A 144,179-nucleotide genomic window follows, 5' to 3' on the forward strand; every position below is an offset into this window, starting at 1 on the left:
GTGAAAATCTATGTCTCTGACTGAGTTTGCATTACTGCTTATTTTGACCTCTGCTGGCTCTGAAAAGCTCATTTTCAACGTTCAATTCAGAATGTGATAAAACCAGATCCAGCCACTAAAATGCATCATTCTTTTTGTTTTAGACAACATTTCATGCACTGTTAAATATGTTTAAGATAGTTGCAAGTGAAAATCTATGTCTATGACTGAGTTTGCATTACTGCTTATTTTGACCTCTGCTGGCTCTGAAAAGCTCATTTTCAACGTTCAATTCAGAATGTGATAAAACCAGATCCAGCCACAAAAAAGCATTTTATTTTTGTTTTAGACAACATTCCATGCACTGTTAAACATGTTAAAGCAAGTTGCAAGTGAAAATCTATGTCTATGACTGAGTTTGCATTACTGCTTATTTTGACCTCTGCTGGCTCTGAAAAGCTCATTTTCAACGTTCAATTCAGAATGTGATAAAACCAGATCCAGCCACTAAAATGCATCATTCTTTTTGTTTTAGACAACATTTCATGCACTGTTAAATATGTTTAAGAAAGTTGCAAGTGAAAATCTATGTCTCTGACTGAGTTTGCATTACTGCTTATTTTGGCCTCTGCTGGCTCTGAAAAGCTCATTTTTAAAGTTCAATTCAGAATGTGATAAAACCAGATCCAGCCACTAAAATGCATCATTCTTTTTGTTTTAGACAACATTTCATGCACTGTTAAACATGTTAAAGAAAGTTGCAAGTGAAAATCTATGTCTCTGACTGAGTTTGCATTACTGCTTATTTTGACCTCTGCTGGCTCTGAAAAGCTCATTTTCAACGTTCAATTCAGAATGTGATAAAACCAGATCCAGCCACTAAAATGCATCATTCTTTTTGTTTTAGACAACATTTCATGCACTGTTAAATATGTTTAAGATAGTTGCAAGTGAAAATCTATGTCTATGACTGAGTTTGCATTACTGCTTATTTTGACCTCTGCTGGCTCTGAAAAGCTCATTTTCAACGTTCAATTCAGAATGTGATAAAACCAGATCCAGCCACAAAAAAGCATTTTATTTTTGTTTTAGACAACATTCCATGCACTGTTAAACATGTTAAAGCAAGTTGCAAGTGAAAATCTATGTCTATGACTGAGTTTGCATTACTGCTTATTTTGACCTCTGCTGGCTCTGAAAAGCTCATTTTCAACGTTCAATTCAGAATGTGATAAAACCAGATCCAGCCACTAAAATGCATCATTCTTTTTGTTTTAGACAACATTTCATGCACTGTTAAATATGTTTAAGAAAGTTGCAAGTGAAAATCTATGTCTATGACTGAGTTTGCATTACTGCTTATTTTGACCTCTGCTGGCTCTGAAAAGCTCATTTTCAACGTTCAATTCAGAATGTGATAAAACCAGATCCAGCCACTAAAATGCATCATTCTTTTTGTTTTAGACAACATTTCATGCACTGTTAAATATGTTTAAGAAAGTTGCAAGTGAAAATCTATGTCTCTGACTGAGTTTGCATTACTGCTTATTTTGACCTCTGCTGGCTCTGAAAAGCTCATTTTTAAAGTTCAATTCAGAATGTGATAAAACCAGATCCAGCCACTAAAATGCATCATTCTTTTTGTTTTAGACAACATTTCTTGCACTGTTAAATATGTTTAAGAAAGTTGCAAGTGAAAATCTATGTCTATGACTGAGTTTGCATTACTGCTTATTTTGACCTCTGCTGGCTCTGTAAAGCTCATTTTCAACATTCAATTCAGAATGTGATAAAACCAGATCCAGCCACTAAAATGCATCATTCTTTTTGTTTTAGACAACATTTCATGCACTGTTAAATATGTTTAAGAAAGTTGCAAGTGAAAATCTATGTCTATGACTGAGTTTGCATTACTGCTTATTTTGACCTCTGCTGGCTCTGAAAAGCTCATTTTCAACGTTCAATTCAGAATGTGATAAAACCACATCCAGCCACTAAAAAGCATTTTCTTTTTGTTTTAGACAACATTTCATGCACTGTTAAACATGTTAAAGCAAGTTGCAAGTGAAAATCTATGTCTATGACTGAGTTTGCATTACTGCTTATTTTGACCTCTGCTGGCTCTGAAAAGCTCATTTTCAACGTTCAATTCAGAATGTGATAAAACCAGATCCAGCCACTAAAATGCATCATTCTTTTTGTTTTAGACAACATTTCATGCACTGTTAAATATGTTAAAGCAAGTTGCAAGTGAAAATCTATGTCTATGACTGAGTTTGCATTACTGCTTATTTTGACCTCTGCTGGCTCTGAAAAGCTCAATTTCAACGTTCAATTCAGAATGTGATAAAACCAGATCCAGCCACTAAAAAGCATTTTCTTTTTGTTTTAGACAACATTTCATGCACTGTTAAACATGTTAAAGAAAGTTGCAAGTGAAAATCTATGTCTCTGACTAAGTTTGCATTACTGCTTATTTTGACCTCTGCTGGCTCTGAAAAGCTCATTTTCAACGTTCAATTCAGAATGTGATAAAACCAGATCCAGCCACTAAAATGCATCATTCTTTTTGTTTTAGACAACATTTCATGCACTGTTAAATATGTTTAAGATAGTTGCAAGTGAAAATCTATGTCTATGACTGAGTTTGCATTACTGCTTATTTTGACCTCTGCTGGCTCTGAAAAGCTCATTTTCAACGTTCAATTCAGAATGTGATAAAACCAGATCCAGCCACAAAAAAGCATTTTATTTTTGTTTTAGACAACATTCCATGCACTGTTAAACATGTTAAAGCAAGTTGCAAGTGAAAATCTATGTCTATGACTGAGTTTGCATTACTGCTTATTTTGACCTCTGCTGGCTCTGAAAAGCTCATTTTCAACGTTCAATTCAGAATGTGATAAAACCAGATCCAGCCACTAAAATGCATCATTCTTTTTGTTTTAGACAACATTTCATGCACTGTTAAATATGTTTAAGAAAGTTGCAAGTGAAAATCTATGTCTATGACTGAGTTTGCATTACTGCTTATTTTGACCTCTGCTGGCTCTGAAAAGCTCATTTTCAACGTTCAATTCAGAATGTGATAAAACCAGATCCAGCCACTAAAATGCATCATTCTTTTTGTTTTAGACAACATTTCATGCACTGTTAAATATGTTTAAGAAAGTTGCAAGTGAAAATCTATGTCTATGACTGAGTTTGCATTACTGCTTATTTTGACCTCTGCTGGCTCTGAAAAGCTCATTTTCAACGTTCAATTCAGAATGTGATAAAACCAGTTCCAGCCACTAAAAAGCATTTTATTTTTGTTTTAGACAACATTCCATGCACTGTTAAACATGTTAAAGCAAGTTGCAAGTGAAAATCTATGTCTATGACTGAGTTTGCATTACTGCTTATTTTGACCTCTGCTGGCTCTGAAAAGCTCATTTTCAACGTTCAATTCAGAATGTGATAAAACCAGATCCAGCTACTAAAATGCATCATTCTTTTTGTTTTAGACAACATTTCATGCACTGTTAAACATGTTAAAGCAAGTTGCAAGTGAAAATCTATGTCTATGACTGAGTTTGCATTACTGCTTATTTTGACCTCTGCTGGCTCTGAAAAGCTCATTTTCAACGTTCAATTCAGAATTTGATAAAACCAGATCCAGCCACAAAAAAGCATTTTATTTTTGTTTTAGACAACATTCCATGCACTGTTAAACATGTTAAAGCAAGTTGCAAGTGAAAATCTATGTCTATGACTGAGTTTGCATTACACTTATTTTGACCTCTGCTGGCTCTGAAAAGCTCATTTTCAACGTTCAATTCAGAATGTGATAAAACCAGATCCAGCCACTAAAATGCATCATTCTTTTTGTTTTAGACAACATTTCATGCACTGTTAAATATGTTTAAGAAAGTTGCAAGTGAAAATCTATGTCTATGACTGAGTTTGCATTACTGCTTATTTTGACCTCTGCTGGCTCTGAAAAGCTCATTTTCAACGTTCAATTCAGAATGTGATAAAACCAGATCCAGCCACTAAAAAGCATTTTCTTTTTGTTTTAGACAACATTTCATGCACTGTTAAACATGTTAAAGCAAGTTGCAAGTGAAAATCTATGTCTATGACTGAGTTTGCATTACTGCTTATTTTGACCTCTGCTGGCTCTGAAAAGCTCATTTTCAACGTTCAATTCAGAATGTGATAAAACCAGATCCAGCCACAAAAAAGCATTTTATTTTTGTTTTAGACAACATTACATGCACTGTTAAACATGTTAAAGCAAGTTGCAAGTGAAAATCTATGTCTATGACTGAGTTTGCATTACTGCTTATTTTGACCTCTGCTGGCTCTGAAAAGCTCATTTTCAACGTTCAATTCAGAATGTGATAAAACCAGATCCAGCTACTAAAATGCATCATTCTTTTTGTTTTAGACAACATTTCATGCACTGTTAAACATGTTAAAGCAAGTTGCAAGTGAAAATCTATGTCTATGACTGAGTTTGCATTACTGCTTATTTTGACCTCTGCTGGCTCTGAAAAGCTCATTTTCAACGTTCAATTCAGAATTTGATAAAACCAGATCCAGCCACAAAAAAGCATTTTATTTTTGTTTTAGACAACATTCCATGCACTGTTAAACATGTTAAAGCAAGTTGCAAGTGAAAATCTATGTCTATGACTGAGTTTGCATTACTGCTTATTTTGACCTCTGCTGGCTCTGAAAAGCTCATTTTCAACGTTCAATTCAGAATGTGATAAAACCAGATCCAGCCACTAAAATGCATCATTCTTTTTGTTTTAGACAACATTTCATGCACTGTTAAATATGTTTAAGAAAGTTGCAAGTGAAAATCTATGTCTATGACTGAGTTTGCATTACTGCTTATTTTGACCTCTGCTGGCTCTGAAAAGCTCATTTTCAACGTTCAATTCAGAATGTGATAAAACCAGATCCACCTACTAAAATGCATCATTCTTTTTGTTTTAGACAACATTTCATGCACTGTTAAACATGTTAAAGCAAGTTGCAAGTGAAAATCTATGTCTATGACTGAGTTTGCATTACTGCTTATTTTGACCTCTGCTGGCTCTGAAAAGCTCATTTTCAACGTTCAATTCAGAATTTGATAAAACCAGATCCAGCCACAAAAAAGCATTTTATTTTTGTTTTAGACAACATTCCATGCACTGTTAAACATGTTAAAGCAAGTTGCAAGTGAAAATCTATGTCTATGACTGAGTTTGCATTACTGCTTATTTTGACCTCTGCTGGCTCTGAAAAGCTCATTTTCAACGTTCAATTCAGAATGTGATAAAACCAGATCCAGCCACTAAAATGCATCATTCTTTTTGTTTTAGACAACATTTCATGCAATGTTAAATATGTTTAAGAAAGTTGCAAGTGAAAATCTATGTCTATGACTGAGTTTGCATTACTGCTTATTTTGACCTCTGCTGGCTCTGAAAAGCTCATTTTCAACGTTCAATTCAGAATTTGATAAAACCAGATCCAGCCACAAAAAAGCATTTTATTTTTGTTTTAGACAACATTCCATGCACTGTTAAACATGTTAAAGCAAGTTGCAAGTGAAAATCTATGTCTATGACTGAGTTTGCATTACTGCTTATTTTGACCTCTGCTGGCTCTGAAAAGCTCATTTTCAACGTTCAATTCAGAATGTGATAAAACCAGATCCAGCCACTAAAATGCATCATTCTTTTTGTTTTAGACAACATTTCATGCACTGTTAAATATGTTTAAGAAAGTTGCAAGTGAAAATCTATGTCTATGACTGAGTTTGCATTACTGCTTATTTTGACCTCTGCTGGCTCTGAAAAGCTCATTTTCAACGTTCAATTCAGAATGTGATAAAACCAGATCCAGCCACTAAAAAGCATTTTCTTTTTGTTTTAGACAACATTTCATGCACTGTTAAACATGTTAAAGAAAGTTGCAAGTGAAAATCTATGTCTCTGACTGAGTTTGCATTACTGCTTATTTTGACCTCTGCTGGCTCTGAAAAGCTCATTTTCAACGTTCAATTCAGAATGTGATAAAACCAGATCCAGCCACTAAAATGCATCATTCTTTTTGTTTTAGACAACATTTCATGCACTGTTAAATATGTTTAAGAAAGTTGCAAGTGAAAATCTATGTCTATGACTGAGTTTGCATTACTGCTTATTTTGACCTCTGCTGGCTCTGAAAAGCTCATTTTCAACGTTCAATTCAGAATGTGATAAAACCAGATCCAGCTACTAAAATGCATCATTCTTTTTGTTTTAGACAACATTTCATGCACTGTTAAACATGTTAAAGCAAGTTGCAAGTGAAAATCTATGTCTCTGACTGAGTTTGCATTACTGCTTATTTTGACCTCTGCTGGCTCTGAAAAGCTCATTTTCAACGTTCAATTCAGAATGTGATAAAACCAGATCCAGCCACTAAAATGCATCATTCTTTTTGTTTTAGACAACATTTCATGCACTGTTAAATATGTTTAAGAAAGTTGCAAGTGAAAATCTATGTCTATGACTGAGTTTGCATTACTGCTTATTTTGACCTCTGCTGGGGCTCTGAAAAGCTCATTTTCAACGTTCAATTCAGAATGTGATAAAACCAGATCCAGCCACTAAAATGCATCATTCTTTTTGTTTTAGACAACATTTCATGCACTGTTAAATATGTTTAAGAAAGTTGCAAGTGAAAATCTATGTCTATGACTGAGTTTGCATTACTGCTTATTTTGACCTCTGCTGGCTCTGAAAAGCTCATTTTCAACGTTCAATTCAGAATGTGATAAAACCAGATCCAGCCACTAAAATGCATCATTCTTTTTGTTTTAGACAACATTTCATGCACTGTTAAATATGTTTAAGAAAGTTGCAAGTGAAAATCTATGTCTCTGACTGAGTTTGCATTACTGCTTATTTTGACCTCTGCTGGCTCTGAAAAGCTCATTTTTAAAGTTCAATTCAGAATGTGATAAAACCAGATCCAGCCACTAAAATGCATCATTCTTTTTGTTTTAGACAACATTTCTTGCACTGTTAAATATGTTTAAGAAAGTTGCAAGTGAAAATCTATGTCTATGACTGAGTTTGCATTACTGCTTATTTTGACCTCTGCTGGCTCTGTAAAGCTCATTTTCAACATTCAATTCAGAATGTGATAAAACCAGATCCAGCCACTAAAATGCATCATTCTTTTTGTTTTAGACAACATTTCATGCACTGTTAAATATGTTTAAGAAAGTTGCAAGTGAAAATCTATGTCTATGACTGAGTTTGCATTACTGCTTATTTTGACCTCTGCTGGCTCTGAAAAGCTCATTTTCAACGTTCAATTCAGAATGTGATAAAACCAGATCCAGCCACTAAAAAGCATTTTCTTTTTGTTTTAGACAACATTCATGCACTGATAAACATGTTAAAGCAAGTTGCAAGTGAAAATCTATGTCTATGACTGAATTTGCATTACTGCTTATTTTGACCTCTGCTGGCTCTGAAAAGCTCATTTTCAACGTTCAATTCAGAATGTGATAAAACCAGATCCAGCTACTAAAATGCATCATTCTTTTTGTTTTAGACAACATTTCATGCACTGTTAAACATGTTAAAGCAAGTTGCAAGTGAAAATCTATGTCTATGACTGAGTTTGCATTACTGCTTATTTTGACCTCTGCTGGCTCTGAAAAGCTCATTTTCAACGTTCAATTCAGAATGTGATAAAACCAGATCCAGCCACTAAAATGCATCATTCTTTTTGTTTTAGACAACATTTCATGCACTGTTAAATATGTTTAAGAAAGTTGCAAGTGAAAATCTATATCTATGACTGAGTTTGCATTACTGCTTATTTTGACCTCTGCTGGCTCTGAAAAGCTCATTTTCAACGTTCAATTCAGAATGTGATAAAACCAGACCCAGCCACTAAAAAGCATTTTCTTTTTGTTTTAGACAACATTTCATGCACTGTTAAACATGTTAAAGAAAGTTGCAAGTGAAAATCTATGTCTCTGACTGAGTTTGCATTACTGCTTATTTTGACCTCTGCTGGCTCTGAAAAGCTCATTTTCAACGTTCAATTCAGAATGTGATAAAACCAGATCCAGCCACTAAAATGCATCATTCTTTTTGTTTTAGACAACATTTCATGCACTGTTAAATATGTTTAAGAAAGTTGCAAGTGAAAATCTATGTCTATGACTGAGTTTGCATTACTGCTTATTTTGACCTCTGCTGGCTCTGAAAAGCTCATTTTCAACGTTCAATTCAGAATGTGATAAAACCAGATCCAGCCACTAAAATGCATCATTCTTTTTGTTTTAGACAACATTTCATGCACTGTTAAATATGTTTAAGAAAGTTGCAAGTGAAAATCTATGTCTATGACTGAGTTTGCATTACTGCTTATTTTGACCTCTGCTGGCTCTGAAAAGCTCATTTTCAACGTTCAATTCAGAATGTGATAAAACCAGATCCAGCCACTAAAATGCATCATTCTTTTTGTTTTAGACAACATTTCATGCACTGTTAAATATGTTAAAGCAAGTTGCAAGTGAAAATCTATGTCTATGACTGAGTTTGCATTACTGCTTATTTTGACCTCTGCTGGCTCTGAAAAGCTCAATTTCAACGTTCAATTCAGAATGTGATAAAACCAGATCCAGCCACTAAAAAGCATTTTCTTTTTGTTTTAGACAACATTTCATGCACTGTTAAACATGTTAAAGAAAGTTGCAAGTGAAAATCTATGTCTCTGACTGAGTTTGCATTACTGCTTATTTTGACCTCTGCTGGCTCTGAAAAGCTCATTTTCAACGTTCAATTCAGAATGTGATAAAACCAGATCCAGCCACTAAAATGCATCATTCTTTTTGTTTTAGACAACATTTCATGCACTGTTAAATATGTTTAAGAAAGTTGCAAGTGAAAATCTATGTCTATGACTGAGTTTGCATTACTGCTTATTTTGACCTCTGCTGGCTCTGAAAAGCTCATTTTCAACGTTCAATGCAGAATGTGATAAAACCAGATCCAGCCACTAAAATGCATCATTCTTTTTGTTTTAGACAACATTTCATGCACTGTTAAATATGTTAAAGCAAGTTGCAAGTGAAAATCTATGTCTCTGACTGAGTTTGCATTACTGCTTATTTTGACCTCTGCTGGCTCTGAAAAGCTCATTTTCAACGTTCAATTCAGAATGTGATAAAACCAGATCCAGCCACTAAAATGCATCATTCTTTTTGTTTTAGACAACATTTCATGCACTGTTAAATATGTTTAAGAAAGTTGCAAGTGAAAATCTATGTCTATGACTGAGTTTGCATTACTGCTTATTTTGACCTCTGCTGGCTCTGAAAAGCTCATTTTCAACGTTCAATTCAGAATGTGATAAAACCAGATCCAGCTACTAAAATGCATCATTTTTTTGTTTTAGACAACATTTCATGCACTGTTAAACATGTTAAAGCAAGTTGCAAGTGAAAATCTATGTCTCTGACTGAGTTTGCATTACTGCTTATTTTGACCTCTGCTGGCTCTGAAAAGCTCATTTTCAACGTTCAATTCAGAATGTGATAAAACCAGATCCAGCCACTAAAATGCATCATTCTTTTTGTTTTAGACAACATTTCATGCACTGTTAAATATGTTTAAGAAAGTTGCAAGTGAAAATCTGTCTATGACTGAGTTTAGATTACTGCTTATTTTGACCTCTGCTGGGGCTCTGAAAAGCTCATTTTCAACGTTCAATTCAGAATGTGATAAAACCAGATCCAGCCACTAAAATGCATCATTCTTTTTGTTTTAGACAACATTTCATGCACTGTTAAATATGTTTAAGAAAGTTGCAAGTGAAAATCTATGTCTCTGACTGAGTTTGCATTACTGCTTATTTTGACCTCTGCTGGCTCTGAAAAGCTCATTTTCAACGTTCAATTCAGAATGTGATAAAACCAGATCCAGCCACTAAAATGCATCATTCTTTTTGTTTTAGACAACATTTCATGCACTGTTAAATATGTTTAAGAAAGTTGCAAGTGAAAATCTATGTCTATGACTGAGTTTGCATTACTGCTTATTTTGACCTCTGCTGGCTCTGTAAAGCTCATTTTCAACGTTCAATTCAGAATGTGATAAAACCAGATCCAGCCACTAAAATGCATCATTCTTTTTGTTTTAGACAACATTTCATGCACTGTTAAATATGTTTAAGAAAGTTGCAAGTGAAAATCTATGTCTATGACTGAGTTTGCATTACTGCTTATTTTGACCTCTGCTGGCTCTGAAAAGCTCATTTTCAACGTTCAATTCAGAATGTGATAAAACCAGATCCAGCCACTAAAAAGCATTTTCTTTTTGTTTTAGACAACATTCATGCACTGATAAACATGTTAAAGCAAGTTGCAAGTGAAAATCTATGTCTATGACTGAGTTTGCATTACTGCTTATTTTGACCTCTGCTGGCTCTGAAAAGCTCATTTTCAACGTTCAATTCAGAATGTGATAAAACCAGATCCAGCTACTAAAATGCATCATTCTTTTTGTTTTAGACAACATTTCATGCACTGTTAAACATGTTAAAGCAAGTTGCAAGTGAAAATCTATGTCTATGACTGAGTTTGCATTACTGCTTATTTTGACCTCTGCTGGCTCTGAAAAGCTCATTTTCAACGTTCAATTCAGAATGTGATAAAACCAGATCCAGCCACTAAAATGCATCATTCTTTTTGTTTTAGACAACATTTCATGCACTGTTAAATATGTTTAAGAAAGTTGCAAGTGAAAATCTATGTCTATGACTGAGTTTGCATTACTGCTTATTTTGACCTCTGCTGGCTCTGAAAAGCTCATTTTCAACGTTCAATTCAGAATGTGATAAAACCAGACCCAGCCACTAAAAAGCATTTTCTTTTTGTTTTAGACAACATTTCATGCACTGTTAAACATGTTAAAGAAAGTTGCAAGTGAAAATCTATGTCTCTGACTGAGTTTGCATTACTGCTTATTTTGACCTCTGCTGGCTCTGAAAAGCTCATTTTCAACGTTCAATTCAGAATGTGATAAAACCAGATCCAGCCACTAAAATGCATCATTCTTTTTGTTTTAGACAACATTTCATGCACTGTTAAATATGTTTAAGAAAGTTGCAAGTGAAAATCTATGTCTATGACTGAGTTTGCATTACTGCTTATTTTGACCTCTGCTGGCTCTGAAAAGCTCATTTTCAACGTTCAATTCAGAATGTGATAAAACCAGATCCAGCCACTAAAATGCATCATTCTTTTTGTTTTAGACAACATTTCATGCACTGTTAAATATGTTTAAGAAAGTTGCAAGTGAAAATCTATGTCTATGACTGAGTTTGCATTACTGCTTATTTTGACCTCTGCTGGCTCTGAAAAGCTCATTTTCAACGTTCAATTCAGAATGTGATAAAACCAGATCCAGCCACTAAAATGCATCATTCTTTTTGTTTTAGACAACATTTCATGCACTGTTAAATATGTTAAAGCAAGTTGCAAGTGAAAATCTATGTCTATGACTGAGTTTGCATTACTGCTTATTTTGACCTCTGCTGGCTCTGAAAAGCTCATTTTCAACGTTCAATTCAGAATGTGATAAAACCAGATCCAGCCACTAAAATGCATCATTCTTTTTGTTTTAGACAACATTTTTTTGCACTGTTAAATATGTTTAAGAAAGTTGCAAGTGAAAATCTATGTCTATGACTGAGTTTGCATTACTGCTTATTTTGACCTCTGCTGGCTCTGAAAAGCTCATTTTCAACGTTCAATTCAGAATGTGATAAAACCAGATCCAGCCACTAAAATGCATCATTCTTTTTGTTTTAGACAACATTTCATGCACTGTTAAATATGTTTAAGAAAGTTGCAAGTGAAAATCTATGTCTATGACTGAGTTTGCATTACTGCTTATTTTGACCTCTGCTGGCTCTGTAAAGCTCATTTTCAACGTTCAATTCAGAATGTGATAAAACCAGATCCAGCCACTAAAATGCATCATTCTTTTTGTTTTAGACAACATTTCATGCACTGTTAAATATGTTTAAGAAAGTTGCAAGTGAAAATCTATGTCTATGACTGAGTTTGCATTACTGCTTATTTTGACCTCTGCTGGCTCTGAAAAGCTCATTTTCAACGTTCAATTCAGAATGTGATAAAACCAGATCCAGCCACTAAAAAGCATTTTCTTTTTGTTTTAGACAACATTCATGCACTGATAAACATGTTAAAGCAAGTTGCAAGTGAAAATCTATGTCTATGACTGAGTTTGCATTACTGCTTATTTTGACCTCTGCTGGCTCTGAAAAGCTCATTTTCAACGTTCAATTCAGAATGTGATAAAACCAGATCCAGCTACTAAAATGCATCATTCTTTTTGTTTTAGACAACATTTCATGCACTGTTAAACATGTTAAAGCAAGTTGCAAGTGAAAATCTATGTCTATGACTGAGTTTGCATTACTGCTTATTTTGACCTCTGCTGGCTCTGAAAAGCTCATTTTCAACGTTCAATTCAGAATGTGATAAAACCAGATCCAGCCACTAAAATGCATCATTCTTTTTGTTTTAGACAACATTTCATGCACTGTTAAATATGTTTAAGAAAGTTGCAAGTGAAAATCTATGTCTATGACTGAGTTTGCATTACTGCTTATTTTGACCTCTGCTGGCTCTGAAAAGCTCATTTTCAACGTTCAATTCAGAATGTGATAAAACCAGACCCAGCCACTAAAAAGCATTTTCTTTTTGTTTTAGACAACATTTCATGCACTGTTAAACATGTTAAAGAAAGTTGCAAGTGAAAATCTATGTCTCTGACTGAGTTTGCATTACTGCTTATTTTGACCTCTGCTGGCTCTGAAAAGCTCATTTTCAACGTTCAATTCAGAATGTGATAAAACCAGATCCAGCCACTAAAATGCATCATTCTTTTTGTTTTAGACAACATTTCATGCACTGTTAAATATGTTTAAGAAAGTTGCAAGTGAAAATCTATGTCTATGACTGAGTTTGCATTACTGCTTATTTTGACCTCTGCTGGCTCTGAAAAGCTCATTTTCAACGTTCAATTCAGAATGTGATAAAACCAGATCCAGCCACTAAAATGCATCATTCTTTTTGTTTTAGACAACATTTCATGCACTGTTAAATATGTTTAAGAAAGTTGCAAGTGAAAATCTATGTCTATGACTGAGTTTGCATTACTGCTTATTTTGACCTCTGCTGGCTCTGAAAAGCTCATTTTCAACGTTCAATTCAGAATGTGATAAAACCAGATCCAGCCACTAAAATGCATCATTCTTTTTGTTTTAGACAACATTTCATGCACTGTTAAATATGTTAAAGCAAGTTGCAAGTGAAAATCTATGTCTATGACTGAGTTTGCATTACTGCTTATTTTGACCTCTGCTGGCTCTGAAAAGCTCAATTTCAACGTTCAATTCAGAATGTGATAAAACCAGATCCAGCCACTAAAAAGCATTTTCTTTTTGTTTTAGACAACATTTCATGCACTGTTAAACATGTTAAAGAAAGTTGCAAGTGAAAATCTATGTCTCTGACTGAGTTTGCATTACTGCTTATTTTGACCTCTGCTGGCTCTGAAAAGCTCATTTTCAACGTTCAATTCAGAATGTGATAAAACCAGATCCAGCCACTAAAATGCATCATTCTTTTTGTTTTAGACAACATTTCATGCACTGTTAAATATGTTTAAGAAAGTTGCAAGTGAAAATCTATGTCTATGACTGAGTTTGCATTACTGCTTATTTTGACCTCTGCTGGCTCTGAAAAGCTCATTTTCAACGTTCAATTCAGAATGTGATAAAACCAGATCCAGCCACTAAAATGCATCATTCTTTTTGTTTTAGACAACATTTCATGCACTGTTAAATATGTTAAAGCAAGTTGCAAGTGAAAATCTATGTCTCTGACTGAGTTTGCATTACTGCTTATTTTGACCTCTGCTGGCTCTGAAAAGCTCATTTTCAACGTTCAATTCAGAATGTGATAAAACCAGATCCAGCCACTAAAATGCATCATTCTTTTTGTTTTAGACAACATTTCATGCACTGTTAAATATGTTTAAGAAAGTTGCAAGTGAAAATCTATGTCTATGACTGAGTTTGCATTACTGCTTATTTTGACCTCTGCTGGCTCTGAAAAGCTCATTTTCAACGTTCAATTCAGAATGTGATAAAACCAGATCCAGCTACTAAAATGCATCATTTTTTTTGTTTTAGACAACATTTCATGCACTGTTAAACATGTTAAAGCAAGTTGCAAGTGAAAATCTATGTCTCTGACTGAGTTTGCATTACTGCTTATTTTGACCTCTGCTGGCTCTGAAAAGCTCATTTTCAACGTTCAATTCAGAATGTGATAAAACCAGATCCAGCCACTAAAATGCATCATTCTTTTTGTTTTAGACAACATTTCATGCACTGTTAAATATGTTTAAGAAAGTTGCAAGTGAAAATCTGTCTATGACTGAGTTTGCATTACTGCTTATTTTGACCTCTGCTGGGGCTCTGAAAAGCTCATTTTCAACGTTCAATTCAGAATGTGATAAAACCAGATCCAGCCACTAAAATGCATCATTCTTTTTGTTTTAGACAACATTTCATGCACTGTTAAATATGTTTAAGAAAGTTGCAAGTGAAAATCTATGTCTATGACTGAGTTTGCATTACTGCTTATTTTGACCTCTGCTGGCTCTGAAAAGCTCATTTTCAACGTTCAATTCAGAATGTGATAAAACCAGATCCAGCCACAAAAAAGCATTTTATTTTTGTTTTAGACAACATTTTATGCACTGTTAAACATGTTAAAGCAAGTTGCAAGTGAAAATCTATGTCTATGACTGAGTTTGCATTACTGCTTATTTTGACCTCTACTGGCTCTGAAAAGCTCATTTTCAACGTTCAATTCAGAATGTGATAAAACCAGATCCAGCCACTAAAATGCATCATTCTTTTTGTTTTAGACAACATTTCATGCACTGTTAAATATGTTTAAGATAGTTGCAAGTGAAAATCTATGTCTATGACTGAGTTTGCATTACTGCTTATTTTGACCTCTGCTGGCTCTGAAAAGCTCATTTTCAACGTTCAATTCAGAATGTGATAAAACCAGATCCAGCCACTAAAATGCATCATTCTTTTTGTTTTAGACAACATTTCATGCACTGTTAAACATGTTAAAGCAAGTTGCAAGTGAAAATCTATGTCTATGACTGAGTTTGCATTACTGCTTATTTTGACCTCTGCTGGCTCTGAAAAGCTCATTTTCAACGTTCAATTCAGAATTTGATAAAACCAGATCCAGCCACAAAAAAGCATTTTATTTTTGTTTTAGACACCATTCCATGCACTGTTAAACATGTTACAGCAAGTTGCAAGTGAAAATCTATGTCTATGACTGAGTTTGCATTACTGCTTATTTTGACCTCTGCTGGCTCTGAAAAGCTCATTTTCAACGTTCAATTCAGAATGTGATAAAACCAGATCCAGCCACTAAAATGCATCATTCTTTTTGTTTTAGACAACATTTCATGCACTGTTAAATATGTTTAAGAAAGTTGCAAGTGAAAATCTATGTCTGTGACTGAGTTTGCATTACTGCTTATTTTGACCTCTGCTGGCTCTGAAAAGCTCATTTTCAACGTTCAATTCAGAATGTGATAAAACCAGTTCCAGCCACTAAAAAGCATTTTATTTTTGTTTTAGACAACATTCCATGCACTGTTAAACATGTTAAAGCAAGTTGCAAGTGAAAATCTATGTCTATGACTGAGTTTGCATTACTGCTTATTTTGACCTCTGCTGGCTCTGAAAAGCTCATTTTCAACGTTCAATTCAGAATGTGATAAAACCAGATCCAGCTACTAAAATGCATCATTCTTTTTGTTTTAGACAACATTTCATGCACTGTTAAACATGTTAAAGCAAGTTGCAAGTGAAAATCTATGTCTATGACTGAGTTTGCATTACTGCTTATTTTGACCTCTGCTGGCTCTGAAAAGCTCATTTTCAACGTTCAATTCAGAATGTGATAAAACCAGATCCAGCCACAAAAAAGCATTTTATTTTTGTTTTAGACAACATTCCATGCACTGTTAAACATGTTAAAGCAAGTTGCAAGTGAAAATCTATGTCTATGACTGAGTTTGCATTACTGCTTATTTTGACCTCTGCTGGCTCTGAAAAGCTCATTTTCAACGTTCAATTCAGAATGTGATAAAACCAGATCCAGCCACTAAAATGCATCATTCTTTTTGTTTTAGACAACATTTCATGCACTGTTAAATATGTTTAAGAAAGTTGCAAGTGAAAATCTATGTCTATGACTGAGTTTGCATTACTGCTTATTTTGACCTCTGCTGGCTCTGAAAAGCTCATTTTCAACATTCAATTCAGAATGTGATAAAACCAGATCCAGCCACTAAAAAGCATTTTCTTTTTGTTTTAGACAACATTCCATGCACTGTTAAACATGTTAAAGCAAGTTGCAAGTGAAAATCTATGTCTATGACTGAGTTTGCATTACTGCTTATTTTGACCTCTGCTGGCTCTGAAAAGCTCATTTTCAACGTTCAATTCAGAATGTGATAAAACCAGATCCAGCCACTAAAATGCATCATTCTTTTTGTTTTAGACAACATTTCATGCACTGTTAAATATGTTTAAGAAAGTTGCAAGTGAAAATCTATGTCTATGACTGAGTTTGCATTACTGCTTATTTTGACCTCTGCTGGCTCTGAAAAGCTCATTTTCAACGTTCAATTCAGAATGTGATAAAACCAGATCCAGCCACAAAAAAGCATTTTATTTTTGTTTTAGACAACATTACATGCACTGTTAAACATGTTAAAGCAAGTTGCAAGTGAAAATCTATGTCTATGACTGAGTTTGCATTACTGCTTATTTTGACCTCTGCTGGCTCTGAAAAGCTCATTTTCAACGTTCAATTCAGAATGTGATAAAACCAGATCCAGCTACTAAAATGCATCATTCTTTTTGTTTTAGACAACATTTCATGCACTGTTAAACATGTTAAAGCAAGTTGCAAGTGAAAATCTATGTCTATGACTGAGTTTGCATTACTGCTTATTTTGACCTCTGCTGGCTCTGAAAAGCTCATTTTCAACGTTCAATTCAGAATTTGATAAAACCAGATCCAGCCACAAAAAAGCATTTTATTTTTGTTTTAGACAACATTCCATGCACTGTTAAACATGTTAAAGCAAGTTGCAAGTGAAAATCTATGTCTATGACTGAGTTTGCATTACTGCTTATTTTGACCTCTGCTGGCTCTGAAAAGCTCATTTTCAACGTTCAATTCAGAATGTGATAAAACCAGATCCAGCCACTAAAATGCATCATTCTTTTTGTTTTAGACAACATTTCATGCACTGTTAAATATGTTTAAGAAAGTTGCAAGTGAAAATCTATGTCTATGACTGAGTTTGCATTACTGCTTATTTTGACCTCTGCTGGCTCTGAAAAGCTCATTTTCAACGTTCAATTCAGAATGTGATAAAACCAGATCCAGCCACTAAAATGCATCATTCTTTTTGTTTTAGACAACATTTCATGCACTGTTAAATATGTTTAAGAAAGTTGCAAGTGAAAATCTATGTCTATGACTGAGTTTGCATTACTGCTTATTTTGACCTCTGCTGGCTCTGAAAAGCTCATTTTCAACGTTCAATTCAGAATGTGATAAAACCAGTTCCAGCCACTAAAAAGCATTTTATTTTTGTTTTAGACAACATTCCATGCACTGTTAAACATGTTAAAGCAAGTTGCAAGTGAAAATCTATGTCTATGACTGAGTTTGCATTACTGCTTATTTTGACCTCTGCTGGCTCTGAAAAGCTCATTTTCAACGTTCAATTCAGAATGTGATAAAACCAGATCCAGCCACTAAAATGCATCATTCTTTTTGTTTTAGACAACATTTCATGCACTGTTAAACATGTTAAAGCAAGTTGCAAGTGAAAATCTATGTCTATGACTGAGTTTGCATTACTGCTTATTTTGACCTCTGCTGGCTCTGAAAAGCTCATTTTCAACGTTCAATTCAGAATTTGATAAAACCAGATCCAGCCACAAAAAAGCATTTTATTTTTGTTTTAGACACCATTCCATGCACTGTTAAACATGTTACAGCAAGTTGCAAGTGAAAATCTATGTCTATGACTGAGTTTGCATTACTGCTTATTTTGACCTCTGCTGGCTCTGAAAAGCTCATTTTCAACGTTCAATTCAGAATGTGATAAAACCAGATCCAGCCACTAAAATGCATCATTCTTTTTGTTTTAGACAACATTTCATGCACTGTTAAATATGTTTAAGAAAGTTGCAAGTGAAAATCTATGTCTGTGACTGAGTTTGCATTACTGCTTATTTTGACCTCTGCTGGCTCTGAAAAGCTCATTTTCAACGTTCAATTCAGAATGTGATAAAACCAGTTCCAGCCACTAAAAAGCATTTTATTTTTGTTTTAGACAACATTCCATGCACTGTTAAACATGTTAAAGCAAGTTGCAAGTGAAAATCTATGTCTATGACTGAGTTTGCATTACTGCTTATTTTGACCTCTGCTGGCTCTGAAAAGCTCATTTTCAACGTTCAATTCAGAATGTGATAAAACCAGATCCAGCTACTAAAATGCATCATTCTTTTTGTTTTAGACAACATTTCATGCACTGTTAAACATGTTAAAGCAAGTTGCAAGTGAAAATCTATGTCTATGACTGAGTTTGCATTACTGCTTATTTTGACCTCTGCTGGCTCTGAAAAGCTCATTTTCAACGTTCAATTCAGAATGTGATAAAACCAGATCCAGCCACAAAAAAGCATTTTATTTTTGTTTTAGACAACATTCCATGCACTGTTAAACATGTTAAAGCAAGTTGCAAGTGAAAATCTATGTCTATGACTGAGTTTGCATTACTGCTTATTTTGACCTCTGCTGGCTCTGAAAAGCTCATTTTCAACGTTCAATTCAGAATGTGATAAAACCAGATCCAGCCACTAAAATGCATCATTCTTTTTGTTTTAGACAACATTTCATGCACTGTTAAATATGTTTAAGAAAGTTGCAAGTGAAAATCTATGTCTATGACTGAGTTTGCATTACTGCTTATTTTGACCTCTGCTGGCTCTGAAAAGCTCATTTTCAACATTCAATTCAGAATGTGATAAAACCAGATCCAGCCACTAAAAAGCATTTTCTTTTTGTTTTAGACAACATTCCATGCACTGTTAAACATGTTAAAGCAAGTTGCAAGTGAAAATCTATGTCTATGACTGAGTTTGCATTACTGCTTATTTTGACCTCTGCTGGCTCTGAAAAGCTCATTTTCAACGTTCAATTCAGAATGTGATAAAACCAGATCCAGCCACTAAAATGCATCATTCTTTTTGTTTTAGACAACATTTCATGCACTGTTAAATATGTTTAAGAAAGTTGCAAGTGAAAATCTATGTCTATGACTGAGTTTGCATTACTGCTTATTTTGACCTCTGCTGGCTCTGAAAAGCTCATTTTCAACGTTCAATTCAGAATGTGATAAAACCAGATCCAGCCACAAAAAAGCATTTTATTTTTGTTTTAGACAACATTACATGCACTGTTAAACATGTTAAAGCAAGTTGCAAGTGAAAATCTATGTCTATGACTGAGTTTGCATTACTGCTTATTTTGACCTCTGCTGGCTCTGAAAAGCTCATTTTCAACGTTCAATTCAGAATGTGATAAAACCAGATCCAGCTACTAAAATGCATCATTCTTTTTGTTTTAGACAACATTTCATGCACTGTTAAACATGTTAAAGCAAGTTGCAAGTGAAAATCTATGTCTATGACTGAGTTTGCATTACTGCTTATTTTGACCTCTGCTGGCTCTGAAAAGCTCATTTTCAACGTTCAATTCAGAATTTGATAAAACCAGATCCAGCCACAAAAAAGCATTTTATTTTTGTTTTAGACAACATTCCATGCACTGTTAAACATGTTAAAGCAAGTTGCAAGTGAAAATCTATGTCTATGACTGAGTTTGCATTACTGCTTATTTTGACCTCTGCTGGCTCTGAAAAGCTCATTTTCAACGTTCAATTCAGAATGTGATAAAACCAGATCCAGCCACTAAAATGCATCATTCTTTTTGTTTTAGACAACATTTCATGCACTGTTAAATATGTTTAAGAAAGTTGCAAGTGAAAATCTATGTCTATGACTGAGTTTGCATTACTGCTTATTTTGACCTCTGCTGGCTCTGAAAAGCTCATTTTCAACGTTCAATTCAGAATGTGATAAAACCAGATCCAGCCACTAAAATGCATCATTCTTTTTGTTTTAGACAACATTTCATGCACTGTTAAATATGTTTAAGAAAGTTGCAAGTGAAAATCTATGTCTATGACTGAGTTTGCATTACTGCTTATTTTGACCTCTGCTGGCTCTGAAAAGCTCATTTTCAACGTTCAATTCAGAATGTGATAAAACCAGTTCCAGCCACTAAAAAGCATTTTATTTTTGTTTTAGACAACATTCCATGCACTGTTAAACATGTTAAAGCAAGTTGCAAGTGAAAATCTATGTCTATGACTGAGTTTGCATTACTGCTTATTTTGACCTCTGCTGGCTCTGAAAAGCTCATTTTCAACGTTCAATTCAGAATGTGATAAAACCAGATCCAGCTACTAAAATGCATCATTCTTTTTGTTTTAGACAACATTTCATGCACTGTTAAACATGTTAAAGCAAGTTGCAAGTGAAAATCTATGTCTATGACTGAGTTTGCATTACTGCTTATTTTGACCTCTGCTGGCTCTGAAAAGCTCATTTTCAACGTTCAATTCAGAATTTGATAAAACCAGATCCAGCCACAAAAAAGCATTTTATTTTTGTTTTAGACAACATTTCATGCACTGTTAAACATGTTAAAGCAAGTTGCAAGTGAAAATCTATGTCTATGATTGAGTTTGCATTACTGCTTATTTTGACCTCTGCTGGCTCTGAAAAGCTCATTTTCAACGTTCAATTCAGAATGTGATAAAACCAGATCCAGCCACTAAAATGCATCATTCTTTTTGTTTTAGACAACATTTCATGCACTGTTAAATATGTTTAAGAAAGTTGCAAGTGAAAATCTATGTCTATGACTGAGTTTGCATTACTGCTTATTTTGACCTCTGCTGGCTCTGAAAAGCTCATTTTCAACGTTCAATTCAGAATGTGATAAAACCAGATCCAGCCACTAAAAAGCATTTTCTTTTTGTTTTAGACAACATTTCATGCACTGTTAAACATGTTAAAGCAAGTTGCAAGTGAAAATCTATGTCTATGACTGAGTTTGCATTACTGCTTATTTTGACCTCTGCTGGCTCTGAAAAGCTCATTTTCAACGTTCAATTCAGAATGTGATAAAACCAGATCCAGCCACAAAAAAGCATTTTATTTTTGTTTTAGACAACATTACATGCACTGTTAAACATGTTAAAGCAAGTTGCAAGTGAAAATCTATGTCTATGACTGAGTTTGCATTACTGCTTATTTTGACCTCTGCTGGCTCTGAAAAGCTCATTTTCAACGTTCAATTCAGAATGTGATAAAACCAGATCCAGCTACTAAAATGCATCATTCTTTTTGTTTTAGACAACATTCCATGCACTGTTAAACATGTTAAAGCAAGTTGCAAGTGAAAATCTATGTCTATGACTGAGTTTGCATTACTGCTTATTTTGACCTCTGCTGGCTCTGAAAAGCTCATTTTCAACGTTCAATTCAGAATGTGATAAAACCAGATCCAGCCACTAAAATGCATCATTCTTTTTGTTTTAGACAACATTTCATGCACTGTTAAATATGTTTAAGAAAGTTGCAAGTGAAAATCTATGTCTATGACTGAGTTTGCATTACTGCTTATTTTGACCTCTGCTGGCTCTGAAAAGCTCATTTTCAACGTTCAATTCAGAATGTGATAAAACCAGATCCAGCTACTAAAATGCATCATTCTTTTTGTTTTAGACAACATTTCATGCACTGTTAAACATGTTAAAGCAAGTTGCAAGTGAAAATCTATGTCTATGACTGAGTTTGCATTACTGCTTATTTTGACCTCTGCTGGCTCTGAAAAGCTCATTTTCAACGTTCAATTCAGAATTTGATAAAACCAGATCCAGCCACAAAAAAGCATTTTATTTTTGTTTTAGACAACATTCCATGCACTGTTAAACATGTTAAAGCAAGTTGCAAGTGAAAATCTATGTCTATGACTGAGTTTGCATTACTGCTTATTTTGACCTCTGCTGGCTCTGAAAAGCTCATTTTCAACGTTCAATTCAGAATGTGATAAAACCAGATCCAGCCACTAAAATGCATCATTCTTTTTGTTTTAGACAACATTTCATGCACTGTTAAATATGTTTAAGAAAGTTGCAAGTGAAAATCTATGTCTATGACTGAGTTTGCATTACTGCTTATTTTGACCTCTGCTGGCTCTGAAAAGCTCATTTTCAACGTTCAATTCAGAATGTGATAAAACCAGATCCAGCCACTAAAATGCATCATTCTTTTTGTTTTAGACAACATTTCATGCACTGTTAAATATGTTTAAGAAAGTTGCAAGTGAAAATCTATGTCTATGACTGAGTTTGCATTACTGCTTATTTTGACCTCTGCTGGCTCTGAAAAGCTCATTTTCAACGTTCAATTCAGAATGTGATAAAACCAGTTCCAGCCACTAAAAAGCATTTTATTTTTGTTTTAGACAACATTCCATGCACTGTTAAACATGTTAAAGCAAGTTGCAAGTGAAAATCTATGTCTATGACTGAGTTTGCATTACTGCTTATTTTGACCTCTGCTGGCTCTGAAAAGCTCATTTTCAACGTTCAATTCAGAATGTGATAAAACCAGATCCAGCTACTAAAATGCATCATTCTTTTTGTTTTAGACAACATTTCATGCACTGTTAAACATGTTAAAGCAAGTTGCAAGTGAAAATCTATGTCTATGACTGAGTTTGCATTACTGCTTATTTTGACCTCTGCTGGCTCTGAAAAGCTCATTTTCAACGTTCAATTCAGAATGTGATAAAACCAGATCCAGCTACTAAAATGCATCATTCTTTTTGTTTTAGACAACATTTCATGCACTGTTAAACATGTTAAAGCAAGTTGCAAGTGAAAATCTATGTCTATGACTGAGTTTGCATTACTGCTTATTTTGACCTCTGCTGGCTCTGAAAAGCTCATTTTCAACGTTCAATTCAGAATTTGATAAAACCAGATCCAGCCACAAAAAAGCATTTTATTTTTGTTTTAGACAACATTCCATGCACTGTTAAACATGTTAAAGCAAGTTGCAAGTGAAAATCTATGTCTATGACTGAGTTTGCATTACTGCTTATTTTGACCTCTGCTGGCTCTGAAAAGCTCATTTTCAACGTTCAATTCAGAATGTGATAAAACCAGATCCAGCCACTAAAATGCATCATTCTTTTTGTTTTAGACAACATTTCATGCACTGTTAAATATGTTTAAGAAAGTTGCAAGTGAAAATCTATGTCTATGACTGAGTTTGCATTACTGCTTATTTTGACCTCTGCTGGCTCTGAAAAGCTCATTTTCAACGTTCAATTCAGAATGTGATAAAACCAGATCCAGCCACTAAAATGCATCATTCTTTTTGTTTTAGACAACATTTCATGCACTGTTAAATATGTTTAAGAAAGTTGCAAGTGAAAATCTATGTCTATGACTGAGTTTGCATTACTGCTTATTTTGACCTCTGCTGGCTCTGAAAAGCTCATTTTCAACGTTCAATTCAGAATGTGATAAAACCAGTTCCAGCCACTAAAAAGCATTTTATTTTTGTTTTAGACAACATTCCATGCACTGTTAAACATGTTAAAGCAAGTTGCAAGTGAAAATCTATGTCTATGACTGAGTTTGCATTACTGCTTATTTTGACCTCTGCTGGCTCTGAAAAGCTCATTTTCAACGTTCAATTCAGAATGTGATAAAACCAGATCCAGCTACTAAAATGCATCATTCTTTTTGTTTTAGACAACATTTCATGCACTGTTAAACATGTTAAAGCAAGTTGCAAGTGAAAATCTATGTCTATGACTGAGTTTGCATTACTGCTTATTTTGACCTCTGCTGGCTCTGAAAAGCTCATTTTCAACGTTCAATTCAGAATTTGATAAAACCAGATCCAGCCACAAAAAAGCATTTTATTTTTGTTTTAGACAACATTCCATGCACTGTTAAACATGTTAAAGCAAGTTGCAAGTGAAAATCTATGTCTATGGCTGAGTTTGCATTACTGCTTATTTTGACCTCTGCTGGCTCTGAAAAGCTCATTTTCAACGTTCAATTCAGAATGTGATAAAACCAGATCCAGCCACTAAAATGCATCATTCTTTTTGTTTTAGACAACATTTCATGCACTGTTAAATATGTTTAAGAAAGTTGCAAGTGAAAATCTATGTCTATGACTGAGTTTGCATTACTGCTTATTTTGACCTCTGCTGGCTCTGAAAAGCTCATTTTCAACGTTCAATTCAGAATGTGATAAAACCTGATCCAGCCACTAAAAAGCATTTTCTTTTTGTTTTAGACAACATTTCATGCACTGTTAAACATGTTAAAGCAAGTTGCAAGTGAAAATCTATGTCTATGACTGAGTTTGCATTACTGCTTATTTTGACCTCTGCTGGCTCTGAAAAGCTCATTTTCAACGTTCAATTCAGAATGTGATAAAACCAGATCCAGCCACAAAAAAGCATTTTATTTTTGTTTTAGACAACATTACATGCACTGTTAAACATGTTAAAGCAAGTTGCAAGTGAAAATCTATGTCTATGACTGAGTTTGCATTACTGCTTATTTTGACCTCTGCTGGCTCTGAAAAGCTCATTTTCAACGTTCAATTCAGAATGTGATAAAACCAGATCCAGCTACTAAAATGCATCATTCTTTTTGTTTTAGACAACATTTCATGCACTGTTAAACATGTTAAAGCAAGTTGCAAGTGAAAATCTATGTCTATGACTGAGTTTGCATTACTGCTTATTTTGACCTCTGCTGGCTCTGAAAAGCTCATTTTCAACGTTCAATTCAGAATTTGATAAAACCAGATCCAGCCACAAAAAAGCATTTTATTTTTGTTTTAGACAACATTCCATGCACTGTTAAACATGTTAAAGCAAGTTGCAAGTGAAAATCTATGTCTATGACTGAGTTTGCATTACTGCTTATTTTGACCTCTGCTGGCTCTGAAAAGCTCATTTTCAACGTTCAATTCAGAATGTGATAAAACCAGATCCAGCCACTAAAATGCATCATTCTTTTTGTTTTAGACAACATTTCATGCACTGTTAAATATGTTTAAGAAAGTTGCAAGTGAAAATCTATGTCTATGACTGAGTTTGCATTACTGCTTATTTTGACCTCTGCTGGCTCTGAAAAGCTCATTTTCAACGTTCAATTCAGAATGTGATAAAACCAGATCCAGCTACTAAAATGCATCATTCTTTTTGTTTTAGACAACATTTCATGCACTGTTAAACATGTTAAAGCAAGTTGCAAGTGAAAATCTATGTCTATGACTGAGTTTGCATTACTGCTTATTTTGACCTCTGCTGGCTCTGAAAAGCTCATTTTCAACGTTCAATTCAGAATGTGATAAAACCAGATCCAGCCACTAAAATGCATCATTCGTTTTGTTTTAGACAACATTTCATGCACTGTTAAGTATGTTTAAGAAAGTTGCAAGTGAAAATCTATGTCTATGACTGAGTTTGCATTACTGCTTATTTTGACCTCTGCTGGCTCTGAAAAGCTCATTTTCAACGTTCAATTCAGAATGTGATAAAACCAGATCCAGCCACTAAAATGCATCATTCTTTTTGTTTTAGACAACATTTCATGCACTGTTAAATATGTTTAAGAAAGTTGCAAGTGAAAATCTATGTCTCTGACTGAGTTTGCATTACTGCTTATTTTGACTTCTGCTGGCTCTGAAAAGCTCATTTTTAAATTTCAATTCAGAATGTGATAAAACCAGATCCAGCCACTAAAATGCATCATTCTTTTTGTTTTAGACAACATTTCTTGCACTGTTAAATATGTTTAAGAAAGTTGCAAGTGAAAATCTATGTCTCTGACTGAGTTTGTCTCAGTCAGAGACATAGACAATGTCTATGTCTCTGACTGCTTATTTTGACCTCTGCTGGCTCTGAAAAGCTCATTTTCAACGTTCAATTCAGAATGTGATAAAACCAGATCCAGCCACTAAAATGCATCATTCTTTTTGTTTTAGACAACATTTTTTTGCACTGTTAAATATGTTTAAGAAAGTTGCAAGTGAAAATCTATGTCTATGACTGAGTTTGCATTACTGCTTATTTTGACCTCTGCTTGCTCTGAAAAGCTCATTTTTCACGTTCAATTCAGAATGTGATAAAACCAGATCCAGCCACTAAAATGCATCATTCTTTTTGTTTTAGACAACATTTCATGCACTGTTAAATATGTTTAAGAAAGTTGCAAGTGAAAATCTATGTCTATGACTGAGTTTGCATTACTGCTTATTTTGACCTCTGCTGGCTCTGAAAAGCTCATTTTCAACGTTCAATTCAGAATGTGATAAAACCAGATCCAGCCACTAAAAAGCATTTTATTTTTGTTTTAGACAACATTTCATGCACTGTTAAACATGTTAAAGCAAGTTGCAAGTGAAAATCTATGTCTATGACTGAGTTTGCATTACTGCTTATTTTGACCTCTGCTGGCTCTGAAAAGCTCATTTTCAACGTTCAATTCAGAATGTGATAAAACCAGATCCAGCCACTAAAATGCATCATTCTTTTTGTTTTAGACAACATTTCATGCACTGTTAAATATGTTTAAGAAAGTTGCAAGTGAAAATCTATGTCTATGACTGAGTTTGCATCACTGCTTATTTTGACCTCTGCTTGCTCTGAAAAGCTCATTTTCAACGTTCAATTCAGAATGTGATAAAACCAGATCCAGCCACTAAAAAGCATTTTCTTTTTGTTTTAGACAACATTTCATGCACTGTTAAACATGTTAAAGAAAGTTGCAAGTGAAAATCTATGTCTCTGACTGAGTTTGCATTACTGCTTATTTTGACCTCTGCTGGCTCTGAAAAGCTCATTTTCAACGTTCAATTCAGAATGTGATAAAACCAGATCCAGCCACTAAAATGCATCATTCTTTTTGTTTTAGACAACATTTCATGCACTGTTAAATATGTTTAAGAAAGTTGCAAGTGAAAATCTATGTCTATGACTGAGTTTGCATTACTGCTTATTTTGACCTCTGCTGGCTCTGAAAAGCTCATTTTCAACGTTCAATTCAGAATGTGATAAAACCAGATCCAGCCACTAAAATGCATCATTCTTTTTGTTTTAGACAACATTTCATGCACTGTTAAACATGTTAAAGAAAGTTGCAAGTGAAAATCTATGTCTCTGACTGAGTTTGCATTACTGCTTATTTTGACCTCTGCTGGCTCTGAAAAGCTCATTTTCAACGTTCAATTCAGAATGTGATAAAACCAGATCCAGCCACTAAAATGCATCATTCTTTTTGTTTTAGACAACATTTCATGCACTGTTAAACATGTTAAAGAAAGTTGCAAGTGAAAATCTATGTCTCTGACTGAGTTTGCATTACTGCTTATTTTGACCTCTGCTGGCTCTGAAAAGCTCATTTTCAACGTTCAATTCAGAATGTGATAAAACCAGATCCAGCCACTAAAATGCATCATTCTTTTTGTTTTAGACAACATTTCATGCACTGTTAAATATGTTTAAGAAAGTTGCAAGTGAAAATCTATGTCTATGACTGAGTTTGCATTACTGCTTATTTTGACCTCTGCTGGCTCTGAAAAGCTCATTTTCAACGTTCAATTCAGAATGTGATAAAACCAGATCCAGCCACAAAAAAGCATTTTATTTTTGTTTTAGACAACATTACATGCACTGTTAAACATGTTAAAGCAAGTTGCAAGTGAAAATCTATGTCTATGACTGAGTTTGCATTACTGCTTATTTTGACCTCTGCTGGCTCTGAAAAGCTCATTTTCAACGTTCAATTCAGAATGTGATAAAACCAGATCCAGCTACTAAAATGCATCATTCTTTTTGTTTTAGACAACATTTCATGCACTGTTAAACATGTTAAAGCAAGTTGCAAGTGAAAATCTATGTCTATGACTGAGTTTGCATTACTGCTTATTTTGACCTCTGCTGGCTCTGAAAAGCTCATTTTCAACGTTCAATTCAGAATTTGATAAAACCAGATCCAGCCACAAAAAAGCATTTTATTTTTGTTTTAGACAACATTCCATGCACTGTTAAACATGTTAAAGCAAGTTGCAAGTGAAAATCTATGTCTATGACTGAGTTTGCATTACTGCTTATTTTGACCTCTGCTGGCTCTGAAAAGCTCATTTTCAACGTTCAATTCAGAATGTGATAAAACCAGATCCAGCCACTAAAATGCATCATTCTTTTTGTTTTAGACAACATTTCATGCACTGTTAAATATGTTTAAGAAAGTTGCAAGTGAAAATCTATGTCTATGACTGAGTTTGCATTACTGCTTATTTTGACCTCTGCTGGCTCTGAAAAGCTCATTTTCAACGTTCAATTCAGAATGTGATAAAACCAGATCCAGCCACTAAAATGCATCATTCTTTTTGTTTTAGACAACATTTCATGCACTGTTAAATATGTTTAAGAAAGTTGCAAGTGAAAATCTATGTCTATGACTGAGTTTGCATTACTGCTTATTTTGACCTCTGCTGGCTCTGAAAAGCTCATTTTCAACGTTCAATTCAGAATGTGATAAAACCAGTTCCAGCCACTAAAAAGCATTTTATTTTTGTTTTAGACAACATTCCATGCACTGTTAAACATGTTAAAGCAAGTTGCAAGTGAAAATCTATGTCTATGACTGAGTTTGCATTACTGCTTATTTTGACCTCTGCTGGCTCTGAAAAGCTCATTTTCAACGTTCAATTCAGAATGTGATAAAACCAGATCCAGCTACTAAAATGCATCATTCTTTTTGTTTTAGACAACATTTCATGCACTGTTAAACATGTTAAAGCAAGTTGCAAGTGAAAATCTATGTCTATGACTGAGTTTGCATTACTGCTTATTTTGACCTCTGCTGGCTCTGAAAAGCTCATTTTCAACGTTCAATTCAGAATTTGATAAAACCAGATCCAGCCACAAAAAAGCATTTTATTTTTGTTTTAGACAACATTTCATGCACTGTTAAACATGTTAAAGCAAGTTGCAAGTGAAAATCTATGTCTATGACTGAGTTTGCATTACTGCTTATTTTGACCTCTGCTGGCTCTGAAAAGCTCATTTTCAACGTTCAATTCAGAATGTGATAAAACCAGATCCAGCCACTAAAATGCATCATTCTTTTTGTTTTAGACAACATTTCATGCACTGTTAAATATGTTTAAGAAAGTTGCAAGTGAAAATCTATGTCTATGACTGAGTTTGCATTACTGCTTATTTTGACCTCTGCTGGCTCTGAAAAGCTCATTTTCAACGTTCAATTCAGAATGTGATAAAACCAGATCCAGCCACTAAAAAGCATTTTCTTTTTGTTTTAGACAACATTTCATGCACTGTTAAACATGTTAAAGCAAGTTGCAAGTGAAAATCTATGTCTATGACTGAGTTTGCATTACTGCTTATTTTGACCTCTGCTGGCTCTGAAAAGCTCATTTTCAACGTTCAATTCAGAATGTGATAAAACCAGATCCAGCCACAAAAAAGCATTTTATTTTTGTTTTAGACAACATTACATGCACTGTTAAACATGTTAAAGCAAGTTGCAAGTGAAAATCTATGTCTATGACTGAGTTTGCATTACTGCTTATTTTGACCTCTGCTGGCTCTGAAAAGCTCATTTTCAACGTTCAATTCAGAATGTGATAAAACCAGATCCAGCTACTAAAATGCATCATTCTTTTTGTTTTAGACAACATTTCATGCACTGTTAAACATGTTAAAGCAAGTTGCAAGTGAAAATCTATGTCTATGACTGAGTTTGCATTACTGCTTATTTTGACCTCTGCTGGCTCTGAAAAGCTCATTTTCAACGTTCAATTCAGAATTTGATAAAACCAGATCCAGCCACAAAAAAGCATTTTATTTTTGTTTTAGACAACATTCCATGCACTGTTAAACATGTTAAAGCAAGTTGCAAGTGAAAATCTATGTCTATGACTGAGTTTGCATTACTGCTTATTTTGACCTCTGCTGGCTCTGAAAAGCTCATTTTCAACGTTCAATTCAGAATGTGATAAAACCAGATCCAGCCACTAAAATGCATCATTCTTTTTGTTTTAGACAACATTTCATGCACTGTTAAATATGTTTAAGAAAGTTGCAAGTGAAAATCTATGTCTATGACTGAGTTTGCATTACTGCTTATTTTGACCTCTGCTGGCTCTGAAAAGCTCATTTTCAACGTTCAATTCAGAATGTGATAAAACCAGATCCAGCTACTAAAATGCATCATTCTTTTTGTTTTAGACAACATTTCATGCACTGTTAAACATGTTAAAGCAAGTTGCAAGTGAAAATCTATGTCTATGACTGAGTTTGCATTACTGCTTATTTTGACCTCTGCTGGCTCTGAAAAGCTCATTTTCAACGTTCAATTCAGAATGTGATAAAACCAGATCCAGCCACAATAAAGCATTTTATTTTTGTTTTAGACAACATTCCATGCACTGTTAAACATGTTAAAGCAAGTTGCAAGTGAAAATCTATGTCTATGACTGAGTTTGCATTACTGCTTATTTTGACCTCTGCTGGCTCTGAAAAGCTCATTTTCAACGTTCAATTCAGAATGTGATAAAACCAGATCCAGCCACTAAAATGCATCATTCTTTTTGTTTTAGACAACATTTCATGCACTGTTAAATATGTTTAAGAAAGTTGCAAGTGAAAATCTATGTCTATGACTGAGTTTGCATTACTGCTTATTTTGACCTCTGCTGGCTCTGAAAAGCTCATTTTCAACATTCAATTCAGAATGTGATAAAACCAGATCCAGCCACTAAAAAGCATTTTCTTTTTGTTTTAGACAACATTCCATGCACTGTTAAACATGTTAAAGCAAGTTGCAAGTGAAAATCTATGTCTATGACTGAGTTTGCATTACTGCTTATTTTGACCTCTGCTGGCTCTGAAAAGCTCATTTTCAACGTTCAATTCAGAATGTGATAAAACCAGATCCAGCCACTAAAATGCATCATTCTTTTTGTTTTAGACAACATTTCATGCACTGTTAAATATGTTTAAGAAAGTTGCAAGTGAAAATCTATGTCTATGACTGAGTTTGCATTACTGCTTATTTTGACCTCTGCTGGCTCTGAAAAGCTCATTTTCAACGTTCAATTCAGAATGTGATAAAACCAGATCCAGCCACAAAAAAGCATTTTATTTTTGTTTTAGACAACATTACATGCACTGTTAAACATGTTAAAGCAAGTTGCAAGTGAAAATCTATGTCTATGACTGAGTTTGCATTACTGCTTATTTTGACCTCTGCTGGCTCTGAAAAGCTCATTTTCAACGTTCAATTCAGAATGTGATAAAACCAGATCCAGCTACTAAAATGCATCATTCTTTTTGTTTTAGACAACATTTCATGCACTGTTAAACATGTTAAAGCAAGTTGCAAGTGAAAATCTATGTCTATGACTGAGTTTGCATTACTGCTTATTTTGACCTCTGCTGGCTCTGAAAAGCTCATTTTCAACGTTCAATTCAGAATTTGATAAAACCAGATCCAGCCACAAAAAAGCATTTTATTTTTGTTTTAGACAACATTCCATGCACTGTTAAACATGTTAAAGCAAGTTGCAAGTGAAAATCTATGTCTATGACTGAGTTTGCATTACTGCTTATTTTGACCTCTGCTGGCTCTGAAAAGCTCATTTTCAACGTTCAATTCAGAATGTGATAAAACCAGATCCAGCCACTAAAATGCATCATTCTTTTTGTTTTAGACAACATTTCATGCACTGTTAAATATGTTTAAGAAAGTTGCAAGTGAAAATCTATGTCTATGACTGAGTTTGCATTACTGCTTATTTTGACCTCTGCTGGCTCTGAAAAGCTAATTTTCAACGTTCAATTCAGAATGTGATAAAACCAGATCCAGCCACTAAAATGCATCATTCTTTTTGTTTTAGACAACATTTCATGCACTGTTAAATATGTTTAAGAAAGTTGCAAGTGAAAATCTATGTCTATGACTGAGTTTGCATTACTGCTTATTTTGACCTCTGCTGGCTCTGAAAAGCTCATTTTCAACGTTCAATTCAGAATGTGATAAAACCAGTTCCAGCCACTAAAAAGCATTTTATTTTTGTTTTAGACAACATTCCATGCACTGTTAAACATGTTAAAGCAAGTTGCAAGTGAAAATCTATGTCTATGACTGAGTTTGCATTACTGCTTATTTTGACCTCTGCTGGCTCTGAAAAGCTCATTTTCAACGTTCAATTCAGAATGTGATAAAACCAGATCCAGCTACTAAAATGCATCATTCTTTTTGTTTTAGACAACATTTCATGCACTGTTAAACATGTTAAAGCAAGTTGCAAGTGAAAATCTATGTCTATGACTGAGTTTGCATTACTGCTTATTTTGACCTCTGCTGGCTCTGAAAAGCTCATTTTCAACGTTCAATTCAGAATTTGATAAAACCAGATCCAGCCACAAAAAAGCATTTTATTTTTGTTTTAGACAACATTCCATGCACTGTTAAACATGTTAAAGCAAGTTGCAAGTGAAAATCTATGTCTATGGCTGAGTTTGCATTACTGCTTATTTTGACCTCTGCTGGCTCTGAAAAGCTCATTTTCAACGTTCAATTCAGAATGTGATAAAACCAGATCCAGCCACTAAAATGCATCATTCTTTTTGTTTTAGACAACATTTCATGCACTGTTAAATATGTTTAAGAAAGTTGCAAGTGAAAATCTATGTCTATGACTGAGTTTGCATTACTGCTTATTTTGACCTCTGCTGGCTCTGAAAAGCTCATTTTCAACGTTCAATTCAGAATTTGATAAAACCAGATCCAGCCACTAAAAAGCATTTTCTTTTTGTTTTAGACAACATTTCTTGCACTGTTAAACATGTTAAAGCAAGTTGCAAGTGAAAATCTATGTCTATGACTGAGTTTGCATTACTGCTTATTTTGACCTCTGCTGGCTCTGAAAAGCTCATTTTCAACGTTCAATTCAGAATGTGATAAAACCAGATCCAGCCACAAAAAAGCATTTTATTTTTGTTTTAGACAACATTACATGCACTGTTAAACATGTTAAAGCAAGTTGCAAGTGAAAATCTATGTCTATGACTGAGTTTGCATTACTGCTTATTTTGACCTCTGCTGGCTCTGAAAAGCTCATTTTCAACGTTCAATTCAGAATGTGATAAAACCAGATCCAGCTACTAAAATGCATCATTCTTTTTGTTTTAGACAACATTTCATGCACTGTTAAACATGTTAAAGCAAGTTGCAAGTGAAAATCTATGTCTATGACTGAGTTTGCATTACTGCTTATTTTGACCTCTGCTGGCTCTGAAAAGCTCATTTTCAACGTTCAATTCAGAATTTGATAAAACCAGATCCAGCCACAAAAAAGCATTTTATTTTTGTTTTAGACAACATTCCATGCACTGTTAAACATGTTAAAGCAAGTTGCAAGTGAAAATCTATGTCTATGACTGAGTTTGCATTACTGCTTATTTTGACCTCTGCTGGCTCTGAAAAGCTCATTTTCAACGTTCAATTCAGAATGTGATAAAACCAGATCCAGCCACTAAAATGCATCATTCTTTTTGTTTTAGACAACATTTCATGCACTGTTAAATATGTTTAAGAAAGTTGCAAGTGAAAATCTATGTCTATGACTGAGTTTGCATTACTGCTTATTTTGACCTCTGCTGGCTCTGAAAAGCTCATTTTCAACGTTCAATTCAGAATGTGATAAAACCAGATCCAGCTACTAAAATGCATCATTCTTTTTGTTTTAGACAACATTTCATGCACTGTTAAACATGTTAAAGCAAGTTGCAAGTGAAAATCTATGTCTCTGACTGAGTTTGCATTACTGCTTATTTTGACCTCTGCTGGCTCTGAAAAGCTCATTTTCAACGTTCAATTCAGAATGTGATAAAACCAGATCCAGCCACTAAAATGCATCATTCTTTTTGTTTTAGACAACATTTCATGCACTGTTAAATATGTTTAAGAAAGTTGCAAGTGAAAATCTATGTCTATGACTGAGTTTGCATTACTGCTTATTTTGACCTCTGCTGGCTCTGAAAAGCTCATTTTCAACGTTCAATTCAGAATGTGATAAAACCAGATCCAGCCACTAAAAAGCATTTTCTTTTTTTTTTTAGACAACATTTCATGCACTGTTAAACATGTTAAAGCAAGTTGCAAGTGAAAATCTATGTCTATGACTGAGTTTGCATTACTGCTTATTTTGACCTCTGCTGGCTCTGAAAAGCTCATTTTCAACGTTCAATTCAGAATGTGATAAAACCAGATCCAGCCACTAAAATGCATCATTCTTTTTGTTTTAGACAACATTTCATGCACTGTTAAATATGTTTAAGAAAGTTGCAAGTGAAAATCTATGTCTATGACTGAGTTTGCATTACTGCTTATTTTGACCTCTGCTGGCTCTGAAAAGCTCATTTTCAACGTTCAATTCAGAATGTGATAAAACCAGATCCAGCTACTAAAATGCATCATTCTTTTTGTTTTAGACAACATTTCATGCACTGTTAAACATGTTAAAGCAAGTTGCAAGTGAAAATCTATGTCTATGACTGAGTTTGCATTACTGCTTATTTTGACCTCTGCTGGCTCTGAAAAGCTCATTTTCAACGTTCAATTCAGAATGTGATAAAACCAGATCCAGCCACTAAAATGCATCATTCGTTTTGTTTTAGACAACATTTCATGCACTGTTAAGTATGTTTAAGAAAGTTGCAAGTGAAAATCTATGTGTATGACTGAGTTTGCATTACTGCTTATTTTGACCTCTGCTGGCTCTGAAAAGCTCATTTTCAACGTTCAATTCAGAATGTGATAAAACCAGATCCAGCCACTAAAATGCATCATTCTTTTTGTTTTAGACAACATGTCATGCACTGTTAAATATGTTTAAGAAAGTTGCAAGTGAAAATCTATGTCTCTGACTGAGTTTGCATTACTGCTTATTTTGACTTCTGCTGGCTCTGAAAAGCTCATTTTTAAATTTCAATTCAGAATGTGATAAAACCAGATCCAGCCACTAACATGCATCATTCTTTTTGTTTTAGACAACATTTCTTGCACTGTTAAATATGTTTAAGAAAGTTGCAAGTGAAAATCTATGTCTCTGACTGAGTTTGCATTACTGCTTATTTTGACCTCTGCTGGCTCTGAAAAGCTCATTTTCAACGTTCAATTCAGAATGTGATAAAACCAGATCCAGCCACTAAAATGCATCATTCTTTTTGTTTTAGACAACATTTTTTTGCACTGTTAAATATGTTTAAGAAAGTTGCAAGTGAAAATCTATGTCTATGACTGAGTTTGCATTACTGCTTATTTTGACCTCTGCTTGCTCTGAAAAGCTCATTTTTCACGTTCAATTCAGAATGTGATAAAACCAGATCCAGCCACTAAAATGCATCATTCTTTTTGTTTTAGACAACATTTCATGCACTGTTAAATATGTTTAAGAAAGTTGCAAGTGAAAATCTATGTCTATGACTGAGTTTGCATTACTGCTTATTTTGACCTCTGCTGGCTCTAAAAAAGCTCATTTTCAACGTTCAATTCAGAATGTGATAAAACCAGATCCAGCCACTAAAAAGCATTTTATTTTTGTTTTAGACAACATTTCATGCACTGTTAAACATGTTAAAGCAAGTTGCAAGTGAAAATCTATGTCTATGACTGAGTTTGCATTACTGCTTATTTTGACCTCTGCTGGCTCTGAAAAGCTCATTTTCAACGTTCAATTCAGAATGTGATAAAACCAGATCCAGCCACTAAAATGCATCATTCTTTTTGTTTTAGACAACATTTCATGCACTGTTAAATATGTTTAAGAAAGTTGCAAGTGAAAATCTATGTCTATGACTGAGTTTGCATTACTGCTTATTTTGACCTCTGCTGGCTCTGAAAAGCTCATTTTCAACGTTCAATTCAGAATGTGATAAAACCAGATCCAGCCACTAAAAAGCATTTTCTTTTTGTTTTAGACAACATTTCATGCACTGTTAAACATGTTAAAGAAAGTTGCAAGTGAAAATCTATGTCTCTGACTGAGTTTGCATTACTGCTTATTTTGACCTCTGCTGGCTCTGAAAAGCTCATTTTCAACGTTCAATTCAGAATGTGATAAAACCAGATCCAGCCACTAAAATGCATCATTCTTTTTGTTTTAGACAACATTTCATGCACTGTTAAATATGTTTAAGAAAGTTGCAAGTGAAAATCTATGTCTATGACTGAGTTTGCATTACTGCTTATTTTGACCTCTGCTGGCTCTGAAAAGCTCATTTTCAACGTTCAATTCAGAATGTGATAAAACCAGATCCAGCCACTAAAATGCATCATTCTTTTTGTTTTAGACAACATTTCATGCACTGTTAAACATGTTAAAGAAAGTTGCAAGTGAAAATCTATGTCTCTGACTGAGTTTGCATTACTGCTTATTTTGACCTCTGCTGGCTCTGAAAAGCTCATTTTCAACGTTCAATTCAGAATGTGATAAAACCAGATCCAGCCACTAAAATGCATCATTCTTTTTGTTTTAGACAACATTTCATGCACTGTTAAATATGTTTAAGAAAGTTGCAAGTGAAAATCTATGTCTATTACTGAGTTTGCATTACTGCTTATTTTGACCTCTGCTGGCTCTGAAAAGCTCATTTTCAACGTTCAATTCAGAATGTGATAAAACCAGATCCAGCCACTAAAATGCATCATTCTTTTTGTTTTAGACAACATTTCATGCACTGTTAAATATGTTAAAGCAAGTTGCAAGTGAAAATCTATGTCTCTGACTGAGTTTGCATTACTGCTTATTTTGACCTCTGCTGGCTCTGAAAAGCTCATTTTCAACGTTCAATTCAGAATGTGATAAAACCAGATCCAGCCACTAAAATGCATCATTCTTTTTGTTTTAGACAACATTTCATGCACTGTTAAATATGTTTAAGAAAGTTGCAAGTGAAAATCTATGTCTATGACTGAGTTTGCATTACTGCTTATTTTGACCTCTGCTGGCTCTGAAAAGCTCATTTTCAACGTTCAATTCAGAATGTGATAAAACCAGATCCAGCCACTAAAAAGCATTTTCTTTTTTTTTTAGACAACATTTCATGCACTGTTAAACATGTTAAAGCAAGTTGCAAGTGAAAATCTATGTCTATGACTGAGTTTGCATTACTGCTTATTTTGACCTCTGCTGGCTCTGAAAAGCTCATTTTCAACGTTCAATTCAGAATGTGATAAAACCAGATCCAGCCACTAAAATGCATCATTCTTTTTGTTTTAGACAACATTTCATGCACTGTTAAATATGTTTAAGAAAGTTGCAAGTGAAAATCTATGTCTATGACTGAGTTTGCATTACTGCTTATTTTGACCTCTGCTGGCTCTGAAAAGCTCATTTTCAACGTTCAATTCAGAATGTGATAAAACCAGATCCAGCCACTAAAATGCATCATTCGTTTTGTTTTAGACAACATTTCATGCACTGTTAAGTATGTTTAAGAAAGTTGCAAGTGAAAATCTATGTCTATGACTGAGTTTGCATTACTGCTTATTTTGACCTCTGCTGGCTCTGAAAAGCTCATTTTCAACGTTCAATTCAGAATGTGATAAAACCAGATCCAGCCACTAAAATGCATCATTCTTTTTGTTTTAGACAACATTTCATGCACTGTTAAATATGTTTAAGAAAGTTGCAAGTGAAAATCTATGTCTCTGACTGAGTTTGCATTACTGCTTATTTTGACTTCTGCTGGCTCTGAAAAGCTCATTTTTAAATTTCAATTCAGAATGTGATAAAACCAGATCCAGCCACTAAAATGCATCATTCTTTTTGTTTTAGACAACATTTCTTGCACTGTTAAATATGTTTAAGAAAGTTGCAAGTGAAAATCTATGTCTCTGACTGAGTTTGCATTACTGCTTATTTTGACCTCTGCTGGCTCTGAAAAGCTCATTTTCAACGTTCAATTCAGAATGTGATAAAACCAGATCCAGCCACTAAAATGCATCATTCTTTTTGTTTTAGACAACATTTTTTTGCACTGTTAAATATGTTTAAGAAAGTTGCAAGTGAAAATCTATGTCTATGACTGAGTTTGCATTACTGCTTATTTTGACCTCTGCTTGCTCTGAAAAGCTCATTTTTCACGTTCAATTCAGAATGTGATAAAACCAGATCCAGCCACTAAAATGCATCATTCTTTTTGTTTTAGACAACATTTCATGCACTGTTAAATATGTTTAAGAAAGTTGCAAGTGAAAATCTATGTCTATGACTGAGTTTGCATTACTGCTTATTTTGACCTCTGCTGGCTCTGAAAAGCTCATTTTCAACGTTCAATTCAGAATGTGATAAAACCAGATCCAGCCACTAAAAAGCATTTTTTTTTGTTTTAGACAACATTTCATGCACTGTTAAACATGTTAAAGCAAGTTGCAAGTGAAAATCTATGTCTATGACTGAGTTTGCATTACTGCTTATTTTGACCTCTGCTGGCTCTGAAAAGCTCATTTTCAACGTTCAATTCAGAATGTGATAAAACCAGATCCAGCCACTAAAATGCATCATTCTTTTTGTTTTAGACAACATTTCATGCACTGTTAAATATGTTTAAGAAAGTTGCAAGTGAAAATCTATGTCTATGACTGAGTTTGCATTACTGCTTATTTTGACCTCTGCTGGCTCTGAAAAGCTCATTTTCAACGTTCAATTCAGAATGTGATAAAACCAGATCCAGCCACTAAAAAGCATTTTCTTTTTGTTTTAGACAACATTTCATGCACTGTTAAACATGTTAAAGAAAGTTGCAAGTGAAAATCTATGTCTCTGACTGAGTTTGCATTACTGCTTATTTTGACCTCTGCTGGCTCTGAAAAGCTCATTTTCAACGTTCAATTCAGAATGTGATAAAACCAGATCCAGCCACTAAAATGCATCATTCTTTTTGTTTTAGACAACATTTCATGCACTGTTAAATATGTTTAAGAAAGTTGCAAGTGAAAATCTATGTCTATGACTGAGTTTGCATTACTGCTTATTTTGACCTCTGCTGGCTCTGAAAAGCTCATTTTCAACGTTCAATTCAGAATGTGATAAAACCAGATCCAGCCACTAAAATGCATCATTCTTTTTGTTTTAGACAACATTTCATGCACTGTTAAACATGTTAAAGAAAGTTGCAAGTGAAAATCTATGTCTCTGACTGAGTTTGCATTACTGCTTATTTTGACCTCTGCTGGCTCTGAAAAGCTCATTTTCAACGTTCAATTCAGAATGTGATAAAACCAGATCCAGCCACTAAAATGCATCATTCTTTTTGTTTTAGACAACATTTCATGCACTGTTAAATATGTTTAAGAAAGTTGCAAGTGAAAATCTATGTCTATTACTGAGTTTGCATTACTGCTTATTTTGACCTCTGCTGGCTCTGAAAAGCTCATTTTCAACGTTCAATTCAGAATGTGATAAAACCAGATCCAGCCACTAAAATGCATCATTCTTTTTGTTTTAGACAACATTTCATGCACTGTTAAATATGTTAAAGCAAGTTGCAAGTGAAAATCTATGTCTCTGACTGAGTTTGCATTACTGCTTATTTTGACCTCTGCTGGCTCTAAAAAGCTCATTTTCAACGTTCAATTCAGAATGTGATAAAACCAGATCCAGCCACTAAAATGCATCATTCTTTTTGTTTTAGACAACATTTCATGCACTGTTAAATATGTTTAAGAAAGTTGCAAGTGAAAATCTATGTCTATGACTGAGTTTGCATTACTGCTTATTTTGACCTCTGCTGGCTCTGAAAAGCTCATTTTCAACGTTCAATTCAGAATGTGATAAAACCAGATCCAGCTACTAAAATGCATCATTTTTTTTGTTTTAGACAACATTTCATGCACTGTTAAACATGTTAAAGCAAGTTGCAAGTGAAAATCTATGTCTCTGACTGAGTTTGCATTACTGCTTATTTTGACCTCTGCTGGCTCTGAAAAGCTCATTTTCAACGTTCAATTCAGAATGTGATAAAACCAGATCCAGCCACTAAAATGCATCATTCTTTTTGTTTTAGACAACATTTCATGCACTGTTAAATATGTTTAAGAAAGTTGCAAGTGAAAATCTGTCTATGACTGAGTTTGCATTACTGCTTATTTTGACCTCTGCTGGGGCTCTGAAAAGCTCATTTTCAACGTTCAATTCAGAATGTGATAAAACCAGATCCAGCCACTAAAATGCATCATTCTTTTTGTTTTAGACAACATTTCATGCACTGTTAAATATGTTTAAGAAAGTTGCAAGTGAAAATCTATGTCTATGACTGAGTTTGCATTACTGCTTTTTTTGACCTCTGCTGGCTCTGAAAAGCTCATTTTCAACGTTCAATTCAGAATGTGATAAAACCAGATCCAGCCACTAAAATGCATCATTCTTTTTGTTTTAGACAACATTTCATGCACTGTTAAATATGTTTAAGAAAGTTGCAAGTGAAAATCTATGTCTATGACTGAGTTTGCATTACTGCTTATTTTGACCTCTGCTGGCTCTGAAAAGCTCATTTTCAACGTTCAATTCAGAATGTGATAAAACCAGATCCAGCCACTAAAAAGCATTTTCTTTTTTTTTAGACAACATTTCATGCACTGTTAAACATGTTAAAGCAAGTTGCAAGTGAAAATCTATGTCTATGACTGAGTTTGCATTACTGCTTATTTTGACCTCTGCTGGCTCTGAAAAGCTCATTTTCAACGTTCAATTCAGAATGTGATAAAACCAGATCCAGCCACAAAAAAGCATTTTATTTTTGTTTTAGACAACATTTTATGCACTGTTAAACATGTTAAAGCAAGTTGCAAGTGAAAATCTATGTCTATGACTGAGTTTGCATTACTGCTTATTTTGACCTCTACTGGCTCTGAAAAGCTCATTTTCAACGTTCAATTCAGAATGTGATAAAACCAGATCCAGCCACTAAAATGCATCATTCTTTTTGTTTTAGACAACATTTCATGCACTGTTAAATATGTTTAAGATAGTTGCAAGTGAAAATCTATGTCTATGACTGAGTTTGCATTACTGCTTATTTTGACCTCTGCTGGCTCTGAAAAGCTCATTTTCAACGTTCAATTCAGAATGTGATAAAACCAGATCCAGCCACTAAAATGCATCATTCTTTTTGTTTTAGACAACATTTCATGCACTGTTAAACATGTTAAAGCAAGTTGCAAGTGAAAATCTATGTCTATGACTGAGTTTGCATTACTGCTTATTTTGACCTCTGCTGGCTCTGAAAAGCTCATTTTCAACGTTCAATTCAGAATTTGATAAAACCAGATCCAGCCACAAAAAAGCATTTTATTTTTGTTTTAGACACCATTCCATGCACTGTTAAACATGTTACAGCAAGTTGCAAGTGAAAATCTATGTCTATGACTGAGTTTGCATTACTGCTTATTTTGACCTCTGCTGGCTCTGAAAAGCTCATTTTCAACGTTCAATTCAGAATGTGATAAAACCAGATCCAGCCACTAAAATGCATCATTCTTTTTGTTTTAGACAACATTTCATGCACTGTTAAATATGTTTAAGAAAGTTGCAAGTGAAAATCTATGTCTGTGACTGAGTTTGCATTACTGCTTATTTTGACCTCTGCTGGCTCTGAAAAGCTCATTTTCAACGTTCAATTCAGAATGTGATAAAACCAGTTCCAGCCACTAAAAAGCATTTTATTTTTGTTTTAGACAACATTCCATGCACTGTTAAACATGTTAAAGCAAGTTGCAAGTGAAAATCTATGTCTATGACTGAGTTTGCATTACTGCTTATTTTGACCTCTGCTGGCTCTGAAAAGCTCATTTTCAACGTTCAATTCAGAATGTGATAAAACCAGATCCAGCTACTAAAATGCATCATTCTTTTTGTTTTAGACAACATTTCATGCACTGTTAAACATGTTAAAGCAAGTTGCAAGTGAAAATCTATGTCTATGACTGAGTTTGCATTACTGCTTATTTTGACCTCTGCTGGCTCTGAAAAGCTCATTTTCAACGTTCAATTCAGAATTTGATAAAACCAGATCCAGCCACAAAAAAGCATTTTATTTTTGTTTTAGACAACATTCCATGCACTGTTAAACATGTTAAAGCAAGTTGCAAGTGAAAATCTATGTCTATGACTGAGTTTGCATTACTGCTTATTTTGACCTCTGCTGGCTCTGAAAAGCTCATTTTCAACGTTCAATTCAGAATGTGATAAAACCAGATCCAGCCACTAAAATGCATCATTCTTTTTGTTTTAGACAACATTTCATGCACTGTTAAATATGTTTAAGAAAGTTGCAAGTGAAAATCTATGTCTATGACTGAGTTTGCATTACTGCTTATTTTGACCTCTGCTGGCTCTGAAAAGCTCATTTTCAACGTTCAATTCAGAATGTGATAAAACCAGATCCAGCCACTAAAAAGCATTTTCTTTTTTTTTAGACAACATTTCATGCACTGTTAAACAAGTTAAAGCAAGTTGCAAGTGAAAATCTATGTCTATGACTGAGTTTGCATTACTGCTTATTTTGACCTCTGCTGGCTCTGAAAAGCTCATTTTCAACGTTCAATTCAGAATGTGATAAAACCAGATCCAGCCACAAAAAAGCATTTTATTTTTGTTTTAGACAACATTTTATGCACTGTTAAACATGTTAAAGCAAGTTGCAAGTGAAAATCTATGTCTATGACTGAGTTTGCATTACTGCTTATTTTGACCTCTACTGGCTCTGAAAAGCTCATTTTCAACGTTCAATTCAGAATGTGATAAAACCAGATCCAGCCACTAAAATGCATCATTCTTTTTGTTTTAGACAACATTTCATGCACTGTTAAATATGTTTAAGATAGTTGCAAGTGAAAATCTATGTCTATGACTGAGTTTGCATTACTGCTTATTTTGACCTCTGCTGGCTCTGAAAAGCTCATTTTCAACGTTCAATTCAGAATGTGATAAAACCAGATCCAGCCACTAAAATGCATCATTCTTTTTGTTTTAGACAACATTTCATGCACTGTTAAACATGTTAAAGCAAGTTGCAAGTGAAAATCTATGTCTATGACTGAGTTTGCATTACTGCTTATTTTGACCTCTGCTGGCTCTGAAAAGCTCATTTTCAACGTTCAATTCAGAATTTGATAAAACCAGATCCAGCCACAAAAAAGCATTTTATTTTTGTTTTAGACACCATTCCATGCACTGTTAAACATGTTACAGCAAGTTGCAAGTGAAAATCTATGTCTATGACTGAGTTTGCATTACTGCTTATTTTGACCTCTGCTGGCTCTGAAAAGCTCATTTTCAACGTTCAATTCAGAATGTGATAAAACCAGATCCAGCCACTAAAATGCATCATTCTTTTTGTTTTAGACAACATTTCATGCACTGTTAAATATGTTTAAGAAAGTTGCAAGTGAAAATCTATGTCTGTGACTGAGTTTGCATTACTGCTTATTTTGACCTCTGCTGGCTCTGAAAAGCTCATTTTCAACGTTCAATTCAGAATGTGATAAAACCAGATCCAGCTACTAAAATGCATCATTCTTTTTGTTTTAGACAACATTTCATGCACTGTTAAACATGTTAAAGCAAGTTGCAAGTGAAAATCTATGTCTATGACTGAGTTTGCATTACTGCTTATTTTGACCTCTGCTGGCTCTGAAAAGCTCATTTTCAACGTTCAATTCAGAATTTGATAAAACCAGATCCAGCCACAAAAAAGCATTTTATTTTTGTTTTAGACAACATTCCATGCACTGTTAAACATGTTAAAGCAAGTTGCAAGTGAAAATCTATGTCTATGACTGAGTTTGCATTACTGCTTATTTTGACCTCTGCTGGCTCTGAAAAGCTCATTTTCAACGTTCAATTCAGAATGTGATAAAACCAGATCCAGCCACTAAAATGCATCATTCTTTTTGTTTTAGACAACATTTCATGCACTGTTAAATATGTTTAAGAAAGTTGCAAGTGAAAATCTATGTCTATGACTGAGTTTGCATTACTGCTTATTTTGACCTCTGCTGGCTCTGAAAAGCTCATTTTCAACGTTCAATTCAGAATGTGATAAAACCAGATCCAGCCACTAAAAAGCATTTTCTTTTTGTTTTAGACAACATTTCATGCACTGTTAAACATGTTAAAGCAAGTTGCAAGTGAAAATCTATGTCTATGACTGAGTTTGCATTACTGCTTATTTTGACCTCTGCTGGCTCTGAAAAGCTCATTTTCAACGTTCAATTCAGAATGTGATAAAACCAGATCCAGCCACAAAAAAGCATTTTATTTTTGTTTTAGACAACATTACATGCACTGTTAAACATGTTAAAGCAAGTTGCAAGTGAAAATCTATGTCTATGACTGAGTTTGCATTACTGCTTATTTTGACCTCTGCTGGCTCTGAAAAGCTCATTTTCAACGTTCAATTCAGAATGTGATAAAACCAGATCCAGCTACTAAAATGCATCATTCTTTTTGTTTTAGACAACATTTCATGCACTGTTAAACATGTTAAAGCAAGTTGCAAGTGAAAATCTATGTCTATGACTGAGTTTGCATTACTGCTTATTTTGACCTCTGCTGGCTCTGAAAAGCTCATTTTCAACGTTCAATTCAGAATTTGATAAAACCAGATCCAGCCACAAAAAAGCATTTTATTTTTGTTTTAGACAACATTCCATGCACTGTTAAACATGTTAAAGCAAGTTGCAAGTGAAAATCTATGTCTATGACTGAGTTTGCATTACTGCTTATTTTGACCTCTGCTGGCTCTGAAAAGCTCATTTTCAACGTTCAATTCAGAATGTGATAAAACCAGATCCAGCCACTAAAATGCATCATTCTTTTTGTTTTAGACAACATTTCATGCACTGTTAAATATGTTTAAGAAAGTTGCAAGTGAAAATCTATGTCTATGACTGAGTTTGCATTACTGCTTATTTTGACCTCTGCTGGCTCTGAAAAGCTCATTTTCAACGTTCAATTCAGAATGTGATAAAACCAGATCCAGCCACTAAAATGCATCATTCTTTTTGTTTTAGACAACATTTCATGCACTGTTAAATATGTTTAAGAAAGTTGCAAGTGAAAATCTATGTCTATGACTGAGTTTGCATTACTGCTTATTTTGACCTCTGCTGGCTCTGAAAAGCTCATTTTCAACGTTCAATTCAGAATGTGATAAAACCAGTTCCAGCCACTAAAAAGCATTTTATTTTTGTTTTAGACAACATTCCATGCACTGTTAAACATGTTAAAGAAAGTTGCAAGTGAAAATCTATGTCTATGACTGAGTTTGCATTACTGCTTATTTTGACCTCTGCTGGCTCTGAAAAGCTCATTTTCAACGTTCAATTCAGAATGTGATAAAACCAGATCCAGCTACTAAAATGCATCATTCTTTTTGTTTTAGACAACATTTCATGCACTGTTAAACATGTTAAAGCAAGTTGCAAGTGAAAATCTATGTCTATGACTGAGTTTGCATTACTGCTTATTTTGACCTCTGCTGGCTCTGAAAAGCTCATTTTCAACGTTCAATTCAGAATTTGATAAAACCAGATCCAGCCACAAAAAAGCATTTTATTTTTGTTTTAGACAACATTCCATGCACTGTTAAACATGTTAAAGCAAGTTGCAAGTGAAAATCTATGTCTATGACTGAGTTTGCATTACTGCTTATTTTGACCTCTGCTGGCTCTGAAAAGCTCATTTTCAACGTTCAATTCAGAATTTGATAAAACCAGATCCAGCCACAAAAAAGCATTTTATTTTTGTTTTAGACAACATTCCATGCACTGTTAAACATGTTAAAGCAAGTTGCAAGTGAAAATCTATGTCTATGACTGAGTTTGCATTACTGCTTATTTTGACCTCTGCTGGCTCTGAAAAGCTCATTTTCAACGTTCAATTCAGAATGTGATAAAACCAGATCCAGCCACTAAAATGCACCATTCTTTTTGTTTTAGACAACATTTCATGCACTGTTAAATATGTTTAAGAAAGTTGCAAGTGAAAATCTATGTCTATGACTGAGTTTGCATTACTGCTTATTTTGACCTCTGCTGGCTCTGAAAAGCTCATTTTCAACGTTCAATTCAGAATGTGATAAAACCAGATCCAGCCACTAAAATGCATCATTCTTTTTGTTTTAGACAACATTTCATGCACTGTTAAATATGTTTAAGAAAGTTGCAAGTGAAAATCTATGTCTATGACTGAGTTTGCATTACTGCTTATTTTGACCTCTGCTGGCTCTGAAAAGCTCATTTTCAACGTTCAATTCAGAATGTGATAAAACCAGATCCAGCCACTAAAAAGCATTTTCTTTTTGTTTTAGACAATATTTCATGCACTGTTAAACATGTTAAAGCAAGTTGCAAGTGAAAATCTATGTCTATGACTGAGTTTGCATTACTGCTTATTTTGACCTCTGCTGGCTCTGAAAAGCTCATTTTCAACGTTCAAATCAGAATGTGATAAAACCAGATCCAGCCACAAAAAAGCATTTTATTTTTGTTTTAGACAACATTACATGCACTGTTAAACATGTTAAAGCAAGTTGCAAGTGAAAATCTATGTCTATGACTGAGTTTGCATTACTGCTTATTTTGACCTCTGCTGGCTCTGAAAAGCTCATTTTCAACGTTCAATTCAGAATGTGATAAAACCAGATCCAGCTACTAAAATGCATCATTCTTTTTGTTTTAGACAACATTTCATGCACTGTTAAACATGTTAAAGCAAGTTGCAAGTGAAAATCTATGTCTATGACTGAGTTTGCATTACTGCTTATTTTGACCTCTGCTGGCTCTGAAAAGCTCATTTTCAACGTTCAATTCAGAATTTGATAAAACCAGATCCAGCCACAAAAAAGCATTTTATTTTTGTTTTAGACAACATTCCATGCACTGTTAAACATGTTAAAGCAAGTTGCAAGTGAAAATCTATGTCTATGACTGAGTTTGCATTACTGCGTATTTTGACCTCTGCTGGCTCTGAAAAGCTCATTTTCAACGTTCAATTCAGAATGTGATAAAACCAGATCCAGCCACTAAAATGCATCATTCTTTTTGTTTTAGACAACATTTCATGCACTGTTAAATATGTTTAAGAAAGTTGCAAGTGAAAATCTATGTCTATGACTGAGTTTGCATTACTGCTTATTTTGACCTCTGCTGGCTCTGAAAAGCTCATTTTCAACGTTCAATTCAGAATGTGATAAAACCAGATCCAGCCACTAAAATGCATCATTCTTTTTGTTTTAGACAACATTTCATGCACTGTTAAATATGTTTAAGAAAGTTGCAAGTGAAAATCTATGTCTATGACTGAGTTTGCATTACTGCTTATTTTGACCTCTGCTGGCTCTGAAAAGCTCATTTTCAACGTTCAATTCAGAATGTGATAAAACCAGTTCCAGCCACTAAAAAGCATTTTATTTTTGTTTTAGACAACATTCCATGCACTGTTAAACATGTTAAAGAAAGTTGCAAGTGAAAATCTATGTCTATGACTGAGTTTGCATTACTGCTTATTTTGACCTCTGCTGGCTCTGAAAAGCTCATTTTCAACGTTCAATTCAGAATGTGATAAAACCAGATCCAGCTACTAAAATGCATCATTCTTTTTGTTTTAGACAACATTTCATGCACTGTTAAACATGTTAAAGCAAGTTGCAAGTGAAAATCTATGTCTATGACTGAGTTTGCATTACTGCTTATTTTGACCTCTGCTGGCTCTGAAAAGCTCATTTTCAACGTTCAATTCAGAATTTGATAAAACCAGATCCAGCCACAAAAAAGCATTTTATTTTTGTTTTAGACAACATTCCATGCACTGTTAAACATGTTAAAGCAAGTTGCAAGTGAAAATCTATGTCTATGACTGAGTTTGCATTACTGCTTATTTTGACCTCTGCTGGCTCTGAAAAGCTCATTTTCAACGTTCAATTCAGAATTTGATAAAACCAGATCCAGCCACAAAAAAGCATTTTATTTTTGTTTTAGACAACATTCCATGCACTGTTAAACATGTTAAAGCAAGTTGCAAGTGAAAATCTATGTCTATGACTGAGTTTGCATTACTGCTTATTTTGACCTCTGCTGGCTCTGAAAAGCTCATTTTCAACGTTCAATTCAGAATGTGATAAAACCAGATCCAGCCACTAAAATGCACCATTCTTTTTGTTTTAGACAACATTTCATGCACTGTTAAATATGTTTAAGAAAGTTGCAAGTGAAAATCTATGTCTATGACTGAGTTTGCATTACTGCTTATTTTGACCTCTGCTGGCTCTGAAAAGCTCATTTTCAACGTTCAATTCAGAATGTGATAAAACCAGATCCAGCCACTAAAATGCATCATTCTTTTTGTTTTAGACAACATTTCATGCACTGTTAAATATGTTTAAGAAAGTTGCAAGTGAAAATCTATGTCTATGACTGAGTTTGCATTACTGCTTATTTTGACCTCTGCTGGCTCTGAAAAGCTCATTTTCAACGTTCAATTCAGAATGTGATAAAACCAGATCCAGCCACTAAAAAGCATTTTCTTTTTGTTTTAGACAATATTTCATGCACTGTTAAACATGTTAAAGCAAGTTGCAAGTGAAAATCTATGTCTATGACTGAGTTTGCATTACTGCTTATTTTGACCTCTGCTGGCTCTGAAAAGCTCATTTTCAACGTTCAAATCAGAATGTGATAAAACCAGATCCAGCCACAAAAAAGCATTTTATTTTTGTTTTAGACAACATTACATGCACTGTTAAACATGTTAAAGCAAGTTGCAAGTGAAAATCTATGTCTATGACTGAGTTTGCATTACTGCTTATTTTGACCTCTGCTGGCTCTGAAAAGCTCATTTTCAACGTTCAATTCAGAATGTGATAAAACCAGATCCAGCTACTAAAATGCATCATTCTTTTTGTTTTAGACAACATTTCATGCACTGTTAAACATGTTAAAGCAAGTTGCAAGTGAAAATCTATGTCTATAACTGAGTTTGCATTACTGCTTATTTTGACCTCTGCTGGCTCTGAAAAGCTCATTTTCAACGTTCAATTCAGAATTTGATAAAACCAGATCCAGCCACAAAAAAGCATTTTATTTTTGTTTTAGACAACATTCCATGCACTGTTAAACATGTTAAAGCAAGTTGCAAGTGAAAATCTATGTCTATGACTGAGTTTGCATTACTGCGTATTTTGACCTCTGCTGGCTCTGAAAAGCTCATTTTCAACGTTCAATTCAGAATGTGATAAAACCAGATCCAGCCACTAAAATGCATCATTCTTTTTGTTTTAGACAACATTTCATGCACTGTTAAATATGTTTAAGAAAGTTGCAAGTGAAAATCTATGTCTCTGACTGAGTTTGCATTACTGCTTATTTTGACCTCTGCTGGCTCTGAAAAGCTCATTTTCAACGTTCAATTCAGAATGTGATAAAACCAGATCCAGCCACTAAAATGCATCATTCTTTTTGTTTTAGACAACATTTTTTTGCACTGTTAAATATGTTTAAGAAAGTTGCAAGTGAAAATCTATGTCTATGACTGAGTTTGCATTACTGCTTATTTTGACCTCTGCTTGCTCTGAAAAGCTCATTTTTCACGTTCAATTCAGAATGTGATAAAACCAGATCCAGCCACTAAAATGCATCATTCTTTTTGTTTTAGACAACATTTCATGCACTGTTAAATATGTTTAAGAAAGTTGCAAGTGAAAATCTATGTCTATGACTGAGTTTGCATTACTGCTTATTTTGACCTCTGCTGGCTCTGAAAAGCTCATTTTCAACGTTCAATTCAGAATGTGATAAAACCAGATCCAGCCACTAAAAAGCATTTTTTTTTTGTTTTAGACAACATTTCATGCACTGTTAAACATGTTAAAGCAAGTTGCAAGTGAAAATCTATGTCTATGACTGAGTTTGCATTACTGCTTATTTTGACCTCTGCTGGCTCTGAAAAGCTCATTTTCAACGTTCAATTCAGAATGTGATAAAACCAGATCCAGCCACTAAAATGCATCATTCTTTTTGTTTTAGACAACATTTCATGCACTGTTAAATATGTTTAAGAAAGTTGCAAGTGAAAATCTATGTCTATGACTGAGTTTGCATTACTGCTTATTTTGACCTCTGCTGGCTCTGAAAAGCTCATTTTCAACGTTCAATTCAGAATGTGATAAAACCAGATCCAGCCACTAAAAAGCATTTTCTTTTTGTTTTAGACAACATTTCATGCACTGTTAAACATGTTAAAGAAAGTTGCAAGTGAAAATCTATGTCTCTGACTGAGTTTGCATTACTGCTTATTTTGACCTCTGCTGGCTCTGAAAAGCTCATTTTCAACGTTCAATTCAGAATGTGATAAAACCAGATCCAGCCACTAAAATGCATCATTCTTTTTGTTTTAGACAACATTTCATGCACTGTTAAATATGTTTAAGAAAGTTGCAAGTGAAAATCTATGTCTATGACTGAGTTTGCATTACTGCTTATTTTGACCTCTGCTGGCTCTGAAAAGCTCATTTTCAACGTTCAATTCAGAATGTGATAAAACCAGATCCAGCCACTAAAATGCATCATTCTTTTTGTTTTAGACAACATTTCATGCACTGTTAAACATGTTAAAGAAAGTTGCAAGTGAAAATCTATGTCTCTGACTGAGTTTGCATTACTGCTTATTTTGACCTCTGCTGGCTCTGAAAAGCTCATTTTCAACGTTCAATTCAGAATGTGATAAAACCAGATCCAGCCACTAAAATGCATCATTCTTTTTGTTTTAGACAACATTTCATGCACTGTTAAATATGTTTAAGAAAGTTGCAAGTGAAAATCTATGTCTATTACTGAGTTTGCATTACTGCTTATTTTGACCTCTGCTGGCTCTGAAAAGCTCATTTTCAACGTTCAATTCAGAATGTGATAAAACCAGATCCAGCCACTAAAATGCATCATTCTTTTTGTTTTAGACAACATTTCATGCACTGTTAAATATGTTAAAGCAAGTTGCAAGTGAAAATCTATGTCTCTGACTGAGTTTGCATTACTGCTTATTTTGACCTCTGCTGGCTCTAAAAAGCTCATTTTCAACGTTCAATTCAGAATGTGATAAAACCAGATCCAGCCACTAAAATGCATCATTCTTTTTGTTTTAGACAACATTTCATGCACTGTTAAATATGTTTAAGAAAGTTGCAAGTGAAAATCTATGTCTATGACTGAGTTTGCATTACTGCTTATTTTGACCTCTGCTGGCTCTGAAAAGCTCATTTTCAACGTTCAATTCAGAATGTGATAAAACCAGATCCAGCTACTAAAATGCATCATTTTTTTTGTTTTAGACAACATTTCATGCACTGTTAAACATGTTAAAGCAAGTTGCAAGTGAAAATCTATGTCTCTGACTGAGTTTGCATTACTGCTTATTTTGACCTCTGCTGGCTCTGAAAAGCTCATTTTCAACGTTCAATTCAGAATGTGATAAAACCAGATCCAGCCACTAAAATGCATCATTCTTTTTGTTTTAGACAACATTTCATGCACTGTTAAATATGTTTAAGAAAGTTGCAAGTGAAAATCTGTCTATGACTGAGTTTGCATTACTGCTTATTTTGACCTCTGCTGGGGCTCTGAAAAGCTCATTTTCAACGTTCAATTCAGAATGTGATAAAACCAGATCCAGCCACTAAAATGCATCATTCTTTTTGTTTTAGACAACATTTCATGCACTGTTAAATATGTTTAAGAAAGTTGCAAGTGAAAATCTATGTCTATGACTGAGTTTGCATTACTGCTTTTTTTGACCTCTGCTGGCTCTGAAAAGCTCATTTTCAACGTTCAATTCAGAATGTGATAAAACCAGATCCAGCCACTAAAATGCATCATTCTTTTTGTTTTAGACAACATTTCATGCACTGTTAAATATGTTTAAGAAAGTTGCAAGTGAAAATCTATGTCTATGACTGAGTTTGCATTACTGCTTATTTTGACCTCTGCTGGCTCTGAAAAGCTCATTTTCAACGTTCAATTCAGAATGTGATAAAACCAGATCCAGCCACTAAAAAGCATTTTCTTTTTTTTTAGACAACATTTCATGCACTGTTAAACATGTTAAAGCAAGTTGCAAGTGAAAATCTATGTCTATGACTGAGTTTGCATTACTGCTTATTTTGACCTCTGCTGGCTCTGAAAAGCTCATTTTCAACGTTCAATTCAGAATGTGATAAAACCAGATCCAGCCACAAAAAAGCATTTTATTTTTGTTTTAGACAACATTTTATGCACTGTTAAACATGTTAAAGCAAGTTGCAAGTGAAAATCTATGTCTATGACTGAGTTTGCATTACTGCTTATTTTGACCTCTACTGGCTCTGAAAAGCTCATTTTCAACGTTCAATTCAGAATGTGATAAAACCAGATCCAGCCACTAAAATGCATCATTCTTTTTGTTTTAGACAACATTTCATGCACTGTTAAATATGTTTAAGATAGTTGCAAGTGAAAATCTATGTCTATGACTGAGTTTGCATTACTGCTTATTTTGACCTCTGCTGGCTCTGAAAAGCTCATTTTCAACGTTCAATTCAGAATGTGATAAAACCAGATCCAGCCACTAAAATGCATCATTCTTTTTGTTTTAGACAACATTTCATGCACTGTTAAACATGTTAAAGCAAGTTGCAAGTGAAAATCTATGTCTATGACTGAGTTTGCATTACTGCTTATTTTGACCTCTGCTGGCTCTGAAAAGCTCATTTTCAACGTTCAATTCAGAATTTGATAAAACCAGATCCAGCCACAAAAAAGCATTTTATTTTTGTTTTAGACACCATTCCATGCACTGTTAAACATGTTACAGCAAGTTGCAAGTGAAAATCTATGTCTATGACTGAGTTTGCATTACTGCTTATTTTGACCTCTGCTGGCTCTGAAAAGCTCATTTTCAACGTTCAATTCAGAATGTGATAAAACCAGATCCAGCCACTAAAATGCATCATTCTTTTTGTTTTAGACAACATTTCATGCACTGTTAAATATGTTTAAGAAAGTTGCAAGTGAAAATCTATGTCTGTGACTGAGTTTGCATTACTGCTTATTTTGACCTCTGCTGGCTCTGAAAAGCTCATTTTCAACGTTCAATTTAGAATGTGATAAAACCAGTTCCAGCCACTAAAAAGCATTTTATTTTTGTTTTAGACAACATTCCATGCACTGTTAAACATGTTAAAGCAAGTTGCAAGTGAAAATCTATGTCTATGACTGAGTTTGCATTACTGCTTATTTTGACCTCTGCTGGCTCTGAAAAGCTCATTTTCAACGTTCAATTCAGAATGTGATAAAACCAGATCCAGCTACTAAAATGCATCATTCTTTTTGTTTTAGACAACATTTCATGCACTGTTAAACATGTTAAAGCAAGTTGCAAGTGAAAATCTATGTCTATGACTGAGTTTGCATTACTGCTTATTTTGACCTCTGCTGGCTCTGAAAAGCTCATTTTCAACGTTCAATTCAGAATTTGATAAAACCAGATCCAGCCACAAAAAAGCATTTTATTTTTGTTTTAGACAACATTCCATGCACTGTTAAACATGTTAAAGCAAGTTGCAAGTGAAAATCTATGTCTATGACTGAGTTTGCATTACTGCTTATTTTGACCTCTGCTGGCTCTGAAAAGCTCATTTTCAACGTTCAATTCAGAATGTGATAAAACCAGATCCAGCCACTAAAATGCATCATTCTTTTTGTTTTAGACAACATTTCATGCACTGTTAAATATGTTTAAGAAAGTTGCAAGTGAAAATCTATGTCTATGACTGAGTTTGCATTACTGCTTATTTTGACCTCTGCTGGCTCTGAAAAGCTCATTTTCAACGTTCAATTCAGAATGTGATAAAACCAGATCCAGCCACTAAAAAGCATTTTCTTTTTGTTTTAGACAACATTTCATGCACTGTTAAACATGTTAAAGCAAGTTGCAAGTGAAAATCTATGTCTATGACTGAGTTTGCATTACTGCTTATTTTGACCTCTGCTGGCTCTGAAAAGCTCATTTTCAACGTTCAATTCAGAATGTGATAAAACCAGATCCAGCCACAAAAAAGCATTTTATTTTTGTTTTAGACAACATTACATGCACTGTTAAACATGTTAAAGCAAGTTGCAAGTGAAAATCTATGTCTATGACTGAGTTTGCATTACTGCTTATTTTGACCTCTGCTGGCTCTGAAAAGCTCATTTTCAACGTTCAATTCAGAATGTGATAAAACCAGATCCAGCTACTAAAATGCATCATTCTTTTTGTTTTAGACAACATTTCATGCACTGTTAAACATGTTAAAGCAAGTTGCAAGTGAAAATCTATGTCTATGACTGAGTTTGCATTACTGCTTATTTTGACCTCTGCTGGCTCTGAAAAGCTCATTTTCAACGTTCAATTCAGAATTTGATAAAACCAGATCCAGCCACAAAAAAGCATTTTATTTTTGTTTTAGACAACATTCCATGCACTGTTAAACATGTTAAAGCAAGTTGCAAGTGAAAATCTATGTCTATGACTGAGTTTGCATTACTGCTTATTTTGACCTCTGCTGGCTCTGAAAAGCTCATTTTCAACGTTCAATTCAGAATGTGATAAAACCAGATCCAGCTACTAAAATGCATCATTCTTTTTGTTTTAGACAACATTTCATGCACTGTTAAACATGTTAAAGCAAGTTGCAAGTGAAAATCTATGTCTATGACTGAGTTTGCATTACTGCTTATTTTGACCTCTGCTGGCTCTGAAAAGCTCATTTTCAACGTTCAATTCAGAATTTGATAAAACCAGATCCAGCCACAAAAAAGCATTTTATTTTTGTTTTAGACAACATTCCATGCACTGTTAAACATGTTAAAGCAAGTTGCAAGTGAAAATCTATGTCTATGACTGAGTTTGCATTACTGCTTATTTTGACCTCTGCTGGCTCTGAAAAGCTCATTTTCAACGTTCAATTCAGAATTTGATAAAACCAGATCCAGCCACAAAAAAGCATTTTATTTTTGTTTTAGACAACATTCCATGCACTGTTAAACATGTTAAAGCAAGTTGCAAGTGAAAATCTATGTCTATGACTGAGTTTGCATTACTGCTTATTTTGACCTCTGCTGGCTCTGAAAAGCTCATTTTCAACGTTCAATTCAGAATGTGATAAAACCAGATCCAGCCACTAAAATGCACCATTCTTTTTGTTTTAGACAACATTTCATGCACTGTTAAATATGTTTAAGAAAGTTGCAAGTGAAAATCTATGTCTATGACTGAGTTTGCATTACTGCTTATTTTGACCTCTGCTGGCTCTGAAAAGCTCATTTTCAACGTTCAATTCAGAATGTGATAAAACCAGATCCAGCCACTAAAATGCATCATTCTTTTTGTTTTAGACAACATTTCATGCACTGTTAAATATGTTTAAGAAAGTTGCAAGTGAAAATCTATGTCTATGACTGAGTTTGCATTACTGCTTATTTTGACCTCTGCTGGCTCTGAAAAGCTCATTTTCAACGTTCAATTCAGAATGTGATAAAACCAGATCCAGCCACTAAAAAGCATTTTCTTTTTGTTTTAGACAATATTTCATGCACTGTTAAACATGTTAAAGCAAGTTGCAAGTGAAAATCTATGTCTATGACTGAGTTTGCATTACTGCTTATTTTGACCTCTGCTGGCTCTGAAAAGCTCATTTTCAACGTTCAAATCAGAATGTGATAAAACCAGATCCAGCCACAAAAAAGCATTTTATTTTTGTTTTAGACAACATTACATGCACTGTTAAACATGTTAAAGCAAGTTGCAAGTGAAAATCTATGTCTATGACTGAGTTTGCATTACTGCTTATTTTGACCTCTGCTGGCTCTGAAAAGCTCATTTTCAACGTTCAATTCAGAATGTGATAAAACCAGATCCAGCTACTAAAATGCATCATTCTTTTTGTTTTAGACAACATTTCATGCACTGTTAAACATGTTAAAGCAAGTTGCAAGTGAAAATCTATGTCTATGACTGAGTTTGCATTACTGCTTATTTTGACCTCTGCTGGCTCTGAAAAGCTCATTTTCAACGTTCAATTCAGAATTTGATAAAACCAGATCCAGCCACAAAAAAGCATTTTATTTTTGTTTTAGACAACATTCCATGCACTGTTAAACATGTTAAAGCAAGTTGCAAGTGAAAATCTATGTCTATGACTGAGTTTGCATTACTGCTTATTTTGACCTCTGCTGGCTCTGAAAAGCTCATTTTCAACGTTCAATTCAGAATGTGATAAAACCAGATCCAGCCACTAAAATGCATCATTCTTTTTGTTTTAGACAACATTTCATGCACTGTTAAATATGTTTAAGAAAGTTGCAAGTGAAAATCTATGTCTATGACTGAGTTTGCATTACTGCTTATTTTGACCTCTGCTGGCTCTGAAAAGCTCATTTTCAACGTTCAATTCAGAATGTGATAAAACCAGATCCAGCCACTAAAATGCATCATTCTTTTTGTTTTAGACAACATTTCATGCACTGTTAAATATGTTTAAGAAAGTTGCAAGTGAAAATCTATGTCTATGACTGAGTTTGCATTACTGCTTATTTTGACCTCTGCTGGGGCTCTGAAAAGCTCATTTTCAACGTTCAATTCAGAATGTGATAAAACCAGATCCAGCCACTAAAATGCATCATTCTTTTTGTTTTAGACAACATTTCATGCACTGTTAAATATGTTTAAGAAAGTTGCAAGTGAAAATCTATGTCTATGACTGAGTTTGCATTACTGCTTATTTTGACCTCTGCTGGCTCTGAAAAGCTCATTTTCAACGTTCAATTCAGAATGTGATAAAACCAGATCCAGCCACTAAAATGCATCATTCTTTTTGTTTTAGACAACATTTCATGCACTGTTAAATATGTTTAAGAAAGTTGCAAGTGAAAATCTATGTCTCTGACTGAGTTTGCATTACTGCTTATTTTGACCTCTGCTGGCTCTGAAAAGCTCATTTTTAAAGTTCAATTCAGAATGTGATAAAACCAGATCCAGCCACTAAAATGCATCATTCTTTTTGTTTTAGACAACATTTCTTGCACTGTTAAATATGTTTAAGAAAGTTGCAAGTGAAAATCTATGTCTATGACTGAGTTTGCATTACTGCTTATTTTGACCTCTGCTGGCTCTGTAAAGCTCATTTTCAACATTCAATTCAGAATGTGATAAAACCAGATCCAGCCACTAAAATGCATCATTCTTTTTGTTTTAGACAACATTTCATGCACTGTTAAATATGTTTAAGAAAGTTGCAAGTGAAAATCTATGTCTATGACTGAGTTTGCATTACTGCTTATTTTGACCTCTGCTGGCTCTGAAAAGCTCATTTTCAACGTTCAATTCAGAATGTGATAAAACCAGATCCAGCCACTAAAAAGCATTTTCTTTTTGTTTTAGACAACATTCATGCACTGATAAACATGTTAAAGCAAGTTGCAAGTGAAAATCTATGTCTATGACTGAGTTTGCATTACTGCTTATTTTGACCTCTGCTGGCTCTGAAAAGCTCATTTTCAACGTTCAATTCAGAATGTGATAAAACCAGATCCAGCCACAAAAAAGCATTTTATTTTTGTTTTAGACAACATTCCATGCACTGTTAAACATGTTAAAGCAAGTTGCAAGTGAAAATCTATGTCTATGACTGAGTTTGCATTACTGCTTATTTTGACCTCTGCTGGCTCTGAAAAGCTCATTTTCAACGTTCAATTCAGAATTTGATAAAACCAGATCCAGCCACAAAAAAGCATTTTATTTTTGTTTTAGACAACATTCCATGCACTGTTAAACATGTTAAAGCAAGTTGCAAGTGAAAATCTATGTCTATGACTGAGTTTGCATTACTGCTTATTTTGACCTCTGCTGGCTCTGAAAAGCTCATTTTCAACGTTCAATTCAGAATGTGATAAAACCAGATCCAGCCACTAAAATGCATCATTCTTTTTGTTTTAGACAACATTTCATGCACTGTTAAATATGTTTAAGAAAGTTGCAAGTGAAAATCTATGTCTATGACTGAGTTTGCATTACTGCTTATTTTGACCTCTGCTGGCTCTGAAAAGCTCATTTTCAACGTTCAATTCAGAATGTGATAAAACCAGATCCAGCCACTAAAATGCATCATTCTTTTTGTTTTAGACAACATTTCATGCACTGTTAAATATGTTTAAGAAAGTTGCAAGTGAAAATCTATGTCTATGACTGAGTTTGCATTACTGCTTATTTTGACCTCTGCTGGCTCTGAAAAGCTCATTTTCAACGTTCAATTCAGAATGTGATAAAACCAGTTCCAGCCACTAAAAAGCATTTTATTTTTGTTTTAGACAACATTCCATGCACTGTTAAACATGTTAAAGCAAGTTGCAAGTGAAAATCTATGTCTATGACTGAGTTTGCATTACTGCTTATTTTGACCTCTGCTGGCTCTGAAAAGCTCATTTTCAACGTTCAATTCAGAATGTGATAAAACCAGTTCCAGCCACTAAAAAGCATTTTATTTTTGTTTTAGACAACATTCCATGCACTGTTAAACATGTTAAAGCAAGTTGCAAGTGAAAATCTATGTCTATGACTGAGTTTGCATTACTGCTTATTTTGACCTCTGCTGGCTCTGAAAAGCTCATTTTCAACGTTCAATTCAGAATGTGATAAAACCAGATCCAGCCACTAAAATGCATCATTCTTTTTGTTTTAGACAACATTTCATGCACTGTTAAATATGTTTAAGAAAGTTGCAAGTGAAAATCTATGTCTATGACTGAGTTTGCATTACTGCTTATTTTGACCTCTGCTGGCTCTGAAAAGCTCATTTTCAACGTTCAATTCAGAATGTGATAAAACCAGATCCAGCCACTAAAAAGCATTTTCTTTTTGTTTTAGACAACATTTCATGCACTGTTAAACATGTTAAAGCAAGTTGCAAGTGAAAATCTATGTCTATGACTGAGTTTGCATTACTGCTTATTTTGACCTCTGCTGGCTCTGAAAAGCTCATTTTCAACGTTCAATTCAGAATGTGATAAAACCAGATCCAGCCACAAAAAAGCATTTTATTTTTGTTTTAGACAACATTACATGCACTGTTAAACATGTTAAAGCAAGTTGCAAGTGAAAATCTATGTCTATGACTGAGTTTGCATTACTGCTTATTTTGACCTCTGCTGGCTCTGAAAAGCTCATTTTCAACGTTCAATTCAGAATGTGATAAAACCAGATCCAGCTACTAAAATGCATCATTCTTTTTGTTTTAGACAACATTTCATGCACTGTTAAACATGTTAAAGCAAGTTGCAAGTGAAAATCTATGTCTCTGACTGAGTTTGCATTACTGCTTATTTTGACCTCTGCTGGCTCTGAAAAGCTCATTTTCAACGTTCAATTCAGAATGTGATAAAACCAGATCCAGCCACTAAAATGCATCATTCTTTTTGTTTTAGACAACATTTCATGCACTGTTAAACATGTTAAAGAAAGTTGCAAGTGAAAATCTATGTCTCTGACTGAGTTTGCATTACTGCTTATTTTGACCTCTGCTGGCTCTGAAAAGCTCATTTTCAACGTTCAATTCAGAATGTGATAAAACCAGATCCAGCCACAAAAAAGCATTTTATTTTTGTTTTAGACAACATTCCATGCACTGTTAAACATGTTAAAGCAAGTTGCAAGTGAAAATCTATGTCTATGACTGAGTTTGCATTACTGCTTATTTTGACCTCTGCTGGCTCTGAAAAGCTCATTTTCAACGTTCAATTCAGAATTTGATAAAACCAGATCCAGCCACAAAAAAGCATTTTATTTTTGTTTTAGACAACATTCCATGCACTGTTAAACATGTTAAAGCAAGTTGCAAGTGAAAATCTATGTCTATGACTGAGTTTGCATTACTGCTTATTTTGACCTCTGCTGGCTCTGAAAAGCTCATTTTCAACGTTCAATTCAGAATGTGATAAAACCAGATCCAGCCACTAAAATGCATCATTCTTTTTGTTTTAGACAACATTTCATGCACTGTTAAATATGTTTAAGAAAGTTGCAAGTGAAAATCTATGTCTATGACTGAGTTTGCATTACTGCTTATTTTGACCTCTGCTGGCTCTGAAAAGCTCATTTTCAACGTTCAATTCAGAATGTGATAAAACCAGTTCCAGCCACTAAAAAGCATTTTATTTTTGTTTTAGACAACATTCCATGCACTGTTAAACATGTTAAAGCAAGTTGCAAGTGAAAATCTATGTCTATGACTGAGTTTGCATTACTGCTTATTTTGACCTCTGCTGGCTCTGAAAAGCTCATTTTCAACGTTCAATTCAGAATGTGATAAAACCAGATCCAGCTACTAAAATGCATCATTCTTTTTGTTTTAGACAACATTTCATGCACTGTTAAACATGTTAAAGCAAGTTGCAAGTGAAAATCTATGTCTATGACTGAGTTTGCATTACTGCTTATTTTGACCTCTGCTGGCTCTGAAAAGCTCATTTTCAACGTTCAATTCAGAATTTGATAAAACCAGATCCAGCCACAAAAAAGCATTTTATTTTTGTTTTAGACAACATTCCATGCACTGTTAAACATGTTAAAGCAAGTTGCAAGTGAAAATCTATGTCTATGACTGAGTTTGCATTACTGCTTATTTTGACCTCTGCTGGCTCTGAAAAGCTCATTTTCAACGTTCAATTCAGAATGTGATAAAACCAGATCCAGCCACTAAAATGCATCATTCTTTTTGTTTTAGACAACATTTCATGCACTGTTAAATATGTTTAAGAAAGTTGCAAGTGAAAATCTATGTCTATGACTGAGTTTGCATTACTGCTTATTTTGACCTCTGCTGGCTCTGAAAAGCTCATTTTCAACGTTCAATTCAGAATGTGATAAAACCAGATCCAGCCACTAAAAAGCATTTTCTTTTTGTTTTAGACAACATTTCATGCACTGTTAAACATGTTAAAGCAAGTTGCAAGTGAAAATCTATGTCTATGACTGAGTTTGCATTACTGCTTATTTTGACCTCTGCTGGCTCTGAAAAGCTCATTTTCAACGTTCAATTCAGAATGTGATAAAACCAGATCCAGCCACAAAAAAGCATTTTATTTTTGTTTTAGACAACATTACATGCACTGTTAAACATGTTAAAGCAAGTTGCAAGTGAAAATCTATGTCTATGACTGAGTTTGCATTACTGCTTATTTTGACCTCTGCTGGCTCTGAAAAGCTCATTTTCAACGTTCAATTCAGAATGTGATAAAACCAGATCCAGCTACTAAAATGCATCATTCTTTTTGTTTTAGACAACATTTCATGCACTGTTAAACATGTTAAAGCAAGTTGCAAGTGAAAATCTATGTCTCTGACTGAGTTTGCATTACTGCTTATTTTGACCTCTGCTGGCTCTGAAAAGCTCATTTTCAACGTTCAATTCAGAATGTGATAAAACCAGATCCAGCCACTAAAATGCATCATTCTTTTTGTTTTAGACAACATTTCATGCACTGTTAAACATGTTAAAGAAAGTTGCAAGTGAAAATCTATGTCTCTGACTGAGTTTGCATTACTGCTTATTTTGACCTCTGCTGGCTCTGAAAAGCTCATTTTCAACGTTCAATTCAGAATGTGATAAAACCAGATCCAGCCACTAAAATGCATCATTCTTTTTGTTTTAGACAACATTTCATGCACTGTTAAATATGTTTAAGAAAGTTGCAAGTGAAAATCTATGTCTATGACTGAGTTTGCATTACTGCTTATTTTGACCTCTGCTGGCTCTGAAAAGCTCATTTTCAACGTTCAATTCAGAATGTGATAAAACCAGATCCAGCTACTAAAAAGCATCATTCTTTTTGTTTTAGACAACATTTCATGCACTGTTAAACATGTTAAAGCAAGTTGCAAGTGAAAATCTATGTCTCTGACTGAGTTTGCATTACTGCTTATTTTGACCTCTGCTGGCTCTGAAAAGCTCATTTTCAACGTTCAATTCAGAATGTGATAAAACCAGATCCAGCCACTAAAATGCATCATTCTTTTTGTTTTAGACAACATTTCATGCACTGTTAAATATGTTTAAGAAAGTTGCAAGTGAAAATCTATGTCTCTGACTGAGTTTGCATTACTGCTTATTTTGACCTCTGCTGGCTCTGAAAAGCTCATTTTCAACGTTCAATTCAGAATGTGATAAAACCAGATCCAGCCACTAAAATGCATCATTCTTTTTGTTTTAGACAACATTTTTTTGCACTGTTAAATATGTTTAAGAAAGTTGCAAGTGAAAATCTATGTCTATGACTGAGTTTGCATTACTGCTTATTTTGACCTCTGCTTGCCCTGAAAAGCTCATTTTTCACGTTCAATTCAGAATGTGATAAAACCAGATCCAGCCACTAAAATGCATCATTCTTTTTGTTTTAGACAACATTTCATGCACTGTTAAATATGTTTAAGAAAGTTGCAAGTGAAAATCTATGTCTATGACTGAGTTTGCATTACTGCTTATTTTGACCTCTGCTGGCTCTGAAAAGCTCATTTTCAACGTTCAATTCAGAATGTGATAAAACCAGATCCAGCCACTAAAAAGCATTTTATTTTTGTTTTAGACAACATTCCATGCACTGTTAAACATTTTAAAGCAAGTTGCAAGTGAAAATCTATGTCTATGACTGAGTTTGCATTACTGCTTATTTTGACCTCTGCTGGCTCTGAAAAGCTCATTTTCAACGTTCAATTCAGAATGTGATAAAACCAGATCCAGCTACTAAAATGCATCATTCTTTTTGTTTTAGACAACATTTCATGCACTGTTAAACATGTTAAAGCAAGTTGCAAGTGAAAATCTATGTCTATGACTGAGTTTGCATTACTGCTTATTTTGACCTCTGCTGGCTCTGAAAAGCTCATTTTCAACGTTCAATTCAGAATTTGATAAAACCAGATCCAGCCACAAAAAAGCATTTTATTTTTGTTTTAGACAACATTCCATGCACTGTTAAACATGTTAAAGCAAGTTGCAAGTGAAAATCTATGTCTATGACTGAGTTTGCATTACTGCTTATTTTGACCTCTGCTGGCTCTGAAGAGCTCATTTTCAACGTTCAATTCAGAATGTGATAAAACCAGATCCAGCCACTAAAATGCATCATTCTTTTTGTTTTAGACAACATTTCATGCACTGTTAAATATGTTTAAGAAAGTTGCAAGTGAAAATCTATGTCTATGACTGAGTTTGCATTACTGCTTATTTTGACCTCTGCTGGCTCTGAAAAGCTCATTTTCAACGTTCAATTCAGAATGTGATAAAACCAGATCCAGCCACTAAAATGCATCATTCTTTTTGTTTTAGACAACATTTCATGCACTGTTAAATATGTTAAAGCAAGTTGCAAGTGAAAATCTATGTCTATGACTGAGTTTGCATTACTGCTTATTTTGACCTCTGCTGGCTCTGAAAAGCTCAATTTCAACGTTCAATTCAGAATGTGATAAAACCAGATCCAGCCACTAAAAAGCATTTTCTTTTTGTTTTAGACAACATTTCATGCACTGTTAAACATGTTAAAGAAAGTTGCAAGTGAAAATCTATGTCTCTGACTGAGTTTGCATTACTGCTTATTTTGACCTCTGCTGGCTCTGAAAAGCTCATTTTCAACGTTCAATTCAGAATGTGATAAAACCAGATCCAGCCACTAAAATGCATCATTCTTTTTGTTTTAGACAACATTTCATGCACTGTTAAATATGTTTAAGAAAGTTGCAAGTGAAAATCTATGTCTATGACTGAGTTTGCATTACTGCTTATTTTGACCTCTGCTGGCTCTGAAAAGCTCATTTTCAACGTTCAATTCAGAATGTGATAAAACCAGATCCAGCCACTAAAATGCATCATTCTTTTTGTTTTAGACAACATTTCATGCACTGTTAAATATGTTAAAGCAAGTTGCAAGTGAAAATCTATGTCTCTGACTGAGTTTGCATTACTGCTTATTTTGACCTCTGCTGGCTCTGAAAAGCTCATTTTCAACGTTCAATTCAGAATGTGATAAAACCAGATCCAGCCACTAAAATGCATCATTCTTTTTGTTTTAGACAACATTTCATGCACTGTTAAATATGTTTAAGAAAGTTGCAAGTGAAAATCTATGTCTATGACTGAGTTTGCATTACTGCTTATTTTGACCTCTGCTGGCTCTGAAAAGCTCATTTTCAACGTTCAATTCAGAATGTGATAAAACCAGATCCAGCCACTAAAATGCATCATTCTTTTTGTTTTAGACAACATTTCATGCACTGTTAAATATGTTTAAGAAAGTTGCAAGTGAAAATCTATGTCTCTGACTGAGTTTGCATTACTGCTTATTTTGACCTCTGCTGGCTCTGAAAAGCTCATTTTTAAAGTTCAATTCAGAATGTGATAAAACCAGATCCAGCCACTAAAATGCATCATTCTTTTTGTTTTAGACAACATTTCTTGCACTGTTAAATATGTTTAAGAAAGTTGCAAGTGAAAATCTATGTCTATGACTGAGTTTGCATTACTGCTTATTTTGACCTCTGCTGGCTCTGTAAAGCTCATTTTCAACATTCAATTCAGAATGTGATAAAACCAGATCCAGCCACTAAAATGCATCATTCTTTTTGTTTTAGACAACATTTCATGCACTGTTAAATATGTTTAAGAAAGTTGCAAGTGAAAATCTATGTCTATGACTGAGTTTGCATTACTGCTTATTTTGACCTCTGCTGGCTCTGAAAAGCTCATTTTCAACGTTCAATTCAGAATGTGATAAAACCAGATCCAGCCACTAAAAAGCATTTTCTTTTTGTTTTAGACAACATTCATGCACTGATAAACATGTTAAAGCAAGTTGCAAGTGAAAATCTATGTCTATGACTGAGTTTGCATTACTGCTTATTTTGACCTCTGCTGGCTCTGAAAAGCTCATTTTCAACGTTCAATTCAGAATGTGATAAAACCAGATCCAGCCACAAAAAAGCATTTTATTTTTGTTTTAGACAACATTCCATGCACTGTTAAACATGTTAAAGCAAGTTGCAAGTGAAAATCTATGTCTATGACTGAGTTTGCATTACTGCTTATTTTGACCTCTGCTGGCTCTGAAAAGCTCATTTTCAACGTTCAATTCAGAATGTGATAAAACCAGATCCAGCCACTAAAATGCATCATTCTTTTTGTTTTAGACAACATTTCATGCACTGTTAAATATGTTTAAGAAAGTTGCAAGTGAAAATCTATGTCTATGACTGAGTTTGCATTACTGCTTATTTTGACCTCTGCTGGCTCTGAAAAGCTCATTTTCAACGTTCAATTCAGAATTTGATAAAACCAGATCCAGCCACAAAAAAGCATTTTATTTTTATTTTAGACAACATTCCATGCACTGTTAAACATGTTAAAGCAAGTTGCAAGTGAAAATCTATGTCTATGACTGAGTTTGCATTACTGCTTATTTTGACCTCTGCTGGCTCTGAAAAGCTCATTTTCAACGTTCAATTCAGAATGTGATAAAACCAGATCCAGCCACTAAAATGCATCATTCTTTTTGTTTTAGACAACATTTCATGCACTGTTAAATATGTTTAAGAAAGTTGCAAGTGAAAATCTATGTCTCTGACTGAGTTTGCATTACTGCTTATTTTGACTTCTGCTGGCTCTGAAAAGCTCATTTTTAAATTTCAATTCAGAATGTGATAAAACCAGATCCAGCCACTAAAATGCATCATTCTTTTTGTTTTAGACAACATTTCTTGCACTGTTAAATATGTTTAAGAAAGTTGCAAGTGAAACTCTATGTCTCTGACTGAGTTTGCATTACTGCTTATTTTGACCTCTGCTGGCTCTGAAAAGCTCATTTTCAACGTTCAATTCAGAATGTGATAAAACCAGATCCAGCCACTAAAATGCATCATTCTTTTTGTTTTAGACAACATTTCATGCACTGTTAAATATGTTTAAGAAAGTTGCAAGTGAAAATCTATGTCTCTGACTGAGTTTGCATTACTGCTTATTTTGACCTCTGCTGGCTCTGAAAAGCTCATTTTCAACGTTCAATTCAGAATGTGATAAAACCAGATCCAGCCACTAAAATGCATCATTCTTTTTGTTTTAGACAACATTTTTTTGCACTGTTAAATATGTTTAAGAAAGTTGCAAGTGAAAATCTATGTCTATGACTGAGTTTGCATTACTGCTTATTTTGACCTCTGCTTGCTCTGAAAAGCTCATTTTTAAATTTCAATTCAGAATGTGATAAAACCAGATCCAGCCACTAAAATGCATCATTCTTTTTGTTTTAGACAACATTTCATGCACTGTTAAATATGTTTAAGAAAGTTGCAAGTGAAAATCTATGTCTATGACTGAGTTTGCATTACTGCTTATTTTGACCTCTGCTGGCTCTGAAAAGCTCATTTTCAACGTTCAATTCAGAATGTGATAAAACCAGATCCAGCCACTAAAAAGCATTTTATTTTTGTTTTAGACAACATTCCATGCACTGTTAAACATGTTAAAGCAAGTTGCAAGTGAAAATCTATGTCTATGACTGAGTTTGCATTACTGCTTATTTTGACCTCTGCTGGCTCTGAAAAGCTCATTTTCAACGTTCAATTCAGAATGTGATAAAACCAGATCCAGCTACTAAAATGCATCATTCTTTTTGTTTTAGACAACATTTCATGCACTGTTAAACATGTTAAAGCAAGTTGCAAGTGAAAATCTATGTCTATGACTGAGTTTGCATTACTGCTTATTTTGACCTCTGCTGGCTCTGAAAAGTTCATTTTCAACGTTCAATTCAGAATGTGATAAAACCAGATCCAGCCACTAAAATGCATCATTCTTTTTGTTTTAGACAACATTTCATGCACTGTTAAATATGTTTAAGAAAGTTGCAAGTGAAAATCTATGTCTATGACTGAGTTTGCATTACTGCTTATTTTGACCTCTGCTGGCTCTGAAAAGCTCATTTTCAACGTTCAATTCAGAATGTGATAAAACCAGATCCAGCCACTAAAAAGCATTTTCTTTTTGTTTTAGACAACATTTCATGCACTGTTAAACATGTTAAAGAAAGTTGCAAGTGAAAATCTATGTCTCTGACTGAGTTTGCATTACTGCTTATTTTGACCTCTGCTGGCTCTGAAAAGCTCATTTTCAACGTTCAATTCAGAATGTGATAAAACCAGATCCAGCCACTAAAATGCATCATTCTTTTTGTTTTAGACAACATTTCATGCACTGTTAAATATGTTTAAGAAAGTTGCAAGTGAAAATCTATGTCTATGACTGAGTTTGCATTACTGCTTATTTTGACCTCTGCTGGCTCTGAAAAGCTCATTTTCAACGTTCAATTCAGAATGTGATAAAACCAGATCCAGCCACTAAAATGCATCATTCTTTTTGTTTTAGACAACATTTCATGCACTGTTAAATATGTTTAAGAAAGTTGCAAGTGAAAATCTATGTCTATGACTGAGTTTGCATTACTGCTTATTTTGACCTCTGCTGGCTCTGAAAAGCTCATTTTCAACGTTCAATTCAGAATGTGATAAAACCAGATCCAGCCACTAAAATGCATCATTCTTTTTGTTTTAGACAACATTTCATGCACTGTTAAATATGTTAAAGCAAGTTGCAAGTGAAAATCTATGTCTATGACTGAGTTTGCATTACTGCTTATTTTGACCTCTGCTGGCTCTGAAAAGCTCAATTTCAACGTTCAATTCAGAATGTGATAAAACCAGATCCAGCCACTAAAAAGCATTTTCTTTTTGTTTTAGACAACATTTCATGCACTGTTAAACATGTTAAAGAAAGTTGCAAGTGAAAATCTATGTCTCTGACTGAGTTTGCATTACTGCTTATTTTGACCTCTGCTGGCTCTGAAAAGCTCATTTTCAACGTTCAATTCAGAATGTGATAAAACCAGATCCAGCCACTAAAATGCATCATTCTTTTTGTTTTAGACAACATTTCATGCACTGTTAAATATGTTTAAGAAAGTTGCAAGTGAAAATCTATGTCTATGACTGAGTTTGCATTACTGCTTATTTTGACCTCTGCTGGCTCTGAAAAGCTCATTTTCAACGTTCAATTCAGAATGTGATAAAACCAGATCCAGCAACTAAAATGCATCATTCTTTTTGTTTTAGACAACATTTCATGCACTGTTAAATATGTTAAAGCAAGTTGCAAGTGAAAATCTATGTCTCTGACTGAGTTTGCATTACTGCTTATTTTGACCTCTGCTGGCTCTGAAAAGCTCATTTTCAACGTTCAATTCAGAATGTGATAAAACCAGATCCAGCCACTAAAATGCATCATTCTTTTTGTTTTAGACAACATTTCATGCACTGTTAAATATGTTTAAGAAAGTTGCAAGTGAAAATCTATGTCTATGACTGAGTTTGCATTACTGCTTATTTTGACCTCTGCTGGCTCTGAAAAGCTCATTTTCAACGTTCAATTCAGAATGTGATAAAACCAGATCCAGCTACTAAAATGCATCATTCTTTTTGTTTTAGACAACATTTCATGCACTGTTAAACATGTTAAAGCAAGTTGCAAGTGAAAATCTATGTCTCTGACTGAGTTTGCATTACTGCTTATTTTGACCTCTGCTGGCTCTGAAAAGCTCATTTTCAACGTTCAATTCAGAATTTGATAAAACCAGATCCAGCCACAAAAAAGCATTTTATTTTTATTTTAGACAACATTCCATGCACTGTTAAACATGTTAAAGCAAGTTGCAAGTGAAAATCTATGTCTATGACTGAGTTTGCATTACTGCTTATTTTGACCTCTGCTGGCTCTGAAAAGCTCATTTTCAACGTTCAATTCAGAATGTGATAATACCAGATCCAGCCACTAAAATGCATCATTCTTTTTGTTTTAGACAACATTTCATGCACTGTTAAATATGTTTAAGAAAGTTGCAAGTGAAAATCTATGTCTCTGACTGAGTTTGCATTACTGCTTATTTTGACTTCTGCTGGCTCTGAAAAGCTCATTTTTAAATTTCAATTCAGAATGTGATAAAACCAGATCCAGCCACTAAAATGCATCATTCTTTTTGTTTTAGACAACATTTCTTGCACTGTTAAATATGTTTAAGAAAGTTGCAAGTGAAACTCTATGTCTCTGACTGAGTTTGCATTACTGCTTATTTTGACCTCTGCTGGCTCTGAAAAGCTCATTTTCAACGTTCAATTCAGAATGTGATAAAACCAGATCCAGCCACTAAAATGCATCATTCTTTTTGTTTTAGACAACATTTCATGCACTGTTAAATATGTTTAAGAAAGTTGCAAGTGAAAATCTATGTCTCTGACTGAGTTTGCATTACTGCTTATTTTGACCTCTGCTGGCTCTGAAAAGCTCATTTTCAACGTTCAATTCAGAATGTGATAAAACCAGATCCAGCCACTAAAATGCATCATTCTTTTTGTTTTAGACAACATTTTTTTGCACTGTTAAATATGTTTAAGAAAGTTGCAAGTGAAAATCTATGTCTATGACTGAGTTTGCATTACTGCTTATTTTGACCTCTGCTTGCTCTGAAAAGCTCATTTTTCACGTTCAATTCAGAATGTGATAAAACCAGATCCAGCCACTAAAATGCATCATTCTTTTTGTTTTAGACAACATTTCATGCACTGTTAAATATGTTTAAGAAAGTTGCAAGTGAAAATCTATGTCTATGACTGAGTTTGCATTACTGCTTATTTTGACCTCTGCTGGCTCTGAAAAGCTCATTTTCAACGTTCAATTCAGAATGTGATAAAACCAGATCCAGCCACTAAAAAGCATTTTATTTTTGTTTTAGACAACATTCCATGCACTGTTAAACATGTTAAAGCAAGTTGCAAGTGAAAATCTATGTCTATGACTGAGTTTGCATTACTGCTTATTTTGACCTCTGCTGGCTCTGAAAAGCTCATTTTCAACGTTCAATTCAGAATGTGATAAAACCAGATCCAGCTACTAAAATGCATCATTCTTTTTGTTTTAGACAACATTTCATGCACTGTTAAACATGTTAAAGCAAGTTGCAAGTGAAAATCTATGTCTATGACTGAGTTTGCATTACTGCTTATTTTGACCTCTGCTGGCTCTGAAAAGTTCATTTTCAACGTTCAATTCAGAATGTGATAAAACCAGATCCAGCCACTAAAATGCATCATTCTTTTTGTTTTAGACAACATTTCATGCACTGTTAAATATGTTTAAGAAAGTTGCAAGTGAAAATCTATGTCTATGACTGAGTTTGCATTACTGCTTATTTTGACCTCTGCTGGCTCTGAAAAGCTCATTTTCAACGTTCAATTCAGAATGTGATAAAACTAGATCCAGCCACTAAAAAGCATTTTCTTTTTGTTTTAGACAACATTTCATGCACTGTTAAACATGTTAAAGAAAGTTGCAAGTGAAAATCTATGTCTCTGACTGAGTTTGCATTACTGCTTATTTTGACCTCTGCTGGCTCTGAAAAGCTCATTTTCAACGTTCAATTCAGAATGTGATAAAACCAGATCCAGCCACTAAAATGCATCATTCTTTTTGTTTTAGACAACATTTCATGCACTGTTAAATATGTTTAAGAAAGTTGCAAGTGAAAATCTATGTCTATGACTGAGTTTGCATTACTGCTTATTTTGACCTCTGCTGGCTCTGAAAAGCTCATTTTCAACGTTCAATTCAGAATGTGATAAAACCAGATCCAGCCACTAAAATGCATCATTCTTTTTGTTTTAGACAACATTTCATGCACTGTTAAATATGTTTAAGAAAGTTGCAAGTGAAAATCTATGTCTATGACTGAGTTTGCATTACTGCTTATTTTGACCTCTGCTGGCTCTGAAAAGCTCATTTTCAACGTTCAATTCAGAATGTGATAAAACCAGATCCAGCCACTAAAATGCATCATTCTTTTTGTTTTAGACAACATTTCATGCACTGTTAAATATGTTAAAGCAAGTTGCAAGTGAAAATCTATGTCTATGACTGAGTTTGCATTACTGCTTATTTTGACCTCTGCTGGCTCTGAAAAGCTCAATTTCAACGTTCAATTCAGAATGTGATAAAACCAGATCCAGCCACTAAAAAGCATTTTCTTTTTGTTTTAGACAACATTTCATGCACTGTTAAACATGTTAAAGAAAGTTGCAAGTGAAAATCTATGTCTCTGACTGAGTTTGCATTACTGCTTATTTTGACCTCTGCTGGCTCTGAAAAGCTCATTTTCAACGTTCAATTCAGAATGTGATAAAACCAGATCCAGCCACTAAAATGCATCATTCTTTTTGTTTTAGACAACATTTCATGCACTGTTAAATATGTTTAAGAAAGTTGCAAGTGAAAATCTATGTCTATGACTGAGTTTGCATTACTGCTTATTTTGACCTCTGCTGGCTCTGAAAAGCTCATTTTCAACGTTCAATTCAGAATGTGATAAAACCAGATCCAGCCACTAAAATGCATCATTCTTTTTGTTTTAGACAACATTTCATGCACTGTTAAATATGTTAAAGCAAGTTGCAAGTGAAAATCTATGTCTCTGACTGAGTTTGCATTACTGCTTATTTTGACCTCTGCTGGCTCTGAAAAGCTCATTTTCAACGTTCAATTCAGAATGTGATAAAACCAGATCCAGCCACTAAAATGCATCATTCTTTTTGTTTTAGACAACATTTCATGCACTGTTAAATATGTTTAAGAAAGTTGCAAGTGAAAATCTATGTCTATGACTGAGTTTGCATTACTGCTTATTTTGACCTCTGCTGGCTCTGAAAAGCTCATTTTCAACGTTCAATTCAGAATGTGATAAAACCAGATCCAGCTACTAAAATGCATCATTCTTTTTGTTTTAGACAACATTTCATGCACTGTTAAACATGTTAAAGCAAGTTGCAAGTGAAAATCTATGTCTCTGACTGAGTTTGCATTACTGCTTATTTTGACCTCTGCTGGCTCTGAAAAGCTCATTTTCAACGTTCAATTCAGAATGTGATAAAACCAGATCCAGCCACTAAAATGCATCATTCTTTTTGTTTTAGACAACATTTCATGCACTGTTAAATATGTTTAAGAAAGTTGCAAGTGAAAATCTGTCTATGACTGAGTTTGCATTACTGCTTATTTTGACCTCTGCTGGCTCTGAAAAGCTAATTTTCAACGTTCAATTCAGAATGTGATAAAACCAGATCCAGCCACTAAAATGCATCATTCTTTTTGTTTTAGACAACATTTCATGCACTGTTAAATATGTTTAAGAAAGTTGCAAGTGAAAATCTATGTCTATGACTGAGTTTGCATTACTGCTTATTTTGACCTCTGCTGGCTCTGAAAAGCTCATTTTCAACGTTCAATTCAGAATGTGATAAAACCAGATCCAGCCACTAAAAAGCATTTTCTTTTTTTTTAGACAACATTTCATGCACTGTTAAACATGTTAAAGCAAGTTGCAAGTGAAAATCTATGTCTATGACTGAGTTTGCATTACTGCTTATTTTGACCTCTGCTGGCTCTGAAAAGCTCATTTTCAACGTTCAATTCAGAATGTGATAAAACCAGATCCAGCCACAAAAAAGCATTTTATTTTTGTTTTAGACAACATTCCATGCACTGTTAAACATGTTAAAGCAAGTTGCAAGTGAAAATCTATGTCTATGACTGAGTTTGCATTACTGCTTATTTTGACCTCTACTGGCTCTGAAAAGCTCATTTTCAACGTTCAATTCAGAATGTGATAAAACCAGATCCAGCCACTAAAATGCATCATTCTTTTTGTTTTAGACAACATTTCATGCACTGTTAAATATGTTTAAGATAGTTGCAAGTGAAAATCTATGTCTATGACTGAGTTTGCATTACTGCTTATTTTGACCTCTGCTGGCTCTGAAAAGCTCATTTTCAACGTTCAATTCAGAATGTGATAAAACCAGATCCAGCCACTAAAATGCATCATTCTTTTTGTTTTAGACAACATTTCATGCACTGTTAAATATGTTTAAGAAAGTTGCAAGTGAAAATCTATGTCTATGACTGAGTTTGCATTACTGCTTATTTTGACCTCTGCTGGCTCTGAAAAGCTCATTTTCAACGTTCAATTCAGAATGTGATAAAACCAGATCCAGCCACTAAAAAGCATTTTCTTTTTTTTTAGACAACATTTCATGCACTGTTAAACATGTTAAAGCAAGTTGCAAGTGAAAATCTATGTCTATGACTGAGTTTGCATTACTGCTTATTTTGACCTCTGCTGGCTCTGAAAAGCTCATTTTCAACGTTCAATTCAGAATGTGATAAAACCAGATCCAGCCACAAAAAAGCATTTTATTTTTGTTTTAGACAACATTCCATGCACTGTTAAACATGTTAAAGCAAGTTGCAAGTGAAAATCTATGTCTATGACTGAGTTTGCATTACTGCTTATTTTGACCTCTGCTGGCTCTGAAAAGCTCATTTTCAACGTTCAATTCAGAATGTGATAAAACCAGATCCAGCCACTAAAATGCATCATTCTTTTTGTTTTAGACAACATTTCATGCACTGTTAAATATGTTTAAGAAAGTTGCAAGTGAAAATCTATGTCTATGACTGAGTTTGCATTACTGCTTATTTTGACCTCTGCTGGCTCTGAAAAGCTCATTTTCAACGTTCAATTCAGAATGTGATAAAACCAGATCCAGCCACTAAAATGCATCATTCTTTTTGTTTTAGACAACATTTCATGCACTGTTAAATATGTTTAAGAAAGTTGCAAGTGAAAATCTATGTCTATGACTGAGTTTGCATTACTGCTTATTTTGACCTCTGCTGGCTCTGAAAAGCTCATTTTTAAAGTTCAATTCAGAATGTGATAAAACCAGATCCAGCCACTAAAATGCATCATTCTTTTTGTTTTAGACAACATTTCTTGCACTGTTATTTATGTTTAAGAAAGTTGCAAGTGAAAATCTATGTCTATGACTGAGTTTGCATTACTGCTTATTTTGACCTCTGCTGGCTCTGTAAAGCTCATTTTCAACATTCAATTCAGAATGTGATAAAACCAGATCCAGCCACTAAAATGCATCATTCTTTTTGTTTTAGACAACATTTCATGCACTGTTAAATATGTTTAAGAAAGTTGCAAGTGAAAATCTATGTCTATGACTGAGTTTGCATTACTGCTTATTTTGACCTCTGCTGGCTCTGAAAAGCTCATTTTCAACGTTCAATTCAGAATGTGATAAAACCAGATCCAGCCACTAAAAAGCATTTTCTTTTTGTTTTAGACAACATTTCATGCACTGTTAAACATGTTAAAGCAAGTTGCAAGTGAAAATCTATGTCTATGACTGAGTTTGCATTACTGCTTATTTTGACCTCTGCTGGCTCTGAAAAGCTCATTTTCAACGTTCAATTCAGAATGTGATAAAACCAGATCCAGCCACAAAAAAGCATTTTATTTTTGTTTTAGACAACATTACATGCACTGTTAAACATGTTAAAGCAAGTTGCAAGTGAAAATCTATGTCTATGACTGAGTTTGCATTACTGCTTATTTTGACCTCTGCTGGCTCTGAAAAGCTCATTTTCAACGTTCAATTCAGAATGTGATAAAACCAGATCCAGCTACTAAAATGCATCATTCTTTTTGTTTTAGACAACATTTCATGCACTGTTAAACATGTTAAAGCAAGTTGCAAGTGAAAATCTATGTCTATGACTGAGTTTGCATTACTGCTTATTTTGACCTCTGCTGGCTCTGAAAAGCTCATTTTCAACGTTCAATTCAGAATTTGATAAAACCAGATCCAGCCACAAAAAAGCATTTTATTTTTGTTTTAGACAACATTCCATGCACTGTTAAACATGTTAAAGCAAGTTGCAAGTGAAAATCTATGTCTATGACTGAGTTTGCATTACTGCTTATTTTGACCTCTGCTGGCTCTGAAAAGCTCATTTTCAACGTTCAATTCAGAATGTGATAAAACCAGATCCAGCCACTAAAATGCATCATTCTTTTTGTTTTAGACAACATATCATGCACTGTTAAATATGTTTAAGAAAGTTGCAAGTGAAAATCTATGTCTATGACTGAGTTTGCATTACTGCTTATTTTGACCTCTGCTGGCTCTGAAAAGCTCATTTTCAACGTTCAATTCAGAATGTGATAAAACCAGATCCAGCCACTAAAAAGCATTTTCTTTTTGTTTTAGACAACATTTCATGCACTGTTAAACATGTTAAAGAAAGTTGCAAGTGAAAATCTATGTCTCTGACTGAGTTTGCATTACTGCTTATTTTGACCTCTGCTGGCTCTGAAAAGCTCATTTTCAACGTTCAATTCAGAATGTGAGAAAACCAGATCCAGCCACTAAAATGCATCATTCTTTTTGTTTTAGACAACATTTCATGCACTGTTAAATATGTTTAAGAAAGTTGCAAGTGAAAATCTATGTCTATGACTGAGTTTGCATTACTGCTTATTTTGACCTCTGCTGGCTCTGAAAAGCTCATTTTCAACGTTCAATTCAGAATGTGATAAAACCAGATCCAGCTACTAAAATGCATCATTCTTTTTGTTTTAGACAACATTTCATGCACTGTTAAACATGTTAAAGCAAGTTGCAAGTGAAAATCTATGTCTCTGACTGAGTTTGCATTACTGCTTATTTTGACCTCTGCTGGCTCTGAAAAGCTCATTTTTAAAGTTCAATTCAGAATGTGATAAAACCAGATCCAGCCACTAAAATGCATCATTCTTTTTGTTTTAGACAACATTTCTTGCACTGTTAAATATGTTTAAGAAAGTTGCAAGTGAAAATCTATGTCTATGACTGAGTTTGCATTACTGCTTATTTTGACCTCTGCTGGCTCTGTAAAGCTCATTTTCAACATTCAATTCAGAATGTGATAAAACCAGATCCAGCCACTAAAATGCATCATTCTTTTTGTTTTAGACAACATTTCATGCACTGTTAAATATGTTTAAGAAAGTTGCAAGTGAAAATCTATGTCTATGACTGAGTTTGCATTACTGCTTATTTTGACCTCTGCTGGCTCTGAAAAGCTAATTTTCAACGTTCAATTCAGAATGTGATAAAACCAGATCCAGCCACTAAAAAGCATTTTCTTTTTGTTTTAGACAACATTCATGCACTGATGAACATGTTAAAGCAAGTTGCAAGTGAAAATCTATGTCTATGACTGAGTTTGCATTACTGCTTATTTTGACCTCTGCTGGCTCTGAAAAGCTCATTTTCAACGTTCAATTCAGAATGTGATAAAACCAGATCCAGCCACAAAAAAGCATTTTATTTTTGTTTTAGACAACATTCCATGCACTGTTAAACATGTTAAAGCAAGTTGCAAGTGAAAATCTATGTCTATGACTGAGTTTGCATTACTGCTTATTTTGACCTCTGCTGGCTCTGAAAAGCTCATTTTCAACGTTCAATTCAGAATGTGATAAAACCAGATCCAGCCACTAAAATGCATCATTCTTTTTGTTTTAGACAACATTTCATGCACTGTTAAATATGTTTAAGAAAGTTGCAAGTGAAAATCTATGTCTATGACTGAGTTTGCATTACTGCTTATTTTGACCTCTGCTGGCTCTGAAAAGCTCATTTTCAACGTTCAATTCAGAATTTGATAAAACCAGATCCAGCCACAAAAAAGCATTTTCTTTTTGTTTTAGACAACATTTCATGCACTGTTAAACATGTTAAAGCAAGTTGCAAGTGAAAATCTATGTCTCTGACTGAGTTTGCATTACTGCTTATTTTGACCTCTGCTGGCTCTGAAAAGCTCATTTTCAACGTTCAATTCAGAATGTGATAAAACCAGATCCAGCCACTAAAATGCATCATTCTTTTTGTTTTAGACAACATTTCATGCACTGTTAAATATGTTTAAGAAAGTTGCAAGTGAAAATCTATGTCTATGACTGAGTTTGCATTACTGCTTATTTTGACCTCTGCTGTCTCTGAAAAGCTCAATTTCAACGTTCAATTCAGAATGTGATAAAACCAGATCCAGCCACTAAAAAGCATTTTCTTTTTGTTTTAGACAACATTTCATGCACTGTTAAACATGTTAAAGAAAGTTGCAAGTGAAAATCTATGTCTCTGACTGAGTTTGCATTACTGCTTATTTTGACCTCTGCTGGCTCTGAAAAGCTCATTTTCAACGTTCAATTCAGAATGTGATAAAACCAGATCCAGCCACTAAAATGCATCATTCTTTTTGTTTTAGACAACATTTCATGCACTGTTAAATATGTTTAAGAAAGTTGCAAGTGAAAATCTATGTCTATGACTGAGTTTGCATTACTGCTTATTTTGACCTCTGCTGGCTCTGAAAAGCTCATTTTCAACGTTCAATTCAGAATGTGATAAAACCAGATCCAGCCACTAAAATGCATCATTCTTTTTGTTTTAGACAACATTTCATGCACTGTTAAATATGTTTAAGAAAGTTGCAAGTGAAAATCTATGTCTCTGACTGAGTTTGCATTACTGCTTATTTTGACCTCTGCTGGCTCTGAAAAGCTCATTTTTAAAGTTCAATTCAGAATGTGATAAAACCAGATCCAGCCACTAAAATGCATCATTCTTTTTGTTTTAGACAACATTTCTTGCACTGTTAAATATGTTTAAGAAAGTTGCAAGTGAAAATCTATGTCTATGACTGAGTTTGCATTACTGCTTATTTTGACCTCTGCTGGCTCTGTAAAGCTCATTTTCAACATTCAATTCAGAATGTGATAAAACCAGATCCAGCCACTAAAATGCATCATTCTTTTTGTTTTAGACAACATTTCATGCACTGTTAAATATGTTTAAGAAAGTTGCAAGTGAAAATCTATGTCTATGACTGAGTTTGCATTACTGCTTATTTTGACCTCTGCTGGCTCTGAAAAGCTCATTTTCAACGTTCAATTCAGAATGTGATAAAACCAGATCCAGCCACTAAAAAGCATTTTCTTTTTGTTTTAGACAACATTCATGCACTGATAAACATGTTAAAGCAAGTTGCAAGTGAAAATCTATGTCTATGACTGAGTTTGCATTACTGCTTATTTTGACCTCTGCTGGCTCTGAAAAGCTCATTTTCAACGTTCAATTCAGAATGTGATAAAACCAGATCCAGCCACAAAAAAGCATTTTATTTTTGTTTTAGACAACATTCCATGCACTGTTAAACATGTTAAAGCAAGTTGCAAGTGAAAATCTATGTCTATGACTGAGTTTGCATTACTGCTTATTTTGACCTCTGCTGGCTCTGAAAAGCTCATTTTCAACGTTCAATTCAGAATGTGATAAAACCAGATCCAGCCACTAAAATGCATCATTCTTTTTGTTTTAGACAACATTTCATGCACTGTTAAATATGTTTAAGAAAGTTGCAAGTGAAAATCTATGTCTATGACTGAGTTTGCATTACTGCTTATTTTGACCTCTGCTGGCTCTGAAAAGCTCATTTTCAACGTTCAATTCAGAATTTGATAAAACCAGATCCAGCCACAAAAAAGCATTTTATTTTTATTTTAGACAACATTCCATGCACTGTTAAACATGTTAAAGCAAGTTGCAAGTGAAAATCTATGTCTATGACTGAGTTTGCATTACTGCTTATTTTGACCTCTGCTGGCTCTGAAAAGCTCATTTTCAACGTTCAATTCAGAATGTGATAAAACCAGATCCAGCCACTAAAATGCATCATTCTTTTTGTTTTAGACAACATTTCATGCACTGTTAAATATGTTTAAGAAAGTTGCAAGTGAAAATCTATGTCTCTGACTGAGTTTGCATTACTGCTTATTTTGACTTCTGCTGGCTCTGAAAAGCTCATTTTTAAATTTCAATTCAGAATGTGATAAAACCAGATCCAGCCACTAAAATGCATCATTCTTTTTGTTTTAGACAACATTTCTTGCACTGTTAAATATGTTTAAGAAAGTTGCAAGTGAAACTCTATGTCTCTGACTGAGTTTGCATTACTGCTTATTTTGACCTCTGCTGGCTCTGAAAAGCTCATTTTCAACGTTCAATTCAGAATGTGATAAAACCAGATCCAGCCACTAAAATGCATCATTCTTTTTGTTTTAGACAACATTTCATGCACTGTTAAATATGTTTAAGAAAGTTGCAAGTGAAAATCTATGTCTCTGACTGAGTTTGCATTACTGCTTATTTTGACCTCTGCTGGCTCTGAAAAGCTCATTTTCAACGTTCAATTCAGAATGTGATAAAACCAGATCCAGCCACTAAAATGCATCATTCTTTTTGTTTTAGACAACATTTTTTTGCACTGTTAAATATGTTTAAGAAAGTTGCAAGTGAAAATCTATGTCTATGACTGAGTTTGCATTACTGCTTATTTTGACCTCTGCTTGCTCTGAAAAGCTCATTTTTCACGTTCAATTCAGAATGTGATAAAACCAGATCCAGCCACTATAATGCATCATTCTTTTTGTTTTAGACAACATTTCATGCACTGTTAAATATGTTTAAGAAAGTTGCAAGTGAAAATCTATGTCTATGACTGAGTTTGCATTACTGCTTATTTTGACCTCTGCTGGCTCTGAAAAGCTCATTTTCAACGTTCAATTCAGAATGTGATAAAACCAGATCCAGCCACTAAAAAGCATTTTATTTTTGTTTTAGACAACATTCCATGCACTGTTAAACATGTTAAAGCAAGTTGCAAGTGAAAATCTATGTCTATGACAGAGTTTGCATTACTGCTTATTTTGACCTCTGCTGGCTCTGAAAAGCTCATTTTTAAAGTTCAATTCAGAATGTGATAAAACCAGATCCAGCCACTAAAATGCATCATTCTTTTTGTTTTAGACAACATTTCTTGCACTGTTAAATATGTTTAAGAAAGTTGCAAGTGAAAATCTATGTCTATGACTGAGTTTGCATTACTGCTTATTTTGACCTCTGCTGGCTCTGTAAAGCTCATTTTCAACATTCAATTCAGAATGTGATAAAACCAGATCCAGCCACTAAAATGCATCATTCTTTTTGTTTTAGACAACATTTCATGCACTGTTAAATATGTTTAAGAAAGTTGCAAGTGAAAATCTATGTCTATGACTGAGTTTGCATTACTGCTTATTTTGACCTCTGCTGGCTCTGTAAAGCTCATTTTCAACATTCAATTCAGAATGTGATAAAACCAGATCCAGCCACTAAAATGCATCATTCTTTTTGTTTTAGACAACATTTCATGCACTGTTAAATATGTTTAAGAAAGTTGCAAGTGAAAATCTATGTCTATGACTGAGTTTGCATTACTGCTTATTTTGACCTCTGCTGGCTCTGAAAAGCTCATTTTCAACGTTCAATTCAGAATGTGATAAAACCAGATCCAGCCACTAAAAAGCATTTTCTTTTTGTTTTAGACAACATTCATGCACTGATAAACATGTTAAAGCAAGTTGCAAGTGAAAATCTATGTCTATGACTGAGTTTGCATTACTGCTTATTTTGACCTCTGCTGGCTCTGAAAAGCTCATTTTCAACGTTCAATTCAGAATGTGATAAAACCAGATCCAGCCACTAAAATGCATCATTCTTTTTGTTTTAGACAACATTTCATGCACTGTTAAATATGTTTAAGAAAGTTGCAAGTGAAAATCTATGTCTATGACTGAGTTTGCATTACTGCTTATTTTGACCTCTGCTGGCTCTGAAAAGCTCATTTTCAACGTTCAATTCAGAATTTGATAAAACCAGATCCAGCCACAAAAAAGCATTTTATTTTTATTTTAGACAACATTCCATGCACTGTTAAACATGTTAAAGCAAGTTGCAAGTGAAAATCTATGTCTATGACTGAGTTTGCATTACTGCTTATTTTGACCTCTGCTGGCTCTGAAAAGCTCATTTTCAACGTTCAATTCAGAATGTGATAAAACCAGATCCAGCCACTAAAATGCATCATTCTTTTTGTTTTAGACAACATTTCATGCACTGTTAAATATGTTTAAGAAAGTTGCAAGTGAAAATCTATGTCTCTGACTGAGTTTGCATTACTGCTTATTTTGACTTCTGCTGGCTCTGAAAAGCTCATTTTTAAATTTCAATTCAGAATGTGATAAAACCAGATCCAGCCACTAAAATGCATCATTCTTTTTGTTTTAGACAACATTTCTTGCACTGTTAAATATGTTTAAGAAAGTTGCAAGTGAAACTCTATGTCTCTGACTGAGTTTGCATTACTGCTTATTTTGACCTCTGCTGGCTCTGAAAAGCTCATTTTCAACGTTCAATTCAGAATGTGATAAAACCAGATCCAGCCACTAAAATGCATCATTCTTTTTGTTTTAGACAACATTTCATGCACTGTTAAATATGTTTAAGAAAGTTGCAAGTGAAAATCTATGTCTCTGACTGAGTTTGCATTACTGCTTATTTTGACCTCTGCTGGCTCTGAAAAGCTCATTTTCAACGTTCAATTCAGAATGTGATAAAACCAGATCCAGCCACTAAAATGCATCATTCTTTTTGTTTTAGACAACATTTTTTTGCACTGTTAAATATGTTTAAGAAAGTTGCAAGTGAAAATCTATGTCTATGACTGAGTTTGCATTACTGCTTATTTTGACCTCTGCTTGCTCTGAAAAGCTCATTTTTCACGTTCAATTCAGAATGTGATAAAACCAGATCCAGCCACTAAAATGCATCATTCTTTTTGTTTTAGACAACATTTCATGCACTGTTAAATATGTTTAAGAAAGTTGCAAGTGAAAATCTATGTCTATGACTGAGTTTGCATTACTGCTTATTTTGACCTCTGCTGGCTCTGAAAAGCTCATTTTCAACGTTCAATTCAGAATGTGATAAAACCAGATCCAGCCACTAAAAAGCATTTTATTTTTGTTTTAGACAACATTCCATGCACTGTTAAACATGTTAAAGCAAGTTGCAAGTGAAAATCTATGTCTATGACTGAGTTTGCATTACTGCTTATTTTGACCTCTGCTGGCTCTGAAAAGCTCATTTTCAACGTTCAATTCAGAATGTGATAAAACCAGATCCAGCTACTAAAATGCATCATTCTTTTTGTTTTAGACAACATTTCATGCACTGTTAAACATGTTAAAGCAAGTTGCAAGTGAAAATCTATGTCTATGACTGAGTTTGCATTACTGCTTATTTTGACCTCTGCTGGCTCTGAAAAGCTCATTTTCAACGTTCAATTCAGAATTTGATAAAACCAGATCCAGCCACAAAAAAGCATTTTATTTTTGTTTTAGACAACATTCCATGCACTGTTAAACATGTTAAAGCAAGTTGCAAGTGAAAATCTATGTCTATGACTGAGTTTGCATTACTGCTTATTTTGACCTCTGCTGGCTCTGAAAAGCTCATTTTCAACGTTCAATTCAGAATGTGATAAAACCAGATCCAGCCACTAAAATGCATCATTCTTTTTGTTTTAGACAACATTTCATGCACTGTTAAATATGTTTAAGAAAGTTGCAAGTGAAAATCTATGTCTATGACTGAGTTTGCATTACTGCTTATTTTGACCTCTGCTGGCTCTGAAAAGCTCATTTTCAACGTTCAATTCAGAATGTGATAAAACCAGATCCAGCCACTAAAATGCATCATTCTTTTTGTTTTAGACAACATTTCATGCACTGTTAAATATGTTAAAGCAAGTTGCAAGTGAAAATCTATGTCTATGACTGAGTTTGCATTACTGCTTATTTTGACCTCTGCTGGCTCTGAAAAGCTCAATTTCAACGTTCAATTCAGAATGTGATAAAACCAGATCCAGCCACTAAAAAGCATTTTCTTTTTGTTTTAGACAACATTTCATGCACTGTTAAACATGTTAAAGAAAGTTGCAAGTGAAAATCTATGTCTCTGACTGAGTTTGCATTACTGCTTATTTTGACCTCTGCTGGCTCTGAAAAGCTCATTTTCAACGTTCAATTCAGAATGTGATAAAACCAGATCCAGCCACTAAAATGCATCATTCTTTTTGTTTTAGACAACATTTCATGCACTGTTAAATATGTTTAAGAAAGTTGCAAGTGAAAATCTATGTCTATGACTGAGTTTGCATTACTGCTTATTTTGACCTCTGCTGGCTCTGAAAAGCTCATTTTCAACGTTCAATTCAGAAAGTGATAAAACCAGATCCAGCCACTAAAATGCATCATTCTTTTTGTTTTAGACAACATTTCATGCACTGTTAAATATGTTAAAGCAAGTTGCAAGTGAAAATCTATGTCTCTGACTGAGTTTGCATTACTGCTTATTTTGACCTCTGCTGGCTCTGAAAAGCTCATTTTCAACGTTCAATTCAGAATGTGATAAAACCAGATCCAGCCACTAAAATGCATCATTCTTTTTGTTTTAGACAACATTTCATGCACTGTTAAATATGTTTAAGAAAGTTGCAAGTGAAAATCTATGTCTATGACTGAGTTTGCATTACTGCTTATTTTGACCTCTGCTGGCTCTGAAAAGCTCATTTTCAACGTTCAATTCAGAATGTGATAAAACCAGATCCAGCCACTAAAATGCATCATTCTTTTTGTTTTAGACAACATTTCATGCACTGTTAAATATGTTTAAGAAAGTTGCAAGTGAAAATCTATGTCTCTGACTGAGTTTGCATTACTGCTTATTTTGACCTCTGCTGGCTCTGAAAAGCTCATTTTTAAAGTTCAATTCAGAATGTGATAAAACCAGATCCAGCCACTAAAATGCATCATTCTTTTTGTTTTAGACAACATTTCTTGCACTGTTAAATATGTTTAAGAAAGTTGCAAGTGAAAATCTATGTCTATGACTGAGTTTGCATTACTGCTTATTTTGACCTCTGCTGGCTCTGTAAAGCTCATTTTCAACATTCAATTCAGAATGTGATAAAACCAGATCCAGCCACTAAAATGCATCATTCTTTTTGTTTTAGACAACATTTCATGCACTGTTAAATATGTTTAAGAAAGTTGCAAGTGAAAATCTATGTCTCTGACTGAGTTTGCATTACTGCTTATTTTGACCTCTGCTGGCTCTGAAAAGCTCATTTTCAACGTTCAATTCAGAATGTGATAAAACCAGATCCAGCCACTAAAATGCATCATTCTTTTTGTTTTAGACAACATTTCATGCACTGTTAAATATGTTTAAGAAAGTTGCAAGTGAAAATCTATGTCTATGACTGAGTTTGCATTACTGCTTATTTTGACCTCTGCTGGCTCTGAAAAGCTCATTTTCAACGTTCAATTCAGAATGTGATAAAACCAGATCCAGCCACTAAAATGCATCATTCTTTTTGTTTTAGACAACATTTCATGCACTGTTAAATATGTTAAAGCAAGTTGCAAGTGAAAATCTATGTCTATGACTGAGTTTGCATTACTGCTTATTTTGACCTCTGCTGGCTCTGAAAAGCTCAATTTCAACGTTCAATTCAGAATGTGATAAAACCAGATCCAGCCACTAAAAAGCATTTTCTTTTTGTTTTAGACAACATTTCATGCACTGTTAAACATGTTAAAGAAAGTTGCAAGTGAAAATCTATGTCTATGACTGAGTTTGCATTACTGCTTATTTTGACCTCTGCTGGCTCTGAAAAGCTCATTTTCAACGTTCAATTCAGAATGTGATAAAACCAGATCCAGCCACTAAAATGCATCATTCTTTTTGTTTTAGACAACATTTCATGCACTGTTAAATATGTTTAAGAAAGTTGCAAGTGAAAATCTATGTCTATGACTGAGTTTGCATTACTGCTTATTTTGACCTCTGCTGGCTCTGAAAAGCTCATTTTCAACGTTCAATTCAGAATGTGATAAAACCAGATCCAGCCACTAAAATGCATCATTCTTTTTGTTTTAGACAACATTTCATGCACTGTTAAATATGTTTAAGAAAGTTGCAAGTGAAAATCTATGTCTCTGACTGAGTTTGCATTACTGCTTATTTTGACCTCTGCTGGCTCTGAAAAGCTCATTTTTAAAGTTCAATTCAGAATGTGATAAAACCAGATCCAGCCACTAAAATGCATCATTCTTTTTGTTTTAGACAACATTTCTTGCACTGTTAAATATGTTTAAGAAAGTTGCAAGTGAAAATCTATGTCTATGACTGAGTTTGCATTACTGCTTATTTTGACCTCTGCTGGCTCTGTAAAGCTCATTTTCAACATTCAATTCAGAATGTGATAAAACCAGATCCAGCCACTAAAATGCATCATTCTTTTTGTTTTAGACAACATTTCATGCACTGTTAAATATGTTTAAGAAAGTTGCAAGTGAAAATCTATGTCTATGACTGAGTTTGCATTACTGCTTATTTTGACCTCTGCTGGCTCTGAAAAGCTCATTTTCAACGTTCAATTCAGAATGTGATAAAACCAGATCCAGCCACTAAAAAGCATTTTCTTTTTGTTTTAGACAACATTCATGCACTGATAAACATGTTAAAGCAAGTTGCAAGTGAAAATCTATGTCTATGACTGAGTTTGCATTACTGCTTATTTTGACCTCTGCTGGCTCTGAAAAGCTCATTTTCAACGTTCAATTCAGAATGTGATAAAACCAGATCCAGCCACAAAAAAGCATTTTATTTTTGTTTTAGACAACATTCCATGCACTGTTAAACATGTTAAAGCAAGTTGCAAGTGAAAATCTATGTCTATGACTGAGTTTGCATTACTGCTTATTTTGACCTCTGCTGGCTCTGAAAAGCTCATTTTCAACGTTCAATTCAGAATGTGATAAAACCAGATCCAGCCACTAAAATGCATCATTCTTTTTGTTTTAGACAACATTTCATGCACTGTTAAATATGTTTAAGAAAGTTGCAAGTGAAAATCTATGTCTATGACTGAGTTTGCATTACTGCTTATTTTGACCTCTGCTGGCTCTGAAAAGCTCATTTTCAACGTTCAATTCAGAATTTGATAAAACCAGATCCAGCCACAAAAAAGCATTTTATTTTTATTTTAGACAACATTCCATGCACTGTTAAACATGTTAAAGCAAGTTGCAAGTGAAAATCTATGTCTATGACTGAGTTTGCATTACTGCTTATTTTGACCTCTGCTGGCTCTGAAAAGCTCATTTTCAACGTTCAATTCAGAATGTGATAAAACCAGATCCAGCCACTAAAATGCATCATTCTTTTTGTTTTAGACAACATTTCATGCACTGTTAAATATGTTTAAGAAAGTTGCAAGTGAAAATCTATGTCTCTGACTGAGTTTGCATTACTGCTTATTTTGACTTCTGCTGGCTCTGAAAAGCTCATTTTTAAATTTCAATTCAGAATGTGATAAAACCAGATCCAGCCACTAAAATGCATCATTCTTTTTGTTTTAGACAACATTTCTTGCACTGTTAAATATGTTTAAGAAAGTTGCAAGTGAAACTCTATGTCTCTGACTGAGTTTGCATTACTGCTTATTTTGACCTCTGCTGGCTCTGAAAAGCTCATTTTCAACGTTCAATTCAGAATGTGATAAAACCAGATCCAGCCACTAAAATGCATCATTCTTTTTGTTTTAGACAACATTTCATGCACTGTTAAATATGTTTAAGAAAGTTGCAAGTGAAAATCTATGTCTCTCACTGAGTTTGCATTACTGCTTATTTTGACCTCTGCTGGCTCTGAAAAGCTCATTTTCAACGTTCAATTCAGAATGTGATAAAACCAGATCCAGCCACTAAAATGCATCATTCTTTTTGTTTTAGACAACATTTTTTTGCACTGTTAAATATGTTTAAGAAAGTTGCAAGTGAAAATCTATGTCTATGACTGAGTTTGCATTACTGCTTATTTTGACCTCTGCTTGCTCTGAAAAGCTCATTTTTCACGTTCAATTCAGAATGTGATAAAACCAGATCCAGCCACTATAATGCATCATTCTTTTTGTTTTAGACAACATTTCATGCACTGTTAAATATGTTTAAGAAAGTTGCAAGTGAAAATCTATGTCTATGACTGAGTTTGCATTACTGCTTATTTTGACCTCTGCTGGCTCTGAAAAGCTCATTTTCAACGTTCAATTCAGAATGTGATAAAACCAGATCCAGCCACTAAAAAGCATTTTATTTTTGTTTTAGACAACATTCCATGCACTGTTAAACATGTTAAAGCAAGTTGCAAGTGAAAATCTATGTCTATGACAGAGTTTGCATTACTGCTTATTTTGACCTCTGCTGGCTCTGAAAAGCTCATTTTTAAAGTTCAATTCAGAATGTGATAAAACCAGATCCAGCCACTAAAATGCATCATTCTTTTTGTTTTAGACAACATTTCTTGCACTGTTAAATATGTTTAAGAAAGTTGCAAGTGAAAATCTATGTCTATGACTGAGTTTGCATTACTGCTTATTTTGACCTCTGCTGGCTCTGTAAAGCTCATTTTCAACATTCAATTCAGAATGTGATAAAACCAGATCCAGCCACTAAAATGCATCATTCTTTTTGTTTTAGACAACATTTCATGCACTGTTAAATATGTTTAAGAAAGTTGCAAGTGAAAATCTATGTCTATGACTGAGTTTGCATTACTGCTTATTTTGACCTCTGCTGGCTCTGTAAAGCTCATTTTCAACATTCAATTCAGAATGTGATAAAACCAGATCCAGCCACTAAAATGCATCATTCTTTTTGTTTTAGACAACATTTCATGCACTGTTAAATATGTTTAAGAAAGTTGCAAGTGAAAATCTATGTCTATGACTGAGTTTGCATTACTGCTTATTTTGACCTCTGCTGGCTCTGAAAAGCTCATTTTCAACGTTCAATTCAGAATGTGATAAAACCAGATCCAGCCACTAAAAAGCATTTTCTTTTTGTTTTAGACAACATTCATGCACTGATAAACATGTTAAAGCAAGTTGCAAGTGAAAATCTATGTCTATGACTGAGTTTGCATTACTGCTTATTTTGACCTCTGCTGGCTCTGAAAAGCTCATTTTCAACGTTCAATTCAGAATGTGATAAAACCAGATCCAGCCACAAAAAAGCATTTTATTTTTGTTTTAGACAACATTCCATGCACTGTTAAACATGTTAAAGCAAGTTGCAAGTGAAAATCTATGTCTATGACTGAGTTTGCATTACTGCTTATTTTGACCTCTGCTGGCTCTGAAAAGCTCATTTTCAACGTTCAATTCAGAATGTGATAAAACCAGATCCAGCCACTAAAATGCATCATTCTTTTTGTTTTAGACAACATTTCATGCACTGTTAAATATGTTTAAGAAAGTTGCAAGTGAAAATCTATGTCTATGACTGAGTTTGCATTACTGCTTATTTTGACCTCTGCTGGCTCTGAAAAGCTCATTTTCAACGTTCAATTCAGAATTTGATAAAACCAGATCCAGCCACAAAAAAGCATTTTATTTTTATTTTAGACAACATTCCATGCACTGTTAAACATGTTAAAGCAAGTTGCAAGTGAAAATCTATGTCTATGACTGAGTTTGCATTACTGCTTATTTTGACCTCTGCTGGCTCTGAAAAGCTCATTTTCAACGTTCAATTCAGAATGTGATAAAACCAGATCCAGCCACTAAAATGCATCATTCTTTTTGTTTTAGACAACATTTCATGCACTGTTAAATATGTTTAAGAAAGTTGCAAGTGAAAATCTATGTCTCTGACTGAGTTTGCATTACTGCTTATTTTGACTTCTGCTGGCTCTGAAAAGCTCATTTTTAAATTTCAATTCAGAATGTGATAAAACCAGATCCAGCCACTAAAATGCATCATTCTTTTTGTTTTAGACAACATTTCTTGCACTGTTAAATATGTTTAAGAAAGTTGCAAGTGAAACTCTATGTCTATGACTGAGTTTGCATTACTGCTTATTTTGACCTCTGCTGGCTCTGAAAAGCTCATTTTCAACGTTCAATTCAGAATGTGATAAAACCAGATCCAGCCACTAAAATGCATCATTCTTTTTGTTTTAGACAACATTTCATGCACTGTTAAATATGTTTAAGAAAGTTGCAAGTGAAAATCTATGTCTCTGACTGAGTTTGCATTACTGCTTATTTTGACCTCTGCTGGCTCTGAAAAGCTCATTTTCAACGTTCAATTCAGAATGTGATAAAACCAGATCCAGCCACTAAAATGCATCATTCTTTTTGTTTTAGACAACATTTTTTTGCACTGTTAAATATGTTTAAGAAAGTTGCAAGTGAAAATCTATGTCTATGACTGAGTTTGCATTACTGCTTATTTTGACCTCTGCTTGCTCTGAAAAGCTCATTTTTCACGTTCAATTCAGAATGTGATAAAACCAGATCCAGCCACTAAAATGCATCATTCTTTTTGTTTTAGACAACATTTCATGCACTGTTAAATATGTTTAAGAAAGTTGCAAGTGAAAATCTATGTCTATGACTGAGTTTGCATTACTGCTTATTTTGACCTCTGCTGGCTCTGAAAAGCTCATTTTCAACGTTCAATTCAGAATGTGATAAAACCAGATCCAGCCACTAAAAAGCATTTTATTTTTGTTTTAGACAACATTCCATGCACTGTTAAACATGTTAAAGCAAGTTGCAAGTGAAAATCTATGTCTATGACTGAGTTTGCATTACTGCTTATTTTGACCTCTGCTGGCTCTGAAAAGCTCATTTTCAACGTTCAATTCAGAATGTGATAAAACCAGATCCAGCTACTAAAATGCATCATTCTTTTTGTTTTAGACAACATTTCATGCACTGTTAAACATGTTAAAGCAAGTTGCAAGTGAAAATCTATGTCTATGACTGAGTTTGCATTACTGCTTATTTTGACCTCTGCTGGCTCTGAAAAGCTCATTTTCAACGTTCAATTCAGAATTTGATAAAACCAGATCCAGCCACAAAAAAGCATTTTATTTTTGTTTTAGACAACATTCCATGCACTGTTAAACATGTTAAAGCAAGTTGCAAGTGAAAATCTATGTCTATGACTGAGTTTGCATTACTGCTTATTTTGACCTCTGCTGGCTCTGAAAAGCTCATTTTCAACGTTCAATTCAGAATGTGATAAAACCAGATCCAGCCACTAAAATGCATCATTCTTTTTGTTTTAGACAACATTTCATGCACTGTTAAATATGTTTAAGAAAGTTGCAAGTGAAAATCTATGTCTATGACTGAGTTTGCATTACTGCTTATTTTGACCTCTGCTGGCTCTGAAAAGCTCATTTTCAACGTTCAATTCAGAATGTGATAAAACCAGATCCAGCCACTAAAATGCATCATTCTTTTTGTTTTAGACAACATTTCATGCACTGTTAAATATGTTAAAGCAAGTTGCAAGTGAAAATCTATGTCTATGACTGAGTTTGCATTACTGCTTATTTTGACCTCTGCTGGCTCTGAAAAGCTCAATTTCAACGTTCAATTCAGAATGTGATAAAACCAGATCCAGCCACTAAAAAGCATTTTCTTTTTGTTTTAGACAACATTTCATGCACTGTTAAACATGTTAAAGAAAGTTGCAAGTGAAAATCTATGTCTCTGACTGAGTTTGCATTACTGCTTATTTTGACCTCTGCTGGCTCTGAAAAGCTCATTTTCAACGTTCAATTCAGAATGTGATAAAACCAGATCCAGCCACTAAAATGCATCATTCTTTTTGTTTTAGACAACATTTCATGCACTGTTAAATATGTTTAAGAAAGTTGCAAGTGAAAATCTATGTCTATGACTGAGTTTGCATTACTGCTTATTTTGACCTCTGCTGGCTCTGAAAAGCTCATTTTCAACGTTCAATTCAGAAAGTGATAAAACCAGATCCAGCCACTAAAATGCATCATTCTTTTTGTTTTAGACAACATTTCATGCACTGTTAAATATGTTAAAGCAAGTTGCAAGTGAAAATCTATGTCTCTGACTGAGTTTGCATTACTGCTTATTTTGACCTCTGCTGGCTCTGAAAAGCTCATTTTCAACGTTCAATTCAGAATGTGATAAAACCAGATCCAGCCACTAAAATGCATCATTCTTTTTGTTTTAGACAACATTTCATGCACTGTTAAATATGTTTAAGAAAGTTGCAAGTGAAAATCTATGTCTATGACTGAGTTTGCATTACTGCTTATTTTGACCTCTGCTGGCTCTGAAAAGCTCATTTTCAACGTTCAATTCAGAATGTGATAAAACCAGATCCAGCCACTAAAATGCATCATTCTTTTTGTTTTAGACAACATTTCATGCACTGTTAAATATGTTTAAGAAAGTTGCAAGTGAAAATCTATGTCTCTGACTGAGTTTGCATTACTGCTTATTTTGACCTCTGCTGGCTCTGAAAAGCTCATTTTTAAAGTTCAATTCAGAATGTGATAAAACCAGATCCAGCCACTAAAATGCATCATTCTTTTTGTTTTAGACAACATTTCTTGCACTGTTAAATATGTTTAAGAAAGTTGCAAGTGAAAATCTATGTCTATGACTGAGTTTGCATTACTGCTTATTTTGACCTCTGCTGGCTCTGTAAAGCTCATTTTCAACATTCAATTCAGAATGTGATAAAACCAGATCCAGCCACTAAAATGCATCATTCTTTTTGTTTTAGACAACATTTCATGCACTGTTAAATATGTTTAAGAAAGTTGCAAGTGAAAATCTATGTCTATGACTGAGTTTGCATTACTGCTTATTTTGACCTCTGCTGGCTCTGAAAAGCTCATTTTCAACGTTCAATTCAGAATGTGATAAAACCAGATCCAGCCACTAAAAAGCATTTTCTTTTTGTTTTAGACAACATTCATGCACTGATAAACATGTTAAAGCAAGTTGCAAGTGAAAATCTATGTCTATGACTGAGTTTGCATTACTGCTTATTTTGACCTCTGCTGGCTCTGAAAAGCTCATTTTCAACGTTCAATTCAGAATGTGATAAAACCAGATCCAGCCACAAAAAAGCATTTTATTTTTGTTTTAGACAACATTCCATGCACTGTTAAACATGTTAAAGCAAGTTGCAAGTGAAAATCTATGTCTATGACTGAGTTTGCATTACTGCTTATTTTGACCTCTGCTGGCTCTGAAAAGCTCATTTTCAACGTTCAATTCAGAATGTGATAAAACCAGATCCAGCCACTAAAATGCATCATTCTTTTTGTTTTAGACAACATTTCATGCACTGTTAAATATGTTTAAGAAAGTTGCAAGTGAAAATCTATGTCTATGACTGAGTTTGCATTACTGCTTATTTTGACCTCTGCTGGCTCTGAAAAGCTCATTTTCAACGTTCAATTCAGAATTTGATAAAACCAGATCCAGCCACAAAAAAGCATTTTATTTTTATTTTAGACAACATTCCATGCACTGTTAAACATGTTAAAGCAAGTTGCAAGTGAAAATCTATGTCTATGACTGAGTTTGCATTACTGCTTATTTTGACCTCTGCTGGCTCTGAAAAGCTCATTTTCAACGTTCAATTCAGAATGTGATAAAACCAGATCCAGCCACTAAAATGCATCATTCTTTTTGTTTTAGACAACATTTCATGCACTGTTAAATATGTTTAAGAAAGTTGCAAGTGAAAATCTATGTCTCTGACTGAGTTTGCATTACTGCTTATTTTGACTTCTGCTGGCTCTGAAAAGCTCATTTTTAAATTTCAATTCAGAATGTGATAAAACCAGATCCAGCCACTAAAATGCATCATTCTTTTTGTTTTAGACAACATTTCTTGCACTGTTAAATATGTTTAAGAAAGTTGCAAGTGAAACTCTATGTCTCTGACTGAGTTTGCATTACTGCTTATTTTGACCTCTGCTGGCTCTGAAAAGCTCATTTTCAACGTTCAATTCAGAATGTGATAAAACCAGATCCAGCCACTAAAATGCATCATTCTTTTTGTTTTAGACAACATTTCATGCACTGTTAAATATGTTTAAGAAAGTTGCAAGTGAAAATCTATGTCTCTGACTGAGTTTGCATTACTGCTTATTTTGACCTCTGCTGGCTCTGAAAAGCTCATTTTCAACGTTCAATTCAGAATGTGATAAAACCAGATCCAGCCACTAAAATGCATCATTCTTTTTGTTTTAGACAACATTTTTTTGCACTGTTAAATATGTTTAAGAAAGTTGCAAGTGAAAATCTATGTCTATGACTGAGTTTGCATTACTGCTTATTTTGACCTCTGCTTGCTCTGAAAAGCTCATTTTTCACGTTCAATTCAGAATGTGATAAAACCAGATCCAGCCACTAAAATGCATCATTCTTTTTGTTTTAGACAACATTTCATGCACTGTTAAATATGTTTAAGAAAGTTGCAAGTGAAAATCTATGTCTATGACTGAGTTTGCATTACTGCTTATTTTGACCTCTGCTGGCTCTGAAAAGCTCATTTTCAACGTTCAATTCAGAATGTGATAAAACCAGATCCAGCCACTAAAAAGCATTTTATTTTTGTTTTAGACAACATTCCATGCACTGTTAAACATGTTAAAGCAAGTTGCAAGTGAAAATCTGTGTCTATGACTGAGTTTGCATTACTGCTTATTTTGACCTCTGCTGGCTCTGAAAAGCTCATTTTCAACGTTCAATTCAGAATGTGATAAAACCAGATCCAGCTACTAAAATGCATCATTCTTTTTGTTTTAGACAACATTTCATGCACTGTTAAACATGTTAAAGCAAGTTGCAAGTGAAAATCTATGTCTATGACTGAGTTTGCATTACTGCTTATTTTGACCTCTGCTGGCTCTGAAAAGTTCATTTTCAACGTTCAATTCAGAATGTGATAAAACCAGATCCAGCCACTAAAATGCATCATTCTTTTTGTTTTAGACAACATTTCATGCACTGTTAAATATGTTTAAGAAAGTTGCAAGTGAAAATCTATGTCTATGACTGAGTTTGCATTACTGCTTATTTTGACCTCTGCTGGCTCTGAAAAGCTCATTTTCAACGTTCAATTCAGAATGTGATAAAACCAGATCCAGCCACTAAAAAGCATTTTCTTTTTGTTTTAGACAACATTTCATGCACTGTTAAACATGTTAAAGAAAGTTGCAAGTAAAAATCTATGTCTCTGACTGAGTTTGCATTACTGCTTATTTTGACCTCTGCTGGCTCTATTTTCAACGTTCAATTCAGAATGTGATAAAACCAGATCCAGCCACTAAAATGCATCATTCTTTTTGTTTTAGACAACATTTCATGCACTGTTAAATATGTTTAAGAAAGTTGCAAGTGAAAATCTATGTCTATGACTGAGTTTGCATTACTGCTTATTTTGACCTCTGCTGGCTCTGAAAAGCTCATTTTCAACGTTCAATTCAGAATGTGATAAAACCAGATCCAGCCACTAAAATGCATCATTCTTTTTGTTTTAGACAACATTTCATGCACTGTTAAATATGTTTAAGAAAGTTGCAAGTGAAAATCTATGTCTATGACTGAGTTTGCATTACTGCTTATTTTGACCTCTGCTGGCTCTGAAAAGCTCATTTTCAACGTTCAATTCAGAATGTGATAAAACCAGATCCAGCCACAAAAAAGCATTTTATTTTTGTTTTAGACAACATTCCATGCACTGTTAAACATGTTAAAGCAAGTTGCAAGTGAAAATCTATGTCTATGACTGAGTTTGCATTACTGCTTATTTTGACCTCTGCTGGCTCTGAAAAGCTCATTTTCAACGTTCAATTCAGAATGTGATAAAACCAGATCCAGCCACTAAAATGCATCATTCTTTTTGTTTTAGACAACATTTCATGCACTGTTAAATATGTTAAAGCAAGTTGCAAGTGAAAATCTATGTCTCTGACTGAGTTTGCATTACTGCTTATTTTGACCTCTGCTGGCTCTGAAAAGCTCATTTTCAACGTTCAATTCAGAATGTGATAAAACCAGATCCAGCCACTAAAATGCATCATTCTTTTTGTTTTAGACAACATTTCATGCACTGTTAAATATGTTTAAGAAAGTTGCAAGTGAAAATCTATGTCTATGACTGAGTTTGCATTACTGCTTATTTTGACCTCTGCTGGCTCTGAAAAGCTCATTTTCAACGTTCAATTCAGAATGTGATAAAACCAGATCCAGCTACTAAAATGCATCATTCTTTTTGTTTTAGACAACATTTCATGCACTGTTAAACATGTTAAAGCAAGTTGCAAGTGAAAATCTATGTCTCTGACTGAGTTTGCATTACTGCTTATTTTGACCTCTGCTGGCTCTGAAAAGCTCATTTTCAACGTTCAATTCAGAATTTGATAAAACCAGATCCAGCCACAAAAAAGCATTTTATTTTTATTTTAGACAACATTCCATGCACTGTTAAACATGTTAAAGCAAGTTGCAAGTGAAAATCTATGTCTATGACTGAGTTTGCATTACTGCTTATTTTGACCTCTGCTGGCTCTGAAAAGCTCATTTTCAACGTTCAATTCAGAATGTGATAAAACCAGATCCAGCCACTAAAATGCATCATTCTTTTTGTTTTAGACAACATTTCATGCACTGTTAAATATGTTTAAGAAAGTTGCAAGTGAAAATCTATGTCTCTGACTGAGTTTGCATTACTGCTTATTTTGACTTCTGCTGGCTCTGAAAAGCTCATTTTTAAATTTCAATTCAGAATGTGATAAAACCAGATCCAGCCACTAAAATGCATCATTCTTTTTGTTTTAGACAACATTTCTTGCACTGTTAAATATGTTTAAGAAAGTTGCAAGTGAAACTCTATGTCTCTGACTGAGTTTGCATTACTGCTTATTTTGACCTCTGCTGGCTCTGAAAAGCTCATTTTCAACGTTCAATTCAGAATGTGATAAAACCAGATCCAGCCACTAAAATGCATCATTCTTTTTGTTTTAGACAACATTTCATGCACTGTTAAATATGTTTAAGAAAGTTGCAAGTGAAAATCTATGTCTCTGACTGAGTTTGCATTACTGCTTATTTTGACCTCTGCTGGCTCTGAAAAGCTCATTTTCAACGTTCAATTCAGAATGTGATAAAACCAGATCCAGCCACTAAAATGCATCATTCTTTTTGTTTTAGACAACATTTTTTTGCACTGTTAAATATGTTTAAGAAAGTTGCAAGTGAAAATCTATGTCTATGACTGAGTTTGCATTACTGCTTATTTTGACCTCTGCTTGCTCTGAAAAGCTCATTTTTCACGTTCAATTCAGAATGTGATAAAACCAGATCCAGCCACTAAAATGCATCATTCTTTTTGTTTTAGACAACATTTCATGCACTGTTAAATATGTTTAAGAAAGTTGCAAGTGAAAATCTATGTCTATGACTGAGTTTGCATTACTGCTTATTTTGACCTCTGCTGGCTCTGAAAAGCTCATTTTCAACGTTCAATTCAGAATGTGATAAAACCAGATCCAGCCACTAAAAAGCATTTTATTTTTGTTTTAGACAACATTCCATGCACTGTTAAACATGTTAAAGCAAGTTGCAAGTGAAAATCTATGTCTATGACTGAGTTTGCATTACTGCTTATTTTGACCTCTGCTGGCTCTGAAAAGCTCATTTTCAACGTTCAATTCAGAATGTGATAAAACCAGATCCAGCTACTAAAATGCATCATTCTTTTTGTTTTAGACAACATTTCATGCACTGTTAAACATGTTAAAGCAAGTTGCAAGTGAAAATCTATGTCTATGACTGAGTTTGCATTACTGCTTATTTTGACCTCTGCTGGCTCTGAAAAGTTCATTTTCAACGTTCAATTCAGAATGTGATAAAACCAGATCCAGCCACTAAAATGCATCATTCTTTTTGTTTTAGACAACATTTCATGCACTGTTAAATATGTTTAAGAAAGTTGCAAGTGAAAATCTATGTCTATGACTGAGTTTGCATTACTGCTTATTTTGACCTCTGCTGGCTCTGAAAAGCTCATTTTCAACGTTCAATTCAGAATGTGATAAAACCAGATCCAGCCACTAAAAAGCATTTTCTTTTTGTTTTAGACAACATTTCATGCACTGTTAAACATGTTAAAGAAAGTTGCAAGTGAAAATCTATGTCTCTGACTGAGTTTGCATTACTGCTTATTTTGACCTCTGCTGGCTCTGAAAAGCTCATTTTCAACGTTCAATTCAGAATGTGATAAAACCAGATCCAGCCACTAAAATGCATCATTCTTTTTGTTTTAGACAACATTTCATGCACTGTTAAATATGTTTAAGAAAGTTGCAAGTGAAAATCTATGTCTATGACTGAGTTTGCATTACTGCTTATTTTGACCTCTGCTGGCTCTGAAAAGCTCATTTTCAACGTTCAATTCAGAATGTGATAAAACCAGATCCAGCCACTAAAATGCATCATTCTTTTTGTTTTAGACAACATTTCATGCACTGTTAAATATGTTTAAGAAAGTTGCAAGTGAAAATCTATGTCTATGACTGAGTTTGCATTACTGCTTATTTTGACCTCTGCTGGCTCTGAAAAGCTCATTTTCAACGTTCAATTCAGAATGTGATAAAACCAGATCCAGCCACTAAAATGCATCATTCTTTTTGTTTTAGACAACATTTCATGCACTGTTAAATATGTTTAAGAAAGTTGCAAGTGAAAATCTATGTCTATGACTGAGTTTGCATTACTGCTTATTTTGACCTCTGCTGGCTCTGAAAAGCTTATTTTCAACGTTCAATTCAGAATGTGATAAAACCAGATCCAGCCACTAAAAAGCATTTTCTTTTTTTTTAGACAACATTTCATGCACTGTTAAACATGTTAAAGCAAGTTGCAAGTGAAAATCTATGTCTATGACTGAGTTTGCATTACTGCTTATTTTGACCTCTGCTGGCTCTGAAAAGCTCATTTTCAACGTTCAATTCAGAATGTGATAAAACCAGATCCAGCCACAAAAAAGCATTTTATTTTTGTTTTAGACAACATTCCATGCACTGTTAAACATGTTAAAGCAAGTTGCAAGTGAAAATCTATGTCTATGACTGAGTTTGCATTACTGCTTATTTTGACCTCTACTGGCTCTGAAAAGCTCATTTTCAACGTTCAATTCAGAATGTGATAAAACCAGATCCAGCCACTAAAATGCATCATTCTTTTTGTTTTAGACAACATTTCATGCACTGTTAAATATGTTTAAGATAGTTGCAAGTGAAAATCTATGTCTATGACTGAGTTTGCATTACTGCTTATTTTGACCTCTGCTGGCTCTGAAAAGCTCATTTTCAACGTTCAATTCAGAATGTGATAAAACCAGATCCAGCCACTAAAATGCATCATTCTTTTTGTTTTAGACAACATTTCATGCACTGTTAAATATGTTTAAGAAAGTTGCAAGTGAAAATCTATGTCTATGACTGAGTTTGCATTACTGCTTATTTTGACCTCTGCTGGCTCTGAAAAGCTCATTTTCAACGTTCAATTCAGAATGTGATAAAACCAGATCCAGCCACTAAAAAGCATTTTCTTTTTTTTTAGACAACATTTCATGCACTGTTAAACATGTTAAAGCAAGTTGCAAGTGAAAATCTATGTCTATGACTGAGTTTGCATTACTGCTTATTTTGACCTCTGCTGGCTCTGAAAAGCTCATTTTCAACGTTCAATTCAGAATGTGATAAAACCAGATCCAGCCACAAAAAAGCATTTTATTTTGTTTTAGACAACATTCCATGCACTGTTAAACATGTTAAAGCAAGTTGCAAGTGAAAATCTATGTCTATGACTGAGTTTGCATTACTGCTTATTTTGACCTCTGCTGGCTCTGAAAAGCTCATTTTCAACGTTCAATTCAGAATGTGATAAAACCAGATCCAGCCACTAAAATGCATCATTCTTTTTGTTTTAGACAACATTTCATGCACTGTTAAATATGTTTAAGAAAGTTGCAAGTGAAAATCTATGTCTATGACTGAGTTTGCATTACTGCTTATTTTGACCTCTGCTGGCTCTGAAAAGCTCATTTTCAACGTTCAATTCAGAATGTGATAAAACCAGATCCAGCCACTAAAATGCATCATTCTTTTTGTTTTAGACAACATTTCATGCACTGTTAAATATGTTTAAGAAAGTTGCAAGTGAAAATCTATGTCTCTGACTGAGTTTGTATTACTGCTTATTTTGACCTCTGCTGGCTCTGAAAAGCTCATTTTTAAAGTTCAATTCAGAATGTGATAAAACCAGATCCAGCCACTAAAATGCATCATTCTTTTTGTTTTAGACAACATTTCTTGCACTGTTAAATATGTTTAAGAAAGTTGCAAGTGAAAATCTATGTCTATGACTGAGTTTGCATTACTGCTTATTTTGACCTCTGCTGGCTCTGTAAAGCTCATTTTCAACATTCAATTCAGAATGTGATAAAACCAGATCCAGCCACTAAAATGCATCATTCTTTTTGTTTTAGACAACATTTCATGCACTGTTAAATATGTTTAAGAAAGTTGCAAGTGAAAATCTATGTCTATGACTGAGTTTGCATTACTGCTTATTTTGACCTCTGCTGGCTCTGAAAAGCTCATTTTCAACGTTCAATTCAGAATGTGATAAAACCAGATCCAGCCACTAAAAAGCATTTTCTTTTTGTTTTAGACAACATTTCATGCACTGTTAAACATGTTAAAGCAAGTTGCAAGTGAAAATCTATGTCTATGACTGAGTTTGCATTACTGCTTATTTTGACCTCTGCTGGCTCTGAAAAGCTCATTTTCAACGTTCAATTCAGAATGTGATAAAACCAGATCCAGCCACAAAAAAGCATTTTATTTTTGTTTTAGACAACATTACATGCACTGTTAAACATGTTAAAGCAAGTTGCAAGTGAAAATCTATGTCTATGACTGAGTTTGCATTACTGCTTATTTTGACCTCTGCTGGCTCTGAAAAGCTCATTTTCAACGTTCAATTCAGAATGTGATAAAACCAGATCCAGCTACTAAAATGCATCATTCTTTTTGTTTTAGACAACATTTCATGCACTGTTAAACATGTTAAAGCAAGTTGCAAGTGAAAATCTATGTCTATGACTGAGTTTGCATTGCTGCTTATTTTGACCTCTGCTGGCTCTGAAAAGCTCATTTTCAACGTTCAATTCAGAATTTGATAAAACCAGATCCAGCCACAAAAAAGCATTTTATTTTTGTTTTAGACAACATTCCATGCACTGTTAAACATGTTAAAGCAAGTTGCAAGTGAAAATCTATGTCTATGACTGAGTTTGCATTACTGCTTATTTTGACCTCTGCTGGCTCTGAAAAGCTCATTTTCAACGTTCAATTCAGAATGTGATAAAACCAGATCCAGCCACTAAAATGCATCATTCTTTTTGTTTTAGACAACATATCATGCACTGTTAAATATGTTTAAGAAAGTTGCAAGTGAAAATCTATGTCTATGACTGAGTTTGCATTACTGCTTATTTTGACCTCTGCTGGCTCTGAAAAGCTCATTTTCAACGTTCAATTCAGAATGTGATAAAACCAGATCCAGCCACTAAAAAGCATTTTCTTTTTGTTTTAGACAACATTTCATGCACTGTTAAACATGTTAAAGAAAGTTGCAAGTGAAAATCTATGTCTCTGACTGAGTTTGCATTACTGCTTATTTTGACCTCTGCTGGCTCTGAAAAGCTCATTTTCAACGTTCAATTCAGAATGTGATAAAACCAGATCCAGCCACTAAAATGCATCATTCTTTTTGTTTTAGACAACATTTCATGCACTGTTAAATATGTTTAAGAAAGTTGCAAGTGAAAATCTATGTCTATGACTGAGTTTGCATTACTGCTTATTTTGACCTCTGCTGGCTCTGAAAAGCTCATTTTCAACGTTCAATTCAGAATGTGATAAAACCAGATCCAGCTACTAAAATGCATCATTCTTTTTGTTTTAGACAACATTTCATGCACTGTTAAACATGTTAAAGCAAGTTGCAAGTGAAAATCTATGTCTCTGACTGAGTTTGCATTACTGCTTATTTTGACCTCTGCTGGCTCTGAAAAGCTCATTTTTAAAGTTCAATTCAGAATGTGATAAAACCAGATCCAGCCACTAAAATGCATCATTCTTTTTGTTTTAGACAACATTTCTTGCACTGTTAAATATGTTTAAGAAAGTTGCAAGTGAAAATCTATGTCTATGACTGAGTTTGCATTACTGCTTATTTTGACCTCTGCTGGCTCTGTAAAGCTCATTTTCAACATTCAATTCAGAATGTGATAAAACCAGATCCAGCCACTAAAATGCATCATTTTTTTTGTTTTAGACAACATTTCATGCACTGTTAAATATGTTTAAGAAAGTTGCAAGTGAAAATCTATGTCTATGACTGAGTTTGCATTACTGCTTATTTTGACCTCTGCTGGCTCTGAAAAGCTCATTTTCAACGTTCAATTCAGAATGTGATAAAACCAGATCCAGCCACTAAAAAGCATTTTCTTTTTGTTTTAGACAACATTCATGCACTGATAAACATGTTAAAGCAAGTTGCAAGTGAAAATCTATGTCTATGACTGAGTTTGCATTACTGCTTATTTTGACCTCTGCTGGCTCTGAAAAGCTCATTTTCAACGTTCAATTCAGAATGTGATAAAACCAGATCCAGCCACAAAAAAGCATTTTATTTTTGTTTTAGACAACATTCCATGCACTGTTAAACATGTTAAAGCAAGTTGCAAGTGAAAATCTATGTCTATGACTGAGTTTGCATTACTGCTTATTTTGACCTCTGCTGGCTCTGAAAAGCTCATTTTCAACGTTCAATTCAGAATGTGATAAAACCAGATCCAGCCACTAAAATGCATCATTCTTTTTGTTTTAGACAACATTTCATGCACTGTTAAATATGTTTAAGAAAGTTGCAAGTGAAAATCTATGTCTATGACTGAGTTTGCATTACTGCTTATTTTGACCTCTGCTGGCTCTGAAAAGCTCATTTTCAACGTTCAATTCAGAATTTGATAAAACCAGATCCAGCCACAAAAAAGCATTTTCTTTTTGTTTTAGACAACATTTCATGCACTGTTAAACATGTTAAAGCAAGTTGCAAGTGAAAATCTATGTCTCTGACTGAGTTTGCATTACTGCTTATTTTGACCTCTGCTGGCTCTGAAAAGCTCATTTTCAACGTTCAATTCAGAATGTGATAAAACCAGATCCAGCCACTAAAATGCATCATTCTTTTTGTTTTAGACAACATTTTTTTGCACTGTTAAATATGTTTAAGAAAGTTGCAAGTGAAAATCTATGTCTATGACTGAGTTTGCATTACTGCTTATTTTGACCTCTGCTTGCTCTGAAAAGCTCATTTTTCACGTTCAATTCAGAATGTGATAAAACCAGATCCAGCCACTAAAATGCATCATTCTTTTTGTTTTAGACAACATTTCATGCACTGTTAAATATGTTTAAGAAAGTTGCAAGTGAAAATCTATGTCTATGACTGAGTTTGCATTACTGCTTATTTTGACCTCTGCTGGCTCTGAAAAGCTCATTTTCAACGTTCAATTCAGAATGTGATAAAACCAGATCCAGCTACTAAAATGCATCATTCTTTTTGTTTTAGACAACATTTCATGCACTGTTAAACATGTTAAAGCAAGTTGCAAGTGAAAATCTATGTCTCTGACTGAGTTTGCATTACTGCTTATTTTGACCTCTGCTGGCTCTGAAAAGCTCATTTTTAAAGTTCAATTCAGAATGTGATAAAACCAGATCCAGCCACTAAAATGCATCATTCTTTTTGTTTTAGACAACATTTCTTGCACTGTTAAATATGTTTAAGAAAGTTGCAAGTGAAAATCTATGTCTATGACTGAGTTTGCATTACTGCTTATTTTGACCTCTGCTGGCTCTGTAAAGCTCATTTTCAACATTCAATTCAGAATGTGATAAAACCAGATCCAGCCACTAAAATGCATCATTCTTTTTGTTTTAGACAACATTTCATGCACTGTTAAATATGTTTAAGAAAGTTGCAAGTGAAAATCTATGTCTATGACTGAGTTTGCATTACTGCTTATTTTGACCTCTGCTGGCTCTGAAAAGCTCATTTTCAACGTTCAATTCAGAATGTGATAAAACCAGATCCAGCCACTAAAAAGCATTTTCTTTTTGTTTTAGACAACATTCATGCACTGATAAACATGTTAAAGCAAGTTGCAAGTGAAAATCTATGTCTATGACTGAGTTTGCATTACTGCTTATTTTGACCTCTGCTGGCTCTGAAAAGCTCATTTTCAACGTTCAATTCAGAATGTGATAAAACCAGATCCAGCCACAAAAAAGCATTTTATTTTTGTTTTAGACAACATTCCATGCACTGTTAAACATGTTAAAGCAAGTTGCAAGTGAAAATCTATGTCTATGACTGAGTTTGCATTACTGCTTATTTTGACCTCTGCTGGCTCTGAAAAGCTCATTTTCAACGTTCAATTCAGAATGTGATAAAACCAGATCCAGCCACTAAAATGCATCATTCTTTTTGTTTTAGACAACATTTCATGCACTGTTAAATATGTTTAAGAAAGTTGCAAGTGAAAATCTATGTCTATGACTGAGTTTGCATTACTGCTTATTTTGACCTCTGCTGGCTCTGAAAAGCTCATTTTCAACGTTCAATTCAGAATTTGATAAAACCAGATCCAGCCACAAAAAGCATTTTCTTTTTGTTTTAGACAACATTTCATGCACTGTTAAACATGTTAAAGCAAGTTGCAAGTGAAAATCTATGTCTCTGACTGAGTTTGCATTACTGCTTATTTTGACCTCTGCTGGCTCTGAAAAGCTCATTTTCAACGTTCAATTCAGAATGTGATAAAACCAGATCCAGCCACTAAAATGCATCATTCTTTTTGTTTTAGACAACATTTTTTTGCACTGTTAAATATGTTTAAGAAAGTTGCAAGTGAAAATCTATGTCTATGACTGAGTTTGCATTACTGCTTATTTTGACCTCTGCTTGCTCTGAAAAGCTCATTTTTCACGTTCAATTCAGAATGTGATAAAACCAGATCCAGCCACTAAAATGCATCATTCTTTTTGTTTTAGACAACATTTCATGCACTGTTAAATATGTTTAAGAAAGTTGCAAGTGAAAATCTATGTCTATGACTGAGTTTGCATTACTGCTTATTTTGACCTCTGCTGGCTCTGAAAAGCTCATTTTCAACGTTCAATTCAGAATGTGATAAAACCAGATCCAGCTACTAAAATGCATCATTCTTTTTGTTTTAGACAACATTTCATGCACTGTTAAACATGTTAAAGCAAGTTGCAAGTGAAAATCTATGTCTCTGACTGAGTTTGCATTACTGCTTATTTTGACCTCTGCTGGCTCTGAAAAGCTCATTTTTAAAGTTCAATTCAGAATGTGATAAAACCAGATCCAGCCACTAAAATGCATCATTCTTTTTGTTTTAGACAACATTTCTTGCACTGTTAAATATGTTTAAGAAAGTTGCAAGTGAAAATCTATGTCTATGACTGAGTTTGCATTACTGCTTATTTTGACCTCTGCTGGCTCTGAAAAGCTCATTTTCAACGTTCAATTCAGAATGTGATAAAACCAGATCCAGCCACTAAAAAGCATTTTCTTTTTGTTTTAGACAACATTCATGCACTGATAAACATGTTAAAGCAAGTTGCAAGTGAAAATCTATGTCTATGACTGAGTTTGCATTACTGCTTATTTTGACCTCTGCTGGCTCTGAAAAGCTCATTTTCAACGTTCAATTCAGAATGTGATAAAACCAGATCCAGCCACAAAAAAGCATTTTATTTTTGTTTTAGACAACATTCCATGCACTGTTAAACATGTTAAAGCAAGTTGCAAGTGAAAATCTATGTCTATGACTGAGTTTGCATTACTGCTTATTTTGACCTCTGCTGGCTCTGAAAAGCTCATTTTCAACGTTCAATTCAGAATGTGATAAAACCAGATCCAGCCACTAAAATGCATCATTCTTTTTGTTTTAGACAACATTTCATGCACTGTTAAATATGTTTAAGAAAGTTGCAAGTGAAAATCTATGTCTATGACTGAGTTTGCATTACTGCTTATTTTGACCTCTGCTGGCTCTGAAAAGCTCATTTTCAACGTTCAATTCAGAATGTGATAAAACCAGATCCAGCCACAAAAAAGCATTTTCTGTTTGTTTTAGACAACATTTCATGCACTGTTAAACATGTTAAAGCAAGTTGCAAGTGAAAATCTATGTCTCTGACTGAGTTTGCATTACTGCTTATTTTGACCTCTGCTGGCTCTGAAAAGCTCATTTTTAAAGTTCAATTCAGAATGTGATAAAACCAGATCCAGCCACTAAAATGCATCATTCTTTTTGTTTTAGACAACATTTCTTGCACTGTTAAATATGTTTAAGAAAGTTGCAAGTGAAAATCTATGTCTATGACTGAGTTTGCATTACTGCTTATTTTGACCTCTGCTGGCTCTGTAAAGCTCATTTTCAACATTCAATTCAGAATGTGATAAAACCAGATCCAGCCACTAAAATGCATCATTCTTTTTGTTTTAGACAACATTTCATGCACTGTTAAATATGTTTAAGAAAGTTGCAAGTGAAAATCTATGTCTATGACTGAGTTTGCATTACTGCTTATTTTGACCTCTGCTGGCTCTGAAAAGCTCATTTTCAACGTTCAATTCAGAATGTGATAAAACCAGATCCAGCCACTAAAAAGCATTTTCTTTTTGTTTTAGACAACATTCATGCACTGATAAACATGTTAAAGCAAGTTGCAAGTGAAAATCTATGTCTATGACTGAGTTTGCATTACTGCTTATTTTGACCTCTGCTGGCTCTGAAAAGCTCATTTTCAACGTTCAATTCAGAATGTGATAAAACCAGATCCAGCCACAAAAAAGCATTTTATTTTTGTTTTAGACAACATTCCATGCACTGTTAAACATGTTAAAGCAAGTTGCAAGTGAAAATCTATGTCTATGACTGAGTTTGCATTACTGCTTATTTTGACCTCTGCTGGCTCTGAAAAGCTCATTTTCAACGTTCAATTCAGAATGTGATAAAACCAGATCCAGCCACTAAAATGCATCATTCTTTTTGTTTTAGACAACATTTCATGCACTGTTAAATATGTTTAAGAAAGTTGCAAGTGAAAATCTATGTCTATGACTGAGTTTGCATTACTGCTTATTTTGACCTCTGCTGGCTCTGAAAAGCTCATTTTCAACGTTCAATTCAGAATTTGATAAAACCAGATCCAGCCACAAAAAGCATTTTCTTTTTGTTTTAGACAACATTTCATGCACTGTTAAACATGTTAAAGCAAGTTGCAAGTGAAAATCTATGTCTCTGACTGAGTTTGCATTACTGCTTATTTTGACCTCTGCTGGCTCTGAAAAGCTCATTTTCAACGTTCAATTCAGAATGTGATAAAACCAGATCCAGCCACTAAAATGCATCATTCTTTTTGTTTTAGACAACAATTTTTTGCACTGTTAAATATGTTTAAGAAAGTTGCAAGTGAAAATCTATGTCTATGACTGAGTTTGCATTACTGCTTATTTTGACCTCTGCTTGCTCTGAAAAGCTCATTTTTCACGTTCAATTCAGAATGTGATAAAACCAGATCCAGCCACTAAAATGCATCATTCTTTTTGTTTTAGACAACATTTCATGCACTGTTAAATATGTTTAAGAAAGTTGCAAGTGAAAATCTATGTCTATGACTGAGTTTGCATTACTGCTTATTTTGACCTCTGCTGGCTCTGAAAAGCTCATTTTTAAAGTTCAATTCAGAATGTGATAAAACCAGATCCAGCCACTAAAATGCATCATTCTTTTTGTTTTAGACAACATTTCTTGCACTGTTAAATATGTTTAAGAAAGTTGCAAGTGAAAATCTATGTCTATGACTGAGTTTGCATTACTGCTTATTTTGACCTCTGCTGGCTCTGAAAAGCTCATTTTCAACGTTCAATTCAGAATGTGATAAAACCAGATCCAGCCACTAAAAAGCATTTTCTTTTTGTTTTAGACAACATTCATGCACTGATAAACATGTTAAAGCAAGTTGCAAGTGAAAATCTATGTCTATGACTGAGTTTGCATTACTGCTTATTTTGACCTCTGCTGGCTCTGAAAAGCTCATTTTCAACGTTCAATTCAGAATGTGATAAAACCAGATCCAGCCACAAAAAAGCATTTTATTTTTGTTTTAGACAACATTCCATGCACTGTTAAACATGTTAAAGCAAGTTGCAAGTGAAAATCTATGTCTATGACTGAGTTTGCATTACTGCTTATTTTGACCTCTGCTGGCTCTGAAAAGCTCATTTTCAACGTTCAATTCAGAATGTGATAAAACCAGATCCAGCCACTAAAATGCATCATTCTTTTTGTTTTAGACAACATTTCATGCACTGTTAAATATGTTTAAGAAAGTTGCAAGTGAAAATCTATGTCTATGACTGAGTTTGCATTACTGCTTATTTTGACCTCTGCTGGCTCTGAAAAGCTCATTTTCAACGTTCAATTCAGAATTTGATAAAACCAGATCCAGCCACAAAAAAGCATTTTCTGTTTGTTTTAGACAACATTTCATGCACTGTTAAACATGTTAAAGCAAGTTGCAAGTGAAAATCTATGTCTCTGACTGAGTTTGCATTACTGCTTATTTTGACCTCTGCTGGCTCTGAAAAGCTCATTTTCAACGTTCAATTCAGAATGTGATAAAACCAGATCCAGCCACTAAAATGCATCATTCTTTTTGTTTTAGACAACATTTTTTTGCACTGTTAAATATGTTTAAGAAAGTTGCAAGTGAAAATCTATGTCTATGACTGAGTTTGCATTACTGCTTATTTTGACCTCTGCTTGCTCTGAAAAGCTCATTTTTCACGTTCAATTCAGAATGTGATAAAACCAGATCCAGCCACTAAAATGCATCATTCTTTTTGTTTTAGACAACATTTCATGCACTGTTAAATATGTTTAAGAAAGTTGCAAGTGAAAATCTATGTCTATGACTGAGTTTGCATTACTGCTTATTTTGACCTCTGCTGGCTCTGAAAAGCTCATTTTCAACGTTCAATTCAGAATGTGATAAAACCAGATCCAGCCACTAAAAAGCATTTTATTTTTGTTTTAGACAACATTCCATGCACTGTTAAACATGTTAAAGCAAGTTGCAAGTGAAAATCTATGTCTATGACTGAGTTTGCATTACTGCTTATTTTGACCTCTGCTGGCTCTGAAAAGCTCATTTTCAACGTTCAATTCAGAATGTGATAAAACCAGATCCAGCTACTAAAATGCATCATTCTTTTTGTTTTAGACAACATTTCATGCACTGTTAAACATGTTAAAGCAAGTTGCAAGTGAAAATCTATGTCTATGACTGAGTTTGCATTACTGCTTATTTTGACCTCTGCTGGCTCTGAAAAGCTCATTTTCAACGTTCAATTCAGAATTTGATAAAACCAGATCCAGCCACAAAAAAGTATTTTATTTTTGTTTTAGACAACATTCCATGCACTGTTAAACATGTTAAAGCAAGTTGCAAGTGAAAATCTATGTCTATGACTGAGTTTGCATTACTGCTTATTTTGACCTCTGCTGGCTCTGAAAAGCTCATTTTCAACGTTCAATTCAGAATGTGATAAAACCAGATCCAGCCACTAAAATGCATCATTCGTTTTGTTTTAGACAACATTTCATGCACTGTTAAATATGTTTAAGAAAGTTGCAAGTGAAAATCTATGTCTATGACTGAGTTTGCATTACTGCTTATTTTGACCTCTGCTGGCTCTGAAAAGCTCATTTTCAACGTTCAATTCAGAATGTGATAAAACCAGTTCCAGCCACTAAAAAGCATTTTATTTTTGTTTTAGACAACATTCCATGCACTGTTAAACATGTTAAAGCAAGTTGCAAGTGAAAATCTATGTCTATGACTGAGTTTGCATTACTGCTTATTTTGACCTCTGCTGGCTCTGAAAAGCTCATTTTCAACGTTCAATTCAGAATTTGATAAAACCAGATCCAGCCACAAAAAAGCATTTTATTTTTGTTTTAGACACCATTCCATGCACTGTTAAACATGTTACAGCAAGTTGCAAGTGAAAATCTATGTCTATGACTGAGTTTGCATTACTGCTTATTTTGACCTCTGCTGGCTCTGAAAAGCTCATTTTCAACGTTCAATTCAGAATGTGATAAAACCAGATCCAGCCACTAAAATGCATCATTCTTTTTGTTTTAGACAACATTTCATGCACTGTTAAATATGTTTAAGAAAGTTGCAAGTGAAAATCTATGTCTGTGACTGAGTTTGCATTACTGCTTATTTTGACCTCTGCTGGCTCTGAAAAGCTCATTTTCAACGTTCAATTCAGAATGTGATAAAACCAGTTCCAGCCACTAAAAAGCATTTTCTTTTTGTTTTAGACAACATTCCATGCACTGTTAAACATGTTAAAGCAAGTTGCAAGTGAAAATCTATGTCTATGACTGAGTTTGCATTACTGCTTATTTTGACCTCTGCTGGCTCTGAAAAGCTCATTTTCAACGTTCAATTCAGAATGTGATAAAACCAGATCCAGCTACTAAAATGCATCATTCTTTTTGTTTTAGACAACATTTCATGCACTGTTAAACATGTTAAAGCAAGTTGCAAGTGAAAATCTATGTCTATGACTGAGTTTGCATTACTGCTTATTTTGACCTCTGCTGGCTCTGAAAAGCTCATTTTCAACGTTCAATTCAGAATTTGATAAAACCAGATCCAGCCACAAAAAAGCATTTTATTTTTGTTTTAGACAACATTCCATGCACTGTTAAACATGTTAAAGCAAGTTGCAAGTGAAAATCTATGTCTATGACTGAGTTTGCATTACTGCTTATTTTGACCTCTGCTGGCTCTGAAAAGCTCATTTTCAACGTTCAATTCAGAATGTGATAAAACCAGATCCAGCCACTAAAATGCATCATTCTTTTTGTTTTAGACAACATTTCATGCACTGTTAAATATGTTTAAGAAAGTTGCAAGTGAAAATCTATGTCTGTGACTGAGTTTGCATTACTGCTTATTTTGACCTCTGCTGGCTCTGAAAAGCTCATTTTCAACGTTCAATTCAGAATGTGATAAAACCAGATCCAGCCACTAAAAAGCATTTTCTTTTTGTTTTAGACAACATTTCATGCACTGTTAAATATGTTTAAGAAAGTTGCAAGTGAAAATCTATGTCTGTGACTGAGTTTGCATTACTGCTTATTTTGACCTCTGCTGGCTCTGAAAAGCTCATTTTCAACGTTCAATTCAGAATGTGATAAAACCAGATCCAGCCACTAAAAAGCATTTTCTTTTTGTTTTAGACAACATTTCATGCACTGTTAAACATGTTAAAGAAAGTTGCAAGTGAAAATCTATGTCTCTGACTGAGTTTGCATTACTGCTTATTTTGACCTCTGCTGGCTCTGAAAAGCTCATTTTCAACGTTCAATTCAGAATGTGATAAAACCAGATCCAGCCACTAAAATGCATCATTCTTTTTGTTTTAGACAACATTTCATGCACTGTTAAATATGTTTAAGAAAGTTGCAAGTGAAAATCTATGTCTATGACTGAGTTTGCATTACTGCTTATTTTGACCTCTGCTGGCTCTGAAAAGCTCATTTTCAACGTTCAATTCAGAATGTGATAAAACCAGATCCAGCCACTAAAATGCATCATTCTTTTTGTTTTAGACAACATTTCATGCACTGTTAAATATGTTTAAGAAAGTTGCAAGTGAAAATCTATGTCTATGACTGAGTTTGCATTACTGCTTATTTTGACCTCTGCTGGCTCTGAAAAGCTCATTTTCAATGTTCAATTCAGAATGTGATAAAACCAGATCCAGCCACTAAAATGCATCATTCTTTTTGTTTTAGACAACATTTCATGCACTGTTAAATATGTTTAAGAAAGTTGCAAGTGAAAATCTATGTCTATGACTGAGTTTGCATTACTGCTTATTTTGACCTCTGCTGGCTCTGAAAAGCTCAATTTCAACGTTCAATTCAGAATGTGATAAAACCAGATCCAGCCACTAAAAAGCATTTTCTTTTTGTTTTAGACAACATTTCATGCACTGTTAAACATGTTAAAGAAAGTTGCAAGTGAAAATCTATGTCTCTGACTGAGTTTGCATTACTGCTTATTTTGACCTCTGCTGGCTCTGAAAAGCTCATTTTCAACGTTCAATTCAGAATGTGATAAAACCAGATCCAGCCACTAAAATGCATCATTCTTTTTGTTTTAGACAAGATTTCATGCACTGTTAAATATGTTTAAGAAAGTTGCAAGTGAAAATCTATGTCTATGACTGAGTTTGCATTACTGCTTATTTTGACCTCTGCTGGCTCTGAAAAGCTCATTTTCAACGTTCAATTCAGAATGTGATAAAACCAGATCCAGCCACTAAAATGCATCATTCTTTTTGTTTTAGACAACATTTCATGCACTGTTAAATATGTTTAAGAAAGTTGCAAGTGAAAATCTATGTCTATGACTGAGTTTGCATTACTGCTTATTTTGACCTCTGCTGGCTCTGAAAAGCTAATTTTCAACGTTTAATTCAGAATGTGATAAAACCAGATCCAGCCACTAAAATGCATCATTCGTTTTGTTTTAGACAACATTTCATGCACTGTTAAGTATGTTTAAGAAAGTTGCAAGTGAAAATCTATGTCTATGACTGAGTTTGCATTACTGCTTATTTTGACCTCTGCTGGCTCTGAAAAGCTCATTTTCAACGTTCAATTCAGAATGTGATAAAACCAGATCCAGCCACTAAAATGCATCATTCTTTTTGTTTTAGACAACATTTCATGCACTGTTAAATATGTTTAAGAAAGTTGCAAGTGAAAATCTATGTCTATGACTGAGTTTGCATTACTGCTTATTTTGACCTCTGCTGGCTCTGAAAAGCTCATTTTCAACGTTCAATTCAGAATGTGATAAAACCAGATCCAGCCACTAAAATGCATCATTCTTTTTGTTTTAGACAACATTTCATGCACTGTTAAATATGTTTAAGAAAGTTGCAAGTGAAAATCTATGTCTATGACTGAGTTTGCATTACTGCTTATTTTGACCTCTGCTGGCTCTGAAAAGCTCATTTTCAACGTTCAATTCAGAATGTGATAAAACCAGATCCAGCCACTAAAATGCATCATTCTTTTTGTTTTAGACAACATTTCATGCACTGTTAAATATGTTTAAGAAAGTTGCAAGTGAAAATCTATGTCTATGACTGAGTTTGCATTACTGCTTATTTTGACCTCTGCTGGCTCTGAAAAGCTCATTTTCAACGTTCAATTCAGAATGTGATAAAACCAGATCCAGCCACTAAAATGCATCATTCTTTTTGTTTTAGACAACATTTCATGCACTGTTAAATATGTTTAAGAAAGTTGCAAGTGAAAATCTATGTCTATGACTGAGTTTGCATTACTGCTTATTTTGACCTCTGCTGGCTCTGAAAAGCTCATTTTCAACGTTCAATTCAGAATGTGATAAAACCAGATCCAGCCACTAAAATGCATCATTCGTTTTGTTTTAGACAACATTTCATGCACTGTTAAGTATGTTTAAGAAAGTTGCAAGTGAAAATCTATGTCTATGACTGAGTTTGCATTACTGCTTATTTTGACCTCTGCTGGCTCTGAAAAGCTCATTTTCAACGTTCAATTCAGAATGTGATAAAACCAGATCCAGCCACTAAAATGCATCATTCTTTTTGTTTTAGACAACATTTCATGCACTGTTAAATATGTTTAAGAAAGTTGCAAGTGAAAATCTATGTCTATGACTGAGTTTGCATTACTGCTTATTTTGACCTCTGCTGGCTCTGAAAAGCTCATTTTCAACGTTCAATTCAGAATGTGATAAAACCAGATCCAGCCACTAAAAAGCATTTTCTTTTTGTTTTAGACAACATTTCATGCACTGTTAAATATGTTAAAGCAAGTTGCAAGTGAAAATCTATGTCTATGACTGAGTTTGCATTACTGCTTATTTTGACCTCTGCTGGCTCTGAAAAGCTCATTTTCAACGTTCAATTCAGAATGTGATAAAACCAGATCCAGCCACTAAAATGCATCATTCTTTTTGTTTTAGACAACATTTCATGCACTGTTAAATATGTTTAAGAAAGTTGCAAGTGAAAATCTATGTCTATGACTGAGTTTGCATTACTGCTTATTTTGACCTCTGCTGGCTCTGAAAAGCTCATTTTCAACGTTCAATTCAGAATGTGATAAAACCAGATCCAGCTACTAAAATGCATTATTCTTTTTGTTTTAGACAACATTTCATGCACTGTTAAACATGTTAAAGCAAGTTGCAAGTGAAAATCTATGTCTCTGACTGAGTTTGCATTACTGCTTATTTTGACCTCTGCTGGCTCTGAAAAGCTCATTTTCAACGTTCAATTCAGAATGTGATAAAACCAGATCCAGCCACTAAAATGCATCATTCTTTTTGTTTTAGACAACATTTCATGCACTGTTAAATATGTTTAAGAAAGTTGCAAGTGAAAATCTATGTCTATGACTGAGTTTGCATTACTGCTTATTTTGACCTCTGCTGGCTCTGAAAAGCTCATTTTCAACGTTCAATTCAGAATGTGATAAAACCAGATCCAGCCACAAAAAAGCATTTTATTTTTGTTTTAGACAACATTCCATGCACTGTTAAACATGTTAAAGCAAGTTGCAAGTGAAAATCTATGTCTATGACTGAGTTTGCATTACTGCTTATTTTGACCTCTGCTGGCTCTGAAAAGCTCATTTTCAACGTTCAATTCAGAATGTGATAAAACCAGATCCAGCCACTAAAATGCATCATTCTTTTTGTTTTAGACAACATTTCATGCACTGTTAAATATGTTTAAGAAAGTTGCAAGTGAAAATCTATGTCTATGACTGAGTTTGCATTACTGCTTATTTTGACCTCTGCTGGCTCTGAAAAGCTAATTTTCAACGTTTAATTCAGAATGTGATAAAACCAGATCCAGCCACTAAAATGCATCATTCGTTTTGTTTTAGACAACATTTCATGCACTGTTAAGTATGTTTAAGAAAGTTGCAAGTGAAAATCTATGTCTATGACTGAGTTTGCATTACTGCTTATTTTGACCTCTGCTGGCTCTGAAAAGCTCATTTTCAACGTTCAATTCAGAATGTGATAAAACCAGATCCAGCCACTAAAATGCATCATTCTTTTTGTTTTAGACAACATTTCATGCACTGTTAAATATGTTTAAGAAAGTTGCAAGTGAAAATCTATGTCTATGACTGAGTTTGCATTACTGCTTATTTTGACCTCTGCTGGCTCTGAAAAGCTCATTTTCAACGTTCAATTCAGAATGTGATAAAACCAGATCCAGCCACTAAAATGCATCATTCTTTTTGTTTTAGACAACATTTCATGCACTGTTAAATATGTTTAAGAAAGTTGCAAGTGAAAATCTATGTCTATGACTGAGTTTGCATTACTGCTTATTTTGACCTCTGCTGGCTCTGAAAAGCTCATTTTCAACGTTCAATTCAGAATGTGATAAAACCAGATCCAGCCACTAAAATGCATCATTCTTTTTGTTTTAGACAACATTTCATGCACTGTTAAATATGTTTAAGAAAGTTGCAAGTGAAAATCTATGTCTATGACTGAGTTTGCATTACTGCTTATTTTGACCTCTGCTGGCTCTGAAAAGCTCATTTTCAACGTTCAATTCAGAATGTGATAAAACCAGATCCAGCCACTAAAATGCATCATTCTTTTTGTTTTAGACAACATTTCATGCACTGTTAAATATGTTTAAGAAAGTTGCAAGTGAAAATCTATGTCTATGACTGAGTTTGCATTACTGCTTATTTTGACCTCTGCTGGCTCTGAAAAGCTCATTTTCAACGTTCAATTCAGAATGTGATAAAACCAGATCCAGCCACTAAAATGCATCATTCGTTTTGTTTTAGACAACATTTCATGCACTGTTAAGTATGTTTAAGAAAGTTGCAAGTGAAAATCTATGTCTATGACTGAGTTTGCATTACTGCTTATTTTGACCTCTGCTGGCTCTGAAAAGCTCATTTTCAACGTTCAATTCAGAATGTGATAAAACCAGATCCAGCCACTAAAATGCATCATTCTTTTTGTTTTAGACAACATTTCATGCACTGTTAAATATGTTTAAGAAAGTTGCAAGTGAAAATCTATGTCTATGACTGAGTTTGCATTACTGCTTATTTTGACCTCTGCTGGCTCTGAAAAGCTCATTTTCAACGTTCAATTCAGAATGTGATAAAACCAGATCCAGCCACTAAAAAGCATTTTCTTTTTGTTTTAGACAACATTTCATGCACTGTTAAATATGTTAAAGCAAGTTGCAAGTGAAAATCTATGTCTATGACTGAGTTTGCATTACTGCTTATTTTGACCTCTGCTGGCTCTGAAAAGCTCATTTTCAACGTTCAATTCAGAATGTGATAAAACCAGATCCAGCCACTAAAATGCATCATTCTTTTTGTTTTAGACAACATTTCATGCACTGTTAAATATGTTTAAGAAAGTTGCAAGTGAAAATCTATTTCTATGACTGAGTTTGCATTACTGCTTATTTTGACCTCTGCTGGCTCTGAAAAGCTCATTTTCAACGTTCAATTCAGAATGTGATAAAACCAGATCCAGCTACTAAAATGCATTATTCTTTTTGTTTTAGACAACATTTCATGCACTGTTAAACATGTTAAAGCAAGTTGCAAGTGAAAATCTATGTCTCTGACTGAGTTTGCATTACTGCTTATTTTGACCTCTGCTGGCTCTGAAAAGCTCATTTTCAACGTTCAATTCAGAATGTGATAAAACCAGATCCAGCCACTAAAATGCATCATTCTTTTTGTTTTAGACAACATTTCATGCACTGTTAAATATGTTTAAGAAAGTTGCAAGTGAAAATCTATGTCTATGACTGAGTTTGCATTACTGCTTATTTTGACCTCTGATGGGGCTCTGAAAAGCTCATTTTCAACGTTCAATTCAGAATGTGATAAAACCAGATCCAGCCACTAAAATGCATCATTCTTTTTGTTTTAGACAACATTTCATGCACTGTTAAATATGTTTAAGAAAGTTGCAAGTGAAAATCTATGTCTATGACTGTGTTTGCATTACTGCTTATTTTGACCTCTGCTGGCTCTGAAAAGCTCATTTTCAACGTTCAATTCAGAATTTGATAAAACCAGATCCAGCCACAAAAAAGCATTTTATTTTTGTTGTAGACAACATTCCATGCACTGTTAAACATGTTAAAGCAAGTTGCAAGTGAAAATCTATGTCTATGACTGAGTTTGCATTACTGCTTATTTTGACCTCTGCTGGCTCTGAAAAGCTCATTTTCAACGTTCAATTCAGAATGTGATAAAACCAGATCCAGCTACTAAAATGCATCATTCTTTTTGTTTTAGACAACATTTCATGCACTGTTAAATATGTTTAAGAAAGTTGCAAGTGAAAATCTATGTCTATGACTGAGTTTGCATTACTGCTTATTTTGACCTCTGCTGGCTCTGAAAAGCTCATTTTCAACGTTCAATTCAGAATGTGATAAAACCAGATCCAGCCACTAAAATGCATCATTCGTTTTGTTTTAGACAACATTTCATGCACTGTTAAATATGTTTAAGAAAGTTGCAAGTAAAAATCTATGTCTATGACTGAGTTTGCATTACTGCTTATTTTGACCTCTGCTGGCTCTGAAAAGCTCATTTTCAACGTTCAATTCAGAATGTGATAAAACCAGATCCAGCCACTAAAATGCATCATTCTTTTTGTTTTAGACAACATTTCATGCACTGTTAAATATGTTTAAGAAAGTTGCAAGTGAAAATCTATGTCTATGACTGAGTTTGCATTACTGCTTATTTTGACCTCTGCTGGCTCTGAAAAGCTCAATTTCAACGTTCAATTCAGAATGTGATAAAACCAGATCCAGCCACTAAAAAGCATTTTCTTTTTGTTTTAGACAACATTTCATGCACTGTTAAACATGTTAAAGAAAGTTGCAAGTGAAAATCTATGTCTCTGACTGAGTTTGCATTACTGCTTATTTTGACCTCTGCTGGCTCTGAAAAGCTCATTTTCAACGTTCAATTCAGAATGTGATAAAACCAGATCCAGCCACTAAAATGCATCATTCTTTTTGTTTTAGACAACATTTCATGCACTGTTAAATATGTTTAAGAAAGTTGCAAGTGAAAATCTATGTCTATGACTGAGTTTGCATTACTGCTTATTTTGACCTCTGCTGGCTCTGAAAAGCTCATTTTCAACGTTCAATTCAGAATGTGATAAAACCAGATCCAGCCACTAAAATGCATCATTCTTTTTGTTTTAGACAACATTTCATGCACTGTTAAATATGTTTAAGAAAGTTGCAAGTRAAAATCTATGTCTATGACTGAGTTTGCATTACTGCTTATTTTGACCTCTGCTGGCTCTGAAAAGCTCATTTTCAACGTTCAATTCAGAATGTGATAAAACCAGATCCAGCCACTAAAATGCATCATTCTTTTTGTTTTAGACAACATTTCATGCACTGTTAAATATGTTTAAGAAAGTTGCAAGTGAAAATCTATGTCTATGACTGAGTTTGCATTACTGCTTATTTTGACCTCTGCTGGCTCTGAAAAGCTCAATTTCAACGTTCAATTCAGAATGTGATAAAACCAGATCCAGCCACTAAAAAGCATTTTCTTTTTGTTTTAGACAACATTTCATGCACTGTTAAAYATGTTAAAGAAAGTTGCAAGTGAAAATCTATGTCTMTGACTGAGTTTGCATTACTGCTTATTTTGACCTCTGCTGGCTCTGAAAAGCTCATTTTCAACGTTCAATTCAGAATGTGATAAAACCAGATCCAGCCACTAAAATGCATCATTCTTTTTGTTTTAGACAACATTTCATGCACTGTTAAATATGTTTAAGAAAGTTGCAAGTGAAAATCTATGTCTATGACTGAGTTTGCATTACTGCTTATTTTGACCTCTGCTGGCTCTGAAAAGCTCATTTTCAACGTTCAATTCAGAATGTGATAAAACCAGATCCAGCCACTAAAATGCATCATTCTTTTTGTTTTAGACAACATTTCATGCACTGTTAAATATGTTTAAGAAAGTTGCAAGTGAAAATCTATGTCTATGACTGAGTTTGCATTACTGCTTATTTTGACCTCTGCTGGCTCTGAAAAGCTCATTTTCAACGTTCAATTCAGAATGTGATAAAACCAGATCCAGCCACTAAAATGCATCATTCTTTTTGTTTTAGACAACATTTCATGCACTGTTAAATATGTTTAAGAAAGTTGCAAGTGAAAATCTATGTCTATGACTGAGTTTGCATTACTGCTTATTTTGACCTCTGCTGGCTCTGAAAAGCTCATTTTCAACGTTCAATTCAGAATGTGATAAAACCAGATCCAGCCACTAAAAAGCATTTTCTTTTTGTTTTAGACAACATTTCATGCACTGTTAAATATGTTAAAGCAAGTTGCAAGTGAAAATCTATGTCTATGACTGAGTTTGCATTACTGCTTATTTTGACCTCTGCTGGCTCTGAAAAGCTCATTTTCAACGTTCAATTCAGAATGTGATAAAACCAGATCCAGCCACTAAAATGCATCATTCTTTTTGTTTTAGACAACATTTCATGCACTGTTAAATATGTTTAAGAAAGTTGCAAGTGAAAATCTATGTCTATGACTGAGTTTGCATTACTGCTTATTTTGACCTCTGCTGGCTCTGAAAAGCTCATTTTCAACGTTCAATTCAGAATGTGATAAAACCAGATCCAGCCACTAAAATGCATCATTCTTTTTGTTTTAGACAACATTTCATGCACTGTTAAATATGTTTAAGAAAGTTGCAAGTGAAAATCTATGTCTATGACTGAGTTTGCATTACTGCTTATTTTGACCTCTGCTGGCTCTGAAAAGCTCATTTTCAACGTTCAATTCAGAATGTGATAAAACCAGATCCAGCCACTAAAATGCATCATTCTTTTTGTTTTAGACAACATTTCATGCACTGTTAAATATGTTTAAGAAAGTTGCAAGTGAAAATCTATGTCTATGACTGAGTTTGCATTACTGCTTATTTTGACCTCTGCTGGCTCTGAAAAGCTCATTTTCAACGTTCAATTCAGAATGTGATAAAACCAGATCCAGCCACTAAAAAGCATTTTCTTTTTGTTTTAGACAACATTTCATGCACTGTTAAATATGTTAAAGCAAGTTGCAAGTGAAAATCTATGTCTATGACTGAGTTTGCATTACTGCTTATTTTGACCTCTGCTGGCTCTGAAAAGCTCATTTTCAACGTTCAATTCAGAATGTGATAAAACCAGATCCAGCCACTAAAATGCATCATTCTTTTTGTTTTAGACAACATTTCATGCACTGTTAAATATGTTTAAGAAAGTTGCAAGTGAAAATCTATGTCTATGACTGAGTTTGCATTACTGCTTATTTTGACCTCTGCTGGCTCTGAAAAGCTCATTTTCAACGTTCAATTCAGAATGTGATAAAACCAGATCCAGCTACTAAAATGCATCATTCTTTTTGTGTTAGACAACATTTCATGCACTGTTAAACATGTTAAAGCAAGTTGCAAGTGAAAATCTATGTCTCTGACTGAGTTTGCATTACTGCTTATTTTGACCTCTGCTGGCTCTGAAAAGCTCATTTTCAACGTTCAATTCAGAATGTGATAAAACCAGATCCAGCCACTAAAATGCATCATTCTTTTTGTTTTAGACAACATTTCATGCACTGTTAAATATGTTTAAGAAAGTTGCAAGTGAAAATCTATGTCTATGACTGAGTTTGCATTACTGCTTATTTTGACCTCTCCTGGGGCTCTGAAAAGCTCATTTTCAACATTCAATTCAGAATGTGATAAAACCAGATCCAGCCACTAAAATGCATCATTCTTTTTGTTTTAGACAACATTTCATGCACTGTTAAATATGTTTAAGAAAGTTGCAAGTGAAAATCTATGTCTATGACTGAGTTTGCATTACTGCTTATTTTGACCTCTGCTGGCTCTGAAAAGCTCATTTTCAACGTTCAATTCAGAATGTGATAAAACCAGATCCAGCCACTAAAATGCATCATTCTTTTTGTTTTAGACAACATTTCATGCACTGTTAAATATGTTTAAGAAAGTTGCAAGTGAAAATCTATGTCTCTGACTGAGTTTGCATTACTGCTTATTTTGACCTCTGCTGGCTCTGAAAAGCTCATTTTTAAAGTTCAATTCAGAATGTGATAAAACCAGATCCAGCCACTAAAATGCATCATTCTTTTTGTTTTAGACAACATTTCTTGCACTGTTAAATATGTTTAAGAAAGTTGCAAGTGAAAATCTATGTCTATGACTGTGTTTGCATTACTGCTTATTTTGACCTCTGCTGGCTCTGAAAAGCTCATTTTCAACGTTCAATTCAGAATTTGATAAAACCAGATCCAGCCACAAAAAAGCATTTTATTTTTGTTGTAGACAACATTCCATGCACTGTTAAACATGTTAAAGCAAGTTGCAAGTGAAAATCTATGTCTATGACTGAGTTTGCATTACTGCTTATTTTGACCTCTGCTGGCTCTGAAAAGCTCATTTTCAACGTTCAATTCAGAATGTGATAAAACCAGATCCAGCTACTAAAATGCATCATTCTTTTTGTTTTAGACAACATTTCATGCACTGTTAAACATGTTAAAGCAAGTTGCAAGTGAAAATCTATGTCTATGACTGAGTTTGCATTACTGCTTATTTTGACCTCTGCTGGCTCTGAAAAGCTAATTTTCAACGTTCAATTCAGAATTTGATAAAACCAGATCCAGCCACAAAAAAGCATTTTATTTTTGTTTTAGACAACATTCCATGCACTGTTAAACATGTTAAAGCAAGTTGCAAGTGAAAATCTATGTCTATGACTGAGTTTGCATTACTGCTTATTTTGACCTCTGCTGGCTCTGAAAAGCTCATTTTCAACGTTCAATTCAGAATGTGATAAAACCAGATCCAGCCACTAAAATGCATCATTCTTTTTGTTTTAGACAACATTTCATGCACTGTTAAATATGTTTAAGAAAGTTGCAAGTGAAAATCTATGTCTGTGACTGAGTTTGCATTACTGCTTATTTTGACCTCTGCTGGCTCTGAAAAGCTCATTTTCAACGTTCAATTCAGAATGTGATAAAACCAGATCCAGCCACTAAAAAGCATTTTCTTTTTGTTTTAGACAACATTTCATGCACTGTTAAACATGTTAAAGAAAGTTGCAAGTGAAAATCTATGTCTCTGACTGAGTTTGCATTACTGCTTATTTTGACCTCTGCTGGCTCTGAAAAGCTCATTTTCAACGTTCAATTCAGAATGTGATAAAACCAGATCCAGCCACTAAAATGCATCATTCTTTTTGTTTTAGACAACATTTCATGCACTGTTAAATATGTTTAAGAAAGTTGCAAGTGAAAATCTATGTCTATGACTGAGTTTGCATTACTGCTTATTTTGACCTCTGCTGGCTCTGAAAAGCTCATTTTCAACGTTCAATTCAGAATGTGATAAAACCAGATCCAGCCACTAAAATGCATCATTCTTTTTGTTTTAGACAACATTTCATGCACTGTTAAATATGTTTAAGAAAGTTGCAAGTGAAAATCTATGTCTATGACTGAGTGTGCATTACTGCTTATTTTGACCTCTGCTGGCTCTGAAAAGCTCATTTTCAACGTTCAATTCAGAATGTGATAAAACCAGATCCAGCCACTAAAATGCATCATTCTTTTTGTTTTAGACAACATTTCATGCACTGTTAAATATGTTTAAGAAAGTTGCAAGTGAAAATCTATGTCTATGACTGAGTTTGCATTACTGCTTATTTTGACCTCTGCTGGCTCTGAAAAGCTCAATTTCAACGTTCAATTCAGAATGTGATAAAACCAGATCCAGCCACTAAAAAGCATTTTCTTTTTGTTTTAGACAACATTTCATGCACTGTTAAACATGTTAAAGAAAGTTGCAAGTGAAAATCTATGTCTCTGACTGAGTTTGCATTACTGCTTATTTTGACCTCTGCTGGCTCTGAAAAGCTCATTTTCAACGTTCAATTCAGAATGTGATAAAACCAGATCCAGCCACTAAAATGCATCATTCTTTTTGTTTTAGACAACATTTCATGCACTGTTAAATATGTTTAAGAAAGTTGCAAGTGAAAATCTATGTCTATGACTGAGTTTGCATTACTGCTTATTTTGACCTCTGCTGGCTCTGAAAAGCTCATTTTCAACGTTCAATTCAGAATGTGATAAAACCAGATCCAGCCACTAAAATGCATCATTCTTTTTGTTTTAGACAACATTTCATGCACTGTTAAATATGTTTAAGAAAGTTGCAAGTGAAAATCTATGTCTCTGACTGAGTTTGCATTACTGCTTATTTTGACCTCTGCTGGCTCTGAAAAGCTCATTTTTAAAGTTCAATTCAGAATGTGATAAAACCAGATCCAGCCACTAAAATGCATCATTCTTTTTGTTTTAGACAACATTTCTTGCACTGTTAAATATGTTTAAGAAAGTTGCAAGTGAAAATCTATGTCTATGACTGAGTTTGCATTACTGCTTATTTTGACCTCTGCTGGCTCTGTAAAGCTCATTTTCAACATTCAATTCAGAATGTGATAAAACCAGATCCAGCCACTAAAATGCATCATTCTTTTTGTTTTAGACAACATTTCATGCACTGTTAAATATGTTTAAGAAAGTTGCAAGTGAAAATCTATGTCTATGACTGAGTTTGCATTACTGCTTATTTTGACCTCTGCTGGCTCTGAAAAGCTCATTTTCAACGTTCAATTCAGAATGTGATAAAACCAGATCCAGCCACTAAAAAGCATTTTCTTTTTGTTTTAGACAACATTCATGCACTGATAAACATGTTAAAGCAAGTTGCAAGTGAAAATCTATGTCTATGACTGATATTGCATTACTGCTTATTTTGACCTCTGCTGGCTCTGAAAAGCTCATTTTCAACGTTCAATTCAGAATGTGATAAAACCAGATCCAGCCACAAAAAAGCATTTTATTTTTGTTTTAGACAACATTCCATGCACTGTTAAACATGTTAAAGCAAGTTGCAAGTGAAAATCTATGTCTATGACTGAGTTTGCATTACTGCTTATTTTGACCTCTGCTGGCTCTGAAAAGCTCATTTTCAACGTTCAATTCAGAATGTGATAAAACCAGATCCAGCCACTAAAATGCATCATTCTTTTTGTTTTAGACAACATTTCATGCACTGTTAAATATGTTTAAGAAAGTTGCAAGTGAAAATCTATGTCTATGACTGAGTTTGCATTACTGCTTATTTTGACCTCTGCTGGCTCTGAAAAGCTCATTTTCAACGTTCAATTCAGAATTTGATAAAACCAGATCCAGCCACAAAAAAGCATTTTATTTTTATTTTAGACAACATTCCATGCACTGTTAAACATGTTAAAGCAAGTTGCAAGTGAAAATCTATGTCTATGACTGAGTTTGCATTACTGCTTATTTTGACCTCTGCTGGCTCTGAAAAGCTCATTTTCAACGTTCAATTCAGAATGTGATAAAACCAGATCCAGCCACTAAAATGCATCATTCTTTTTGTTTTAGACAACATTTCATGCACTGTTAAATATGTTTAAGAAAGTTGCAAGTGAAAATCTATGTCTCTGACTGAGTTTGCATTACTGCTTATTTTGACTTCTGCTGGCTCTGAAAAGCTCATTTTTAAATTTCAATTCAGAATGTGATAAAACCAGATCCAGCCACTAAAATGCATCATTCTTTTTGTTTTAGACAACATTTCTTGCACTGTTAAATATGTTTAAGAAAGTTGCAAGTGAAACTCTATGTCTCTGACTGAGTTTGCATTACTGCTTATTTTGACCTCTGCTGGCTCTGAAAAGCTCATTTTCAACGTTCAATTCAGAATGTGATAAAACCAGATCCAGCCACTAAAATGCATCATTCTTTTTGTTTTAGACAACATTTCATGCACTGTTAAATATGTTTAAGAAAGTTGCAAGTGAAAATCTATGTCTCTGACTCAGTTTGCATTACTGCTTATTTTGACCTCTGCTGGCTCTGAAAAGCTCATTTTCAACGTTCAATTCAGAATGTGATAAAACCAGATCCAGCCACTAAAATGCATCATTCTTTTTGTTTTAGACAACATTTTTTTGCACTGTTAAATATGTTTAAGAAAGTTGCAAGTGAAAATCTATGTCTATGACTGAGTTTGCATTACTGCTTATTTTGACCTCTGCTTGCTCTGAAAAGCTCATTTTTCACGTTCAATTCAGAATGTGATAAAACCAGATCCAGCCACTAAAATGCATCATTCTTTTTGTTTTAGACAACATTTCATGCACTGTTAAATATGTTTAAGAAAGTTGCAAGTGAAAATCTATGTCTATGACTGAGTTTGCATTACTGCTTATTTTGACCTCTGCTGGCTCTGAAAAGCTCATTTTCAACGTTCAATTCAGAATGTGATAAAACCAGATCCAGCCACTAAAAAGCATTTTATTTTTGTTTTAGACAACATTCCATGCACTGTTAAACATGTTAAAGCAAGTTGCAAGTGAAAATCTATGTCTATAACTGAGTTTGCATTACTGCTTATTTTGACCTCTGCTGGCTCTGAAAAGCTCATTTTCAACGTTCAATTCAGAATGTGATAAAACCAGATCCAGCCACTAAAATGCATCATTCGTTTTGTTTTAGACAACATTTCATGCACTGTTAAATATGTTTAAGAAAGTTGCAAGTGAAAATCTATGTCTATGACTGAGTTTGCATTACTGCTTATTTTGACCTCTGCTGGCTCTGAAAAGCTCATTTTCAACGTTCAATTCAGAATGTGATAAAACCAGTTCCAGCCACTAAAAAGCATTTTATTTTTGTTTTAGACAACATTCCATGCACTGTTAAACATGTTAAAGCAAGTTGCAAGTGAAAATCTATGTCTATGACTGAGTTTGCATTACTGCTTATTTTGACCTCTGCTGGCTCTGAAAAGCTCATTTTCAACGTTCAATTCAGAATTTGATAAAACCAGATCCAGCCACAAAAAAGCATTTTATTTTTGTTTTAGACACCATTCCATGCACTGTTAAACATGTTACAGCAAGTTGCAAGTGAAAATCTATGTCTATGACTGAGTTTGCATTACTGCTTATTTTGACCTCTGCTGGCTCTGAAAAGCTCATTTTCAACGTTCAATTCAGAATGTGATAAAACCAGATCCAGCCACTAAAATGCATCATTCTTTTTGTCTTAGACAACATTTCATGCACTGTTAAATATGTTTAAGAAAGTTGCAAGTGAAAATCTATGTCTGTGACTGAGTTTGCATTACTGCTTATTTTGACCTCTGCTGGCTCTGAAAAGCTCATTTTCAACGTTCAATTCAGAATGTGATAAAACCAGTTCCAGCCACTAAAAAGCATTTTCTTTTTGTTTTAGACAACATTCCATGCACTGTTAAACATGTTAAAGCAAGTTGCAAGTGAAAATCTATGTCTATGACTGAGTTTGCATTACTGCTTATTTTGACCTCTGCTGGCTCTGAAAAGCTCATTTTCAACGTTCAATTCAGAATGTGATAAAACCAGATCCAGCTACTAAAATGCATCATTCTTTTTGTTTTAGACAACATTTCATGCACTGTTAAACATGTTAAAGCAAGTTGCAAGTGAAAATCTATGTCTATGACTGAGTTTGCATTACTGCTTATTTTGACCTCTGCTGGCTCTGAAAAGCTCATTTTCAACGTTCAATTCAGAATTTGATAAAACCAGATCCAGCCACAAAAAAGCATTTTATTTTTGTTTTAGACAACATTCCATGCACTGTTAAACATGTTAAAGCAAGTTGCAAGTGAAAATCTATGTCTATGACTGAGTTTGCATTACTGCTTATTTTGACCTCTGCTGGCTCTGAAAAGCTCATTTTCAACGTTCAATTCAGAATGTGATAAAACCAGATCCAGCCACTAAAATGCATCATTCTTTTTGTTTTAGACAACATTTCATGCACTGTTAAATATGTTTAAGAAAGTTGCAAGTGAAAATCTATGTCTGTGACTGAGTTTGCATTACTGCTTATTTTGACCTCTGCTGGCTCTGAAAAGCTCATTTTCAACGTTCAATTCAGAATGTGATAAAACCAGATCCAGCCACTAAAAAGCATTTTCTTTTTGTTTTAGACAACATTTCATGCACTGTTAAATATGTTTAAGAAAGTTGCAAGTGAAAATCTATGTCTGTGACTGAGTTTGCATTACTGCTTATTTTGACCTCTGCTGGCTCTGAAAAGCTCATTTTCAACGTTCAATTCAGAATGTGATAAAACCAGATCCAGCCACTAAAAAGCATTTTCTTTTTGTTTTAGACAACATTTCATGCACTGTTAAACATGTTAAAGAAAGTTGCAAGTGAAAATCTATGTCTCTGACTGAGTTTGCATTACTGCTTATTTTGACCTCTGCTGGCTCTGAAAAGCTCATTTTCAACGTTCAATTCAGAATGTGATAAAACCAGATCCAGCCACTAAAATGCATCATTCTTTTTGTTTTAGACAACATTTCATGCACTGTTAAATATGTTTAAGAAAGTTGCAAGTGAAAATCTATGTCTATGACTGAGTTTGCATTACTGCTTATTTTGACCTCTGCTGGCTCTGAAAAGCTCATTTTCAACGTTCAATTCAGAATGTGATAAAACCAGATCCAGCCACTAAAATGCATCATTCTTTTTGTTTTAGACAACATTTCATGCACTGTTAAATATGTTTAAGAAAGTTGCAAGTGAAAATCTATGTCTATGACTGAGTTTGCATTACTGCTTATTTTGACCTCTGCTGGCTCTGAAAAGCTCATTTTCAACGTTCAATTCAGAATGTGATAAAACCAGATCCAGCCACTAAAATGCATCATTCTTTTTGTTTTAGACAACATTTCATGCACTGTTAAATATGTTTAAGAAAGTTGCAAGTGAAAATCTATGTCTATGACTGAGTTTGCATTACTGCTTATTTTGACCTCTGCTGGCTCTGAAAAGCTCAATTTCAACGTTCAATTCAGAATGTGATAAAACCAGATCCAGCCACTAAAAAGCATTTTCTTTTTGTTTTAGACAACATTTCATGCACTGTTAAACATGTTAAAGAAAGTTGCAAGTGAAAATCTATGTCTCTGACTGAGTTTGCATTACTGCTTATTTTGACCTCTGCTGGCTCTGAAAAGCTCATTTTCAACGTTCAATTCAGAATGTGATAAAACCAGATCCAGCCACTAAAATGCATCATTCTTTTTGTTTTAGACAAGATTTCATGCACTGTTAAATATGTTTAAGAAAGTTGCAAGTGAAAATCTATGTCTATGACTGAGTTTGCATTACTGCTTATTTTGACCTCTGCTGGCTCTGAAAAGCTCATTTTCAACGTTCAATTCAGAATGTGATAAAACCAGATCCAGCCACTAAAATGCATCATTCTTTTTGTTTTAGACAACATTTCATGCACTGTTAAATATGTTTAAGAAAGTTGCAAGTGAAAATCTATGTCTATGACTGAGTTTGCATTACTGCTTATTTTGACCTCTGCTGGCTCTGAAAAGCTAATTTTCAACGTTTAATTCAGAATGTGATAAAACCAGATCCAGCCACTAAAATGCATCATTCGTTTTGTTTTAGACAACATTTCATGCACTGTTAAGTATGTTTAAGAAAGTTGCAAGTGAAAATCTATGTCTATGACTGAGTTTGCATTACTGCTTATTTTGACCTCTGCTGGCTCTGAAAAGCTCATTTTCAACGTTCAATTCAGAATGTGATAAAACCAGATCCAGCCACTAAAATGCATCATTCTTTTTGTTTTAGACAACATTTCATGCACTGTTAAATATGTTTAAGAAAGTTGCAAGTGAAAATCTATGTCTATGACTGAGTTTGCATTACTGCTTATTTTGACCTCTGCTGGCTCTGAAAAGCTCATTTTCAACGTTCAATTCAGAATGTGATAAAACCAGATCCAGCCACTAAAATGCATCATTCTTTTTGTTTTAGACAACATTTCATGCACTGTTAAATATGTTTAAGAAAGTTGCAAGTGAAAATCTATGTCTATGACTGAGTTTGCATTACTGCTTATTTTGACCTCTGCTGGCTCTGAAAAGCTCATTTTCAACGTTCAATTCAGAATGTGATAAAACCAGATCCAGCCACTAAAATGCATCATTCTTTTTGTTTTAGACAACATTTCATGCACTGTTAAATATGTTTAAGAAAGTTGCAAGTGAAAATCTATGTCTATGACTGAGTTTGCATTACTGCTTATTTTGACCTCTGCTGGCTCTGAAAAGCTCATTTTCAACGTTCAATTCAGAATGTGATAAAACCAGATCCAGCCACTAAAATGCATCATTCTTTTTGTTTTAGACAACATTTCATGCACTGTTAAATATGTTTAAGAAAGTTGCAAGTGAAAATCTATGTCTATGACTGAGTTTGCATTACTGCTTATTTTGACCTCTGCTGGCTCTGAAAAGCTCATTTTCAACGTTCAATTCAGAATGTGATAAAACCAGATCCAGCCACTAAAATGCATCATTCGTTTTGTTTTAGACAACATTTCATGCACTGTTAAGTATGTTTAAGAAAGTTGCAAGTGAAAATCTATGTCTATGACTGAGTTTGCATTACTGCTTATTTTGACCTCTGCTGGCTCTGAAAAGCTCATTTTCAACGTTCAATTCAGAATGTGATAAAACCAGATCCAGCCACTAAAATGCATCATTCTTTTTGTTTTAGACAACATTTCATGCACTGTTAAATATGTTTAAGAAAGTTGCAAGTGAAAATCTATGTCTATGACTGAGTTTGCATTACTGCTTATTTTGACCTCTGCTGGCTCTGAAAAGCTCAATTTCAACGTTCAATTCAGAATGTGATAAAACCAGATCCAGCCACTAAAAAGCATTTTCTTTTTGTTTTAGACAACATTTCATGCACTGTTAAACATGTTAAAGAAAGTTGCAAGTGAAAATCTATGTCTCTGACTGAGTTTGCATTACTGCTTATTTTGACCTCTGCTGGCTCTGAAAAGCTCATTTTCAACGTTCAATTCAGAATGTGATAAAACCAGATCCAGCCACTAAAATGCATCATTCTTTTTGTTTTAGACAACATTTCATGCACTGTTAAATATGTTTAAGAAAGTTGCAAGTGAAAATCTATGTCTATGACTGAGTTTGCATTACTGCTTATTTTGACCTCTGCTGGCTCTGAAAAGCTCATTTTCAACGTTCAATTCAGAATGTGATAAAACCAGATCCAGCCACTAAAATGCATCATTCTTTTTGTTTTAGACAACATTTCATGCACTGTTAAATATGTTAAAGCAAGTTGCAAGTGAAAATCTATGTCTCTGACTGAGTTTGCATTACTGCTTATTTTGACCTCTGCTGGCTCTGAAAAGCTCATTTTCAACGTTCAATTCAGAATGTGATAAAACCAGATCCAGCCACTAAAATGCATCATTCTTTTTGTTTTAGACAACATTTCATGCACTGTTAAATATGTTTAAGAAAGTTGCAAGTGAAAATCTATGTCTATGACTGAGTTTGCATTACTGCTTATTTTGACCTCTGCTGGCTCTGAAAAGCTCATTTTCAACGTTCAATTCAGAATGTGATAAAACCAGATCCAGCTACTAAAATGCATCATTCTTTTTGTTTTAGACAACATTTCATGCACTGTTAAACATGTTAAAGCAAGTTGCAAGTGAAAATCTATGTCTCTGACTGAGTTTGCATTACTGCTTATTTTGACCTCTGCTGGCTCTGAAAAGCTCATTTTCAACGTTCAATTCAGAATTTGATAAAACCAGATCCAGCCACAAAAAAGCATTTTATTTTTATTTTAGACAACATTCCATGCACTGTTAAACATGTTAAAGCAAGTTGCAAGTGAAAATCTATGTCTATGACTGAGTTTGCATTACTGCTTATTTTGACCTCTGCTGGCTCTGAAAAGCTCATTTTCAACGTTCAATTCAGAATGTGATAAAACCAGATCCAGCCACTAAAATGCATCATTCTTTTTGTTTTAGACAACATTTCATGCACTGTTAAATATGTTTAAGAAAGTTGCAAGTGAAAATCTATGTCTCTGACTGAGTTTGCATTACTGCTTATTTTGACTTCTGCTGGCTCTGAAAAGCTCATTTTTAAATTTCAATTCAGAATGTGATAAAACCAGATCCAGCCACTAAAATGCATCATTCTTTTTGTTTTAGACAACATTTCTTGCACTGTTAAATATGTTTAAGAAAGTTGCAAGTGAAACTCTATGTCTCTGACTGAGTTTGCATTACTGCTTATTTTGACCTCTGCTGGCTCTGAAAAGCTCATTTTCAACGTTCAATTCAGAATGTGATAAAACCAGATCCAGCCACTAAAATGCATCATTCTTTTTGTTTTAGACAACATTTCATGCACTGTTAAATATGTTTAAGAAAGTTGCAAGTGAAAATCTATGTCTCTGACTGAGTTTGCATTACTGCTTATTTTGACCTCTGCTGGCTCTGAAAAGCTCATTTTCAACGTTCAATTCAGAATGTGATAAAACCAGATCCAGCCACTAAAATGCATCATTCTTTTTGTTTTAGACAACATTTTTTTTGCACTGTTAAATATGTTTAAGAAAGTTGCAAGTGAAAATCTATGTCTATGACTGAGTTTGCATTACTGCTTATTTTGACCTCTGCTTGCTCTGAAAAGCTCATTTTTCACGTTCAATTCAGAATGTGATAAAACCAGATCCAGCCACTAAAATGCATCATTCTTTTTGTTTTAGACAACATTTCATGCACTGTTAAATATGTTTAAGAAAGTTGCAAGTGAAAATCTATGTCTATGACTGAGTTTGCATTACTGCTTATTTTGACCTCTGCTGGCTCTGAAAAGCTCATTTTCAACGTTCAATTCAGAATGTGATAAAACCAGATCCAGCCACTAAAAAGCATTTTATTTTTGTTTTAGACAACATTCCATGCACTGTTAAACATGTTAAAGCAAGTTGCAAGTGAAAATCTATGTCTATGACTGAGTTTGCATTACTGCTTATTTTGACCTCTGCTGGCTCTGAAAAGCTCATTTTCAACGTTCAATTCAGAATGTGATAAAACCAGATCCAGCTACTAAAATGCATCATTCTTTTTGTTTTAGACAACATTTCATGCACTGTTAAACATGTTAAAGCAAGTTGCAAGTGAAAATCTATGTCTATGACTGAGTTTGCATTACTGCTTATTTTGACCTCTGCTGGCTCTGAAAAGTTCATTTTCAACGTTCAATTCAGAATGTGATAAAACCAGATCCAGCCACTAAAATGCATCATTCTTTTTGTTTTAGACAACATTTCATGCACTGTTAAATATGTTTAAGAAAGTTGCAAGTGAAAATCTATGTCTATGACTGAGTTTGCATTACTGCTTATTTTGACCTCTGCTGGCTCTGAAAAGCTCATTTTCAACGTTCAATTCAGAATGTGATAAAACCAGATCCAGCCACTAAAAAGCATTTTCTTTTTGTTTTAGACAACATTTCATGCACTGTTAAACATGTTAAAGAAAGTTGCAAGTGAAAATCTATGTCTCTGACTGAGTTTGCATTACTGCTTATTTTGACCTCTGCTGGCTCTGAAAAGCTCATTTTCAACGTTCAATTCAGAATGTGATAAAACCAGATCCAGCCACTAAAATGCATCATTCTTTTTGTTTTAGACAACATTTCATGCACTGTTAAATATGTTTAAGAAAGTTGCAAGTGAAAATCTATGTCTATGACTGAGTTTGCATTACTGCTTATTTTGACCTCTGCTGGCTCTGAAAAGCTCATTTTCAATGTTCAATTCAGAATGTGATAAAACCAGATCCAGCCACTAAAATGCATCATTCTTTTTGTTTTAGACAACATTTCATGCACTGTTAAACATGTTAAAGAAAGTTGCAAGTGAAAATCTATGTCTCTGACTGAGTTTGCATTACTGCTTATTTTGACCTCTGCTGGCTCTGAAAAGCTCATTTTCAACGTTCAATTCAGAATGTGATAAAACCAGATCCAGCCACTAAAATGCATCATTCTTTTTGTTTTAGACAACATTTCATGCACTGTTAAATATGTTTAAGCAAGTTGCAAGTGAAAATCTATGTCTATGACTGAGTTTGCATTACTGCTTATTTTGACCTCTGCTGGCTCTGAAAAGCTCATTTTCAACGTTCAATTCAGAATGTGATAAAACCAGATCCAGCCACTAAAATGCATCATTCTTTTTGTTTTAGACAACATTTCATGCACTGTTAAATATGTTAAAGCAAGTTGCAAGTGAAAATCTATGTCTCTGACTGAGTTTGCATTACTGCTTATTTTGACCTCTGCTGGCTCTGAAAAGCTCATTTTCAACGTTCAATTCAGAATGTGATAAAACCAGATCCAGCCACTAAAATGCATCATTCTTTTTGTTTTAGACAACATTTCATGCACTGTTAAATATGTTTAAGAAAGTTGCAAGTGAAAATCTATGTCTATGACTGAGTTTGCATTACTGCTTATTTTGACCTCTGCTGGCTCTGAAAAGCTCATTTTCAACGTTCAATTCAGAATGTGATAAAACCAGATCCAGCTACTAAAATGCATCATTCTTTTTGTTTTAGACAACATTTCATGCACTGTTAAACATGTTAAAGCAAGTTGCAAGTGAAAATCTATGTCTCTGACTGAGTTTGCATTACTGCTTATTTTGACCTCTGCTGGCTCTGAAAAGCTCATTTTCAACGTTCAATTCAGAATGTGATAAAACCAGATCCAGCCACTAAAATGCATCATTCTTTTTGTTTTAGACAACATTTCATGCACTGTTAAATATGTTTAAGAAAGTTGCAAGTGAAAATCTGTCTATGACTGAGTTTGCATTACTGCTTATTTTGACCTCTGCTGGGGCTCTGAAAAGCTCATTTTCAACGTTCAATTCAGAATGTGATAAAACCAGATCCAGCCACTAAAATGCATCATTCTTTTTGTTTTAGACAACATTTTTATGCACTGTTAAATATGTTTAAGAAAGTTGCAAGTGAAAATCTATGTCTATGACTGAGTTTGCATTACTGCTTATTTTGACCTCTGCTGGCTCTGAAAAGCTCATTTTCAACGTTCAATTCAGAATGTGATAAAACCAGATCCAGCCACTAAAATGCATCATTCTTTTTGTTTTAGACAACATTTCATGCACTGTTAAATATGTTTAAGAAAGTTGCAAGTGAAAATCTATGTCTATGACTGAGTTTGCATTACTGCTTATTTTGACCTCTGCTGGCTCTGAAAAGCTCATTTTCAACGTTCAATTCAGAATGTGATAAAACCAGATCCAGCCACTAAAAAGCATTTTCTTTTTTTTTAGACAACATTTCATGCACTGTTAAACATGTTAAAGCAAGTTGCAAGTGAAAATCTATGTCTATGACTGAGTTTGCATTACTGCTTATTTTGACCTCTGCTGGCTCTGAAAAGCTCATTTTCAACGTTCAATTCAGAATGTGATAAAACCAGATCCAGCCACAAAAAAGCATTTTATTTTTGTTTTAGACAACATTCCATGCACTGTTAAACATGTTAAAGCAAGTTGCAAGTGAAAATCTATGTCTATGACTGAGTTTGCATTACTGCTTATTTTGACCTCTACTGGCTCTGAAAAGCTCATTTTCAACGTTCAATTCAGAATGTGATAAAACCAGATCCAGCCACTAAAATGCATCATTCTTTTTGTTTTAGACAACATTTCATGCACTGTTAAATATGTTTAAGATAGTTGCAAGTGAAAATCTATGTCTATGACTGAGTTTGCATTACTGCTTATTTTGACCTCTGCTGGCTCTGAAAAGCTCATTTTCAACGTTCAATTCAGAATGTGATAAAACCAGATCCAGCCACTAAAATGCATCATTCTTTTTGTTTTAGACAACATTTCATGCACTGTTAAATATGTTTAAGAAAGTTGCAAGTGAAAATCTATGTCTATGACTGAGTTTGCATTACTGCTTATTTTGACCTCTGCTGGCTCTGAAAAGCTCATTTTCAACGTTCAATTCAGAATGTGATAAAACCAGATCCAGCCACTAAAAAGCATTTTCTTTTTTTTTAGACAACAGTTCATGCACTGTTAAACATGTTAAAGCAAGTTGCAAGTGAAAATCTATGTCTATGACTGAGTTTGCATTACTGCTTATTTTGACCTCTGCTGGCTCTGAAAAGCTCATTTTCAACGTTCAATTCAGAATGTGATAAAACCAGATCCAGCCACAAAAAAGCATTTTATTTTTGTTTTAGACAACATTCCATGCACTGTTAAACATGTTAAAGCAAGTTGCAAGTGAAAATCTATGTCTATGACTGAGTTTGCATTACTGCTTATTTTGACCTCTGCTGGCTCTGAAAAGCTCATTTTCAACGTTCAATTCAGAATGTGATAAAACCAGATCCAGCCACTAAAATGCATCATTCTTTTTGTTTTAGACAACATTTCATGCACTGTTAAATATGTTTAAGAAAGTTGCAAGTGAAAATCTATGTCTATGACTGAGTTTGCATTACTGCTTATTTTGACCTCTGCTGGCTCTGAAAAGCTCATTTTCAACGTTCAATTCAGAATGTGATAAAACCAGATCCAGCCACTAAAATGCATCATTCTTTTTGTTTTAGACAACATTTCATGCACTGTTAAATATGTTTAAGAAAGTTGCAAGTGAAAATCTATGTCTCTGACTGAGTTTGCATTACTGCTTATTTTGACCTCTGCTGGCTCTGAAAAGCTCATTTTTAAAGTTCAATTCAGAATGTGATAAAACCAGATCCAGCCACTAAAATGCATCATTCTTTTTGTTTTAGACAACATTTCTTGCACTGTTAAATATGTTTAAGAAAGTTGCAAGTGAAAATCTATGTCTATGACTGAGTTTGCATTACTGCTTATTTTGACCTCTGCTGGCTCTGTAAAGCTCATTTTCAACATTCAATTCAGAATGTGATAAAACCAGATCCAGCCACTAAAATGCATCATTCTTTTTGTTTTAGACAACATTTCATGCACTGTTAAATATGTTTAAGAAAGTTGCAAGTGAAAATCTATGTCTATGACTGAGTTTGCATTACTGCTTATTTTGACCTCTGCTGGCTCTGAAAAGCTCATTTTCAACGTTCAATTCAGAATGTGATAAAACCAGATCCAGCCACTAAAAAGCATTTTCTTTTTGTTTTAGACAACATTTCATGCACTGTTAAACATGTTAAAGCAAGTTGCAAGTGAAAATCTATGTCTATGACTGAGTTTGCATTACTGCTTATTTTGACCTCTGCTGGCTCTGAAAAGCTCATTTTCAACGTTCAATTCAGAATGTGATAAAACCAGATCCAGCCACAAAAAAGCATTTTATTTTTGTTTTAGACAACATTACATGCACTGTTAAACATGTTAAAGCAAGTTGCAAGTGAAAATCTATGTCTATGACTGAGTTTGCATTACTGCTTATTTTGACCTCTGCTGGCTCTGAAAAGCTCATTTTCAACGTTCAATTCAGAATGTGATAAAACCAGATCCAGCTACTAAAATGCATCATTCTTTTTGTTTTAGACAACATTTCATGCACTGTTAAACATGTTAAAGCAAGTTGCAAGTGAAAATCTATGTCTATGACTGAGTTTGCATTACTGCTTATTTTGACCTCTGCTGGCTCTGAAAAGCTCATTTTCAACGTTAAATTCAGAATTTGATAAAACCAGATCCAGCCACAAAAAAGCATTTTATTTTTGTTTTAGACAACATTCCATGCACTGTTAAACATGTTAAAGCAAGTTGCAAGTGAAAATCTATGTCTATGACTGAGTTTGCATTACTGCTTATTTTGACCTCTGCTGGCTCTGAAAAGCTCATTTTCAACGTTCAATTCAGAATGTGATAAAACCAGATCCAGCCACTAAAATGCATCATTCTTTTTGTTTTAGACAACATATCATGCACTGTTAAATATGTTTAAGAAAGTTGCAAGTGAAAATCTATGTCTATGACTGAGTTTGCATTACTGCTTATTTTGACCTCTGCTGGCTCTGAAAAGCTCATTTTCAACGTTCAATTCAGAATGTGATAAAACCAGATCCAGCCACTAAAAAGCATTTTCTTTTTGTTTTAGACAACATTTCATGCACTGTTAAACATGTTAAAGAAAGTTGCAAGTGAAAATCTATGTCTCTGACTGAGTTTGCATTACTGCTTATTTTGACCTCTGCTGGCTCTGAAAAGCTCATTTTCAACGTTCAATTCAGAATGTGATAAAACCAGATCCAGCCACTAAAATGCATCATTCTTTTTGTTTTAGACAACATTTCATGCACTGTTAAATATGTTTAAGAAAGTTGCAAGTGAAAATCTATGTCTATGACTGAGTTTGCATTACTGCTTATTTTGACCTCTGCTGGCTCTGAAAAGCTCATTTTCAACGTTCAATTCAGAATGTGATAAAACCAGATCCAGCTACTAAAATGCATCATTCTTTTTGTTTTAGACAACATTTCATGCACTGTTAAACATGTTAAAGCAAGTTGCAAGTGAAAATCTATGTCTCTGACTGAGTTTGCATTACTGCTTATTTTGACCTCTGCTGGCTCTGAAAAGCTTATTTTTAAAGTTCAATTCAGAATGTGATAAAACCAGATCCAGCCACTAAAATGCATCATTCTTTTTTGTTTTAGACAACATTTCTTGCACTGTTAAATATGTTTAAGAAAGTTGCAAGTGAAAATCTATGTCTATGACTGAGTTTGCATTACTGCTTATTTTGACCTCTGCTGGCTCTGTAAAGCTCATTTTCAACATTCAATTCAGAATGTGATAAAACCAGATCCAGCCACTAAAATGCATCATTCTTTTTGTTTTAGACAACATTTCATGCACTGTTAAATATGTTTAAGAAAGTTGCAAGTGAAAATCTATGTCTATGACTGAGTTTGCATTACTGCTTATTTTGACCTCTGCTAGCTCTGAAAAGCTAATTTTCAACGTTCAATTCAGAATGTGATAAAACCAGATCCAGCCACTAAAAAGCATTTTCTTTTTGTTTTAGACAACATTCATGCACTGATAAACATGTTAAAGCAAGTTGCAAGTGAAAATCTATGTCTATGACTGAGTTTGCATTACTGCTTATTTTGACCTCTGCTGGCTCTGAAAAGCTCATTTTCAACGTTCAATTCAGAATGTGATAAAACCAGATCCAGCCACAAAAAAGCATTTTATTTTTGTTTTAGACAACATTCCATGCACTGTTAAACATGTTAAAGCAAGTTGCAAGTGAAAATCTATGTCTATGACTGAGTTTGCATTACTGCTTATTTTGACCTCTGCTGGCTCTGAAAAGCTCATTTTCAACGTTCAATTCAGAATGTGATAAAACCAGATCCAGCCACTAAAATGCATCATTCTTTTTGTTTTAGACAACATTTCATGCACTGTTAAATATGTTTAAGAAAGTTGCAAGTGAAAATCTATGTCTATGACTGAGTTTGCATTACTGCTTATTTTGACCTCTGCTGGCTCTGAAAAGCTCATTTTCAACGTTCAATTCAGAATTTGATAAAACCAGATCCAGCCACAAAAAAGCATTTTCTTTTTGTTTTAGACAACATTTCATGCACTGTTAAACATGTTAAAGCAAGTTGCAAGTGAAAATCTATGTCTCTGACTGAGTTTGCATTACTGCTTATTTTGACCTCTGCTGGCTCTGAAAAGCTCATTTTCAACGTTCAATTCAGAATGTGATAAAACCAGATCCAGCCACTAAAATGCATCATTCTTTTTGTTTTAGACAACATTTTTTTGCACTGTTAAATATGTTTAAGAAAGTTGCAAGTGAAAATCTATGTCTATGACTGAGTTTGCATTACTGCTTATTTTGACCTCTGCTTGCTCTGAAAAGCTCATTTTTCACGTTCAATTCAGAATGTGATAAAACCAGATCCAGCCACTAAAATGCATCATTCTTTTTGTTTTAGACAACATTTCATGCACTGTTAAATATGTTTAAGAAAGTTGCAAGTGAAAATCTATGTCTATGACTGAGTTTGCATTACTGCTTATTTTGACCTCTGCTGGCTCTGAAAAGCTCATTTTCAACGTTCAATTCAGAATGTGATAAAACCAGATCCAGCTACTAAAATGCATCATTCTTTTTGTTTTAGACAACATTTCATGCACTGTTAAACATGTTAAAGCAAGTTGCAAGTGAAAATCTATGTCTCTGACTGAGTTTGCATTACTGCTTATTTTGACCTCTGCTGGCTCTGAAAAGCTCATTTTTAAAGTTCAATTCAGAATGTGATAAAACCAGATCCAGCCACTAAAATGCATCATTCTTTTTGTTTTAGACAACATTTCTTGCACTGTTAAATATGTTTAAGAAAGTTGCAAGTGAAAATCTATGTCTATGACTGAGTTTGCATTACTGCTTATTTTGACCTCTGCTGGCTCTGTAAAGCTCATTTTCAACATTCAATTCAGAATGTGATAAAACCAGATCCAGCCACTAAAATGCATCATTCTTTTTGTTTTAGACAACATTTCATGCACTGTTAAATATGTTTAAGAAAGTTGCAAGTGAAAATCTATGTCTATGACTGAGTTTGCATTACTGCTTATTTTGACCTCTGCTGGCTCTGAAAAGCTCATTTTCAACGTTCAATTCAGAATGTGATAAAACCAGATCCAGCCACTAAAAAGCATTTTCTTTTTGTTTTAGACAACATTCATGCACTGATAAACATGTTAAAGCAAGTTGCAAGTGAAAATCTATGTCTATGACTGAGTTTGCATTACTGCTTATTTTGACCTCTGCTGGCTCTGAAAAGCTCATTTTCAATGTTCAATTCAGAATGTGATAAAACCAGATCCAGCCACAAAAAAGCATTTTATTTTTGTTTTAGACAACATTCCATGCACTGTTAAACATGTTAAAGCAAGTTGCAAGTGAAAATCTATGTCTATGACTGAGTTTGCATTACTGCTTATTTTGACCTCTGCTGGCTCTGAAAAGCTCATTTTCAACGTTCAATTCAGAATGTGATAAAACCAGATCCAGCCACTAAAATGCATCATTCTTTTTGTTTTAGACAACATTTCATGCACTGTTAAATATGTTTAAGAAAGTTGCAAGTGAAAATCTATGTCTATGACTGAGTTTGCATTACTGCTTATTTTGACCTCTGCTGGCTCTGAAAAGCTCATTTTCAACGTTCAATTCAGAATTTGATAAAACCAGATCCAGCCACAAAAAAGCATTTTCTTTTTGTTTTAGACAACATTTCATGCACTGTTAAACATGTTAAAGCAAGTTGCAAGTGAAAATCTATGTCTCTGACTGAGTTTGCATTACTGCTTATTTTGACCTCTGCTGGCTCTGAAAAGCTCATTTTCAACGTTCAATTCAGAATGTGATAAAACCAGATCCAGCCACTAAAATGCATCATTCTTTTTGTTTTAGACAACATTTTTTTGCACTGTTAAATATGTTTAAGAAAGTTGCAAGTGAAAATCTATGTCTATGACTGAGTTTGCATTACTGCTTATTTTGACCTCTGCTTGCTCTGAAAAGCTCATTTTTCACGTTCAATTCAGAATGTGATAAAACCAGATCCAGCCACTAAAATGCATCATTCTTTTTGTTTTAGACAACATTTCATGCACTGTTAAATATGTTTAAGAAAGTTGCAAGTGAAAATCTATGTCTATGACTGAGTTTGCATTACTGCTTATTTTGACCTCTGCTGGCTCTGAAAAGCTCATTTTCAACGTTCAATTCAGAATGTGATAAAACCAGATCCAGCTACTAAAATGCATCATTCTTTTTGTTTTAGACAACATTTCATGCACTGTTAAACATGTTAAAGCAAGTTGCAAGTGAAAATCTATGTCTCTGACTGAGTTTGCATTACTGCTTATTTTGACCTCTGCTGGCTCTGAAAAGCTCATTTTTAAAGTTCAATTCAGAATGTGATAAAACCAGATCCAGCCACTAAAATGCATCATTCTTTTTGTTTTAGACAACATTTCTTGCACTGTTAAATATGTTTAAGAAAGTTGCAAGTGAAAATCTATGTCTATGACTGAGTTTGCATTACTGCTTATTTTGACCTCTGCTGGCTCTGTAAAGCTCATTTTCAACATTCAATTCAGAATGTGATAAAACCAGATCCAGCCACTAAAATGCATCATTCTTTTTGTTTTAGACAACATTTCATGCACTGTTAAATATGTTTAAGAAAGTTGCAAGTGAAAATCTATGTCTATGACTGAGTTTGCATTACTGCTTATTTTGACCTCTGCTGGCTCTGAAAAGCTCATTTTCAACGTTCAATTCAGAATGTGATAAAACCAGATCCAGCCACTAAAAAGCATTTTCTTTTTGTTTTAGACAACATTCATGCACTGATAAACATGTTAAAGCAAGTTGCAAGTGAAAATCTATGTCTATGACTGAGTTTGCATTACTGCTTATTTTGACCTCTGCTGGCTCTGAAAAGCTCATTTTCAACGTTCAATTCAGAATGTGATAAAACCAGATCCAGCCACAAAAAAGCATTTTATTTTTGTTTTAGACAACATTCCATGCACTGTTAAACATGTTAAAGCAAGTTGCAAGTGAAAATCTATGTCTATGACTGAGTTTGCATTACTGCTTATTTTGACCTCTGCTGGCTCTGAAAAGCTCATTTTCAACGTTCTATTCAGAATGTGATAAAACCAGATCCAGCCACTAAAATGCATCATTCTTTTTGTTTTAGACAACATTTTTTTGCACTGTTAAATATGTTTAAGAAAGTTGCAAGTGAAAATCTATGTCTATGACTGAGTTTGCATTACTGCTTATTTTGACCTCTGCTTGCTCTGAAAAGCTCATTTTTCACGTTCAATTCAGAATGTGATAAAACCAGATCCAGCCACTAAAATGCATCATTCTTTTTGTTTTAGACAACATTTCATGCACTGTTAAATATGTTTAAGAAAGTTGCAAGTGAAAATCTATGTCTATGACTGAGTTTGCATTACTGCTTATTTTGACCTCTGCTGGCTCTGAAAAGCTCATTTTCAACGTTCAATTCAGAATGTGATAAAACCAGATCCAGCCACTAAAAAGCATTTTATTTTTGTTTTAGACAACATTCCATGCACTGTTAAACATGTTAAAGCAAGTTGCAAGTGAAAATCTATGTCTATGACTGAGTTTGCATTACTGCTTATTTTGACCTCTGCTGGCTCTGAAAAGCTCATTTTCAACGTTCAATTCAGAATGTGATAAAACCAGATCCAGCTACTAAAATGCATCATTCTTTTTGTTTTAGACAACATTTCATGCACTGTTAAACATGTTAAAGCAAGTTGCAAGTGAAAATCTATGTCTATGACTGAGTTTGCATTACTGCTTATTTTGACCTCTGCTGGCTCTGAAAAGCTCATTTTCAACGTTCAATTCAGAATTTGATAAAACCAGATCCAGCCACAAAAAAGTATTTTATTTTTGTTTTAGACAACATTCCATGCACTGTTAAACATGTTAAAGCAAGTTGCAAGTGAAAATCTATGTCTATGACTGAGTTTGCATTACTGCTTATTTTGACCTCTGCTGGCTCTGAAAAGCTCATTTTCAACGTTCAATTCAGAATGTGATAAAACCAGATCCAGCCACTAAAATGCATCATTCGTTTTGTTTTAGACAACATTTCATGCACTGTTAAATATGTTTAAGAAAGTTGCAAGTGAAAATCTATGTCTATGACTGAGTTTGCATTACTGCTTATTTTGACCTCTGCTGGCTCTGAAAAGCTCATTTTCAACGTTCAATTCAGAATGTGATAAAACCAGTTCCAGCCACTAAAAAGCATTTTATTTTTGTTTTAGACAACATTCCATGCACTGTTAAACATGTTAAAGCAAGTTGCAAGTGAAAATCTATGTCTATGACTGAGTTTGCATTACTGCTTATTTTGACCTCTGCTGGCTCTGAAAAGCTCATTTTCAACGTTCAATTCAGAATTTGATAAAATTAGATCCAGCCACAAAAAAGCATTTTATTTTTGTTTTAGACACCATTCCATGCACTGTTAAACATGTTACAGCAAGTTGCAAGTGAAAATCTATGTCTATGACTGAGTTTGCATTACTGCTTATTTTGACCTCTGCTGGCTCTGAAAAGCTCATTTTCAACGTTCAATTCAGAATGTGATAAAACCAGATCCAGCCACTAAAATGCATCATTCTTTTTGTTTTAGACAACATTTCATGCACTGTTAAATATGTTTAAGAAAGTTGCAAGTGAAAATCTATGTCTGTGACTGAGTTTGCATTACTGCTTATTTTGACCTCTGCTGGCTCTGAAAAGCTCATTTTCAACGTTCAATTCAGAATGTGATAAAACCAGTTCCAGCCACTAAAAAGCATTTTCTTTTTGTTTTAGACAACATTCCATGCACTGTTAAACATGTTAAAGCAAGTTGCAAGTGAAAATCTATGTCTATGACTGAGTTTGCATTACTGCTTATTTTGACCTCTGCTGGCTCTGAAAAGCTCATTTTCAACGTTCAATTCAGAATGTGATAAAACCAGATCCAGCTACTAAAATGCATCATTCTTTTTGTTTTAGACAACATTTCATGCACTGTTAAACATGTTAAAGCAAGTTGCAAGTGAAAATCTATGTCTATGACTGAGTTTGCATTACTGCTTATTTTGACCTCTGCTGGCTCTGAAAAGCTCATTTTCAACGTTCAATTCAGAATTTGATAAAACCAGATCCAGCCACAAAAAAGCATTTTATTTTTGTTTTAGACAACATTCCATGCACTGTTAAACATGTTAAAGCAAGTTGCAAGTGAAAATCTATGTCTATGACTGAGTTTGCATTACTGCTTATTTTGACCTCTGCTGGCTCTGAAAAGCTCATTTTCAACGTTCAATTCAGAATGTGATAAAACCAGATCCAGCCACTAAAATGCATCATTCTTTTTGTTTTAGACAACATTTCATGCACTGTTAAATATGTTTAAGAAAGTTGCAAGTGAAAATCTATGTCTATGACTGAGTTTGCATTACTGCTTATTTTGACCTCTGCTGGCTCTGAAAAGCTCATTTTCAACGTTCAATTCAGAATGTGACAAAACCAGATCCAGCCACAAAAAAGCATTTTATTTTTGTTTTAGACAACATTCCATGCACTGTTAAACATGTTAAAGCAAGTTGCAAGTGAAAATCTATGTCTATGACTGAGTTTGCATTACTGCTTATTTTGACCTCTGCTGGCTCTGAAAAGCTCATTTTCAACGTTCAATTCAGAATGTGATAAAACCAGATCCAGCCACTAAAATGCATCATTCTTTTTGTTTTAGACAACATTTCATGCACTGTTAAATATGTTTAAGAAAGTTGCAAGTGAAAATCTATGTCTATGACTGAGTTTGCATTACTGCTTATTTTGACCTCTGCTGGCTCTGAAAAGCTCATTTTCAACG

This window comes from Danio rerio, chromosome 14 (assembly GCF_049306965.1).
Source record: "Danio rerio strain Tuebingen ecotype United States chromosome 14, GRCz12tu, whole genome shotgun sequence".
Taxonomy (NCBI): Eukaryota; Metazoa; Chordata; class Actinopteri; order Cypriniformes; family Danionidae; genus Danio; species Danio rerio.